Below are 144,179 nucleotides of genomic sequence, written 5' to 3'. Positions count from 1 at the left end.
ACTGCTAGAAGCTTTATTTTGAAATTGCCTGAAGAGGATGAAAGGGTTTGACACTGTGACGATGTCAACATCTGCAAAGTTTTAACGCTGCAATCCAACTTTAAAGGCGGATCAGCCCGTCTCGACAGAATCACAGCCAGAATGTAGGAACAAATCTCTGAACACTGAGTTTATAACCTGTGTTAGAGATATCTGTAGCAGAATGAATGAATGAACGCTGCTTCATATAAAGCGCGCTAAATGTGTGGGCGGGACTTGAGGTATTGGACAGAAAAGAGCGACGTCACTTCCTGAGTCTGTGCCTGTCTGAAATAAAGCAGAAATCTATTTTAGTTAACAATTTCAACATCTTTTTACTTACGGTTTCTCACCAGGTATCTATACAGTTTAGCCAATTTAGCTAATAGCCTAATTTCAAAAGCTTATTAGTTTTTCGCCAGCTAACTAAACCATTTAACCATTTTAGCAAACAATTTCAACAGCTTATCTATTACTTTTAACTGTTCTAAAAGTATTAATTATAATCAGTGCCATCTAAAAGATGTATTGATTATAGTTTTAACAGTTTATCAATCACTACTAGTTTTTTGCTGTGTTTTTTTTTTTTATATAAACTAACTATTTTAAAAGTTTGGGTTTTATTTTACCCAATAATTTCAGTTATTTGTCTATTACTTTTAGTTTTTTAGTCACTCATTTAGAGTTTAGCCATTTTAACTAGCAGTTTCAGCACCTTATCTATTACTTGCAGGTTTCCACTATGTTTATCTATCTATTGAATATTGTAGCCGTTTATGTCCTTGTAATTTCAACCACTGATCAGTCATTGTTTTCTCACATTTGCACTTACTTTATTTTGAGTTTATGGTTACATTTTGTTGGAATCTTTCATCAGCATGTTGTTGAGATGTGTTAAAACTTAGAAGTGGCATGTAAACGCATAAATATTTAAATTCAGTTAAAGAAAGACTATGCGTGTCACCATGTAGAAGGGAAGTCATGCAGGCAGAACCACAGTCGGATGTTAAAAGGAAGTGTGTTAGCGTGACGATGAAGAGACAAGTGTCATTAGTGCTCTATTAAAGGCAACAGATGGCCAATAGCCGTGATCCACTCTGTCTTTCAGCTCACAGGAGACCTAGTGTGGGTGGAAGACATGCTGCCGGGGGGGATTTAACTTCAGAAGGTGTTTTGGATATGTTTTTATGTGTGTTTGGGTGAAAGAGTATGCCCTTTAACATCTGATCACATATGTCTTCCATTTGCTTTTTGACTTCTTTGGCAGCTGTGGACCTCTGGGAACACATTACCCAGTCTTTACCTGGGCTCTTTCCTCTGGTTCCCTTCAGTACACATTGCACACATTCATACATCACCTCTGCACAGCGCACTGTCCTGCTGTGAAGCAGCCTGAGAACAGCAGGGCCTTAATTCCATGTAGCTGAGCCAACTTACAAGACCACTGGGAGCCTAGAAACGATCATTTGTTCCAGAAAAATCCCAGATCAAGTCGAGTATTTTTAGTTTGGATGGATGGGAGCACTGGAACTCTTTGCCAGTTTTAAGGAAAACCAATTATTGTAGTTTTCTGATGGCCTTGTGCTATTATACTGTGTGTTGTCATTGTCTGGATAATGTATTTTGCAGACTTTACTTAATACGTAACTGGAAACATTTAGAGAGAAGACTGACAAGATTGTACTCATGAAAAAGGAGTAGAAGTAATAAGCATCAGGTGATTTTCTCTGCCTGCACGCACGGGTCTACATTACACAGATGTCTCAAAGTCCTTGACTCATTGCTATTTTCTCCTTTTGTCTCTAATCAGAGCTAAAAGTGGGAGAGGGAGCAAGGCAGATAGAAAGGGAGAGTTAGCAGTTAATAGACTTCCATTCCTCCCACTCATGCAAGTGCCCTGACTCCCCCGAGGGACCTGACCATTCAGTCAGATCAGCACAAACTGACCAGTGCCACTTCATTATCTGCAGGAGCTCCATGCTGCTGCCTTGAAGTTTTCAAAGGGAGATGAAATTGCACTGATGGCTGTGGGGGCGTAGGAAGCACTGAGCGGAGTTTGTTTTTGTGGCGTCACCATCCCCACATAATTAAAGCCTAAACATCCTATGCATTGAAGGGGTGTGTATGTGGGTTCACGTACATGTTACTGATTGGGATCCCTTTGTGCTGTTTATGTGTGTGGGGGGGTTAAATACGGCGCTCACTGCCGCTGTAGAAGTCCTTATAGTGCAGATGAAACAGTGAGTTGTGTGTGTTTCCCGCCATTTTGCATTGGCGTTTCTGCATGCAGCCTGCAGTTATGTGAAGCTTTCTAAATGTGCTTTTGGAGAACAAGAACACAGAATAAACAAAATTTGTCTCGAGGGATTCGTAATATTGAGAACCAGTTCAATCTGGAGTACTGAAGCTGCTATTTTAAAATAAAAAAAACCCAAGAAGAGCCAAGACAAGAGAAACCAAAGCAACTGCAAGTAGTGTGAAGTGAAACTTTGTTAACAACAACTTTCGTTGTCATATCAGGGTCCCGAAAACATTTCCAAACTATCTCTGATTCTGATTAATACGTCATGTTTGAGGGTCACTGTCATTAGCGTTGCTCTTTTTGGCCTCAAGGGGCTTCCTTAATCACTCTGATGACTCTCAAAAAAGGCTTGAGAATGGAAAGAAAATTGCTCTGTCTGAGGGAAAATTGCTTCATTTGTAATGTACAGGACAAAAGATACTTTTTAAAAAATCCTCAAAAGCGATCTCAGCCGGTAATTGCGGGGTTTTCACTGTGCTTTTGTCCTGTACTGGACTGAAGCCAGCTGCTCCACTTTTACACACTGCATTAGAAAAGTACAAAACATGTCCCTGAATGCTGTCTCATGTTACTGTGTTGAGAGGGTTAGACTGGTCGTCTTACAGACAAGTTGAGAGAGTTCATTTGACTGTGTTCAGAGTGGATTTTCACCCAAAAATGAATTACATTTTCATATCAAATATGATTTCAGACAAAGGCTTCAGGCAAATGCCCAGTTTTTCCATCAGAACAACATGGACCTTTCTCACAGTTGTAACTAACACTTCAGTTTGACAATACTAATGGATGTGTTGATAAAAATATATATACGTATAGCTTCCTGCTGCTAAAAACTTTAGTGTTCCACAGAAAAAAAAACGCTGCTAGCGTTAACATCAGTCAAGTCAGTATCATACAGTGTCTCTGAGGACTTTTCACAGGGCAAAATTGGGAATTCTTCACACAAAGACAAAAAGAAAACGAGTTGAAACCTTAACACATAATGTACTGACAGGGACAAACCAATATAACATGTCTTTGTAAGGTGTTAGGGCCCCTGTGTTCCTCAGTGGACCTTGTCATTGATTCTCCAAGTCTCTGGAACTCTGCTAGACAGATGAACACCATCCTTCTAAAAGATATCCTCTCATTTGGTGTTTTGAGGATGTTGATGGACAGTGGTGTCTAACACATCGGTCCAAAATCTCTCATAGGAATTCAGTTGGATTGAGATGTGGTGACTGTAAAGGTCATAACATATGATTCACATCAATTTTATCAAACCACTCAGTGACCTCTCATGCCCTGTGGATGGGCACAGTGTCGTCTTAGAAGAGAGCACTCCCATTAGGATAGAAACGTTACATCATAGGAAAAAAGTGATCATTCAAAACTACTTTGATTTCCCTCCAAATGGATAAATGGACCCAAACCATGCCATCAAAATGTGTCCAACAGCTTAACAGGGCCACCTGATCTCCTCATGCTAGGTGGTAGGGGTCAAGAGTTTAGGTTTTTCCTTTAATTTGTCAGTCGTCTGTAAATAAAAACGTCAAATTCCAATGAAAGAGTCCAATATCTGATTTTCACACCATTCCAACCCTAACATGTTGGTACCAGCATGCCTAGTTTTGATTAAAGAGATATACAGACAACAGAAAGCTCAACTTATTCAGTGCATCAAGTTAAAATGAAGGCAGTCAAATATAACATCAATTAACCCTTTGATGCGCAACATGAGTCCAAAGATACCCATATTCTATTGAATATGGGTATCTATGGGTATCTATTTAATAGAATATGGGTATCTTTGGACTCATGTTGCGCATCAGAGGGTTAACTCCACCTTCATGAAGGTTCTTTTAGATTAAATTGTGCAGTCATTTTTCAGGTTGCAGTTACAGATGCTGCTGAAATAACTTGTGATTTTCTGACACATACTTTTAATATCTCGCCCACCCTTTTTTTAAATCAATGAATGCAGGCTAATCATTTAAAACAGTTCAACATCACCACAGGTTACAGTTGACTTAAAGCCTCCCTAAAACTTTTTCAACAAAATAAAAAGCATTTTAATCTTCATAAAAGTAGATTTTATTGCCAGTCTGCTATGCTACACTGTATTATCTAAGTGGGCCTAATACTCCGGCAACTGAGTGCATTTTCATAATGAATTTTAACACTTGTGCACCATCAACTGGTTCTTCTGTGATACTACAAAAGCCAATCCATGTCCCAATTAAGAGAAACTGGCTGTATTTGCTCTTAATATTCATGGAACACTAAGGAATCTTTGGCAGTTTGTTCCTCAGTGACTCAGCGAGTTTCTAGAGTCACCTTTGAAAATGTGAAATGTGTTGTTATTCACATTACAGTGCTGAAGGATCAAACACAAACCCGAGCATTAGAATGCAAAGTAGAGTTTTGTGTATCTTCCTGTTTGGCTGCTGAGCAAAAGGCATCTCTATTTCCTCATTCATCTAGTGTCACATAATCTTATGATCTACTAGTGGTTTTCATCAGTGTGTGACATCTGAGACCTGGCAGCTTGATGAAACCACAGATAGGGACGCTCCAACACTAACAACTCGAGGCATGCTCATTTTCTTTCTGGCAGGTTTAAATATGCAGTCAGGTTTGTGTAACATTTAAAATAGTAACAGTGGGAAAAAACCACTTATATAACATCTAAAAAAATAATGTTTTTGCCACTGGGGAAAATAACCTGAGAATCTCCTGTCTTCTTTAATGGGTGTAAGACATTTGCTGTAATTTGAAACAGATATTTTGGGAAAACAACAGCAAGAGGTCAGTTTGTATCACAGCATGGAACCGCAGCTGAACAGGATCTGGAGCACTGTATTATATTTGGCCTTTTTAGTGAAACTGTGAAGGGACAGGCAGTCTAAGAAAATACCAAGAGTCCAATTGTAGGCAGCATGAACGTAAAACTACTGCATAAAACTATTAATCACACAAGCAGAGGAAATAAAGAGAAAAACAACAACATATAGCATCTGTAAATCAATTTGTTTATGTAATTTACAATCAAGAATGAAATACATGAAGGCAGTGGTTTTACTGTATATGCATGAATAAATGCAGTGGTGAAAAGTAACTAAGTACATTTACTCAGGTACTGAGCTGAAGTACAATTCTGAGATACTTTACGTGAATGTTTCCATTTTTTGCTGCTTTATGCTTCTACTCCACTACAGTTCAGAGACAAATATTGTACTTCCTGCTCTACTTCATTTATATAGTAACTGTAGCTAGTGGTTACTTAGCAGATTTAGTTAAAAATGCAAACCGTAATAAACAAATAATGCAATATTATTGATTATTACTTTATTGATTCAAGAGGAGAAATTCACGAGCTGCCCTGTCAATAAGCTACATAAAAATGACCTTTATCATTGTACCTTCATTGTTTAAGTGATGAACACTTCACGCAATCCTATAATGTAGGAAATGTTCTTGAATATGCCATTCTGCCTAATGAGTACTTTTACTCAAAATATTTTTGTTGTATTTTGATGCTAAAGATATATCTGCTTTTTGTTAGATATACGGTTTAATTACATGACTTTTTACTGAGCGCATTCAACACAGTGACTCACCAGAGGAGGGCAGTAGATGACCAGTTATGAGGGACTGCAGAGGAGTTTCATGTTATAATCTACCACAAAATTACATTTAAAAAACTTTAAACCGTGACCTTTGAACAAGTTTCACTGAGAAATGCACATTCTGTCTGTAGACATCAAAACACAGCGTGTGCATGCTCAGTTTATTCTGTTTTCATGGGGAAATGAAAGTTACATTTACAAATAAAGACACAAGGGGCCGCTGTGCACCGTGATGTCAACATAGCAAATGAGCTGCAGATAAACACAAATGTTTAAACTGGATTAAAAAACTATATTTTCACCATACTCTAAAAGATAGATTTTTCAACAACTCAAATATTTTTTTCAGAATAATAGAAAATGTATCTTTTAACTCCTTCCGGCCCACAGTACACTTCTTTACCGTTATCAAAAAGTGTGAATTGGATTTGCATTAGCACACACACAAACTCACACACACACATGACGGACAGTGTGGAGGAATTTTCCCGCAGGCAGCATCAGTTGTCAGTCTTTCACATATCTCCTCCATCTCTTTTACGTAAAGTTCACTGTCCGACGGCACCTTTGAATGACAATAGGAGTCGGTGGGAGACTGGCTGGCAGCCTTTCAATGGGCTGAATAAAGTGTGATCTCGAGGCACTGTTAAGAAAACACTGCATAAAAACATTAAGGAGACGGTCTGGCTGCAGGATTAGTGTTGGCTGCTATTGTGTTGCAATATGATGGTGCCACCGAGCAGCCCGTAGAGGATAGATACAGTTGTTGAGGGAAAAACTAGACTTGGGTTGTGTTTTTATTTTTTGGATACACGAGCCCCGAAGGCCCACAGAGCTGCACGTTCACCAAGCGAACAGGTAAATGCAAATCTGAAGGAAAAAAAAACACTCAAAGCGGTGGGATATTCAGCCAAGAACATATAGGCGTTCTTGGCTGAAGGCTGGGTTTCACCGCAACTTCGCCCGGAGCGCAAAGGGGGGAGAAACAGTGGAGCCAATGAGAAGGCAGCATCCAGCCCAGCTCTCTATAACTCTGTGTCACAGGGGCTGAGCAATGCCACAACCAAGTTTCTGCAGCTGGAAGACTTTCAGTGGACTATAGACTCACCAAAGCCGTGCGTTCAAAGAGCGCACACACAACCACTTCTCTGCGCGCTCTACGGGAAAAGACCAGAAAAGAATCCAACGGCGGACTTTCTTTATCCTGGAGCGCTGCTTTCACCATGAGCGCCGGACAGACGTATGAGAAGAAGATTGCGAGTATTTTGACCGATCTTCCCGGATCTATGAGTTGCCACCCGAACTCCAAGGACTCTCCTACTCTGCCCGAGTCCTCGGTGACGGACATGGGCTACTACAGCGGACAGACGGCCCACGGTCACCACGAATACTACCAGAGCCAGCCGTACGGACAGCCCATGAACTCTTACCACCATCAGTTTAATCTGAACGGAATGGGAGCTGCTGGAGCGTACGCGACCAAATCTGAATACCCCTACACGAACGGCTACAGACAGTACGGACATTACAACAGAGATCACCTGCAGGCCTCACCTCCGGGCTCAGGTAAATGTTGAGATAATCACAGCTCGTGTTGTTTGTCTCCACTGTGCGTACTGCTATCTGTGCAAAGAGCAGATTTATCTGCTCCGTCAGGTCAACTCGCTTGTTGGGGTTGATGCAGTGTTGTCTCAAAAAGGTTCTAATTCTGCATGAAAATGTGCTTACAGTGTCTTTCTTTTTAATATTACATTTTATATATGATTTTAAGATGGAGCCAAATTTTTAGAGATCTAATAAATGAATGATGTGAATATGACACCAGCGTAGCTTTCACTTGCCGTTTGATTCATTGTGTATTTACAGGTAAAGGCCACTATTGGTTCAGCATTATCAAACCGTCTTGTGTTAATATCGTTTCAACAGCAGGCCTGGGAATGAGCCAGCCACTAACAGCTGTCCATAAAACAATGATGGCTTAATTAAAGATAATAATATTCACTCCATAAATTCCGTTATTTCCACTGGTTTGCTAAATTTGAAATTTGAGTAAAAGCCATTTTTTATACAGCGTGAATGATTTAATCTTGAATTTTCGTTTGTGACCTTGGTTTTCTACTAAACTGCCATCCTTTTTGAGTTTGAAGCTATGTTCCCATTTAAATGTGAGAACACATTCTTAAATGTACCATTTTTTTGTGTTTTGTGCAGACAGAATTCGCATTTAAGCGTATAAGCAATCACACTGGCTTCGTTAGATGAATATGTTTTTTGCCTTTTAAAGCTCAAAGACGTATTTATTTACATATTTATTTTGGTTGTAATTTGTAGTGAAAGAAGAGCCAGAGCCCGAGGTCCGCATGGTGAATGGAAAGCCGAAAAAAATTCGGAAGCCGAGGACGATCTACTCCAGCTACCAGCTCGCTGCTCTGCAGAGGCGCTTCCAGAAGGCGCAGTACCTCGCACTGCCCGAGAGAGCGGAGCTGGCGGCGCAGCTCGGCCTCACTCAGACACAGGTAAGCGCCCTGACCTGGAGTAACACCTGATCTCTTCAAAACCTATCGCTGCTTTAGAGTCACGTGAATCAGGGCTTCCCAATATGGCCAATAATTTGCTGTTTAATTATACGCTAATGCGTAATTACGCACAGCAGACAGGATTTCCGTGTGCCTCTGGCCGAGAGACTTTAGTAAAAGTTGAAGAATTAAAAAAAATATAAGTAGCTAGATTATAAATTTAAATAACCACACATTTATAAATTGTTATATCTTCTTTTTTTTAAATTGAGGTTGCATTACAATTAATGTTCCCACTCGTCTCCACAGGTCAAGATCTGGTTCCAGAACCGGAGATCCAAGTTCAAGAAGCTGTACAAAAACGGCGAGGTTCCTCTGGAGCACAGTCCTAACGCCAGTGACTCCATGGCCTGCAACTCCCCTCCTTCCCCCGCAGTCTGGGAGAACAGCACCCCTCAGAGCACCCCGATCAGCAGACCTCAGGTGCCGCAGCCGACGCACAGCTCCTCGCCGCCGTACATGGAGGATTATAACAACCACTGGTACCAGCAGGGATCACACCTACAGCACCCGGGCACCGTGCACCACCCAGTCCCGCAGCAAAGTGTGGGAGCTGTTTATTAACACTGACTCAAGAGCAGATTTTTCTCTCCTCATTTTTTTTCTCCAAACGAGGTCTGTCCACCACAATGACTCTGCAGAGAAAATGTTGACTGGATTTGGAGCAGGCCTGAAATGAAACATTACTCTTTCTTTGGTTTTGGATGATCGAGAATGTTTCAGAACTGGGTTTCCATTCACAAAGCACATAAGGGATTTCTGATCACTTGTGGCAGCATATTTAAAGGACATCTGGCGTGTTTTTTTTAAATTATTTATCGCTTCTGTTGTATTTCCTTAACTTCTTTTGTAAATGAATATGCAACGTTTTTGTTTTGTTTTGTTTTTTTTAAACAAGTAGCCTAACCACAAACAGAATAATGACAAAACTGTGCGGTTGATCCATGCTACAATCAAATCGTGGGTTTGTAGAGAGTGCTCCAAAAGAAACTCAGGTCATATTTATAAGGATTTGTACAAAATATCGAAGGCTGTAAATACGTGTTTATATGCAGAACCACTATGATCATATTTGTTTGAACGACTGCACTGTGGTGCTTTCAAAACCATTTTTATATCCATGTAATTAGTCCACTTGTTGCCTTCCTGTCAATTGAATAAAGGTGTTAATTGCATGTTGTGTGTCTAGCCCATTTATAAAACAGTCTGTTGTGTGAGATTTAGGAGGAAATTACGCGTGAGGTTGGTCTCATCTTAAACAGTGTTTAAAAGAAAGCAATTTAAACTTAATGAATCGTATTTAGGCTGATTGTAAATGCATTGGAACCTGCGTTATTTCCAACTTTTTAAAGAGTAACAATCTTGTGCCATGTGATTTAAAGAAACGGCATCCAGTGAAGATACATGGCAGTTGACTAATTTACTAATGTAACTGCATGCATGTGAAATGTAACACTCAGTTTGCGTATTTTATTTTAGATTTGCATAAATTTCCAACGAGAGAAACGGCAGTTATACGAGTACACCAGAGCATAGCAGTTTATTTTGTGTTTGTGGCCAATTTTTCTGTCAATCTAGCTATCTAAAAGTTATCTCGCTGACCAAACGAGGCGCTTTGTGCTCCCAGGTAGTCTATGAGGCTGTAATTTCACAATATGGTGTGAACTGACTTCCTCGGTTTTGGCGGCGCGCACGCATGCAGACTTGTTGGAGTCGCTCGGTTTTATTACCACTCTGCTGCCAGATAACAAGAGAGAATTCAGCGCGCTGCAGAGAGAGGAACACCATGGGGGGGAGAGGGGGAAGCGAATCTGTTGCCAAAGAAAGGAGGGGGGGATCTCCCTCAGCAGGATGGACGTAAACGCTGCCAAATATTGGAAGTATAAGAAAACACAAAGCTTTTTGTGTGTTTTTTTGAAGCAGCCCACTTTCTCATTCTGTTGCAAACTCTTGATAAAAGATCCAAGCCTCCACACACGCAGGTCTTTGCATTCAACGACACACCTCTACGCAAAATTTAAACGCGATTTCCACAATTTACGGCAAAACATTCCATTTAAATGTACAAACAGCTCTTCCAACGTGATTAAATGGCCCCATGGGAGTGACCGTGGCGCGTATGAAACCTGGGGAAAACGTGGATATTAATTAGCTGAGAGATGCGAGATAAACATGACAACAACTCTGATAATGACTGTTGTGACAGCGACAATAAGACTGTCACAGAATAAAACAGCCGCCCTCTCTTTCCGTCAACTAATAAATAATGGCAGCGGACAATAAGCTGTTTGGCCACATAAACCATGCGTTATTAAATATGCTGCACACACACACACACACACACACACACACACACACACACACACACACACACACACACACACACACACACACACACACACACACACACACACACACACACACACACACACACACACACACACACAAAAAAATTATATGATGGAGAAACCGCTAATGGAGAGCTTATCCACATGGACCACCAAGGCGCCATTACGCACGGAGAGAAAATGTACCCACGGCGTTGGTGGTTTTATAACCTTTTCTCCTGCTTTTAGTAATTGGAAAGGTATGTGCCCTGGACTGGAGGTGTTACTGTACGAAACTCTATTGCAACATTGTCTAAATGTCAACACAAGAGTTTCAGTGGGACTCACAGTGGGTCCTAAGTTTTGGGATAATTCCATTTATTTCTGAATTTTATAGGATCAAGACAAATCATCTTGGAATAAGGCCTACTTTGGTTACTCCTATTACTGGTAACCCTGCTAATTATTATTCATTGTTATTTTTCGTTTGTTAAATGTCATATGTTTGTTCACATTAGTCAAGTCAAAGTGTATAAGGCAATATCACACAAAATTTGCAGCAATAAGCAGTAAAAACAGCCCTATAAATTAAAAACTAAATATGAAACAAGAATTACAATAAGCAGAGACTGCACCTGGAGAAAGGAAACATAAGAAATATTGCATTCTTTTACCTATTTTTTAAAGAATCATATGAGAAAGTATATAATTAATGATTTTATTTGTGCAAATGTTTCTGCCTTAAATCACCAAATGAAGCTGATTTGTCTGTTATAAGCACATTGAAAATGATAAATAATGTTGATTTAGCCTATACACCTTTCAGTAATTTTACAGAAATTCTAATGTCATATTTTCAGATTAATTGATATTAACTTATAATAAATGTATCAAATTTCTCCATTTTAAGAAAAAATATTTTTGTTTGCATTCTATCCATAAAAATATTTCCTTCACTTTTTAAAAATGTGTTTTTATATTTTAGTATCAGCATCATTATTCAAATTCAGAAATTAATTGCTTTTTTTTTTGGTCATATTTTCCATAAAAGTTTTTCTTCTTTGATTTCATTCACAACCCTGACATTTAATCTCTTCCACCAAACTTCACACACATTCTCTCATGATGTTGCTACAAACAATGAAATGTGTCACTGCCTCTATAATCCCATTTCCCTCATGTCCTCCTTGGCTTATATCCCTGAACTCAACACCAGTTGTCTACGGCATCAGTCATCGTGCCAGTGCACTGTGCTGATTTGACAAAAGCGGCATGATTACTATTGCCTTTTAATATCAATGAAATCTCATCAAGGCTACATGTGACCTCCCTGTGGTGGCTCCCTCAGCATGTGTGGCCCTCGGCTGTGGCTGTCAGGGGAAACATTTGTGCCGAAGACAAACGTGTGCTCGCTACAAACTGCACTTGTGTGTGTGGGCTGTCGGACGTGTCCATATATGTCATCCCCAAAACATTAACAAGTCTAAGTAGCCGTGGAGGTGGAGGTGAACTGTTGAACTTGAATGTGATCCTGCATGGCACAACATCACAGCGCCCTAAATAGAGTCGGTGCCCGGGCCCCCGGGAACCCTCCCCTGCAACAGTCAGCAGCGTGGTGTCAGCACTTGTCTCTGGGGTGCAGCGATATGGGTTGAGATGGAGGTCGGGAACTGAAATGCATCCGTGGAAAGACTTCCAGCAGCTGTCCAACACTTAGTCCGGCCTGGGCCGGGCCTCGGCTGCATTAGGATCACTCACGCTCTCCATTTTGCAGTAAACTGGGATGAAATGAAGGGAGAAAGGCATCCTTGACAGCTGTGGACCCGTGAACCGTGGCTGACCTCAGACCAGGGCCTGGCCAGGCTGGGCTGCTGATGCTATACAGCCAGTCATCACATCCTGATAAAGCCTTATGATGAGACTTATTTGCTACTTATCTTGACATAAAACTACAACTTTAGCATAAAAACTTGTATTCAACAACAAAACCCTGCAAAATAACAGAAAACTGATGAAAAGAAGTCATGAATCCTTCTTTTTCCCACCACATTCTAAAACATTTCTTGTGTGCCTGGTTTGTTTGAATCCAGTATTTTGAGTCTAGTTTCAGCTTGTGTGTGTGTTTCTGTGGCTGCCTTAGTGTCTGCCAAACTGTATTCCATCTTTTAATCCCTCCAGAGTGTGTGTGCATCATGCCCCTGAGTAAGTAAAGCCTTCCTTCTGATGAAACCAAATCATGCATTCACTCTCCCCAACAGGGAAGCTGCTCACAATTACCCGGGATGTCAGATCACTCAAGTTAATAACAATAATCACCCCAGAGACCTACATTGCCATTCGCCCATTCAAAGCAAGTGGGATTTAATAACAAGCTATTTTCCCTCTTATTGCTATCCTGCAATTAAAACCCATCAGACACCTCATATCTGATAACCCTAACCATCCACATCATTGATACAGTCAGACTTGCCTTTATCATTACCCTTCAACCCATCTCCCAGCCTTCCATCCCCTCCTCTTAGCTTGTCTATTACACGAGGAGCCTTTTCACTTTCCCTTCAATCCGCCTGCCTGATAATTGGTCCCCCCCTCGTTTGAAAGGTCCTACTCTTCTCTGTCCAACTCCACCAGCCATTATTCTAATCTGGAGATGTGAAATTGCCTATAATTTTCCCTGATGCCCCGTCACTTGGTTCAGCAATGCTCGCCTCTTCTTCCCTGGGCCCGCATGTTTAACAAGGCACATAATGATCAGGAATGAGGGAAAGGGCACGAGGGTGTGTGTATATATATAAAGAAGGAGATGTTAATGTAACACAATGCTTGTCGTTATGTGAGAAAATCAGCTCGGAGGAGTGAAAACACAGGGCTCTGATGTGGCTTTGTTCTTCACAGAGACACCACTGAAGGCTTTGGATCTGCTGAACAAGGCTGCACTTCTCTGACTAGGTAAGAACTGAGTGTTCACTGTGTGACTGAGAGGACCGGAGGCTGGAGGAGGACAACGGCTTGAATGCAGTTAGAAATGGGTATGTTATTCTTCAATGCGTTTGCATCCAAAGTGACTATTCTGTACGTTTCATTTTGCAAACAGCAGCTTTACCAAGAGCTCAGAGAGAAAACTACATCTTTAAAGTTGAGGCAATTTACTAGTATTTAGCTGAAATGCTTAAATGTAGCTTTTTGCATGCTAAGAAAATCACTTCTTCAGCTTATGGTAGGAAAAAACCTTTAAAGTTACACGTTATGTCCCTTTAAAATGACACAAGACATAAAAGGCCACATCTGAGATAGATAGGATTTTAATCCATGTATTATTTAGCAATATTTGGATAAATATCTCCACTAAATCTCCATGTGATTTGTTATTTTTCTAACCTCTGAGTGTGTCATCAGACAAACTGCATCTAATGTTTGCCAGACAGCCAAAATAGCGGTGTGATGAATGAAAAAGATAAAAAGAAGTCACTGGGTGTTTCTTTAACGCACTGTGCTCATTCATTAATCAGACATTAGCTCTCCATTTAATCAAGAGCATCAGCCTCGAACTGCTGCAAACTGTTTGTAAGGATATAAATAACTAATTCACTGTGTTTAAACAGAATAAGCAGCAGAATTAGCAAATCAGTGCAAACGACTATAAATCAGGCGCAGTTTATCGGAGTGGATAGCACAGCCATTTATCATTTTATTATGTTTGCTGTTGGAGCACACAGGAGAAGAAGGAAAATATTGTTAAAATGCTGGCTTGCACGTCCACACTGCTCTCCTCACGGCATGTGTTCCCTCCTTGGTGGAAAAAAAGATGGATGTTGCCTCAGAGATTCCCTTAAAAGCAGACGAAATAGTCTTTTTTTTCGATTTAAAAAATGAAAGAAGAGATTGCTCAAGAGAAAGCAGAAAAATACAGCCCATGTATTTTTTTAAAAGCATATCAGACTGTATTTTGATTGCAATGCTGCATTTCAAATTCGAGGAAATTACCCGAAAGGCACGTGTCTTTACAGGCCTTTGTCCTGTGCGTAAAAGTTACCCTGAATTCACCAACAGTGCGTAAAAGTGGCACCATGAATCTTTTTGTTTTACCTGCTGGATTTTTATTTTTTTATTTTTTTGCTATTAAGGGACTTATTTTGTTAAATTTAAGGTAGTGATAATGCAAAATCGTGGGAGCAAAAAAATAACACGAGCAAGCGATATTTTTCCTCACCAAATGAATCACTCCTCAGGTGTTTTGTCAAAGCATGACTGTCGAAATTCAAGCAGGTTTTCGTCAATCGCTGCGCAGGAGTGTTGATGGACAAAAGACAGCTGATATTCCTGCTTGGCGCTATCACAAAGGCTGAGCTAAAAAAAACTTTCTGCACAGCAAGTCAGCGTAGAAACTGTATTTAATCTAGAGATCAGAAACGCGTTTTACAAGCTTTTGCTTATCAGAGTCTCTCAGCTGAGTCCGGCTGTCATTAATCCAAACTTCTTTAAGCAGTCTACGGTTTGTCACGGTCGGGTGAAGAAACTCAAACGCTATTTCCCTTTGAGATTATTAGACGGTGAAAATATTCCGCTGATAAAGCAGCAACCAAATGTCACCAAATGAATCACACCAACGTCAAACAGCTTGTTTGTTTGCGCATAGCGTTAGGCTGCTGGAGCAAAGTAAAGCCTTCACACAATATGTATTTTTAAAAGTTCCTTTATCCAGAGTGTCTCGTTAAACTGCACACACAAGTCCACATGCCAGTGATGTGAAGCCCTGCAACAGAACTTGCAGTGACTTTGACATAAATCTAAAAACAAACAAGAGGGGGAAAAAAACTATTGGATGCCTGGTTTTGAGTCTTGCAGGGAAAATTGAATTCACGCGAAATACAGTGAACAAAGTCTAATAAACACGCATTTAAAGGCTTTTCAGTTCTGCGAGGAGGCCTCGAGAGAAGTTCACTGTAGCCTGCTGGGCACCAAAAAACAATCCACTCACATCATCTGAGGCCTGGACATCGCGTCCTGGTGAGGGTGATGGTTCGGGTACCAATGACCGAAACTGTTCATGTAATTGTTTGGGTGCATTGGAGCTCCTTTGTTCGCCATGGAGACCTCCCAGAGCTGTGGCAGCGCGGGCGAGCAGGGGGAGATGGAGTTGGTGCTGTGGATGTGTTCCCCCTCTGATCCGCTGCCATGCTTCATGATCTTTTTATACTTAGAGCGCTTATTTTGAAACCATATTTTCACCTAAAAGTGGGAGAAGGAAAGAGGGAAAAGCACATAATTGTCACTGAGGTTAACAATCAGCAGTAATATAAAGGAATTATCACACTCGAGGGTTTTTTTTTTTATTAGCATATTTTTCCCAATAAAACTTAACACACTTTTCATCAGAATTGCCCTGGAGTGAATATTGCTACCAATAAAAAAAAAAAAGGAAAACTGCTAATAACTCATCTGTTTTGTGTTGCTTTTGTAAATCCTGCAGGTTTGAGTGACACTTCTAACCCATTAAAACTGAGCTCTCGTGTTGTTTTATAAGGCCAGTGGTGCATGAGTGTGACAGCAAGCAATAAGAGAGTATTGTGAAATAAAAAACAGCCCCAAAAAAGGCGCTGTGGTGGGTCAGAGGGAAAAAATCTGCAAATCAAGATGGCTATTTTTGTTTAGTTTTTTTTACTCGAGAACAATGGTGTGAATAATCATAAAAAGCAGGCAAGCAGCACGAAATGCAGCACAACGGGGAGATAATTGTTGGGAGGGATTAAAGAATAATGTGCAGGAGGCCGCTGACATGACAGAGAGGATTCATTTCATTGTTTAGCTCCAATTTTGCAACTCAGACTTTTTTTTTTTTTTTCCAAAAGCAAGGCGACATCTGAAGGCCTTATTTTGCCCCATCTGAGCAGGATGAGTTGACAGGACACGTGCACCTGTTTGTCCCCCAAATGCACGTGCACGTGGAATTATTATAAGGCGTGTGCATGTGTTGTGCCCGCGTGTAACCATATAGTTGGTGTGAGAGAACGCATGAGAGATTTACACAACCAGGTGTCTGCGTAAAAGCACAGCAACATAAGAGATGTGACAAAAAAACAAGTTAAAAAAATTAAACCAAGCTATAATGACAAACAAATGACGTTTAAGAAAAGTTATAATTAACTGGTTTGATTTCATGATTTGATCTACTGCAAAACATTAAAGCTCAGCTGCTGACATCCCTCTAATTTTGCAGACCTGTAATAGCCTATTTTTGCCCCCTTTTGATAAATTTGTAACTGTGCTGCGGTCATGCTGTATTCACAAAGACCACTTAAAGGACCACAGCTGACAAAGGAAATGCAGCCACGAAATTAAGTACAGTAAACAAGGCGCGCATTAAAGGATTGAGTAACAAATTCGCTTTTCATTTAATGCGCAGAAGCGCTGTGATCCTTGATAATGCTGCAAATAAGAGGTTCAACCCGTGAGGAACATGACTCAGTTATATTATTTGCTTCAGCCTGCTGTCAGTTAATTTAGGACATTTGAAAATAAAATAAGAACAAAGACCATGGGATTTACAATAAGCAACTCAATATTGCACGTTTGGTGTTTGTGGCTGGATAATTTTAGCCTCAGCTAGAAACTACAAAATGATCCCAATAAGATCTGTGCAATTAGCTTCTACCCTAAACCTAGACATCCCCTGATCCACTGAGAACTCCTGGATGCGTTCAAGGCCCACCTGAGTCTGGGTGAGTCCCAGCTTAGCCGCCAGGTCGGCGCGCTCCGGTAAGGCCAGGTACTGGGTCTGCTGGAAGCGCTGGTGCAGAGCCTGCAGCTGCAGACTGGAGTAGATGGTCCGGGGCTTGCGGATTTTCTTCCCCTTCCCATTCAGGCGAATATCCCTGTTTTCAATCACCGTGGACTTATCGCGATCTTGTACATGAAACAGAAAACAGACAGAGTTTAAGTGGAGAAGAGTTTTGATTTATGGCCTTTTTTCTTCAGGTGAAAAATAAAAGTCAGAGATATCAATTTTGATCGACAGACGTTCAGGTTGATCTCCTTAGATAACAAAAGTGTAGACTTTTAGACAGCATGTGATAAATTGTTCAGTTTTACAGATTCAAAACAAACCAAAATATGGTGCCCCGATTGTACAGCTGGCAGGCCCTGCACCTCATGCTATAAACACACAGGGCCTGAAACCAACATAAAGATGCTTTGTATTCACATCTTCAGAATTCTAACTTAATTTTGACTCAGTGTCTTGGTAAAAGACTCACATGACACTAAAACAATTGTGACTCACATTATCTTCCTACTATAACAACAAATAATGTTTTTAAAATACGATTTGAGAAATTTTCCCACATATGGGCTGGAAGGATCTGTATTTTCTGTAAACATTGCGTTAATGTGCACTAACAGTGAGGGTAAAAACGAGTTCCTGAGGTACGCCCAAACTACACGGGCCATAATTTGAATTACCCACAGAAAATTATGGTCAATAAAATTAATGGCACCATCTCCCTTCATTATATAACGTAAGTGGCAAAGAGGGAGCATCCCTCCAAGATGCGTTGGTTTAATCCTTGACCTTGTTTGTACATTTGGTGATCGAGTGAGAATTTCCCTGCTGATGCCTAAACCTTCACTTAGCTTTCATTGTAAAACATTGTTCTATGAAGAAAAACGCCTCATTTATTTTTCTTAACTCAATAAACCCTGACATGCACGATTTTTCTCACCGGGAAAAATGCGCGCCATGTGCGTAATTACGCTTATAGACACGATGGCAGATCAGTTTTATAGCTATTAATAATACAATAGTTTAGTGTTGCTCGGTTTGACTTTCTCACATACCTGTCTGCTCTAATCTGCTGTGGGCCAGGCTGCTGCTGTTGCTGTGATTGCTGTGCTGGTAGGACATGTAAGCAGACGGGGGATGAGTGTTCACAGCGCCTGGGTAGGCGTAGCCCAAAGAGCGGCCATACGACGTGTTGCCAGGAAAAGGACTTTCGTGCTGGGAATTCCCAGCAGCGTGCAAGCCATGAACGGGGTAAATGTGGGAGAGTCCGGGAGAGTGCTGCTGGTGCGCCGGGTGTCCGTGGCCAAACTCCAGGAAGGCCGATTTGGAGGGATCTGAGCCATTCAGACTGTCAGGCATGAAACCCACAGACATCATTAGCTAATACACGAATCCATAAACCGTCGCTCTGAAGAGGGTTTCATGAGTTCTGTCGGACAGCGAGGAAAACCCGGAGCAAATCCACACTTATGTCCAATAAAAAGTTGATGAAAAAAACTTCCTCGCGGTAATAAGTCACAGTGAGCATGTTCACAGTTGATTGGGACGCAAAATCAAATAAAAGCGAAAGGGATCCTTCTTTACATCACTGGAGGAGCTGACATGGTTCTTCAAACACCTCCTGAGCGCAGAGCCTCAAACACACTGCATTCCATCTGCGCGCTCTCTGATTGGTGTTCAGCGGCCGGCTGTCACTGGAGCTCCACCATGAACTTCATTAACATATGATAAAGGATGCAGCTCTGCGGCCAAGAGCCACCTCCTTCCATAGACTCCCAAATAAATATCATTTGGCCAGGCATTAAGTTTATTCTACTCTCTTATGCAAAATAAACATTTCCCAGAAAACATGCTGCGTCTTGGGCTGTAAACAACAAATAAAAAACCTGCCCGAATTAATTTCCTTTTTTTTCTATGTATCTATCTATCTATATATGTGCAGTTAAAACAGGCAAAATTCGATAATTAGGTCAAAATTATATACCTGATGCTCTTTTACAGAAACACTATTACGACTAATTTAGCGGCAAATGCATTCAAAACAACACTTAAATCAATTATATGGAGCTTATATGGTGTTAATAATCAAAATAAATGAGATCTCGCGTTGTTTCGTTTATAAAGTTCATACGCTCCTTTCTTACCCAAATACTTTAAATCGACGTTATAAAATAATAGTGCAGTTTGCCACGTCTGTTGAGGATTTGTTCCTTTAGTGAATCGAATAGATAAAAATAGGTTAATTCCTACTTTAAAGAGTGTGTTAATAGATTTGTCGGCTGTGGCACTGAATAATGTAAAGCTAATGCACAATAAAGAGTGCATTATCTCATACATGCTCTGATATTTGTAATTTTGCTCCTTTAATTTGGCAGCTAGCAGAACTTATAGAAATGTATTTAAGTAAAAACTACCATATAAATCTATATATTCTAACATCTACAAGAAGGAGGTTGGTTATTCTTTATGGCTGCTCAGAAGTCATACTGAAGAGTTTCTATTTTTCTAATTGTTAGAATAAATAAAAATTTTACTGGTCATTGAAAACTCCCCATTTCTACTTTCAATACATGAATTAGCTCAACTATAGGATAGTTTTTGTACAGAAACCTTGATTAAAATTATGCACCAGAATGTGTGTGTGTATATATATATATATATATATATATATATATATATATATGATCTGCTAACCAGAAGGGAAAAAAAACATGCAGAACAAAGAATGACAAACTTTGAAAGGCTGTTTGACTTCAGTATTATGTGACATAAAAATACTCAGCCCACAAGTCACCCACATTATTTCTAACTAAATGTCAGGGTTCGTAAAGTAAGAAAAACAAACTGCCAAAAGAGGGCAGAATTGTGGTTTAAACTGCAGAGTCAGCAAAACTCACAAGGTGCATGTGGACACGGTGTGGGAGAGAAAAGTGTGGCTCACAGAGAGACCCTGTCTCCATTTCCCAGCCGGCCCTGAGTCGACCCACAGGTGGAGAAAAGTGCCCTCGCCCTTTAAAATCTGATAGAGCCATCATGCACTGCAGCACAGTTCGATTTCACCCCCTCATCTTGGATAAATCACATACTGTATAAGCTGCAGTGAAATTATAAACAGAGTGTTTGGTGGGTTGAACGTGGTGCTGAGCTGCTGTCCAACCCCGTCATTTTGGTCATGTCCTACCCTGTCTGCAACTACTGGGAATCCAGCAGCATTAAAGGCCTGCTGGGGGCTGGACTGCTTCCCGATTGCCCACAGGCCTCAGCCGAGCAGCCAGCCAGAACAAAGCCACAAATTATTATCATAGTAAAATTTCAGTCACAATGAAAGAAATTTAAAAAAATAAAAAATAGAGGCTGCTGAGAAGCCAGCTTCATATTGTGGGCAATGAGTTTGTGAGGCCTCGCAGCTGTAAATTGTCACTGGGCAATTATATCACTGGAGAATGCAATGCTGTGGCAGTTGATTAGCAATTTACTAGCAATTTACTGCAACATTTTTGGTGTTACTGGTGTAAAATGGAATTTGGAATTGGCTAAAAGTGACTGGTGTTTTGGGAGCAGGTGTTGTGTTGGAGTCTATATGTTTTCACCAGGAAAACAACAGTTGTGTCACTTTTTGACGGATCAGTAAGATTAAAAAACAGGAGCTTTGAGGACATAGAGGCCTGTAGGCATAAATGTACAGCTCTCCTGTGAGTGCGGATTGAGTCCTGGGCGTTAGAGCCAAAGTGTGGGCAGAAGAGGTGCATGAGCCAGAGAGGGAGAGAGAGAGAGAGAAAGCAAGGTGAGGAGGCTCTTTAAGGCTTGTAATTATGTCTGTATTGCGGGAGAAGAACAAAGGCAAGCCCTGCAGTCATGAGGCAGGGATGGGTCCTCGCTGTGGCTCTATTAATACACGCACAGGGATGATGTTGAAAACAGTCACACTCCCGAATGCAGCCCAGACTTACTGGCGTCTAGTTCTGCTGCACAGCACGCATGAGCGTTCATCTGCAGAGGTGTGTTTCACATAGGTGTACTCTCACACACACATACACACACACACACACACACACACACACACACACACACACACACACACACACACACACACCAGTTCAGTTTGTCCATCAGGCAAGCTCTGATGCAGAGTGACAGCATTCTTTGTGGACAAACCAAAGGCACATTCTCAGGCAACTGCTGCCGCTGTGATCTTCCCCACTGGCACGTCATGTCATACAAGTAACCCTCTGTTTCTGGGGCCTTCTGAGGCCTACGCTCAGACTGACAGTCCACGACCCCGGCAGGATGCAAGGATTTATTATCACAGGCTCAGCTCACCACATAATAGACATGAATGAAGGCCCGCATGCCCAATTTCAGCAGCAAAACTGTGATGGATCTGCAGCTGAGGTGTGGTTTGACACAATTACCTAACCAGAAATGCATCACTGAATCAAAGTGTGGACAAGGCGTGAGAAACATGAAGATATCTTTAAAAAAAAAAAAAAAAAAAAGATAACCCACTTGCACATGGATGGGGAATATGATGTTACATTTTGGGCTTTTCTATTGCGGCCCTTTCTTTGCTGTTATTTAAAAATAAATAAAGGTATCACTGCAACACCTCCCACTGAACAAGGTGGCTGTGTTTCATTCCTTCTGTATCAACAAAGCCAATGCAAACAATAGGATTTACATTTTTCTATGACTGTTTTCTGCCTCAGGAAAAAATGGAAGGGAGCAAGAGGAGGAGCCGGAGCAGTTCTGAGGATGATCAGCCCTAATCTCTCCTCCAGGCGCCATCACACGGGAACACTCATATCTGCACGGCCCGAGTCTCATTCCTCAAGTGCAGCCACGTTTGCTGGGGATCTGCTGTTCCTGTGCTGGCAGCATCTAAAGGCCCGAAGAGTTCAGCAGTGTCACATGATCTGGCACAAGCAGATCTGATGTTTACACTGGCCCATCTCACTGCAGAAGAGACACACCTGCCAACTGGATTACTTATGATCATGAGATTTTGTTGTTGAGGTAATATAATTCAGTTCTACTGTATGGAGAAAGTAATTTCAATATGATGAAATGATTCATTTATTGGTTATACAGTTCTAGAGTTTAAGAATTCCCTTCAGAGATAAATACCAGCTATAATTTCAATCCCTGATTCTATTTAATGCACTTTTTGAAATAAAATATGACTAATTTTCCAATTTTAAAATGAGGTAATCCATTTTTTCTGTTTCAGATTTATGCATTTTAAGTGTTTATGTACTTTCACTTTTTGTGAGTAAATGTGTAATGTTCTCACTCAAATGCTGATTGCTTGAAAAATATATAAAGATGTAAAGTCTTTGATATTTGCTGTCACATGAATCCTTTTTAAACCACAATGGACTCTTCATTCTATTTCACTTGTGACCTTTTAAAATAAAAGCTTAATTAATTATTATTAATTATGAGTAATGGGGCCAAAGTAAAGGTCATTTTTTGCCGCACAATTTCAATTATAGTAAGAAAATATGCATTCGTGTTTGCCATTCTGTCTTCAAATAATACAAATGCATACCAGGAGACTGATTGGAAAAAAGTTAGTTCCTTTTCTTTTGTTTTCTTGTTGTTTATTAATTCTGTTTGGATTAATGATCAAATGGTCAAATAAAATAATGGGTAAAATGACCCTTTATACTTAACAGGTCGAGGGTTTATTTGAAATGTTTCATGATCATTCTTTCCTGTCTATTATTTTTTTGGAATGTAGAAATGTACAGCAAATTGGAGATTAAAAATCGAGCAAATTCATGGAGCTTTTTAATCACGTGTTTGTCCCCATGCTGGCATAAATATTTTTAAAAAAGAGACGCACAAATTAAATAGACACACACATATAAACAGATAAATTCAATTAATAAGTAAAAGTTTTTTTGTTTTTTTTAAAAGACGCAATTAACTCTCCAAACTGCGGTGACTGAGGGTGAATGATATTGCGTGGGAAACGGCGAAGTGTGTGTCTGGTTTTCTGGCTCGGGCTTTTGAATTCATCATTGGCATAATTGTTACCAGACAGCGGATGACAGCAGCAGCATCGCCCACCGCCGCTGACGGTTAGACTTAAACTTTTAATTGATTGGTTGAATATAGAGACTTTGGCAACTCCGTGAAGAAAAAATAAAATAAGGACGTCTGGAATCCGTTATGCGTAAATACGCACGAGCCATTTTGGCGCAACCTGAGCTCGGTGTCACTCGGGGCATCTGATTTAAACGGCTTCATTTGGAGAGAAAAGCGGTCATATGTCTAAATTACGCACTGGTGATTTTTCTTTCTAAACGTCCACATTCATCTGGTTTTGGCTGGAAAAAAGGCGCATTTGGTGCCCGTTCTGACTGTGGGCGCGCACAAACACTCAGAAAGCTCCAGAATCAGTGCAGAAACCTGAAGATACGGATGAAGAGCTGATGGACAGTCAGTGAAGCAGCAGGGACAATGTGTTGGGTTAAATCTCGGGGCTTCACAGCTCCAGCAGTGCGCGCCTGCTCCACATCTGGAACAAAGAAAGCCAGTCTGGGTCTATCCTTGGTGTTTACAGCTCTGTTGTTTTTTCACACTCCTCGCAAAATCTTGCCCCGACACACATTCCAGACTCACCAGCTCAACATGGGGGGAAAAATATACTATATTTTTCCACTGTAAATCTTGCCCCTAGTACCAGGGGAGGCGAACAAAGAGAGAAAAAAACAAAAGCTTTAAGCTGGCATGGATCAGTGGGGCGACAAGAGGGTGGCAGCAGCTGGAGGAGTGGCCAAGACACTGAGAGATGTCTCTGTGTGAAAATCCTGCCTGGCAGGGTGGCTGAGATGGCACATGAGTTCAACTGAGGTCAAAAAAAAAAAAAGGCTGAAGGAGTGGCATCAAGAGCTGGGAAGGCTGGTAACTGTCTGTTTACAGGTTTCTGAGGAGAAATCTGATTTCAGCAGCATTTAAAAAAAAACATACACACAAAAACATCCTTTTGTGAGGAACCTGAAATAGAACTCAGCACCAACAATATCTTTAGGCCATAATTCTCCTCTAGAAACAATAAAAAAAGATTCACAGTGCCCATAAAGTCACTAGAAAGGACTCCAGGTTTAACAAGCTGCAGATGTTTAGACAAGAAAATCATCTAAAAGAGGGAATTTCTAGGTTTTTTCTGTCTTGAAGGAGCAGATGAGCTGACAGACGGAGTTGGAAATAATGAACATGCCGGACAATGATTTGCCCAGGGGAGTCACACATGCACACCCAATCAACACACAATGACACATGGCTCGGGGTTGCCAGCTTTAGACACTAGGGCCTGTTAAAGACCGGTTTACCAGGTCCAAGGATTATCCAGCTGAAGTTACCTGCCCCTCTGGTAACGTGAACCCCTTTTGTGGTCTGCGGGGCAACAGTGTGCGAGACAGGCGTCAAGTTGAAAATGCCAGCCGTGATGTGGATGATGAACTCTGGAGGATGGGACATCTGTCTGGGCAGCAGGAAGGGTCAGCAGGGAAGGGTTTCCAGGTTAAGTGACATGGCCAAACAATCATACAGCACTATCTCCTTTCAAGAAACGGGTCTTGTGAGAATTTATGAAACACAGCATGTGTCAAAACAGGTTTCCAGAAACACCTACAGCAGATCTCCTATTATACAATGATATCCTTAAATAGAGAATTAATATTTGGCCCCATATGGAGCTTTCACAGCCGTGAGGTCAAAGCCCTTACTTTATAGTGCTTCAATGGGAACAACTTGACAGGATCAAGTTCAGCTCCTGACAACAAGCCCCGGCTCTGTCGAGTGTTAAGTTCCATTGTGACCTACAATAGGACACAATGGTCCCCACAGCACCAGGCCTCCACCACGCTGAGGATCAAGTGACAGCAACTCTCAGAGAAAAACTGAGCAAATTGATATTAGAGTGTGTGTATTGTATGTATCATGTGTTTGTTTTTAACATCAGGCAGAACAGGAATATGGTGCATGTGAAAATGCAGTAGCCAGTGCACTGTAAATGCAAATGTGTGTGTAAATGAAAAATAGGAAATTGTCAAAACTGAATTCAAAGACTCTTGAAGTAATTACAGTGCCTTAAATTTTCCCAGGATTTATTTTTAACTTTTGCATTTAAACATCTGTAATGAGAACTACATATTCCTGTAAATGAAGTAAAATATAGTTTTTGTTCATGTACCATCAGTATTCTTATTTAGTCAACAGCAATATGTCAAGAGGTATCCTTATGAAGGATAATATTACACTGTACACAACCTGAGGGGAGGGACGTAATATTTCAGCAGCATTTCAGCACCAAAAAAATAGCGTAATGAAAATTTGCTCTCATAAAAATGCAATTATTTTCTATAATTAAAAATTCATTTTCCAGCTTTAGTTGCATATGAGATCATGTGTGATTTTTTGGGGAGGTGCTTATTAAAGTTCAATGACAATATTCACATGTATAAAAATGCTGAAATGACATATAATATATCTTATCACTAGATAGACAAAGGATTTATATAATATTTGCAACTGTGTTCTTCATAGATTAAAATTCTTATTGACATTATGCGCTGATTAAAATACATTCTTTCAGCATAATTGTTGAGAACCTTTTATTCTGTTTATTGTCATGAATTGTATCTAATCGTAAAATTATTAATGAATTAAACGGCTTTGTCTATTAAAATGAAATGTAAACATTAGTGAAATTATGATACATCTGCAAATGTAGTCAAACTTTTAATGAATGCCAACTTTCTTTTGAAATGAAAATTTTATGATTAATCACAGTTCCAGGTTTTTAATGTTATTTGACATAAATTCATGATCTAGTTCATGGCTATCTTTATTAGTATCAAAAATACAGACAAAATGAAAGTAAAATAAAACTGAAAAATATGTAAAATTATCTTTTTTAACAGTGTAAGCAATATGTGAGGCAATAGTTGACAGCTTCGCATCGTGGCCCAATAGAAACTGTGCTGAGTAGATTTAGAGAAATATCTTTAATTATATGGTGCAAAAACAATACAAGTTCAGTACAAATGTGAGGTCATCTTGACGGTACTAGCATTTAAGAAAACATTTTTGTAAAATTTGTTCTTCAGAATTACATTCATATGTAAGAAATTTTTGAAGGAAAAATAAATAATATTAATAAATAAGAGATATTTAAGACAACATTTAGCAGTGATAGGGGATCTTGTGGCCCCTTGGAGACACCTGTGAACACAACCGTGACTTATTAACATATTAATTAATTTAGTGTAGTGAACTTGTTAGCAAACAGTTAGCTACTCACACAACCTGCATACATAGAGTTATACTAGAATTAACCAGAGTCATGTGTGCCTACACCTGATGAATACACCTTCAATATTCTCTCCTTTTAGCTTTGTTTTTGGTCTCTACCAGCTCCGGGGGAAAATCTGTTTTGTTTTTTTTAGCTGCCAATTTCTCCAACAGCTAGTGCCATTTTTTCTGTGTAATGTTTGGTGCTAGCCGGGTAGCATACAACCAGGTTATTCAATTTTTAGTAAAAATGAGTGTTGGGGTAAACCAAAACAATAAAGCTGTGGGCCAGAAAACCAAAACAGTGAGTTCCAGGAGGCTATAAAACACTACAACATTGAAGGGAACCACAGTTGGTATTAGTTCTCTGTAGGTTTGTCAGCATAACACTTTCCAATACAGGTAGGCTTGTTGTCAACACACAGATTTTGATTAGAGCAGCTTTAATTACCGTATTAATTACCACCAGGAAGAATACATTCATTAAAAGGACACCTGTTGTGTTAAACACCCATAAATAAATGAAAAGTATGATAAACTAGTGAGCAGCATGGTGATTTAAGTTGCTCCGCTGACCCTGGCTGCATTGCGACATTTTGTGGCCGTGCTTCAGGTGTTTAACCTTGTCATATTAAAGCGTTTGTCACGGGAGGGCTAGACGACTGGGGCCAGGACGGACCACGGATCCAAAGACGGGCCTGTGCTCCCAGATCATCAGATTGTCAGTGGCTGCCTGAAGCCTGCCAAGAAACATCAAAGCCTCAGAGACTTGCTCGTTTCATCTTTGATCCTCACCAAAACACGCCTTCCCTGCTCTTCCCCCCGCCGCCTGCATCCTCACCCTCCCTCCATCCCTTAGTTTCATTTGATAATTAAAAGTGCCAAAACGTATAAACAGGAGAATACAATCAGGCCGAGTGGAAAATTTAACCAGAAACTGCTTTGAGGGGTTTGTTGTGGATTTGCAGCTTTGTGCGGATGTCTGACATGTCATGCCACCGCTCTGCCGAGGCGAGGGCACGGTCTGAGCAAGCCCGTTCTCAGAGGGAGCAGCCTCCCATCAGCTACCGGCCAAGATTGATGGCTGTGAAAGAGCTACCTGAGGCAGAGATCAAAGTCAGACAGGATACGTACACCTCAGCGTTTAACTCTTTCATCTCTCGCTTCTTCTACGTGAGTCATGACCCATCACCTGTCTGTCTGTTTGACCTCTGGCTGATGAACGGTGTTGGCGCTGAGCAACGCCGCCATCTTTCTTTACTGGACAAAAACAAAATAGAAAGCGGGAAATTTTTAAAAAACTCTTGTGTGATACAGCTATGACAATAGAAAGCGGTGTGGACATGATTCAGGACTTTGGTTTCTCAGAGTGGGGCTCTTCTCACAGTGGAGGCCGGTGGTGGAGGGCTATTTGCATTCCAGCAGTGAGAGTGGGGACAATTAAGCCATTTCCCCTCCAATCTATCTCCCTCCAGCCAGCCATCCAGGCAGCCCAGATCAATGGGAAGTGCAGCTGCACAGCCCATGTGTGCCAGGCTGTGAGACGACAGAGGAGAAGATTGGGGTTAAAACCCTCCTGGCCCTCAGATTGGCTCCATACCTGAGTCAAAGCACAGACAATCCAACAGCTGTTGCCAGGCAGAGCAGGGGAAACAGAGGTTCTCACCCCATCTGTAAAAGCATTACACGGTTTCTGGCTTCGGTCCACTGTTTATTTTCTTAATGATTTCAGTTCAAGGGCTGTATTTTGTATTTTGCACCTGAACGGAGAGAGCTCATGTAGAAACAGGTTCATTTCACCCCCTGTATTGATGGGCATAAAGAAGTAACGTTCCATCCACAGTTTTTTCTTCCCGAGGCACTCTAGACCGGACACTCCAAAATCAATTAGCCAAATCACATTTCACAAAAGTAGCTGAGTTCTGTTTTCAGTGCCAGCCCCTCAGGTGTCACAGGATCAGCTTAAAGGCGCAGGCAGTGAATCTTGCTTCAAGTTGTATGGGATTAGACCAAACAAAGAGCCACAGATATCCAGCCGCACCTGTGCAACTTGCTCCTCAAGGACTGCTAATAGGGAGAGGCTTTGAACCAAACGGCGGTTGCTCAGAACTTAATCTCCAGGCTCTCGGGCCATCGCAGGTATCCGTTTCCAGCGTTCCCAGCAGCAGAAACTGTACTGAACTTTGACATAACCGTACAGCCATACTGTAGCAGGGGCTTCCATCCCTGCAGCCGCTGCCAAGTTCAGGTGATCAATCATTTACATGTGTAATTAGGACCGGGTGTCAAAACAGAAACTGTACACTCACTCGGGGACCCTGTGTGAGGCGGGCTGACATCAGACTTGGCAACTAGTGGGTAAACAGGGTCAGAGAGAAAGAGACAGAAGGAGAGGAGAAGAAAACTGAGATGCTGAGATGTGAAGGTTTTTTCTGACACTGTCAACTTCTTACCACCCAAGGCGTGATCTCCTCCTCTGCATATCAAGTTATGTAAAAGCGTTTACATGGTAACTGATAAACAGCGTGTTAATCGTCAGTGCTACTGTAAATTAATCCCTATGTATTGCGCGAAACTAAAACCGCTTAGCCAGGTTTATTTGTGAAGGCTTTGTCGTCTCAAAGGGCTTCGTAATAACACCAATTTCATAAATCTCTATCACAATACTGAGACTAAAACCCCATGCAAAATGAGTTTTGCTACGGATAAGCAACAAACACAAACACTTTATAGGCCGTGACCTTTTCCTGAACAAGTCAAACTGCTTGTGTTTTACTCAAGTGGCTCAATGGGCTTCTGAGAGGCCAACCAGCCGTGCATTTGAGGTCATAACAAGGGATTACACAGCAATAACAAACACAACTCAGTGTAAGTTGATACTTTGAATACACAAATGGCAAGAGTTGCAACAAAACTGCATGCGTTAGCATCAGTTTTGCTCATATGTTATGATCTTAAGTCATTCTACTGGCGTATTTATCCTGTAAACTCCAATCAAACTGGCACAAAGTCTCAGTTTGACTTCATCACCTTGAAGGAACACAAAAATCCTCAATCTGATAGACTTTTGCAACAAATGTCTGGACATCCCAAGTGGTGTTTTTCCCACGCTCAATGGGCGTGCTTTATAAATGGGCAAGAGAATGCAGAAAAACCAATGCCCAGTAATCCACCTGTCACCTGAGGGGGATAGGTGTGGTGCTGCAGGGCTGAGAGAGAGAGAGGAGGGGGGGATATGTGCAGGCTACCGTGACTTATATGGACTCATCCAGCCGCCACCTCAGTGCCCAGGGGGTGAGTGGGTGTTTAAAAGAGCCTGTCTGGGGCCTAAGTTTAAGGTTTCCCGGTACGAGTGGCTGAGCTTTGAAGAAGGCAGGTCCAGTAATGAATTAGAGTATTGTCTACTTGGAGGGGACAAGCCTCTGGGTGGGACATCAGATCAAAGGAGGTCTTACTTTATTACTTACAGCGTTGGTTCAGGTATGCAACTGGACAGAGCAGAGGGCAGAAACACTGACCCTTAAAAAAAGGAGTGCAAGAAAGCTGACATAATGTTTAGGATGAAAGTTTGTTATTGCAATACACATTAATGCATGGGGCTAATAGATTTTGTCAACAAAGCTTTAGAAATTCTTGAATAATTTTTGACGGTTTTAAAAATGAGTATTGTTTTAGGATCTCTCTAATGGACTGGATAGCTGTTTCAATACACAAGACAAAAAAAAAATGTTCCTAACTTTGCTGACTCATTTTAGATGCAATGAACAGAATATTCAAGTTAAAAACATGACTGTATTAGCACAATAAAAAGTGACCACATACAGTAGCAGTGCACCATGCTAAGGATGCTACAACATTGAGATTTGTGCCCCCAATGAGAAGCTTCAAATCATCTTCACACCTGTACACTGAATATAAAGCAGCAGAAAGCTGCTGTTAGCATGAAAACTGAAAACAGGTGCAAACAGCGAACCTGGCTACGTCCAAAGATAACAAAGTCCATATTTTAGCATCTCTTAATCTCACTAATGAACACTGAATCTTGTTTGTTACAAGAAACAAACTGTACAAATAAGGATTGCTGTTGTATATGGGGTAATGTGCCAGGCTAATGTGTGGTGAGGACTTCTACTTTCCAGGCAACAAGCCTCTGGCAAGAGCTGTTGTGTCATGGCTTCATATAACTGTGCGCAAGAAAGTGTGCAAGTATATTTCCCAAACCGTCAGACTTTTCCTTTCAAGAATAAGAGTTATTTTGGTCTCGTGAGGTGCTGGCTGCTGCACACCCAAGCACAGTCTGTAGTTCTCTCCCAGACATGTGATGACTTCTCGTCCAAGCGTCAGGCCACTCAGCCTTTCCAGTGGAATGCTCTGACCACTCCTCTGGGGTGGCTCCACATTGTCCTGGGGCTGGACCAGACTCTCGCAGGGTCATTCTCCCATGACACTCTCCTCAGTGTGGAGAGGCAACAACACACCTCTGCTTTGATGTCAAAGTGGTCGGGTTTAGAGGACGGGGCAGTGAAATGAGAGACACAAACACCTGGATGTGGTGGAGCTAAACAGGAATGCAGCTTGGATGTTGGAGAAGCTGATGTCATACCTTCAGTCAAAGTCTAAATGTTTTTGTAGGGTTTCCTATACAATAGATTACAAAGCCACAATGCTTAGTCAGCAAGAGTGGACTGTAATATAAGTGTTTGGAGAAATACCATTGACACAAACTATCAAAAAATACAATATTTCTTTGAGGACTGTGAGTTACAATGTAATGGTACACAGTGTATGCAGTTTTACTATAATTTGTACAACAAACAGTATGTTGTCTACGCAAAGAGAGATCAACAAGTACGTAATTTCCAGTAAGGGTAAAAATAAATAAATAAATGTGGAAACATGGTATTTCTTACTGTGTGATATAGCAAAGACACCTCAATATTTCTCTATCAGCTGATTTAATTGTGTCACACAGCTCAGTAGTGTGACACAATTAAAAGCTCTACAAAAAAGCTTTTTAACAGATCCTGGTTTAAAGCAATTATATGTAGGCATTGAAATTGATTAAAATATAATTGTTCTGTTACTGTATGTACTGTGTTTGGAAGCTTCTGTGTTGCTCATAGGACACAAAAATCAACTTTAGCTAATGCGAGCCCACCTGACCAGACATTAGCTGTCCCTTTGTGTTAGCTTAATTGGGTGGGTATAAAGTTCATTGTCTATTTTACTCAAAATATGACCATAATTAACAAAATTAACATTACACTGTACATAAATAGTCTTGAAAGAAGTGAATGAGACCATAAATCAAATGAGAACTAACTTCATCTCCTCATATATATCTATACAATCTGACTTATTTTTGCTTCCAGTGGAGTCGCCCCCTGCTGGCTGTTAGAGACAACAGGAGAATCTGCCACCCTTCACCAAGTAAAAGTTCAGTTTGACAATATATGTCATGAAAAATGGATGTTGTTGGAGAAACACAAGATCCAGTCGCTAAGCTGATCCAAGCAATGGTTCTCTGGATATAATCTACAATGGTACAGTTCTAACAATAATGACCCCTGACACATGTGTCAATGCATCTAAAGTGTCACAGAAGAAAGAAAAAAAGGTTAGTTTCACTGTGAGCATTAGCCCCTAATTGGTAGAAGACCTTAACATGTTCTCTGCCTGCTTTGACAGGTAGAACAACATTAGGTAAATGGCTCAACTAGCAGCATTGGACTGACACTGGACAGCAATGAAGTAAGAGGAACACTGTGCAGCATCAGTTCAAGAAAAGCAGCAGGACCTTATTGTGTAACAGAGCATGTGACATGAGCATGAGCTGACCAGTTAGCAGAGGTCTTCAGCAACATTTTCAATCTCTCCCTGACTCAATGTGCCTAAACTCAACAACCCATAACTGCCCCGTCCTCAAGCAAGACAAAAGCAAAGAAGTAATTTTTTGAATGACTGTCAACCACTTGCACTTAGAAAGTCCAATTTTGGCCCACATCAAACGTATTTCGCCTGCCACTTTGGACCAGCAGCCAAAGTCTGTCTACCAGCCAAACAGATCAACAGAGGATGTGATCACCGCTGCTCTTCATATCGTCATGAATCACTTGGAAGAACCTGACACTTACTGTATCTCAGGAGCTCCTCTATCCTCTAGGACTTAAGTTCTGCCTTCAACACTGTCATCCCCAACAGACTAGTGTCTAAACGCCAAGCAATCTGCAAATGAACCCTGGACCTTCTCACCAACCACTGCCACGCAGTAAGCATAGAGAAACACACATTCTCCACAGGGATGTGTGCTGAGCCCTCTCCTGTATGACACCCATGACTGTCTATGTGTCCATACAAGAATCATTATCAAGTTTGAATACGACATGACAATCATGGTCATACTCTTACAGCGTCGAGTCAGGATATAGAGACAAGACAGACTGATGTTCTGCCCAACAGCGCCCTTCTAAACAACAGGAGGACTGCAGAGATTGTGGCGGACTTTAGGAAAACAAACAAAACAGATCGTGGATCGGTTTCCATAGGTAGAGGTGGGTATGCCGAGTTTTAAATTCCCTGGGTTTCCCATCACTTCTTCTGGGCTTTACACATCTCCATTGTCATTAGGAAGACACAACAACATCTCTACTTCAAACGACCACAGAACCTTCTTGTGAACTTCAAGAGGGTGTCCTGATGGACTGCATCATAATATACAGTAGTATGTCAATTGTACCAAGAGGGACCAGAAAGCTCTGCAGAGGCTCCTCAGGATGTCCTAAAATATCACTGGGACACAGCTGCTGGGATTTGATGACATCTAACAGGCCTGATGTCAGAAGAGGACCTCCAAAATAATCTTTTACCTTCCCTCCCCTCTTTAAATTACTCCCCTCAGGTAGATGACAATAGGCAATACATGCACGCGCTACAAGACTGAAAAACTGCCTGTTTTCCTGCAGCTGTCAATCTTGTTGAACATAGCCTGACAACCTGTACAACATGCTCACATGCACATTGCACTGATCGAACTCTCTGCTGCCTAATATGCTCATACGTCACACTGACTGCACCTCATTGTTTGCGACTTTTTCATAGTTTACTGCACTTTTTTATTGTTTAATAATTGAAATGTGTTAACTCAGGGAATGCCATTTTAAAAATTTTTGTGTTGTCTTGCACAGCAGTACATGACAATAAAGCTTCTTATGTCTTTTATCTTCGTAGTAATTTGATCAAATAAGCTATAATGTTATGTGCTGACTATGCGTCTCTGCTAATGGATGTGAATGTTCTCTAAAATGAATCTTGAGAATCTAGAATGGGTAATATCATGACGCAAAGAGAAAGATGCTATCAGATCAAAAATACAGTTGGAACAAATCGTTACACCTCGTCTCCCAGTGGAGCGGTCCAGCATCACAAATACTCTCCGGTGAAGTCAGAGCTCAGTTTCTCCATGTGGTGGATTGCTTTCCTGTGGGAACAGTTGCTCTCTGGTCGCCCAGTTCCTCCCTTCTGTTTCTCGCCAGCTGGGACTTGCTGCTCAGCCACCCAGCCATAATGTCATAATTGTCCTGTTCCTCTGCTCCTCTTCAGTAAATCGGGACACAATGGATGGCAGCTTAGGCAGAGTGTGAGTGGGGGCTCTGGCAAACTGGGTGGGTCCCAGATTATTCCTACACCTGCTGCTCTCACCTTGGCACTGTGGAGGTCTCTTTTGTGCCACAAAGAAAGCAGGTAAATGTGCTGGAGTTGTGTTTTAATCATATGCAAACTACTCAACTAAGGTCCTCTTTTAGGGATCTTGCTTAAACTCGTTTTGGTGATAGATGCGCTTTTTTAAGATCGATTTCCTGCACAATCACAACCTTGGAAATTCCAAAATTAACGACATTTTCACTGCAAACATAACATTCAACAGAGACCACAACATCAAACCACCTGAAAGCATGTTTCAGTGCAGGTCCCCAGGTCTCAATTAGGCCTGATGATTTACCAACTGGGAGCTTGTGTTTAAATCAACCAAAGAAATGATTGCTGTAGAGGCATAATAACTGATTCTGGGCCCCAGAACCACAAAACAATTACTGATTATTTATTTCTGTTTGTCAGCTATGTCAACAGGGGTTTCAATAAACCAGCAGGAGGGGAAAACAAAACTGCACGCAGGGGACCGAACCTCAAACTAGAAAAAAAATGGTTATCAGTTTGTTTATATATCACTGAGAAGGAAATACATGGAAAATATTGAATTCAAACCTACATTTTTTTGACAGATTTGTTTTGTTTATCACTGATCATAAATATGAAACAGCTGTTAAATATGTTTACCATTACTTATTTATCATCTCTTGTGAATAATGTACCATCTTGTTGAAACACAAACAAACCAACAAACCTGGAGACACAAAGGACCAGTGAGCAGGTGTCCTGATTGTAGCTTCATCACTACCATCTGTCTATACCACAAAAAATTACCTCTGACAGTTGCGGTTATACTAAAACAAATAATATTTACAGTGCACACACAAGCACAGTAAAATGCACATTTTCTGGACATGTTGTGCTCCTGTCACCTTTTTCCATACTTGGGGCTCATATTTCATGAAAATATAAAGTCCTGCAACACTATAAAAACGGCACAACAAATGTCTTCTGTACAGTATTCTATAATTGTAATGTCATAAACAATGTTTCATTTTATGGATTTTTTTTATTTCATAAAAATTGAAAATGCAAAAAAAATTGTGGCTCAATAATTTACTATTTACATTTTTATTTGTCTCTCATATTGTCTCCTATCTGCTCTGTGGAAACACAGCCTGCAGTTCAACCCACTTCAGCTGAAAAATCACCTACTTTTTTTTTTTTTTTTTACTGTCCTGGTTTTACAAAGAGTGCATTAAGAAAAAGCAGAATCTGGTTAGACCAAATGATTTACTTCTGCTGAATTTTTAGTTTGGGATGTAGAATAAATTGAGGTTTATGAAATGTCACATCAGCTTAGATTTGTTACATTTTTGTGACAGAAGAAAATGTCACAAATGATTAGTTCAACAACTATTTGAAAGTTAAAAATCTGATGATTCTGTTTTTACAGTTTCTGGCTTTGACAAATGGTGCACCTCTAGCGATTTTTAAAAATGATAACATGCCTTTCGAACCCGCTGGCAGGTTTTGAGGTTTCGAGGGGTAAATAATTGCTGTTCACTCGTGTATTCCAAGATTTCCTTATAAGTCATTGTAGCTCATTTGTGGCAGACGTGACCGGCGTCAGCAGTGATGTATTTCCTACGGGTTTGTCCCTGAGTTTAGCCCTCGCAGAGATCCCATGATAAAGGCTCAAACTGGGGCCTGTTTCTCGCCAGCTGCCTCTTCTGGTCACGTTAACTTGGACCTCATTAGTCATAATCTGCTCCCCAGGGCCCACCTTGAAAAACCTCTCTGCCCGGCAACTGCATAGAAATGCTCCAAGCAAAACGTTCCTCTTATGTGCCTGACCCAAAGACGAAAAAAAAACCTTTATCTGATGGAAGGAGCTTTGGCAGTTTTCCTGTTTGAATGAGGCAGAAAGGAAACTCTTTCTTTTAACGTGGAACCTAAGATCTCTGATATAACTGCTTCCAAATAAAAAACGAGTTAAAGCCACACATTAATCTTATGCTAACAGTAAATTTGAAAACATAGCGCGAAAACCTAAGAAACAAGCACCCGAGCAAAATAATCTTGCGCTGAGGAATTCAGCAGACATGACAAACTGGTAGTGATAACACCGGCAGAATGACTGATCCTGCTCATACCCAAACATGTAACCTCTTCGTTGGCTGTGTAGGGGAAAGCACTTCAAACGCATCCATATTTCAGTGACAGAAGGCTCTAGGGTAAAACAACCCATTTACCTGTAATCTGTTTTAAAAGCAGCCTGGGAGGAGCGAGCCGGGCCCTGTGACGCTGTCTGAGGAGATCTGCCTTGGGAGACTTCGTTAAGGGCCTGAAAAACAGAAAGAAGAGGAGATAGCTGATGCTTCAATTGACCAGAGTCTGACCCCATTGGCTGACTCACTTCAGGCAAACTAATGTATTTTTGTTGTCACATGTGACAAGAGAATTTTTATGGGATCTTGGATGTACTAAGCCTTGAAGATGAGCAGAAAAACACTTTGAAATGAGCGAAGTGTGGCGCTTAACTGTCCATCACAACAAGCAGTACCTGTAGGAGGAATTACAGGTAAACACAGTCAAATAATTACCTGGTAGCTAAAGGTGAAGGCAGTATTTAGTAAACCTTTCCTCGGGTGACTTTTCTCTGGTTGCTCACGTTTTCTCTGCCTATTTATTTTCATTGTCATGCAGTTTTTCTGCTCGAAGCCCTAAAGGCCACAAAGGCCACAAAGGCCCAACATGGCTCAAGGGGAGTCACCTTCTATTGTTTCCTATAAGGTTTAAAAATCCATTTGTTTTGTCATCTTTCCCCCTTACTGCTACCTTTCTCCACTACACAGTCAGCCAGGAGGAATTGCCGTATTAAGTCCAACCAACAATGACAACAACAAAAAAAATCACAAAAGCCAAAGGGCCAAACCCAACTTAGTCACCTCCCTTGCATATACAATGCTTACCTCAATGCTTCCCCCTGTCTCTCCATTTTAACCCAACCCTTGCCCCCCTGCTGGGACAGGAATGCTGGGGGACAGTGACCCTTTCACCCGGGATTCCCACCTTGGTTTCTCAGGAAGATTAGTTGGAGGTAGAGGAACTGGGAGTGTCCCCGTGAAGCTAAGAGTCGATCGCAGTTGGAGAACTGTTTTTTTGGAGAAGGACCAGGCCTGGAACACTCAGGTCTTGAATTTCATGCCGTACTGCAACAACCTTGTAGGCTTTTTTATGCTTCACTGGTTTGGCTATTATTCAAAAATGTGAAACCGATGCAACAGCAACACAGCAGTTTTCTATTACCGAGCCTTCCATTATGGATAGCTGAACGCGGCCTCATTAAAGGGGCTTCTCCTCAGCGGCAGCAGACCGTTAGCAAACATAAAAGTGTGATTGGTGATTTTATGAGCTTTGCTTTCAAACTTGGTTTCCCTTGACTTCTGTGTTGGCGTTGGAGCGTTGCTCAAAAGCGACGTTCTGGCCGTCTGTGAGGCTCCCGAGAGAGAAGAACCAGAGGGAGCGCCATCAGGTGTGTTCACCGTGCTGAGGCCCTCATCAGGTGGCCTGGGGCTCCCAACAGCTGTCTGGGTTTCAACAGAAGGCCACCAATAGCTGACATCACAGGGCCCAGGGAGCATGACGGCATAGCCAGAACTTCTACACTTGCGTATTGCATGAAAATGTGTGTCTGAGATCCACTATATTCCCTCCTTGTGCCTGAGAATGAAAAGGCTCTTGACTGCACGTTTATGGTCAAATAAACCAACATATTGCTAAAATTAACAAATTTACGTCCAGAGGAATGACGCATGCCAAAACAAAACGTCTGAAAGCAGAAAGAAAAAGCGGTTTGTAATGAAATCTACTGTACATCTGCATGGCACATTTACGGATTACCTCAACCATATAAAGTCACACCATGTTACACACTGGTGAAAAGACAAACAACAGCATTAGTGGCAAGAAAAAGCTCCAGCCGCACTCCACGTTTTAAAGATCTCTGCAACAGCTGGGTGTCACCTCAGCAAAAACCAAAACCAAAAAGAAAGAAAAACTTCAATTTTCCACAATTAAAGCATTCACAAAGCACAAAGACTGAAATTCCTACGCTGAGATAAAAGAGTAATCCACATCGCTCGGTCCTGATAACCAGGGTTAGCAGCCATTATTACAAAGTGTTGCCAGATGCTGCCACAACACCATCATCTGTCTCCAGGTTATCGTATCTTTGCACTCCAGTTTTTTCATTTCACAGTTTCCTCTTGTTATATTATATCCAACTGGTTGCAGTTTGTTCTCAATGTACAGATACAAATGTTTATCTAGTTAGTGCAATGAATACATACAAATCTTTACATGCACAAAGATAGTTCGTTTAAATGAAGTTTAGCAAAACTAAAGAGAGCGCCTAATGAGAATAAATGTTAATGAAGGAGGAGTTCAGTGTCTGTTAGGCTGACCAGGAGTTGTGTGGTGCCATTTGGGATTATTTGTGGTTTTAAAAGGGTAATAAGCCTCAAGCCTCCTATCAAGCCCCAAAAACAAGTGCATTACACCGTGGAAAGGAATAATCATGAACACCCAAACAAAGCCAGCAAAGGAAATACTTGTTTATGTGAAGGAAAATATTCAGAAACATTTGCACTAGTCTGAATTTAGTGCCTTTTATTCACTGTGCAGAAGAATAAGCTAGAGTTACCCACATTACTGTATACATCCAATCATGCTTTTATTAACTAATCTATGTTGTGTCTCACTGCGCTACAATATCATTCAACGTAGGTTTTAAGTATTGTACAAATAATTGTTCTATATTCACAAGCCAAACTAATTTGCAGTTCCACATGCAAATGAGCCGCCAGTCATAATCAATATTTTCTAAACATTCCAGAGCCAAGCTGTGGTTATGTTATGTTTTTTTCTTTGGGATACTGTGCATGAAAAACTCTGCTTTGGTTCACTTTGATATTTTCAAAGTCATTTATTTGCTCAGGAAACACAACATCACATAATAGCTCATATAACGCATTGCTCTTGAGTGAATATCTATTTGCTCCTACCCAGTGATTCATTTCTGGAAGGAAGTTGCAGGTTTGCGTGCATCTAGGTGCAGCGGAAACCCAATCCATCAGGCCAGGCCGTGGCGGGTGGGCCTCTGCTGTCTGACGCTGTCCAGACACCATCCAGACAGCTCTGGATTCACAGCTGACACACACTCAAGCAGCAGGAGCAGCAAGAAATGGTCAGCAAGGGCGAGTCCAACTTCCATTTACCCTTCAGTTACTATACTAAAGAAACGTAGCAGCTATAAGCCATGTTAATGCCAATTTATTTATTTAACTTCATTTTTATTTCTTGCATTTTGTCTTTTGTTAGACAGTTGCATTTGAAAAGACAGAAATATGAGGAAAAGAGAGCAGGGGAATGACTCAAAGCACAGATTCACTGTTTAAAGACCTTTGCCCCCAATAAGTCCCCAGTCTTTATGCCACTTTTTTAAAAAAATGAATTTGTCCTAGTTTCGTCTCCATATAGTATGTAAGGTAAATTAGTAGACATGATCCATTTTAAAATCAGTTTAGACAAATATGAATGATCTGTCCCGGGTTATCATTCGTATGTTAAAGTTTTATCAAATATATTATCTTACTGATTTCAGTTTGGAGCAACAGTTTCCTTTATTTTTTAGTGTTAACTCACTAACAGATCTCTAATTGTCATTTAAAACATTTGCTGGCCCTCCAAGACTAACCAGAAGCGTGTGCTCTCTTTGTCCAGGCCCATCCGCTAATCCATACAACCAGCTTCCTACTGCAATCAAACCTTTGTAAACTTCACAACTTCAGTAACAAGGCCTCCTCTGCTGCTTTATTTCAACCTCCCTCCGACCACAAATAGGTCTAAATCGACCCAATTACTTACTACTTCCTTAAATGCTCAAACCAGATTAACTGATACTTGCCAGCGCTATCTGCTTCATCTGTTGTCTTCTTGTGTATCCTGTGACAAAACAGTTTGGGAGTGTGACACTGCTGGGGAACTTCAGAACACTGTGACACATTACAAGAACTGAAGGGTTGCTGTTCTGATTTACTTCCATTACAGGTTACTGATTCAATCTTGCACAGCTGCTTTCATGGTTATGTTACAGTTAATTATCCTGTTGCCACAAAACTGAACATTTACATTTTTGACGCATCACTGAAGATATTTCAGTCACACGAACTTGCAACAAAGTTCCATCCTGCAGTGCTACGTCAACAGAAAAACCACTGAGAGACAGTGAAGGTGACAGATGAGACTCTCCTCCCTGAGTGGGTTAGCATATGGTAGCAATCAGAGAAAGTGAGGGTCTGCTGGCCCAACAGTAATTAGCAGACGGCCTCATGTTCACGTTTCTTTTAATAGCTCAACACGGCCCACTGTGGACTAAAAATAAACAGGGCAATTAGAGGCGGCGAGGAAGGCCGTCATTTGAGGGTCTGACCTTTGAACTCAGGTCAGAACCCATATAGAGGTGTCCATGTGGACCACCTGCATCCCTCTGGGTCACTGGGGATCAGAGCCATGTTGTGTTTATGTTAGGGGTCAGGCACAGAGGTAGGCCATTGTAGGGCAGACTAGATGTGTGAGTAAATACTGTCTATTTATATCATAAGAGGAATCTAAAGGCTTGTTGTGCTTTGGCTCCAAGATGCAGCAGTTGCTCCAGCTGCTGTTTGCAAGTTTAAACTTGTCTGGGATTTAATAACATCAGTGTTTATGAAGAGAATTCATGAATTTCAATGGGTTGTGTTACACAAACTAGTTCTCACATTTGGAGTAGTTTTTTCATCCAGATGTAAATGTCGTGTAGGTAACAACGAAGCTAATGCTAGCTTGCTAGTGACCTAAAAGCAATAAGATGTGGTTACAAATCTGACTTAACAGGTGATTATAATACTCCATAATTATGATGTAAACTGTGAAGATTTCTATAATACAGTGAACAAAAATATCACCCTGTAGCTCAAATTACCTAACATTATGCCAATGACATTAGCACTTCAGCAAATGGATAGATATGCCTGGTGGGTTAGCATAATTGGATATTTCCTCACTCATTTTAATTAATTTCCTTTCTAAAATTGGAAATTTGTATGTTATTTTATCGTTTATACAACAGGGCTTTCCAGTTTGTCCAGTTCAACAAAGGTGCCAAAGAATGCAATGAACACTCAGTTTGAATTTAAATAATCACTTCGTCATTATCAAATTCTGCTATTCACGCAGTAAAACTGCAATTAAAACTGTGTAGTCTTGAAACTGTTGTGATAGCGTCCACTGCCACACTCTGGTGCTGGACAAATTCAGTCCACAGTTTTTGCTTATTGTCCAGATGTCATTAGGCTACATGGATATTCAAAAATGGTTCGACAGGCTGAAGTCAAACACCAGCAACCACCAAAGCTACAGGACAGATCACAGAGACAGCCATCATGTCACCATGAACTAAGGTGTTTTAAAGACTCCAGTCAAAGTTAGCTCAGCCATCTGTTGTTTAACCTCTACTGCCAGAGTGCCAGATGACCTCGGTTGTTCTAATACCTAATCATCTACAGTGTGGTAAAATGTTGAATGGCTAGAAAACATCTGCAAAAATGATGCTATATTTTGCTTTGTTTGGTGAAATCTGTCAACTGGCAATGCAGATGCTGTATTCAGCGCCTCTGGTTTGGAGGTGGTGTTTAGGGGTGTTTCCCTGGACATTTTTAAGTGGAAGGAGACACTTGTGTAGACTCAGAACTCACCGCGGAGATTACATGTCTCATCTGGCGTGAGAATACCATGGAAAACCTCAGGAGGACGTGGAAAGCGTTGCTGGGGAGAGAGACATCGGGAATGACCAGCTTAGCCTGCTGCCACAAGGACCCAACCCTGGATAAGCAGAAGAAAAGGGATGCATGAAGGAATGGACCTACCAAACACATACAAACAATAGAAACTAATAATAGTTTCATAATATGCAATAAATGGTTATGTACTAAACAACAAATGCTTACTTGGGGTTGATTATTACAAGAAACTCTAAGGTTTCTGTCACTACAGACATGAAATTATATGAGTTTGCGCTTTTTCGCAGTTTGAACCAGATCAATCCAGTTGACTTATGGAGGACAACAATCAGTTTTAGGTATCACTCCCAGTATTTAGCAACACACCTCAACTCACTTTGATTTGGAACCAGGACTGATTTCCTGCTTACACAGTTAACTGCCTTTTCTTGTATAGAACCATAGATGTTAAGCAGCAACCAGTTCAAGCATTAATAGTCCTTGGAAAACCTTTTTAAATGCAAATGGTACAATTCTAAGTAGTGATAAATCACTAATTTAAAACTAGCTGTTTCTGACTTTAAAGGGACTTAACATACAAACTTAATAATAGATTTATTAACTCAGTGAATGAGACACTGACTAGCAAATTTAATCCATATTTAAATTATTTAATCTCCATGAAGACTGCATCATGTCAGAACTGTGTCAGACTGTATTTTTCTGAAGAAATACAAAACTCTTGATACACAAAGATCCACAAATTCCCTCTCCCCTTCCCCACCCTTAAGTGTGTGTGTTCTCAAAATTCCTGTGTGTTGAGGGGAATTCAAAGTCTTGAGCTTCCTTCAGTATGACTCTGTTTCTCTGCACTGGCTAGTAGTCCGACACAGATGTTCACATCTGCTCAAAAAAACAACAAGAAAACCTTTTCACACCTGGCAACTCTCAAAGAGAACTTGGCAGCAAAGAGCCAACAAGGTTGTCCCAGATTGACCTTTCACCTCTTGTGATGTCAATGATTCTCTCCACCAATTAGACGATAGAAGCTGCCCTTGGACTTGCCAGGCCCCAGACACAAAGACAAATGATTCTATCAGATTAAATGTTTTTTAATGGCAGACAGAGAGGCCAAATGTGCTTCTTTCATTACAAACCATATGTGCATTTCTTTGGTTATCATTCAAAGTGAGACTCATTTGTAACTAATATGTGAATGAAAAGCTGAACTCTTGCCGAAATGTGGAGGAAAATTTCTTGTTTGTTAACTCAGGGGCAGCACATAAAAACAGCAGTGAAACAATTTATTTCCTTTTGTCAATATTGCTCCATCATCGACATGTTCTCAGATTTGATTGACTATGAGAGAAACTGGCAGGCTACAACGACATGGAATCATATTATGTAGCTTTGCATATGAAGCGGATTATGGGTAATATGTTCTGACCTCAGTCTGCCAAGGGAAACAGTAAGAGCAAGCCACACATCCAGAGGCTTCTCTATTTTTAAACCCACATTTGGACTCGGCGTTCGGTGCCTACCACAGCAAAGGCTGCTGGAGAATTCACCGAACCCAACACAAAAAGCGACGTCCCTGAAGCTGCAGCTTCAAAGGAACAACAAGGTCAAACACTGTAGTTTTAATTGCTGGTTCTGGGCCACACTGCAGGGCCAACTGGACCTCATGCAGTGATGATTTTCCAGAAGCGCAGACCTCTGATCACTCAGCCATCGTCCTGTTATTCAGGTCCACCGGTTGTGGGGTCCTTCACCTGGCGATGGGGGTGACCTGGTCATTCCCATGGTCCCCTGTCAGTGGATTAGTCCCCCACCCCCCAAGAGAAGAAAGACCCCTGCTCCACTTATGAAGTGTTTGTTCTTCCTGTCAGCCTTCAATTGAGGATAATTGTCTCTTGAAGATCTTGAGGGTCTGTGATCTGCCATCCATTGAACCCAAAAAGAGGTTATATTTCACCTCAGGTTAAGGGGGGGGGACAGCACCAGATTTAACAAGGAATGCCTTGATAGTGATGTGAAAGCAGATTTACCATCAAAAGGATCAAACTGGATTCATAAAAGGTACTGTGACAGTACAGGGTGCATGTGTGTGGTATGTAATGCTTTACAAATTGCGTATGAGGTTTGTTTTGTTTTTGCGCAGCCATGACCATACGCATGCACACACACAAACTACATCCCCTCTGGTCCTTCCTCGCCACACTCATGCAGCAAGAATGATCTGCATAGCATAACTGCTGTGGTTCGAATTTGCATTCCATATCCAGGGCTGCTGACATCAGAGAGGGTTTCCTGCTCTTCCTGCTTTTTCTCTTACACCTGCAGCTGGTCGGGTCAGATAATCAACTCCCAATGGCAGTCCTTTAGTGGAACAGCTGTGCACCACTGAGAGCATGTGGGAAATTAGCATAAGTTAAGCCTCACAACTGGTCTGTGCGTCTGCACAACATGATCCTTTTCAAACTCTAACTGCAGCCCCGATGTTACCTCAGTTCTCAAGAGTCAAACACGCACCCACACAACACATAAACACAACGCCCCTCCTTTCTCCTCCTCTATCTCCCTCCATCTCTCTCTCACACACACACACACACACACACACACACACACACACACACACACACACACACACACACACACACACACACACACACACACACACACACACACACACACTCTGTCTGAATCGTGGGTCAGTACCTCATGTGGTGACAATGTGTGCGCTGTGCTGTGGTAGTGGAGGCAGCAGTCAGTCTGTAAAAAGAGGAAGTGGTGCTGTATACCCCGGAGGAGTAGGATCCTGGGGAAGAATGTTTATCCTGTTCACCGCCTTTGATCTTTTACTGTTAATCACTTCCTGCACACTGTATATGAACTAAGCAGCTCTGCGCTGCAGCGCCGGGCCACCAGTGACACTCGCAGGAAGAGGAGGAGCAGCCTTTTTGGATCTTCTGAACAGAGAACGAGCGACTGAATGAAATCATGCTCTATCTGCTGCTTTTCAATTATCCTGCAGTAAATGCTCCAACCACTGAGGACAAAATATATTAAAGTTCAATTGCCTAATTGCGCTGTTGGACACTTTGTGTGGGACTTCCAGGAAGAGCAAGCACAGAGAGTTACAGTAAAGCTGCCATGCTCCAGACTTACGACACCCTAATGGGCCACCACACTGTGTGGTTTGAGTGGCGGTGACAGTCTGTGGTCATTATAATTCAAAATCTCTGCCAGGGTTACAAAAGTCTCCAACCCTCAGTGCCACTGGTCACACAAGGAGGCACTTCTCTCACTGCTTGTCTGGTTTTTGCTCTCCATCTCTGTCTTGCTGTCTCACAAGAGCAGCACACCTAACCTCCAGCCCATTTTAACCCCCACGCATCTGAGAGCAGTTTCACAACTTTGGAATTCAGAGGGTCTAAACCCCACACCTGGCGACTGAAATTAAGTTCTCCAACCAAGGACGTTTGGACTTAAACGAGACCTTCTTGACCTCCATCTCTGGCAAGATCTGCGCACGCAGAAAACATACACTTGCAAATCACATTTAAATAACACAGTATGCTATAGCTCAAGTTACAAAACATTAGGCTAAAATTAGCACTAGAGCAAATTGCTAAATATGTCCGAGAGGTTGGCATAATTGGATATTTCCCCACTCAACTTAATCTGTATCAACACAACTAGCTCTCTTAAAACAGATATTTTCTTAGTGGTTTCATTTACAAATCAGTGACAGTTCAGCTTGATGTATTGTTTATCCTTTAAAACTGTTACCTTTGTATGTTATGGGTTAGCTCATGCTAAAGAGACTTCCAGCAGTTCTGGTGCTACAGAGATTAAAAAAACAAACAAACAAACAAAAAAAAAACACACACACACACTGAACCCTTATTTTTGACATTTGAATGATCAATGTTTTGTCATCGAACTGTGAGTGGAGTACACACCAAAAACATAGCTGTTTGTGTCTGTCTCTTTGAGTTGAAACTTTTTTTTAATGAAATTATGTTCAACCAACATACTACACCGAGTTACAGTAATTTGTCCTCTACAATCACAGATATTTGTATTTACCAGTCTCCAGTCTGGGAAATTGTTCAGGCAGGTTTGACTAAGTTTTATTAAGTAACCCCAACTTAAATTTATGCTTTAAACAACTAATGCAGAAATTTGTGATGTTAGCACAATTGGATATTACTCTAAACTGGCATCAATACGGCTGACAACTAAATTGAAATGATTGCGGTGTGGTCATAAAATTATGAGTTCCACAAAAGAAAGTAATGAAACAGCTTGAATCAATCTTTTCGAATTGAGACAACTTCTCATGAGGCAAGCTCCACGAAAAAAAAACTTCATTGAGTTGTGGGAATTAGCTTTTCCTTTACAGTCATGGTTATTTTTAAGTACCAGTCCTAACTGGGGAGAACTGTCCAGGCATGTTAACACAGGGGAGGAGACTTGAAATCCTCAAAGAGATGAAGAAAAATTCAGTTATCGAGCAGATTTTATTAAGTTACCTCAACTTAAATTTAGTTTTAAATCACTTAACAGAAATTTTAGTTTAAATTGCTTAGGTTGACGCGATTACATAGATTATTATGTCAACACAACCCATCAAAAATAATAAAAATAAAAGATTTATCTAAATTGTTTAATTACTTGTAGGAACTCTACCATCATGCATTTCAACCAAGGGTATTTTGACTTTAAAAAAAGACTTTCCTAATCTCCACCCAAATTCCTGCTCTGGCAAGATCTGTGCCTGCAGAAAACACACACACACACACACACACACACACACACACACACACACACACACACACACACACACACACACACACACACACACACACACACACACACACACACACACACACACACACACACACACACACACACACACACAGACACACAGACACACAGACACACAGACAAAAGTCTGTGACAAGTTGAAAAGCACCCGTTGCCTGTTCTGGCAGTTGCCACTTGGTGAGCTGGTATGTGCCAGTGGGTGGATGCACTGCTGAAAGACGAGGCATGAAAGCTTTTGTCTCGCTGTGATCGTTGTGAATTGTAGTTGCTACAGTAGACTGCGTGTGTCATGAACTGCTATGAAAAAAATCATTGTCATCACAAGATAAGGAGGCAGCAAGAAAGTAGGAAAGGATTTATGGAGATTTTGCTTCTATTCATTTTGGATTGTATGTGCAGGGCTGTGTGTGTTTTTATGTGTGTGTGTCTGTGTGGATGGGTGGGTGTGTCTATGTAACATGCATGTGTGTGAGTTTGGAGCTTTGTTTTAAAGGTCTCTCCTATCAGTCATTCAGCAATGCCCTGCAGCCTGTTCTAAAGCATGCATCCTGCGTGAATAGGCCCTCCTCTCTTGCACTTTCTGTCTCCCACACATTTACAGAAACTATGCAGCATGCTCACACACTCTCCACATAATAACCCAAGCGGAATTACAGCAGTAGAAGGTCATTGTTACTTTGCTGTTGTTTGGCTTTTGTGTATTTCCAGTAGCCGTGTCAACTGCTAATGCAAATACAAGCTCCCCTATTGATGCCGCAAAGTTCTCACTGCGTCTTTGAGCTTAAAACAACAGAGACACTTAAAAAAACAAACAAAAAAAATCTGCGCCGCAAAAAATACAAGAATTCCACAGAACCACACAAACCACAGACAGAGTGTTACACAACATGTGAATTCACAATCATCAGTTGCTCCTCTGACTCATTTTGTTTAAGTGTGAGGGTTTTGTCTGTGTGCTTTCCTGTGACTGTGTGAGTGTGTGTGTCTGCAACTATCTCTGACAGGGCTTGCGTGACTAGTGTGGAGTGTGAGCAGAGAGTGGAAAGGTTCCTCTTCTGCCTAAGGGAAATAGCAGTGTGTTGTGTGCATCTAACCTCATTTAATCCCACAGGAACTTTTAAAAGGCCATGTAAAACAGTAAGCCCCTCAGGTAGCTGCACACACACGCATTATCATAACGCTAACATGAGTGAACACTACAGTTCCCACAAAGCCGTTGAGCCACCATGTCAAACAAGTGCAAAGACAATGTCCTTCCAACATTTATGGGCTTAAAAACTCTGCATGAATTCCCCACATTGTACCTAGAAGCCAAGTTTAACATGCTTAAATCGAGAACTTTGCGTGCAGCTCTGTACTCCTCACAACAGGTTTCAGCAGCTGTCTGCTACTTGGCATAGTTGAGGTGAGCTGTGTAGAGTGACTCACGGCTTGTCATCGCTCCACCAAAACATTATGAATCGTTTTAACCAGTATTTGTTTCGTGGAACTTAACTGAGCATGCTCACTCTTCCATACTTGCTGCGTTTTGACATGGTAACACATATTCACACCTGAAGCTGCTCTGTAAACCACAATTATCTACAGTTGGCTGCAGAGAAGTTGCACAAGCAGCTGGAGGTTAAGTGTCCTGCTGGATTGCAGGTTACTGATGCCCTTCTGTTGAACAAAGTTGATGGGTTAAATTAAACCAGCCTGACAATGATGGCAGTGACAGTGGAATTAATGTAAAGCAGGCATCAGGTCTAGTTTTTCAATTAAAGCCCTCGGAATCCAGCCAAAAGTGCTTCATCTCTGAGTCAGTCAGGGACAAGGGATTTTTGCAAATGCAACAATATGATATGTTACAATGCAAAACATTATGACATAATGCAATTTGACAAAATCTGATACAATAGGATATGAAACAATACATGTATACCATGTATTTGATTGTTCCCTTACAGAAAATGTTTGGGGGCTACTGCATTTATTATTTGCATACAGATTGCATAGACATGTAACAGTCAAGCATTTACTAGTGTACATACTGTATGCGCACACACACATTCAGCTAAAACCTGTAATACAACTTATTGTAGGTAAACAACAAAGTTGCTCAACTGAATATTGGACAACTTAATGCAGATACAGCTGATGATAGAGCAGCTCTCAGAGGCTGTACTTTGGCACTGAATGTTTAAGCCTAATGCTAATGTAACCAAGTTAGGACTGGTGAGGGTCTTCTGGTTTCTTTTACACGGAACCGACAACGCCACCTAGGGACTTTCACCCAGAAAAATGTGGAGGTGCGCGGAGCGGAAATTTTCCGCACGGAAAGGTCGCTCGAGGGGGCGTGGATGCGAAAATGACGTAATTTTTCCGCACGGACCTCGCGGACACGGCAAGCTTGAGCCAGAGAACCAGCCACAACCTGAGGATAAACACACACTAATGTTAATATAAATGCAGTTATTAGAAATGGAGGTCACACAGGCCCTACACAGCTATGGAGGGGAGAAACCTGATTACTGGGCCACAGAACACAACCACAACAACCTAAAGATAAACACACACATGGGGAGAAACGAAACTAAACTCGAACCAAGCAAACTGATACAAAACTAGGCAAAACAACTACAAACTAAAGGAAAGAAACAACAAAACAAACAAGCAAAAAAACAAGGCAACAGAGGCAAAACTGTAATGAAACAAAGAAATGTTTAAAAACAATCAAGCAACAGAACGATAACAATAAACATAAACATTTTGGTTACCTCGGCTGTCCGACCCTACACGGGCATGACGCCGCCGATAAGCAGAGACACCGTCAGCAGACTCTGCCCTGCAGCCACAGAACACTGGTCTTAAAAGAAGAAACAATATTAATACAAAATCTAAAGCTTACCAGTGTTTCACGTGCTGCACAGCGCGTACCTGTCCAGTAGTGTTCAGGAGTATACTGGAGCTACGTCCGTCAATCAAATTGAACCCCCTGCTGCAACGGCCGAACCAATCATTAGTTCCCCCACAGCTGTATATGGCATGATGGCTAATCAGCTGGTCACACTAACATTAGCATGCTATTCATTTTGTGTTTACCATGTTTACTATATTAGCTTAGCACATTAGCATGCTAAGATTTGCCATTTAGAACAAACACAAAGTATAGCCTGCTCTAAAGTCATGTCTCTATCATGTCTACACAGCATGGTTAACAGCAGAGCTTTGCTTTGATCACATGTCGTCAGAGGTACACATACATCTGTTCCTATTGACGATTATGACCAAAAAAGATCTGCAATAATTAATTAGTTCCACATTTTCGTCCTCTCTTTGGTGTTAAGCAGTTGTGGTGTTTCTGTTGCTTCAGTTCCCCAGAGATCACTTGTTAATCAAAGAGTGTGGGCAGAACTGTGGTGTCTTTTTTGGATTTTCTGTTAATGTTGTTTGTGTTTCTTTTATTTGTCTGTTCGAAAGTGGCAGATGTTGCTGCTCACGCTAACTACCACTGCTGCTGCTGCTGCTGTTGCTGGAAAAGCAGAGCTCAATCCTTGCTGAGCACAGAGAGCAAATGAAAAGACTCTCACATACTCAGTGTTCATTTGAATTGCACTTATATTCACTACTGTATACTGGCTACTGATTGATAAAAGTGGCAAAATGTACATTCATGAACATTAATGAATTAAATGCTCACACAAGAACAAGTGAGAACCCATGCAGAGAGGTTAAAGGGTGCCACATATATAGAGGCACAGGTCAGGTAGCCCCAAGCTAAAAGGATGTGAGAGAAAAGGTGGGTGTAACAGAGATGGAGTGGGTTAGAGAGGGTGGGATGGATGGAGGGAGGGAGGGAGGCACCCTGCTGTCTCCCTGTGACAGAGTGACAGGTGGAGGGGGTTGAACTGTATGTGTGTGTGTTTGTCTGACTGTGAGACCGAGCACATGAGAGCCGGGCCTTGGGGACGGGGGGTTTACCTGCTCCACTCATGTCCTGACAGGTAAGATCCCCCTTCTGCCAACGGGCCCTGTCCCCACGCAGCACCCAACAGCTTCTTTTATTCCATCACGGGGTCCAATCTGGTCAGTGCAGCCCCCTTTATGCTGCGCTCCGTGGGCGGATGTGTGGCAGCTTAAAGATTCCCATCTGCTGTCCTTGACTCGGTGCCAGAGGAGCTGGAAATGGACGTCTCCGCTGCAGGAAGTGCGGGGAATTGTTGAGGCTTTGCTTCCTGGTTGATTTCCATGCTCAGGGTTAGAGAGCGTTTCATGATATTTGTGTTGGAAGTGAAGGGAAGCTTTGATACTTACCATCGCTGCCGAAAAAACTAATTCTTTGTCTGGTTTTTACAGACACAGACGTTAATGAGATTGCGAGGGATAGTTCCTCAATTGTGTTAGCGTGTTGCACACACCTGTAAAATCTAATGGAATCCAACACAACATTTCTGCCATAAACTCCACTTTGCCGAATATTTGACATTTTCAGTTTTGTTGATTTTGTCAAAGAGGTGAGGATTCTACATTATGTTTGTCAATAAGGTCATAGTAGGTTGTGGTGGTGTCCTGCTGTGGATTACGTTTAAAGCGTTCTCAATATTTTGCCCATCTCATGTGATGTTATGGGGTGGACAAAATACTAGGAACACTTCCAGTATCCCAGTAGAATCATCACATTTTTCTCACTGCCAACAAAAAATGAAATCGCAGAAGCTTTGCCAAAGCAGAATATTTTAGATTGCATGTAGATAATATCACATTTGTATGTGTAGATGTATGTAACACAACAAGCACACCTGAGGAAACACCAGTATCTCATTAACATCTGTGTCTGTCTGTGCCCAATAAAGTGTCTGATAAGTGTAAATTTAACATAAAGCCTTTTATCCTTCGAATAAATAATAAAATAAATTCTGAAAATGCTCGCCCACATCTTCAGTTCTGATTTAGAACTCTGAGGCTGAGCTCCGATTACATGTGATACGCTTTGGTTTGGGTGATTAAGGTTCCGGAGAGGTTTTGGACACAGTTTTACTTTCTTTGCTCTGAAATGCCACCCTGGTTGAGTTCCTTTTTATAGAGATCACATGAAAAACAGGACATTTATTTTCATACAAAAACCAACAAATTTCCAGGCTCAGCCTTCAGTTTGCTAATATGGTTATCTTGAGCCTTGTTTTTTTTGCCTGCATTTGGGTTTCTTCATCACTTTAACTGTTTTTTATCCATGCACATTTTGCAATATCATGGTGTATTGAGACACAGTGACTGTTATTTTTGAACACTGACGTATAGATGTGGAGATAAATAAGCACTTCTTTCACTGGAGGTTGCCTTAGCCGCTCTGTCTGTCTATCTGTCTATTTCTGCGTGTCCTCCCCGGCAGGAGACAGGGAAGTGGTCACTTGGTGCCAGTAAACACAGAGCTTTTGTTTGTGGGAATCGGCCTCAGGTGCAGTTGACCTCTGACCTTTAAGCCTACAGGTTGAACAAAGGGCCATTAAGGAGAGCTGAGCATGTCTCCACCGCAGAATGACTGAGACAGAGAGGTTTACAGAAGGTGTACGAATGTTTGAGAAGACACAGACATATGGAATTCACTTCTTGAGATTTTTAAAAACGCATTCTCAGTCACAATATACCAGTTCGTTGGTAATGCTACTAAAAAAGACAGACACTTTAAATAGTTTGCTCTGTCTCTAATTTCGAACATTTATCAATTCACTGAATTTTTGTGGGACAGCCACCCATGAAAGAAGCGCTGACAGCCGCCATCAACGCTTGTGAATCCAGACCAGGTCACTTCATCGTCATCCGATGACTAAAACAAGGTTCTCTTGGAAGCATCCCCTTGTCCCCTTGTCACTGCTTTAACAAAGTAGAGACAGCAGCCTTTGGGCTATAGATGGTGACAGGTAAGTCCCTAAGATTCTGCACAATGCCCTCAGTCACTTGCTGACAATGGGGTCACTCAGTCAGAAAAGGGGTTTGGAGTGTGGGGTGGCCTTTACACCTGAAACTGACAGGTGGTTGAGGGAATAATCGAAACATTAGAAATGTGAACTGAATGCTTTCTATGGTTTTGTTTGCATCTGCTGCTCAGTGGTTGCTCTGTTTATGTTTAACATTTCAATCCTGCCTGTGGAGGACAGACTGTACTGTATGTGCATGAAGCCACAATCCCATCATCTCTTCCCTCCTCCATCCTTCTCTCCTCTCCTTTCTGGCTCAACACTGCCACCCAGTGATCCCAGCCGGTGACTTAACATCTCTCAGTCAGCCGTCAGGCTCCGGTCCTGAGGCCTGTGGTTAGGTAGACAACATGACCTCACTGCCAGGGAAACACACAGACTGGGATTTTCCATTGCACCCTGGAGGGACTATAGCCCAGACCCCTTTTCAATCCTCACATGATGAGCTAACAAAAACAAGTGTTTGACGCAGCAGCCAGGGGAGTCTGCAGCGGACACCACCGAAAGTCAGAAAATGTGATTTATAGTGCGGAGATCCTTTCTGCATAGAAGCTGCTCTGACTTGTTGTTCTTCATTGAGTTTTTTTTTTTCCTACCTGCATCATAAATCCCAAAAGCAATGCAGACAGTGGGTATAAAAAGCTGCTCACTTCTCCCCAGACAGCTTTCGAATTCAATCTTACATACAGAAGGAGGGTTGTGTCTCTGTGCCAAGTGTGATTTGTAACAAAGTAGATCATTTCTGGCGCCAGCAGCACAAAGTGGCACGGCGAGACACATATATTTCTGTCTTTGATGTGTAGACAAAAAGACAGAAAGAAATCTTTACAGCCAAGTGTGTCAAATCTCACAGATGACTGAAAGTGACTGTTTCCTTCGGTGTCATCTGTCAATAATATCCCAGTGGCATTGATTGAAGGTGAGCATTAATACAAGTTTGCGCAGAAGGATAATCACAGGGTTTGTATCGGTGGCAACCCTTTTTGGACAGGTAAGAAAACTAGTTTAGACACGAGTCATTTGTGAGGCACGGACAAAGTGTTTCTGTCCCCAAAGTCTTTTAGTTGATCGTCTTTCTGCTATTATCCTAATAGTGAACACTTCATTAGTGGTTCTCCTGAGAAGACAGGCAGGCCATCAAAATGCAGATGTAATTAGTAACGTGGAGGAAACAGGAGCTGTGTGTGTGTGTGTGTGTGTGTGTGTGTGTGTGTGTGTGTGTGTGTGTGTGTGTGTGTGTGTGTGTGTGTAGGGGGGGTGTTATGGCTCCTGGAGATCTGAGATACTGTAGGTAAAGGTGGCTGAATAATTCAAGGTGAACGGCAGTAAAGCTGCTGCTTTCCCCCCCTTCAGCCGGGGTCTGAAATACACGTGTCAGAGTCGTGTGTCTGTGAATTCACCGGTGTACAAACACAAAGGTTTGAATCATTTAAGAACTTGACAGAATAGTACATTACATATCACATTAACAGAGGCAAAATGCACAATCTTCAAACTAGTCAGACTATCATTTGTGACCAAAGTCCTTTTTTAAAAGTAGATATAATCAGTATGTTTGTGATAATGCACTCTAAGAAAAAGTCCATAAAATTTTGTACTGTATGTTTAAAAAAAATGAATCTTCAGTAAATTACCAGCATGTATAATAATGTATATGACAATGTGAACACCAGCTCACTACATTCACTAAAACTGGCAATATTCAACCTAAATTCCTGGATGTATGTTACACATGACCATAATATAACATATCAAACCACTGTGAAACAGCCGCTTTGTAATTTTTCCGTAAAATTACTTACCACTAAAATGCAGTCGGTTACAAATTTCTGTTGCGCTGGTTTTGGATAAATGGCTGCCAAAAGTTGTACAAGAAGAGATTCAAGTCTCATAATGCAATTTAAAAATGTAGAAACATGAAAACAGTCACAAACAATTGACAATTGCTGTTATAGAAAATGCTGTTATACAACTGTTCATATACAAATATTTCTCGGACTGTGACGAGTGTAGCTCATAGTTGGTTTGGCTCTCTAGTTTGCAAACTCTGTTTTTGGCTGTAGCAGGTTTCAGGAAAAGCTTTCAAAAACCTTCCTCTCCGTCAGCTTTCTTTCACAAACTTACTCTCTAAAAAACTTTTCAAATTAAATCAGACTGAATAAACATTACTGACAAAGAAATGCAAGTGAAATAGAATTAATACATATAAGAAATATTGACTTCCTTTTTTTGTGTTTATTTAAAATACTTTTTTTTTTTTTTTAAGTTGATAACCCTGTGCATGTGTTGGAACACACTTTTCACAAACACACTGGGTTCTGAGCCGTCTGATCCTCTGCTGCTCTACACCTTGTAGGGATTACAGGTGTTGGTTTTCTTTCCACTGTGCAAGAGGAACCAGAGTCCTGCTTCAATGTGCCAGAGCATTTGTACACAAGAGCACTGGAAACCTGATCATATTTAATAATTGATGACAACTCTGAAACCCCTTCACCTCCGTCCATTAGTTCCTCTAAGACCTCTGGCCTAACACTACTTTGTAACTTCTTGAAAACAAGAGAGCGTGTCTTCCCTTTGCCTCCGCTAAAGTGTGCCGCTGCTCTCTCACAGTGACAGCGACTAATATCAGCTTTTACATGAACTCGAGGTCTGAGTCTGGCTGACCGCTTGTCACCTATGTCCTCATGCACTGGACATTTACTGTGTAATTCTAATTGGATAGGCGTAGGAGGGTAGGACAGCGACATGAAGTACGTGTCCGTGTGGTCTGGCTATAGTTTGTCTCCATTTCCTTGATTAATGTGTGCTTCGTTGTCCTGCCATGTACACCAGAGGCATAAATCCTGGCTGGCAGTGTGTGGTAGAGGGGGCTGGAAGTGACAAGGGAGCCTGCTGATAAATAATGCACATGGCACACCTCAGAGTGTGACTAATCCAAACCTCTTGACACGAGATGGCCGAGGCTTAGCCGTGACATTGACACTTCCGCCGCTCTGCACATCATGGCCTTGGAGATGCATGTGGTCCAGACGTGGACAAAGTATTCAGATCCCTTACTTAAGTAAAAGCACTAATCCGGTAATATAAACATGCTTCATTAAAATAAACTCTGCAAAAATAATCTTATTTAAGCAAAACTACACATTAGTAAGCATTAGCATCATGAAGGAAGGTAAAGTATTAAAGTACTACCTTGGTCCCTCTGATTCATGGATTGTTATATTTGCCATCATTAGATAATTAATAGTGAAGCATCAGTGCATCAGCAGCATGATACTGTTGTAGGTGCTGCCGACTGAACTACTTTATATATAGTTTTATATACGGGGCAAAGTTCTGACAAATCATGTTCACAGTTTTTCAACTTTTTCCTTTAATCTTTAATTTTTTTTTGGTAAGATATTGCATCATTTGAACATTTGAACAACTCATAGACGTCTGAAATGGGACCCAACTACACACTGATGTTTATAAGAAGCCTAAAAATTTGGAGAGCTCTGGTTTAATCTCTAAGATGTGTTGAATATTAAAATCTTGGTGTATTATCCATTGTGTTAAATCCTCATTTTAAAAGTAACCAAAGTTGTCAGATAAATAAAGTAAAATACAAAGTTCAATGTGTCCCTCTAAAATATAGAGTAATTAGATTAATTTGATTATTGTTTAAATATAAGTAATTAATGAGATTACAAACAGTACCTGAGTAAATGCACGGTGTGTGCACTCCACAGCGAGTACGTTCTGTGATCACTGCACAAATGGCATCTTCAATTTGCTCCCAGTCAATCTAGAATAACAAGTTGGCAGCACATTAGAAAAAAAAAACTGTAATCGAAAGCATGGCTTGAACAGCCTGAACTCATGAATAAGGTTCATTTGAGGTGAAGAGATGATTACATTGTGTCAATCCAGAGTGCCACCCTATTCTCTGTCAGTGGTGACGACGATGCTGTTGGAAGGAGAACACACGCTTCACCACACCCAGAACAAGTACTTTCTGCGGCAGTTAATGCCTCTCGGCGAGAAGGTTGTGATCTAGCTTAAATATTTCAATTGTTTTCATTTAAAATCAATCGATAAAAATCCTTTCAACCCCAGCAAACTGGGAGCAATTGAGCTCCAGTCATTTGTTGTGCTTATTAGTGTAATCTAATAAGCAGCTAATGGCTCAGTTAATGTCATACCACTCGATAGATCCCTGCTCACTCCACCACCTGCTGGAATGCAGGTTTCCCTTGATAATTGGGGCAATTAGAGATTCCTCTGCTTCACTATCCCTGGTCATGGAGGAACCCTGCTATTATTACTATTACACAAGCCAACCAGGCAGACTCACCTCAGGGTCTACAACTAGCTTACCTTAATTATTATATCAGCTTGCCAGAGTTAGGCTTTTCACTGAGCCAAATGCAGCACTAACATAAATTATTGACTAGAGAAAGTCAGTCAATTGCAGCATAATGAACACTATTATGAGGAAAAGGGGAATGCATGCACATATGTTAAGCTGTTAACTCATTCTGACTGACCAGGTATAACCGGCACGTGTACGTTTGATTTGCATACACGCAGTGATTGACAAAGAATAACAGTGTTGTCACTGCAGCTCACAAAGGCATCTGAGATCAAACAGAGAGCAGAGGCTTTAGGTGTGGTAGTATAGAAATGCAACAGTAGGAGCTCCTCTGTTCATCTCTCTTGAGCAAGTGTTTCATCTTGTGCCTCATGACAGCTGATGGCAATCGCTTGCTTTTGTTTGTCAGGCGATGCTGCGAGTTCTCACACACACAAGGCTTTTCTTTTTTTCTGAGAAGGCCCTTCTTTTGTCTCCAAACTGACATAGAGAGATTAATACTCCTCACACACCTTTGTCTCACATTCGGGGCCACCTTGCTTGGGGTTGGGAACGACTTCAGAGAAAACAGCCTGGAAGATGACATGGGAGAGAAAAAATACAAGAGGAATATTGTGAGTTATACAGTATCGTTTCAACATGACCAAAACCATAAACAAACATGAGATATGTAACGAAAAGCTCAGGCCTGGATAGCAGGCCAGGGGTACCCCCTCAGATCCAGTGTCTCCACCAAAGCTCTTGTTTTCCAGTACACAGTGACGGAGACAGCAGACACAGTAGGTAAGTGTTTGTGTCGGGTCAGGCTAAGCCCCTTAGACTCTGTTAGTCCCCTGACGTCTACTCAGGTTCCTCAGGTTCTCAGGGTTGGACCTGCGTTCTCTTCCCTGAGCGCTATCATGACACTGGCCCTCAATGGCCACAAACACAAACAGTAATTGTGTTAGCCTCACACAAACAGGCATATAAGCGCACATGTAGGTTACACACACTCAGCGCAACACCCCTCCCTTCGCATAAAGAGCATCCCAGTGGAATGTGGTGGTGTGTGTGTCTGACGCCACGCTAAGCCACCTCAGTCCTGCTGAGGAGTCTACTTTTGCAAGCCCTGTCGTCTGCGTCTGGCCATCACAATCATGAGAAAATCACTAGGTGCCTGTGGGGCACATCTCCCAGGTTACAGGTATTCCTGTTGACACATGCCAAATCCCACTCTTTCTCCCAGGTTGGTGGTGAACACGCTGGAACGCCCTGTCTAAACCGCAGACATCACATAGGCCGCTAAGCAGGGCAAGACATGTTGGGTCACGTGGTGGAACCGCTGCCTGCGTCGATGACTTGTAAACATGCATGAGTGCAAACCTGTGTGTGTCGACCTGTACCTGCACACCAAACACACACACCGCATGAGCATTCTAGCCAATTAACCAGGTAAGGTGCTGCAGCCCCCGAGGGCTCTCTGGGGCCCAATACTGCGAGCCACAGCTCTGCCTGATCTAGTCAAGCTGCTGATGGATGGGAGTGTTGGCACATTCCTCTGACAGGTGACGGGAGCAGCTCCTATTTGATCTGCCTCTGAGTGCAGAGAGAAGAGGAAGAACCTGAGAAAATAAAATTGCCCCACATATGTCTCCGGTGACAAACCTGTGAGGTGGTAACATGTCAGTAGCTGGCGATGAAGAAGTTAATATGAGTTGTGAAATATCTCAAACCTTAGTGAGCAGATGTGAGAAAGAACCAAATACATGAACTTGATTCAATTCAGTTTTATTTATGTGACTCAAATGCACAATACATGTCAGAGAGAAACCCAATATATCCAAAGACTTTCTTTGAGAAGCATTTTAGGGACAGCGGAAAGAAAATAACATTGGGCAGAACCAGGTTAAGGGAGAGCAATCATCTGCTTCGACTGGTTAGGGTTAACTTCAATACTGTGCTGTCCAAACACCGCTGAAATATTTGCTAAATATTTTCATTTGTGCTACTTTTGATACTCCTGCTCGACAAGGAAAAATACATTTTCTGCTATACATTTTTACAAGTATAATTAAACGTTACAGTCTAGATAATATTTTTCCATAAAAAATACATGATGAGATTGCATTACTGCAATAGTGAGATGCAGCTAGCATGTATATTCATCGGTAATAATACATAACTCGAAGGATACTCAGAGACAGCTTACCTTTGCCAAGGCCAAAAGTTCACTCCTTTATGTTATGCAAAGTTTGCAAATTTTGGCATTAGTAGTAATGACTAATTGGGCATAAAGTCTTGCAAGGGTGAAAACCGATCCAACCATCATATTTCTTTGAAAACACTTAGCCAGACGTGGGTTCAGTTACAGTCAGCTCACATTACAGAAAGTCATTTACTGCCTCGCCAGCGGCATCTTAATATTTCAACCGTGCCTGTGACATCACAAAACTCTCCTGTTTTGCTTGAAACCACACTGTGTACATCACAATACACGCTAAGTCTACCGACCACAAATGCAAGCAAATGCCACGATGCTTACTATACACCTTAATGCTCCATTGTCTCCACTCAGGTACCGTGACATCCTTTAATGTGGGCAGAGAAGGCAGGTTTTGTGATTGAAATGCAACCTTTAATACAAGTATTTGTTTTGCCGCCATAGTGACTAAATCCAGGCGTAGGAGGGAACAAGAAGAAGCATGGAAACAGGAACAAGGAGATTTAGATAATCAGTTGCGTCTTATTTAAAAAAAAAACTGGATCAAACTGTTAACACCACATCGCCAAACGCTGACACATTCACTACCACTATGCCAAAAGAACAAATGTTAGTAGATAACACATACTGTATGCGTATCTATCAGCAGCAGCTCTACTTGTTTGTTTTCCCCTGCAGATATCTGTCATTCTAGCATAGAGACGCAACAAGCTCGCTCACACCCCTGGAGATGTATTACATTTCAAAGCCAGCCTCGACGTATAGACAGGCAAGAGCAAGTCTGGAGCAATATGAAGTTCAGTGGTGAGAGGGGGGAAAATGGAAATAAAAGTCTGCATCCTCATCAAAAGAACTACCTATTTCGTTGGCTGCAGACTGTAAAAGAGGTGTTTAATTATTTCTGCTCTCTTGTGGCACCAGCTTCTCTCCTGCTGCATCACGTGCCGTCCTTGTAAACAAGGCAGTCTTGTATTTGCTGCCGCCTGCCCAGCACGCCGTCTTTCTAGGATGCCAAGAAGCTTGAAAGAAGAGAAGAGGAGGTGAAGTTCGTGACTTTGTGTGCTGCCGTGAAACCGTGTGTTCGCCCGTGCGTGTGTTTGGGGAGTGGGGTGGACTGCGGAGGGAAGGTGGTTCAGCCACCGCCCTGACTGACTTCCAGGCTCCCCGGCAGAACCACAAAGCCCCGCTTCCCCCCTTCAGCTCACCCCTGCAGAGGCCGATGCCAGATTCAACAGAGCATCCACGAAACAAACACAAACTCCCACTGTTCCCCTCTACGTGGCTTGCAGCGGTTGTGCAAGACGTTCGGTAGAAAATCCTTGTTTATATCGCAACCATAATACAGTAGATCTACAAAGAGAAACTCCGGCCCACGCCAGAACCACTCAAAACATTACTGACCACCTTCTAAACACTGAAATTGAGCCTCATTGCAATGTAAAGGCTTGGGGCTACAGAGGTTTGGCTCGGCCTGGAAAAATTCTGTTCATACCTTTAAATGTATACAATATTAAGAGGATTATTTTAAAGTTTGACATTTGTTGACGTCTGCTTGGTAGCAAGTCTAACTCTTGCAGTCTCTTGTGTGTAAAAAAAAAAAAATTGTTATAAATCATATTTCTGCACAAAATCATGGCATTTGAGTGTATATGTCAGGTTGTAAGAGGCTCAGGAGGGCTGGTCCCCTCATGTCCCCCTCCATAAACCTCCAGCACGCCTCCCAGTCTAAGCACTGCCACTCTGTAATTGTGGGGAAACCACAGCACACAGCCCCATATATAAATACTCTATTCTCCCAGCCTTGTCAAAATAAAGGTTGTGTGGGGAGAAAGAAATAGGGCTTTTTTGGTGGCCCTCTCCCCCACTTTGGTGCTATTTTTGCGCAAACTAACTCTTTACCTTTGGGTGAAGCTGCATAGAACGAATATGATACATGAAGACAAATTTCGAGGAGGTTCCTCTCCTTGTCAGAGTAATTTTAAAGCATAGCTCAGCATCAAGGGAGCTAAAAATATGGCCGCTGTGTTCTCTTACAGTTGTGAAATTTCCACAGCTAAGTGAGAAACGCTACAAATATGTTGACACAGACACCATAGCATATTTGACACGGCACCTTTGTTACAACATACAGGTGAGCTGGCGTGTCTGTGTGAAAAAGGCGTGAATCCTTTTTAAAACAGTGGCAATAGAAAGACACACAGAGGATCTGGAGAGAGTCGCCTGAGTTGTGCACACAAACACACACACACACACACACGCACACACACACGGCAGCCTGTTGACGTGCAGCCTGCTTTGATCTGTGTTTTCAGTGCGCTGAGATTTCCTCATTGTCTTTGCAGCCCACTCACCTGTCTGTGTCTGCAGCAGGTCTCGTCTTTGTTAAACACTCTCTTCAAAGCATTAAAGTGCTTTGGTCGCCTGTTGAGTGCAGCCTGTGTGCAGGTTTCCTCAAACCTCATCACTTCCACTGAGAATAAAGGAAGACTGCAGCTCTGCAACTGGGAGTCAGTTCGTAACAAGAACGGTGTATTGTGTAATAAATATATTACAATAATACAGTTTGTCCACAGGGAATAAACTCATTTCAAGTATTTTAATCTCTGTATGACAGATCTGTAAAAAATGTTTATAGGTAAACATACTTTTTTAACATATATGGAGAACTAAGTTTTCACCATGCAGTTTTTTAAGTGTTTTATTCCTGTTGCATTTTTACTCACCGTAGGTTCAATTTTCACACCAATATTAATTACTGCATGTATATTGGAACAGTACAACGAAGGCTGGAAAGAGAGAGAACTCAAAAATGTCTTCTAAATAGTCTAAAAAATATATAATTAAAAAAAATTCATTAAAAGTTGGATTTATGTGACAGTTTATTTTAATAAAACTGAAAAACAATTGGGGCTGCACAGTGCCTCAGTGCTTTCACCTTGCAGCTGGAAGATCCCTGGTTCACCTTCTGGCTTTCTTGGAATCTTTCTGCATGGAGTTTGCATGTTCTCCTTGTACATAAGTGGGTTTTCTCCGGGTTCTCCAGCTTCCTCCCTCAGTCCAAAAACATGCTGAGGTTAATTGGTGATTCTAATTGTCCGTAGGTGTGAGTGTGATTGTTTGTCTCTATGTGTATCCCTGTGATAGACTAGTGACCTGTCCAGGGTGTCTCCTGCCTTCACCCTAAGTCAGCTGGGATAGACTCCAGCCCCTCTGCAACCCTGATGAGGATTAAATGGTGTAAAGATAATGGATGGATGGAAAACAATAGAATCAATGTACAAAATTTATCCAAGTGTCCATAGGAGATATCAAAATCAGAAAAAATGCCTACTTTACATGCTATTGATATTTTACTTTGTTTTTAAAGTATTTAATACTTATTTATAGATTTTTGTTTTTATTTTTATTTATTCGGTACTTGTCTCCTCTCTGCCTGCAGTTCATCCAAATGGCAGCTGAAGTTTTGCCACAAGAAGGTTTGTTGTAGCTGAGTCCCTAATAGCTGCTTAGTAGTGCCATGAAACAGATGTTTTATTTATGTAATTTAATCAAATCTATATAGTCCATGCTGTTGTTGGAGCCATTTTTTAAACAAAAAATATTTTTTAATAAAAATTGCCTCCAAAAAAAAACAAAAAACAAGACAACAATTGGGAGACAACAATTTTAAGCTTAAATTTGGGTGTTTTTCCTGATGGAACTGCATGTCACAAATGATTAGTTCAATGACCCTGGAAAGTTAAAAGCCTAACAATTCTCACTGTTTTTACAGTTTCTAGCACTAATAATTGGTTTGATTTTTGGCACTTTTAAAATAAAGATAACATTCCTTTCAAACCTACTGGCAATGTTTGGGTTCAGAGGCTTAAATAAACTTTGAGTTCTTAATGAATATCCACTTGACCTGACTTTCCTACTTTTGCTATGAGCAGGACCAACTTATATACTATCAATTAAATTGACTGCTAGGAGAAAATATCCATAGATAAGAAAAAACAGAACTCCTACACTCTGTCCTTTTATTTTATATTTGAAAAACTTGATTGAAAATATTAAATTTTTTGGTCCTCAGACCTTCATGAGGGTTTACTTAATGCAAATAAAAGGACAGCTTGTTTTCTTTTATCTTAACAATGAAATTGTGAAATGTTAATAAATAAAGTAATAATAATAAAGTTAATAAACTGTCAAATTAAGGGTTATGGCAGTTCCAATTCAAACAAAACAACCAACATTTTATAATCACAACATGGTTGCAAAAAGCATATTGTAAGTTAATTCAGTCTGAAAAATTATTGCAAAGGTTGACTTTAAAACAAAATGAATGGCAAATTTAAAAGATTTGAAAAATGCAAGAGGAATTTAACTAAATTTTATCTGCAATTTACTGAAGACTTTATTTATATAGCACTAAATCAGAATATATGTCATCTCAGGGGCACTTCACATAGTCAGGTCAAAAACTCACAATATTATAGAGAGAAACACAAAAGTTTCCTTCATGTGAAACAAACTCTTGCATAAATGGGGTTTTCTGTTGTCTCTCCCAACCAGCCTCTTCTGTTCTGTTGCCAGTCTGACATTTCATATGAAACTAAACCTCCCACAGAAAAGAAACTTGAGGACACATGATGGTGAAATTATGTGAGAAATACTTTCAAAGTACAACGGCGTGTCTGACATGAAAGCTTGCTTATTAAGCAAAGCACAGGTTTTAGAGAAAGACTGTTGTCCCTCAGTTTAATTCTTTATTATGCATTAAACTGTGTATTTTATACATCATCAGTGATGAAACATCTGAGTGCATGACAAGCTACATTTGCAAAATTGAAATGGTAAAGAAAAAAATCATTTTCACACAACTTGTCTGGTTTCTGCCTTCAGGACAGAAGTGGGAAAATATATTAAACTGAGCTCTGCTCTGCTCGAAGCAAGTATAAGATATATTCCACTGGTTGTGCGTGTCAGAATCACTCAAGAATTACTCATCCAAATGTGCCACAGAAATCTGTCTATTCACCGACAGCAGTTTCATCAAGGACTTAGCTGTTCTTCTCACTCTCAGCTCAGATATCATGACCCCTTGTTGTCACTGATGTCGCCCCGGATGCAGCACCCATACAGTCGAGATGTAAAACATGCACACATCCTGCGGACACGCACGCACATTGCATCTTTCGCACATTTCCATCCCTCGCTGTGTGTTTCATCCACACATACACATACAGGCAGGCAGCCATGGGAGGAGGGAATGTGAGGAATGCTCCAAACCCCGGGCTGGTGTTCTGACTCGTCCCAGACTTCATGCCGTCACCGCCGGGGTCTGTGGCCAGACCTCCCTGTGCCAGACCCACTGGCTCCAACACCCGCCCAGGCCAGCCGAGCAGCAGCTCGCGACCCATAATTAACCAGCAAGCCGCACTGCAGAGCACATGCCCTCCCCCTCCCCACGCTCGTACTGCAGGGGCCCCTTGGAAACGCAGAGGAAGAAGAATACAGTTTAATGGCCTGCAACTGCAGCTCGTACATGAGGATGCTCTGGAATACTGCAGAAGAGGAGGCAACCGTGCTGCATGTGTGTGTATAAACAGCATTACATGTCAACACGTTTCAATCTTTTGCCTTCAAGTGTCACAAACTCCCTGGTTGCAATTTAGCATGTGATGTTTAAGTCGTAATTATAGCCAGTGATCGTGGAAAACATCAAAGTCGCAAAGTCGAATGGTTTTTCTGAAGACTTTACAAACTTGAACCATGAGAAAAGAAGAGTATAGCGCCTTTTGATAAAGAAGTGTGTGTTTCTTAGCGTGTATTAGAAGTAATGCCAGGGTACGTGTAAATCTCCCAGACTGGCATAATTATGGCTGAGACGTCTGGAGGTACGCTTGAAGAGTAAGCAGTGATCATCTTCATTCTTCTAAAGGCTGCTCTCCTGTTCAGGCAGGAAAGACCTTTATTCAGGGTGAGGTTTCTTCAGATCAGCCAGAGGGTCTTTTGCAGGAATCTTTTACCAGCCAAGTTTGGTATGCATGAGTGTCAGCGCTAAACCATGACAGAAGTGCCCAAGGTGTGTGATTTATCGCTTTTATTTTCTTTTGAACGCCGAGCCAAACTCAAACGGCTTCTGATTGCCCTGCTCTGAACCTGATTAGTACAGGGTAAAGATTTTAGCAAAGCAGCGAGCTAGCTCCATCAAGCGCTTGACATGAAGTCATAAAACCTCCATCCTTGCCTCCTCTTCCCTGTCAGAGAAGTCTCCTTCCCGCTGATGTGGGGTCATGGCTTGTAAATTTAACAGGGCTTCCTCGAGGAATACCTCATCCTTTGAAAGAGAAACAGGAAAATTACACGCTAGCCAGCCCACTTGGTTTTTCACCCCCTTTCTTGCACTGTAATTTGCTTCTGGAGCGGGTCGGCCTAAAATAACCTTAACCTAATATTCACAACATAGGAAGACTTTGAGTGATGCTGGAGGTCTCCCCTTGGGTGGCGGTGGACTGTCCTCTGCCTGTGGGCATTAAGAGATTGTTTACTTGCTTACCCCTCTTAGATACATCAAGAGTACGTGGGCACGGTCCTCATTTTTCAGCTCCTGTACAAGAAACCGAATGATTTTCCCACTTCTTAATACAACAAGTCATGTTCGTTTGCAGTAAGCGTGATGTGATTTACTGTAAATATGTATCAGATATTCTGCATCTTGGTGAATGGATCCACTGCCCTGTTTCTGCATTATTTCCCGAAGTCTTCAGAGCTTAACCAAAAAACCACAAAACCCAAGTGATGGGCATCAAAAGAGAATGCCCATGATCTCACTTGAACCAAAGTTTCCTACAGGCAGGTTTCTCATTAATCCGAGGCTCCGCTCTTCTCCATATCCTCATCGTATTTCCATGATCAGCAACCATGACGCCCCAGATGTTTATACAGGCAAGGTCAGAAAAGGGATTGGCCCAATCTCAGCTCCGGTATACGCTCTTTAGATGCAGTATTCATAAATCTGACAGTGATTTATGATCTGCGATGCATGGAATCTGCATTTGAGGCTCTTATTGTGTTCTGTGACATCTAACAAGTCAGTGGAGTGAGTTGTTTAATTTGGTCGCTAATTATTCATTTGCTGCAGGTCATAACCAAAGTGTAACGTGGGTAGTTTCTGATAATAGAATGTAATGGCTTTTAATGGAGCTTTAAATACACATGCATTTGTATGCCAGGACACGCCACACATGCCTGCAGACATAAATGTAGAGCCAGCATTTCCTCATAAAAGCACTTTCATTCACATACATAGGCAAGCACAAACTTACCCCTCGCCACCCCCATTCTCCTTCTCCCTGCACCCCCTCAGCCCCCAACACTCACACACACCGCAGGCACCACACACACACTGGTTCTCATATGGAATATCGTGGGTGGTGCTGGACCGGTAGAGGGCTCTGTAAATAGCTCGGGAGCAACCCCTCCATTTGAGCGACCCAAATTTCCTTTTCTGAGGTCGGCTGCCTGGGCTGGAAGTGCTGTGCAGCAAGCCTCCAGTCGCCACGGGAGACCACAAAGGCCACGCTGACAGCACTTCACAGGGACCACGGCATGGCAGGGGTGACCAGATGGCCCTCCACACACATCACGTGACATGGGCCGACTGAGTCCTCACACACACACACACACACACACACACACACACACACACACACACACACACACACACACATACACACCTCATGCGTGCATATAATACCGTATGCACCGGTGCATTTAGCCATGCATTCATGCACCTCCAGGTCTATATATGTGCACGTGAATGTGTAATGTGTTGTTATGCTTACAAGGAAATACATAAGACACACCACACAGGCCATCCGTACACACAAACCCTGCAACTATGTTCTGTCTCAGACGTCGTAGGGAAAGAGAGACAGCGGGTGGGAAGATGGGAGGATGTGTGTGGTGCATGTTTGTGTGTGTAGGAGGTGATTAGTTTGCCTTACTGTTTGACTGTAAGCTTTTCTGACATTGGTTTGTATCATACATGTGTGTTTGTGCGCCTGTTGGGAGGGCAAAGCTCCACAGACGAGAGTTGGAAAAACATCGAAATGGAAGAGGTCCTTTCCACCACCACCACATATCAGTTCAATTTTATGGCTGGACTTCTTATGCTGCAGGTGTACATTGGTTAAGTTGTAACTGAGTCGGCGTGTTGGCACCTAAAGACGGAAGTGACGTGCAATAACTTTGAAAATTTGGCATCTTAAGAGCTAGAGAGACAGACTCATACCAGTGTTCTGTTTGTATAGTAAATGAGAAGCAAAATTATTCTAATTTTGTTCTGGTGTTGATGTTTTCTATATGATATAGAACACAAATCATCTGCAAAATAAGCAGTCAACACCTTGAGACTGCAGCCAACCAATGGCTCAAAAACAGATTTCATTCAGACTTCACACACAACAAACCTAAGGCACCAATCATATCAGTTTGTGGGGTAGTGTCTTCCATATTACATATTCTTCTTCAGGATCCATTTCTGCGATGGGCATGTATTGGTGAATTACCTAAATGTTACACCTTGCCATTGTGTAGCACAGAGTAGTTTTGCAGTGTTTGAGCATAACTACAAGTGAGCTGGTGTGCTCGAGCTGTAGCGAGTAGCAGAGGGGTGGGTGTTGATTAGGGGTCTGGACATAATAGATCCACACATTCTAGAGGATGTGATAGGCAGAGTCGCATCTAAATCATCCTATGGCAGGAAGGGACTATTTTACTGTAAAAAAAACAAAAAACAAACTAAACAAAGATGAGTTTTTAGAAGTTTAATCAATGATCAAAGAGGGAATTTAAAATCAGTACTCATAGACTGAATAGGGCATTGACCCTTTTATGGTGTATTCCTCTGATCAGCTGTTAAAACTGACATGAATGAAGATATTACACACCAGGGATTTATAGAAAATGCACCTGTGTACACAGGACGACCTAACTTTGTGGCACTTAACAACCACAAAAAATCAAACAATGGTTCTCATTTAGTCCAAAAATGCTAATAGAGCAACCATGAAAACATGGAGTTTGCAGTTATTTGCTTTATTATACACCATTTGCTGAGAAGATTGACACCACTGTTGTGCATATATGTGGTAAACAGGTCTGGGAGCCACTTAGCTTAGCATAATAACTGAAAAAAATCTGCCTTCCAGCATGTTTAAAGCCAACTGATTAACTTGTCACGTCTGGTTTGTTTAGTCTGTACAAACACTGAAGTATTAAAATGGTAAGTTGTGGTTTCATGGATTTTTATTCTACTGATTAAACACAAAACATTAATCAAACCTTATTTATATTGCATGGTTCAATGAAATCAAATGCAAATTAAAGTGGTTCAGAAGAGACTGGCAGCAATGTGGCAACCAGAGATCCTGTAATGTCAATACATTTCTGTGACATACAGCAATAACAGGTAAAATACCTGTTGGGGACGCAAAGTAGCCGAGCATTGAGTTGAACTAATTTCAGCTTTAAGGCGATGACTGAGGCGACTACCAATGGTAGCGATGGATAGCACTGATTGATATGTGACGCTTACTGAGATCCCCAAACATTTACCATAAGGAAACAATATATACCCCGTTGAATCCTACCACTCCAATCACATCAGCATGGAAGAGCAGCTCATCATTGTGTTCTCCAACAAAAACCCATTTTGTACATCTGCACTAACAATCCACATATGGACAAAAATCTTTCATGATGCCCAGGTCTGCCTTTCTGACATCAATGGCACATGGAAAGTTTGTTGTGTTGGTTACAAAACTAAGCAGACTGGGCAAGATCTAACATCCAATTATAATACTAAGAGCTTCAGTAAAGGCCAAGTGGAGCCTTTTTTGGTTCTTAAAGACGTTTCACATCTCATCCAAGTGGCCTTTTCTGGTCTAACTGAGTTCTAACTTAGTGTTTTACAGTTAAATTACTTGTTACACAGTGGTTCTTCTCAGATTGAGCCCTGAGCTTCAAAACAACTGTCGGAATACTCTTTGACAATTCCACTGATTTGTTTACTACTGCATATGTGTGAGCTTAAAGACATGAAACATGGCTGAATTGTCAGTGTTGAAGCATAGGCTTGCCAGTTTCACTCTGAAACATTTGGGCTGAAGTGTGTTTGTTCTGTAGGTGGCTGGGCTCAGCCTTAGAATTTGGGTGAGGATGTCAGACTTCTGAAGCAAGCTCGAAATGGAACCACAGCTTTCTCATTTGTGTTGAAAGAGCCAGCTGTAGTGATTGGGGCATCAGATTAGGATGTCAACTGGGTGCCTTTCTTTAGAGGTTTTCCACCAAACTGGGAGGAGACCCCGACGTAGACCCAGAACTTGAAAGGGATTATATATCTCATCTGGTCTGGGAATGACTCTGGAGCCTTGAGGAGCTAGAAAACGTTGCTGGGATTAACAGGATAGTCTCTTGCTATCATGAGCCAACCACAGATAAACCACAGAAAATGGAAGGATGGTTATTGAAGCAACCAGAGCTTGGACTGTCACTAGCAAACAACTGGCATCTACAAAGTGATAGGCAACACACAAATTGCTTTATATATAGACAGACTTTAGACTTTAGCAACTGAGCAGCTCCACTGGAGGAGTTACACAAAAGCACATCAGCAGTAAGTGGACCTCTTGAATTCCAGTCCCACTTGGCTGATATTAAATTAAATTTTGGCAGCTGAAATAAAGGGTAGCTGGAGTCTTTGGTTAAGAAAATCATACAAACCTATGATCTCGCAGTTTATCATTTACATGGATTTCCAAGATATTAAAACCTGATCTGAATGTGCAAAATCTCAGGAATACGCTCTATATGCAGTGCACTGACAATATTTATATTAGATGGTCTCTCCAGGTAATTTGAAGCCATAACTATGCCATGGCAGTGCCAATAAACAGTTAGAAGTGCCGTTCTCCAAGGTTATTACACCATATCATGCGCAGAATCTCTGCCAGGAAACTCAATCGCACTTACTAGAAACACAAATGAACTATGAGGAACAGTAAAACACAAGGGATTGGGCAGTGAGGGCAGCAAAAACAACAGTGACTAACCCATGTCTGTCCTTCAAAGGCTTTTTGTTTGTAGTGGAGGGACTGAATGTTGCCATTCACGTCGGCCATTTTAACCCAGGACAATATTTCATAAGCCCTTCAGAGAGAACCTTTTGCTTCCTTTTCCTGTGGTTTGGCCCGGGCCGAGCTGTCGGGAGAGGGGAACAGCCAAACCCAAATGTAGATGCTCAGCTTGGCAGGCTCTCCACGGAGTGTCCTGACCAGACAAAAGCAGGGAGAGAAATACAGCCATTTATTTATATTCACTGTGGTTTTGCGTGTTGCGTCCTAGACTTCCAGACCCCGGGTGGATATTCCGTCTGAGGACGAAGACAGATGGATGGCTTTCCATTGACATACTTAAAGGAACCTTCAGGATTAATGTCAGATCCATATGTGTTAATCGAGTGTGAGTATTTGATGTGTGGTCCACTGCTTCTTCTTTTCCTTTTTTCTAACAAAATGCTGTAGGTCTGTCTGTGAGAAGAGGTTGTAGTTGAAGACAGACTATCCTCTAGTGAAGACTTGACATTTTATATGATAGTCTATAATGACAGCATCAGAAAAAGTATGAAATCTGAGCGTTGTCAGGATCACCAGCTCTTTTCTACAAGGGATGACCTCACCACTGTCAGCCAAGGTATGGAACCAATTTAGAGGAGCTCCCCTGAAATCGTGTGTTCACATTTGTCAAACTCCTGTACATCTGGGCCCACTTCCACATCAGTTCCCATATACTTTACCATTGCGGAGACTGTGTGTATGGATTGGGGGTTTTAACAAAAACTGAAAATTCTTCCAACAGAAACTGCTCTCGAGCCTGACTGACTCACACCTATGTATCGTGTCTGTGGGAGAGCCCATAAATGAGTCAGCCAAAGCTATTTCTATATAGGCTTAGATGTTGGAAGGGGGGGAGGGATATATATGTTCGCACACAAACACACACACACATATATACACACACACACACAGTGGCTGTGGTGAGCTAGACCTCTCTGGTCAGGAGTCGGTGCCAAGAGCAAGCCGAACAGTGGAACACTGGGAGTCTTGTGCCTGATTTTGGAGCCTCTGGCTCTCTCCCGACCTTGCTTCAAAATACACTGCGGCTTCGAGGAACAGCACTCTCAGCAGTAGGGAGGCCAGGCATGGAAAAATTAGACGCAACAAGAAAGAAGGAGCGAAAAAAGAAGCCAGGCAAAATTTATGTGCTCATTCACATTTGCGGCCGAGAGCATTTTCTTAATGTTTTTAACACACTTACTGTAAAGGGAAGAGCTCGCAGAGAAAATTTCAAATCTGAAAGTGAAAGAAAAAACAGCCCTGTAACAGCAGTGTGCGACTCTATCCAAACAATTGTGCGATTATACACACTGTATGCGGCAATGTGATGACAAGTTATACACTCAGACGTCTGAAAATGTCATGTTGTATCAATTTCAGTGCATTTTATTAAAAACACATAGAATATTTTACTCTAAATTCAAGACTGTAACCAAACTCCAAAAAACAAAAATCACATGACTTTCCATTGAGAAAAGATTTCTACAGTGGCCTCTTTGTTAATGTGTTTGTATTACTCACTTGTTACTACGTAAGCCTGCTGATCCAGCAATTGTAAGCATGACACAGACTAGCTGCTCTGACATCTCACCTGACACCGGAGGCATAATAACACCTTGTCTTGCTAATAGTGTGTGTTATTGCTGCTGTACCCTGTAATCTCTTCCCTTTCTGACGCTGGTAATGACTTGAAATATCAAACTGGCCTGCAGTGATACAAGCCATGCAAACACAAATACTGTGTCATACTGTGACATAAACACACATGCACACACACACACACACACACACACATTTGAGCATCCAGTGAGCTCATCTGAGCCAGAAAACGCCACTTACTTTGGTCAACAAGTGACAGCTCTTTTGTTTTTATCCTCGGGCTATGGGGGTATTATTGTACCAACATTACATGTAGATGTCAGTCTGTATGTGTGTATACAAATACGTAACATTAAATATGATTTACAAATGTAAAGCAAGCTTTTTTTCCAGTGTAAATTGTAAGTAGTTAGCTTCAAATGCTAGAATATTGAATAATTCCGTATTTCCAGCTCAAACAAATGGGCTTTTAAGACATGACTATTGCCAAAATCTGACATCTGCAAATGTACAAAGTGTGCTTAGATTCATTTTTTTTGAGTGAATATATTTGCAGATTCTTTTAAGACATGCACATCTTTGCTGATTTGGACATTCATTTACAAATCTCCTGTACAGATTCACAAATCGGATCAGACTGAATTCAAATCCACACTAATACGCTTTCATTTTAAAATGTATAACTTCTGCTACTTATGCCAGTTAAGATTCCTTAAACTGAGACTTTTGGAAACACTGACCCTGAGAACTGTGGAACTGAATTGTTGTCTAGACTGGCAGAAACTAAGACTTTTAGAAATGATGATCCTGACACCCATATTCACTTTCTAACTGGATCTTACTGCCACTACATTCATTCCCGGATTTGTCTCATTCCTCTCATGTGAAGACGTGATTTAGCGGCTTAGTAAATTAAGATAATTTTCTGCTTTTTGTTTTGCAGTGAAGAAAATCTGTGCTCTTACTTTTCGCCATTGCTGTTATTTCTCTGTTGTATTTAACTAAGCAACCAACCGCCACCATGCATGCGTGTTTGTCATTAATGTTGCTGCAATAATACCCCTTATCAAGCTGTTCTGCAACTGAATCTGTGTCATCTTTCACCAAACCACACACTGTTTTAGGACAAAATGAAAAGTGGCTTTTTGCCTCTTTGAGCACTGACAGGTATATATCTTTAATCTCTGCTTTGACAAATACCCTTCTTAAAAGTCCCTTTCTCTGTTTTAAAGGATGCTTTACAATGTGTACCTTATGTGTCACCGCTTTGAAAGGGCGCAGGTGAGAAGGCAGCCACATAAGAACAGGCCGACGTGGTTGAAGTACCATCAGAAGTCGTATATCAAAGCCAGTGGATTTTTTTTTTTTATATATATATATATATATCTATACCACAGAGAAGGCGTCTGTTTTCCTTTCATCATTTTATTACCTCGACTGCGAGAACCACTGAAAGCGTCTTGTGTTTTCCCTGTGAAACAAACAAAGGCAAGATGACTCCATTCATTCAGCAGAGCATATCTGACAGGATGTTTGATCGTTTCTGTGTGGCCCCATCCTGTCTACCTCACTGCTAATCCCAGCGCTCAGATTATTACACCATCACAGCATTCCTCCAGTGATAATATAAACAGTTAAATACCTGAAAGACTAGACCACATTTTCAGGGTTTTTTTTTTTTTTTTTTTTATTAGGCATTTGTTTTATGGGTCTGTGTGCCCTACAGTTATACTGTAATATGTGACTGTAAAAATGCAGCCATTTTCTCAGAATGTACTATTTTTCCACAATACGGCCAAAACATATACATTGTGATGCTTTTATTTTGGAGTCAAAAACAAGAATGGCCATTAACAGCAGGCTGCTGTAAAAGCTGATTATGTAAATTGAGGAAAAACTTTTTACCCAACGGTTTATGAAGAACTGTTTAAGTGCTGTGACTTGATTTAGGCAGTGTTACATTGATGCCCTGGGATAAGTAGCTTTTTCCACTTTCTTCATTTTTAGAGTTTTAACAGCGTCAGAAAAAAAGTATAAAATAAGAAAATTTAACAATTTTATAAAAATATAACAATTTTCCATAAGGAAAATGCATTTTGTAGCTTTAGTTTTACAAGAAATTACAAGCATTTTTTTTGTGCTTTTTATTGTTTAAAGAGCAGTTGAAGTCCTTGGATTATAAAATTTAATGACAAGACTATATTTTTTCTAAATTACTGCCTTTGAATGAATGTTCCCCATTTATAAAAATGCAACTTTCTTTATCCTTTATTATTGAAGGTGTTTTAGTAATATATACATTTTAAGATGTCAAACAGAGTTGGTAGATCTCAATTCTAGATCATAGAGATTAGAGATACTGAGTTATTTATGATTAAAATCTGTAATTCACAGTAGCATTTACACATTTCAAAAGCAGAAAATATAATTTATAGGCAACAATTACTTTTGATTACAGTGGCTCTTCATAAATACATCATATTATTGGAGAGTCTAGTCAAAGTAAATCATATATTCTACTGCAGAGTGTTGTAATCACTTTTAGAGTAAATACTTGTTTAAATAAATTACAATTGTCACTATTTTATTGTAACTTGTTAAATGTATATTATAGTGTGGAATAAATTTTCATGTCAACTTAAAATTACTTTTCAGTTTTACTATTGTAATGTATTTTATGTGCTGTAAAATTTATTGCTGGATTCTGCTGTGGAAGTTTTCAGTACAACGCTGGCAGTGTTCACAGTGATATAACTTTGTTAAATAGTTAATTACTGTAAAACTGATTCAAGTATTTCACAGTAAAATGTGAGGTTTACAATTTAATACTGTGACTAGACTTTCCAATAATATACTGTGTTTATGTTGCTGGAATCAACACTAACAGTAGTTTCCTGTAAATTACAACATTTCCCTCTTTTTAAGTGTATAAACTGTGCAGACATATAACATAAATACAATGTGTCTTTAATCCTTATGATGCAGAATTGAGATTTACCAACTGCGTTCAAGATTTTTTTTTTTTTAAAGTGTATATTCCACTAACACAACCGAAACAAGAAATTAGGTACATTTTATGGAAAAGGAAAAATTTGCAATGTATATGTAATGTAATGAGAAGATTTTGCAAAGGATTTAATTTAATGCAAAAAAATGTCAAGTTATTAGCGTAAAGTTAATAATATTCTTAGAACTTAAATTGCTGCTATAAACACTTTTGTTCAATTCGCACTGTAATTTTTTTTACAGTAACCTGCTGTTATTACTCATTTAACTGTATTTTAGGAAAAAAACTGCACACTGCTATTACAATTTATGTGTATTTTTACAGTAATGTATTACAGTCTGGGCTTGAATACAGTACTGTGTAGAAAATATTCGAACTGTAAGTACGTACTGAAACTATACTTCAGGGAAAAAAACTGCTCCTGCTTTCTTCTCTCTCCTGAAATGATGAGCAGTGCCTGAGGATTGAAAATCAAACGTGTTTTGTCTGTTACTCACTCACAGTTTACACCTCAGCACACCTCAACACACCTCAGCACACTTCAACACCAAGTGAGTTATGATGCACTGGCACGCCTGTGGGTGAGGGAGGCAGACAGACCCAGAGAAGGAGGGGAGACTGAAGACACCAAATAAAATAATGCAGTTTGGGAAATTCACACAAACAGAAACCGGGCCCAGAGAGAGAAAGAGATGGGGTGGAAGGTGGGATAGGGAAGAGTGGGGGAAAAGAGGAGGGGGAAGACATGAGGAGTGAGTGAGTGAAGAGCTGAAGGAGGGTAGGGGAGGATGAAGGGAGGAAAGAGGGAGGAGGGAGGGTTGCTTCCTGTCGCCATTCTTGCCTGCCCACATAGACAGACCGAGAAAGAGCAAGAGAGAGAGAATATCTGGGCGGACTGCAGGCCACATGACATTCTCTCTGGGTCCCTTTGCTTTTCCTCTGCGCCGAGTGATGTGCTCCCTCCCCTCCCTTCCCGTTCCCTCCCCCTCTCCCCTCCCTTCCCCTGCCCTTCAAAGCTTCGACATGTCATCTCCTACCACAAAAACAGAGGTGGGAAGACTTGCTGGCGCTACTGCTGCCTCAGGGTGTCTGGCACTAAAGCTGACTGCAAATACAGCAGGGAGAGGAGGAGGAGGAGGAGGAGGAGGAGGAGTGAAGAGACAGAGAGAAAGACAGAGGGAGGGAGGGAGGGAAGGAGGAAGAAGGAGATGGAGACAGAAAAACTCAAAAGGGAGACAGAGATAGAAGCGGGACAGTGTGCATTAAACAGCACTCGTAAAGCCCTGGGCATCAAAGTGTGTGTGCAGAGGAGCTGTTATTAAGGTGGAGAGTTGGACATGACTTCTGTCTGTTTTCTGAAGTGACACTGCTACAAGCACTCTGTTCACCTCCTCACACACAAACAGCAGCTGACTGACATTTATGAAGAGGGACTGAGGGGTAAAATCTCAAGCTGTATGGGGGGAAACCTCTCAGACGCAGAGCCTTCTCTAGCTGTGTGGCCCGTCCCACAATCTGAGCCACAAAAACACAATGCTGCCCATAAAGGTCGAGCAAACGGGATGAATTGCGCTAATGTAAAATGTATGCGTAAACCGCAGGCTCATAATTGAATATATCTTCCCCAAATTCGCGTGTAATTTTCTCCGGGACACTGTAATACTTCCTGCGACTCTAAATACACACTACGGGCGACCGTTCCTCGTGAATAAGCGATTCCAGGCCAACTGTTTGCAGCTCGGATACCACGAAATTTGCAGATTGATTTAAGGAGCAATTATGCACTTGGCTTTTGAACCTCTGAGGCTTTGGGAATGAAATGGCGAATGGCTCCTCGACAAAGTAAGCACATCTGACCTAGAGAGGCCTCGCCGTAGGCTGAGAGTGTCGAAGAAGCCACAAGAGCCCAGCAAACAAGAACATCAGTAACAGGGCTAATTATGGGCCTCCGGGGACCCGTGGGTTCTGACCTAAGAACCAACAGATGAGCAGTGTAGAGAGGCTGGGAAAAGACAACAAACAATCATGTTGAGACAGGGACGTCCAATGTATTAATGACCCACTAACAGAGTAAATTTAAAGGGAATGTTTGACAAGATTTCTACCACTCTGACGCTTGATACTAAATATCAGGTCATCATGTCATACTATAATGACCAGTTTCCCACTTGAAAATAGCATTCATGTCAACATCCAAATCATAACTATGACTGGGAAATTCATTTTTTTTTCTCTGAATATATCCAACTTGGTGCGAGAAAGTAGGGAAGTGCCAGCGGGGCTAAACATGGTGTCCCACAGTGGCGAAAACTGTGCTGTCAAAGGTAATTAAATGCTGAAAGTTTGCAGTTAAACAAACGTCACTCAACTTTTTTCAAATTACATTTACGGTATTTATAGCAGTTTTCGTGGTGGGTAAAAATGATGTTCTTTGGGGAAATGCAGCCAGCTGAAGCCTCCAGTAGTGAGTGAGAAGCAGCAGCAGTACAGGAAGACTGGCAGCTTCACCTTCAGTTGTCCAATGATGTGACGCTCATAAGGCACTAATGTGGGAGTCCTTCCGATCATTACCTTCCTCATAACGGGAAAGAGACACGATGAGTGGAAGGATTCCCATACATGATTAATGGCTACCACTGGAAAAGAAAGTCTGTAATTTCACAGGTCTTTACCATTTTACTTAACAGGTTTTTAATGTATATTTTAAATAGAGAAAATCAATAAAATTACAAAAACAGAATTCACGTATCTAATGCGAAATAACATTTAAAACCTGTTGCTATGACTAACAATAAAACTTACATTTTTAAAATCTCAGTTTTCTTTTTAATACATGGAACTCTTAAATTCAAGTTTACTGCTGTAAATATATAAAGTTAGACAATTGGTGACAATCTAAAAAAGTTTTTCAAATGAGACAGATCTTGTAGAAGTTTTCACTCAGAAAATATTTGAATGAATGTATTTTTGTCAGCGTGTAATATCTGTACACGCTGTAATCTGTCTTAACAGAGTTTTTATCATTATGTCTGCCATTTATCTATCTGTATAATAATACGATATGATCATAGGCAATTTCATCATTTTAAAACATTTAAATATCCTTCATTAAACATTAAAAAGCACTAAAATACATAAGATTTCATTAAAAAATCAAAAACTACAAAATATATTTACATTTTTTTAGTGTTTTTATAAAATGGGAATTTACATTGTTTTACTTTTTTCCTAATACCCTAAATACTGAAGTATTACACTTTTTTGCAGCTTTTCAAAAAAGAAGTACTGCAGCAGTGTAATTTTAACTTTATTTTTTAGTGTAGTCTTGTTTACTGTGGATTTCGATGTTTGAAAATTTAAAATACTATGACTGTTCACTATAGCACCATTTTTTATTATATATTAGCACTTTTAACAGATGATATCACACATCAGTGCTTGCTTTTTCCAGCACTTCTGTACTTTTCATCTAAGATTAATCAAATTTTTCTTGCTGTCATTACAACTTGGACGTTGGTTTACAAGAAACTGGTATCACCAATGCTAACAGTATGTCAACAAGGAAAAGCTACTAGCCTGCTCATTTAGCTTAACAAAAAGATGCAGGGAAAGTTTAGCTTTGTGCAAAACTTTATGCTAAAGTTGACCAGGAATGGAAAGGGACATTTGTACAAGATACAGAGATATGCCAGTTTTAGAGATTTTGATTTTGATTGATTTTGTTGCCTCTAGACAGAACCAAAGTCCTTAAAAGTGAGTCTTGCCACCATCTTGGCCATCTTGGAAAGGTCCACATTCAAGTTTAAAAATCACCAGGACATAAAAATAGCGTTTAGAAACAAGAACAGCACTCAGAGAGTGCAGTACTCTGCCAAGGATACTCAGTCATTGTATAATTTTCGACAGATAAGTCCCGATAAGTTCACAGCGTTGATTTGTAGTAGGGTCGCAATCATGTGATCGTCAGCAGGCAGCTGACGTAGCGTTCGCTTGTTGTCATAGTTACAGTGACACTGTGCAGCTATCTCACAATGATACAGAAATCCTTAACAAATCCGTGGATCCAGACTATAAGCTGCATCACTGCCAAAATCTAATGAGGTGATCCTTGTGTCAATTCTGACCTTCCCTGAAAATTTCATCCAAATCAGTTATTTCGTTTTTGAGTAATGTTGCGAACAGACAGACAAACATACAGCGATCGTCATATAACTCCACTGTGTTCCCTGACGGAGAAACGAACCAGTTACATTTGACAAAAAGAAACATAACTAGTTTGGTGACTAACCTTTGCCCAAAATACATTTTAAAAGCATCTTTGTTCACCGACTATATTTCTACTATGCATGCATCACCGTTTACAGACAGCTGACTTTTGGGCAGGACACAACTGCCATTTTTTGCACAAATGAATTCTCCCATAGATTTATATTCAGGATTCTGTAAGTAGTGGGTCTCTTTATAGCATCTCTGGCAGGGTCAAGCTAGTTGTTTCCCTCCTTTCCAGGCTTTGTGCTAAGCTAATTTAACCAACTGTGGGCTGTAGCTTCAAAATTACATCATTGCGATATTAATCATCTTATTTAACATCCTACCAGAGGGTGAATAGGTTTATTTCCTTAAATCTCAACCAGTTCTTTTAAGGATAACATTGTGCAATCAATGCCTGTAAACAGAGTAATGTAAACACCTTTGAATGGCAGCTAAAGGTACTTGACCTACATATCTGAAGTAGTTTTCTTCCCAGTGGTAGAGTACCATAGGCAACTATAGGAGCACCCAGCGGTTAGAGCACAATAGCTCAAGTATCTAGCATAGCCTGTAGTGTAACTCTGTGGTGGTACTAATGAAACAGTTAAAGGTCAGGGCATAGTTACTTCCTAGCTTTCCAGGAGGAATTCTTTTTTGAGAATGATGCAAGATTTGTAATAACACTGAGGAAATGTTGCTATCTGTGAGAACATCTTGGAATTGTGGTGAAACACAAACCCCCCCATTGTGATTCCGCATCACTTCAAAGACAAGAATCAGCTGTTTCTAACTCCGGCCTCTCAGGGAGAATCTGCTGCTGTTTGAGGAAGCTCCAGTGAATCTCCAGCACCTGACATCACCACAAAAACACTGATAGGACACACAACCTGCCGATGTGTGAGGCGGCGGGATGCCTTTATCAGCTATCAATGACAGAACCACGCTTCATTGTTGTGTAAAAATGCTGCCAAGAAGCACAGCCAAGCACCTGCATTTTCTCAAGAGAATCGGCATGGCATTGGTCTGGTGTTTCCTGGTGTGGTGGACTCAAACACAGCTAAATACACATCTCCTTTTGGTCCAGCCAATCCCATGACACCAGCCTGTCTCGAACTCCTGGATGCATGGAGACAGAACCACCACAGTACCAGCCTGAAGCCCCCAGTCTGAGCATGCAAAGGCAGACAGTGGTATTTCATTCTCAGAGAGCCTTGAAGAGCCAAATTTATGCCTCTCTAGAGAAACCACACTAAAGTGCCACAGGGCACCAAACGGGAAAAACAACTTGGGGAACAAGAGGCTAACTGCAATAGTTAAAACTTCTAACATAATTTATAGTTACATGTGCACAAGGTTGCACCGCCTACCATTGTATGGATGGAATCTATCATACAATGTCTGATCTGTTCTTGTGTGTGATACTTTACCATGAAAATGATTAGTGTCGGATCGTAAAGATTTTTTTTTTAGATTGTTTGTTGCGTGTCTTAGTCTGCTCAGAAACTGGACTGTAGAATACTGGAGACTAGTGTAATGTTCTAGTGACAGTTTTGTGGTGCTATTTCATCACTTTCTGACATTAAAAGTGTTTGAATCTGTTTTATATTTACCTACATTGTGGTTGGAGCAGATGTTATTGCATAAAGTCCCAAGCTTTTCTTGATTTATGCAAAACTAGCATTCTGAGGAAGCTTTTTTTTCATTTAACAGGGTTCATTTAATCCCATTTCACTTTGTACAACAACAAATTGAAAATATATCTTTGTGGTGGTAAAATACATTTTAAAAAATAAACGAATGCAAATGAATCACAAAAATTAAAGGCAAATCATAATACATGTCACATCACTCCCAACCAAAACAGGACTTGCACATTCTTTTATTTTTGTTGAGTATGTCCGTGAAAACAGACGAAACAAGCTCAACATGTGCAACATAAATTCAGTGAGATATTAAAGTCCTGCTGAAATATCTCCAGTTGAGGTGGTGGAAACATTTCAGGAGAGGGTCTGCAGCTCTGTAGTGTTTGGTTTTGATTTTATGTGTTAGACAACACTGCCACCTCCTGGATCAGATGTTCACTGTGTTCCAGAAACCTAACCTCAAGGCTCAGCTGGCTAATATTAATACACTTAATACAACCGTCATGGTGTTTCTAATTCTACTTGCTTGAAACAAATGCATGATCATTTTGGAGGATGTAGTTTGTAAATAAACTGATTAATAGATTTCTTCATGACATCTGATGACAAAATTTACCATTTAATGCTCATTCATTTAGTTTAATTAAATTTGAGTAAATCAATGACAATCAACATCTCCAGTTTTTTTATTTATTTACTTTTTTGTTTTTATTTTTTTATTTTTGTGTTCATTAAGAGATAACCAGTTAAACAGTTAAAAGAGATGGAAAATACAGCAGGGGATTGTTCTACCCACCAGTATTTGAACCAGGGATGTGATGATCAGGGTATTGGCACCCATACGGTATACGACCTCATCACTTGGGTAGCCCAAATTCTTTTATTTAAACTAGATAAACTATTAGAATAATTGTCATAAAGCCAGTGGTGGAAGGTAACTAAGTAATAACTTTAATTTTACATTCTAGCTTAACTGCAATTTGAAGCTACTTTGAGTGTAACCATTTTATACTATTTTATACAGCCTACTCCATTACCTTTGACTCCAGCCCCCCGAGACCCTAATGAGGGTTAAGCGATGTACAGATAATGGATGGATGGATGGATTATTCATGCTGGACTTTTACTTGTTTTAGGATACTTCTTATTGCTGTATTGGTACATTTGCTTAGAGGAAAAAATACAAATTTGAACTCATCTCCTTATTCCCATCCCCCGGGGTACCTTTTGCTATAGATTCTTCTTGCTCTGTCACATTTCAGTCTCAGCCACCAGACCGACCAGCTACAGTAAAATCCCACTTAGCCCCATGAATGGACTAATTTGTCAGCGTTAAGATGGATCAAGATTTTGTAGAGATAAGAGGACTAGCAGCCTTAAAGCTGCTCTGTCAGGCTCAGGGGTGATGATATCAGTCCCCTCCTCTGGACTAAACTCACCACAGTGGAACATCTGCTGGGCTCGTCTCATCTGATAAAAGACTATCTGTCAGCAGGAGATTACGGCCCTCAGCTCCAACATTGTCTCCTCGACTGGTTTTGTCAGGAGTGTGCCATCTTGTGTTGTTTATCTGCATGTACCTGCAGTTTTCTTCAGTGAGATTTTATAACTAATGTCAGCTGTCGGAGAAAAGCAGCGCCCCTAGTCACTGGAGAATATGTTAGCATTTCTAAACACCACATGAATTTAGTTATGTAACTGACTCAACAAAAGAAGAGATGATGGTTTCTATTAGTTCAGACCACTACAAAATTATGCACAGACACTGTATGTTGTAACTGTCATGTACAATTTCCTGGCCTGATGGTGATCAGTGTAACGCAGTACGCCGTATTTCAGTAATTATATAAGATATAGCTACAGCTGAGTTATGTTCAGATGGAATAAAACTTCAAGAGGAAGCAGATCAAAAGGATTTCCTTCGAAATACACCACTTGAAGCTTTCTGCAGTGTAACTGTTTTTACACTGTAGAAAGTTCCTTGGGAGGAGAAAGACATGAAAGAACTGTCCATGCAGGCTGAGTAGTACTCTTCTTGACAATTCTATAAACTCATCATCCACTACATTAAAACCACCAACTTGATAGGACTCCACAATACCTCTGAAGGTTTCCTATAGCATCATATATGAGCAGCAGATCCTTTAAGTCCTGGAAGTTGGGAGGTAGAGCCGCCATGGATCTGACTTCTAGCACATCCTACAGATGGTCAATTGGATTCAGATCCGAGGAATTTGGAGGCACATGATGGAAAAGAAAACATGATTCTTTAGGCCACCTTCCTTCATTGGTTCATGGTCCGGTTGTGATGTGATGCCCATTGTAGAGGTTCAGCATCGTGACTCTGACTGGTCTGTGGCTGCATTCTGGCACCTTTCAATCAGAACCAGCATTAAAATTATCAGTAACTTGTGCTACAGTAGGGCTGCACAGTGGCTCGTCGCCTTGGAGCCAGAAGATCCCCGCTTCACATCCCGACCTGGGCCTGGGATCTTTCTGCATGGAGTTTGGTTTTTTCCAGGTACTCCGGCTTCCTCCCACAGTCCACAGATGTGCTGAACTTAACTGATTGTTCCAAATTGTCCATAGGTGTGAATGTGAGTGTGATTGTTTATCTCTATGTGTAGCCCTGTGATAGACTGCTGATGTGTCCAGGGTGTGCCCTGCCTTTATCCTAAGTCAGCTGGAAAAGACTCCAGCCCGCTGCGGCCCTAATGAGGACTAAGTGGTGTATAGATAATGGATGGATGTGCTCCAGTAGCTCTATCACTGAGCCCTGATTCACCAGTTGTCACTCCTTCCACTTCTGGTCGATACTAGCCCCTGCATATCTGGAACCCCCAACAAAACTTGTCATATTTAGAGATACTCTGACCAAGCCGTCTTGGCCTCACAATTTAGTCCTTGTCAAAGTCACTCCGATCCGTACGCTGCCCACTTTTCCTGTTCAAAACACACTAACATCAAGAACTACCTGTTCAATTGCCATCATATATATCCCACCCTTGGAAATGTATAATTTCAATGAAAAAAAAAATCAGCGCCACCCACTTCACCTGTCACTGGCTTTGTTGTTCTGGCTGATCAGCATGTATGCAAAATGAATGGATTACTCATTAAAGACCCCTTGATAAAGTGGGTCTAAAGAGGACAATGTGACCCATGCCTAAAATTAACTTGAAATGTCACATGAGATTTATACGTCACCCAAAAACACTTTAAGAGTCACACATTTGAGGGTGAAATTGAAGTTCAGACTCAGACCCTGTAGTGAATCACCATCAGCGAGCAGTGCAGATCCTGAAACGTCCTACACTCTGCGTCACATGGAAATACAGCGTCCTGTCATTACGGGAGCTCTTTGTGACTCAACCATTTTATATGCTAATGCTGAGCCTCTGATTTCTTTTGATTCAGCCCTCCTCGTTGGCTGTGGGTCAGACTACGTGCACACGAGGGCTGTTCAGGTGTAATTGCCTTTCAGGCCTAATTGTCCCCGGCTTTTCTTGCTTTTAGAAGCACCTGCGTCTGGATCAAAGCATTTGATGTGTGTGTCAGCTTTGTTTCAAGTGGGCGTCCTTACAGCACACAGATTGTCAAGTAATTGCCTCTCCAGATATTTCTGTGGCCGGAGTGTTGGAAAAAGAGCCCACCTTTCACTAGAAGAGAGCATTTAAATGGCTAAGTAAGTAAAGATCATGAAAAGGTTTAATAACAGTGTAATTGTCTCAGGAGATGGAGCATAAATAACTCAAATGAGATATTTCCTCTTCAGAAAGGTTGGATATTTCAGAATATTTAGTCACGTGCAAAGCAATTCATTCATATTTCATTGCACTTGAAACGTCACCCATCTGTTACAACACTGCTTCCATCACCCTCAGTTCATTGGTGTTTTGTTAAAGCTTAATAAATCAATACACATCCATATCAGCCCATTTGACCTCTGTGGTCACATCTGTGCTATCCTGCTCAGTTTGCATAAATCCAAAACTAGTGATTCACCAAGTCAATTGGCTAACCAATAAAACCTTCAAAGCAGATGGTTATATTTGCAAAAGCTCAAAGACCCGGCGTATCCTGCTCTCTTCCTCGCTGATATCAAAGAAGCATGTGCACATCACAAGGTCACAAATGAGCAACCGGAGAATATATTTAGCAATCCAGATGTCTAATAAAAAAGGAAATGAAAGGTGAGCAACGCCAATGTAAATATTTGATCTTCAATATTATGCAGCACATGTTTTATTTCATCGGCTTTGTTTGGATGATGTTCAAGTAAAGCTGAAGAATACCAGCAAAACCTGTTAAAAACAATGCAATCTTTGATTTACGGTGCAAAATCTTGTTTTTGATGTGAAACAAAGTATTTCTGGGGGAAAGCTACAGTTTGTACAAATTCTGTAATATGACAAGCTGGTAAATGTTTTAATCCAATGGAAGCGAGTGCGTTGCCATGTTTAGAGGGGAGGGGTCTGGTAGCAGCAGAGGTATAAATGCACCCTGGACAGAGCTGGGACACATGACTAATACTGAATTGCGTCTTGCAGATATTTTTTAAAACACACATTTGTAGCCTTTTTCAGCCTCACAAAATTCAAGAGAAACAGACCCAAAGGATTTCTCCTTGTTGAAAAATGGATACCTGGAAAATCCAGCTTGTTCTTGTGGCTTTCTGTGCTTTGGTGCGAACCTATCAGGGACTGTCAGGTAGTGAAGAAGAGGAGAGACGGTTATCCAAAGACTGGCAGGTGAGAATCACTGACTTATTGTTATAAGACATGGATGATAAATGTATTGAAATGTGTGCTTGACTGATGGCTTAAACTCAAAAAAAAAAAAAAAAAAATATATATATATATATATATATATATATATATATATATATATATATATATATATATATATATATATATATATATATATATATATATATATATATATAGACTACTTGTGAATTTTAAAAAGTATTAATTTTTTTTTTTTTTGTGGCAGATTGAGTTAATGGAGACTGGCCTGACCAACCCGGTGGACAGTCTGATTAAAAGATCTAAAGCCCTTCGCTTCTATGGACTTATGGGGAAACGATCAGGTTGTCTCCAACAGCATCCCTGTATATAAACATGATAGGAACATTCTTTTTGTGTGGACATGTGTACAATTTTAACTTTTCCACATGTCCGTGGGAATAACTGTGCATAACTTGCTTTTTCCTTTACAGGTACAAAGAAACCCTTTCAAGTACATAGACGTAAGTAAAACCACTGAAAAAAAGGCCATTTTCTCTATAATGCAACCATCTTTTTTAAACAAGTGATGCACATTTAGTTTCTGTCACATCAGCATCTTAAACTGTTTTCATCTTCTTATATTTGTAGGAAATAAAGGAGAGATGTTAGTGGGTCTAATGGAAAGAAGCATCTCCAGTGGTGGTGAGTAAAAAAACTAAGAGATAACATGTAAAATATCAAGGCAGCTTTATTGATATTAAAAATATCAAATGGCTAATACACATTAAACAGCTAAGAAGTACAAGGCAAAGACAGTTGTTGTTTTCTGTTTATTACAGAATCTTTAACCAGAACAATTCCGTCTGCAACAACCACTGCAGCCCATCGTTCAGAGAAACCACACAAGCAAGGTATGATTGTATCAGTATAAAAAACCTGAGGTTGTTTTATTTCTATGTGCATTCTTACAGTGGTGTTGTGTTCATTTTTTTTAAATATTCTCAACTAAAAATATCTGAGTTTTTTCCCGTTATTTGGCAGGTTCCCCAGAGAAATGGATCCAAATCTTCTACTGATGGAGAGAAACAAAAATACACATCATTATGATCTATACAATTTTACACCAACCAAAGACGTTACCAAAAATCATACTCCTAAAAATACACCCTGCTTATAGTTTCAATTCATGCCAACAAATATTGGAATAATCCCAAACAAGAACAGGTACCATCTTCAAAATGCACATTGCCTGTAAGAAATAAAAAATAACCTGTAAATGCTGCCAAATATCAGTATGTATTTTTTGCACGAGCAAAGCAAAACATTCATTGTATCCACCACACTGGACTGTTTATCATTTAACATTCAGAGCTAAGTAGACGTAGGCAGTTTTCAACAAGTAGGACAAACTCTCTACTATTAACTGTTGGGAGTTAAATCAATCGACTTGGAACGTATGACGCTTCACGTATAAATGAAAGCAAAATATAAAAGTTTAAAAAAAAAAAAAAAAGTTTTGTGACATAACAGGGTAAAAATGTGAAAGAAAAACAACACTGATCTTTACTGACAGTTCATAGGTCTAGGCTACTTGTGGCTGGTGAGGCTGGAGGTGAATTTATACAGTAGCCTGAGAATCTTAGTGCTTATGTCCCTTTGGGAGGGGTCCATTTTAGCGAGCTTGGGTCGATGGTTTTGTTGCTATTGCCTCGTTTGATCTCCTTTGCTTTCCACTCATCAATCAGGTCCTAGGGAAAAGAGGAACAAGCCCAACTGTCAGATGCAGGAATGAGCTCATGTGAAATAAAAAGGCTGCAAATTATGGCAAAAATTCTGATCAAGACAAATTACAATTTAGCTTTTTTATGCTGCTGCAGCAGTTTAGACAGCAAAACCATTACTATTATATTTCAACAGGAAAACAATGCAATAAAAATAGCAGGTGGGGTAACAAAAAAAACTATGTGATGACAGAATTATCCTAAAATCAAAATTCTAACATTAATTGAAAAATGTATAACGACTAGAGCTGGACAAATCACTCACTTAATCTCAATAATATGCTTATTTTCTGCAGTATTTAAAAAGTAACTTCATTTCAATAGAGGAATTCATTTTGTTACAATAAAATTTTCGAGATAAATAGCCCTATATATTCACTGTATTCTCTTAGGTTGTACAGAAGGAAACTTACCTGTCGCTTCAATACTAAATGCTTTCCCTTCCAATACTTCAGCATCTGAAGAGACTGCAGGGTGCTCACAATGTCCACCGGATTGACCGCAGTTTCCTGACTGATCTCTGTGCATCAATCAAACATTAAAATGATAAATATTTATTCTATGTGTGTCTCCTTTCTTACGTGGAAATTAATCTTCTGATGTAGTAACATGTTTCTTCCAAGCCACATTTTTAAGCTTTCACATGTTCTTGTAGAAGAGTTTTTGCACTGGGAAAACGGAATTATGATGTCTGTGTTGTCACTTACCTTTGATTGAGATCTCCTTGCCTTGAAAGTTGTACATGTATCTGAGTAACACTTCTTTCCAGTAGCTGCGGTAGCTGATGAGGCCCAGATCGGACAGAGGTCTCTCTGGTGAGCCCACTTTCTCCTCCACTTTGGACAGCAGGTAACCTAAACAAGGCACAGGATGGTCAGCAAGAAGAATCAATAATCTAGATTTCATTAACATCTACAAACAGCCAAAAAACACTACTGAAATAATACTGGTGTAGTGAGATCACTGCTTTTGATGGCGATTAAGGAGTGAGTGTTAGACAGTCAACACCTGCTTCAGTCATTTTGATACAGTAAACAATTGAGAAAATAAGTGAAAAATCATTGAGAACACACATACTGAAGTCAATGAGCATTTTTCCGAAGCCTTGTCTCATGTACTGTGGCATCGTCAGTATACAGGATACATTGTAGTTCAGGAAGGAATTCTTCTCCTTCAAGTAATAAAAAGAAAAAAACAATTTAGATACTTCTGTATATTTACATCATTTCAAAGAAACTATAACCATTACTAGGGCAAATTTCTAGTTCCTATACATAACATTAATCTACCCTTGTTTTTTCTTACCTTGGAAAAATACCCGACTAAATGGCAGCCAGTGTTGTCAGCCTCAGTCATCACATAGAAGAGAAAAGGCTCCACATCATAGTAAAGTGTCTTGTGGTCCAGGAAAAGCTTGGCAAGTAAACACAAATTCTGGCAGTAGATCTGGGGATGAAATTACACTTAATCTCTTCAAAGTAGTGGCATTTTTGATTGTCTTGAAAGTAAGATATTATAATTTGTGATGCTTGCTTTGGGGAAGTATTTATCACAATAAATGACAAAATTGACACTAAGAAGTCTCCCTACCTTATTCTTTTTGCCATCAACTTCAAACACAGATATGGACCCCTTTCTGTACACCTCATCTCCTGGAGGATGTTTCCACACGCATTTGGCCTGAAAGGACACATGACAACATTATTTTGAAAAATTTCAGTATGAACAGATATGGTAAATACTTTTATTTTAACACCACAGTGAAGTGTTTATTAGGCAATACAAGTTTAAAAAAAAAAAAAAAAAATAGACATCCCAAAACCAGGGTATGGGTAGTTCATGAACTAGTAGTTAATTGAAAATAAAGATAGCTTAGCGAGCTATAGGATACAGCTGTGGCGCAACCTGTTTCAAAAGAACACCAAATCTATTAGTTTCTAAATGTGAATCCTCACATTAACTTGAAAGGCCCAAATGGTGGAAAAATTGATTTACATGGACTCTTTGTTTCAGTCAGAAACATAGCAATTGTATTCAAGTTCAAGCAGAACCTTCAAAGCAATAAAGAATATAACATACACATATCTCTTAAACATCAACACTGGATCCTCCATCGGTCTCAATAGCGAATGTGGTATAATACAGCTATAGGTATCAAAAGACTGCGACGATCAACATGAAAACAAAATAACCAAATAAGTGCAATGACTTTTTTAAAGTAGCATAGTCACATGCATTATTTAAACTGACATTTAACAGTCAGTATATACATATTGGCTTTCTTAAGACTGTATACGGACATTAACAGCCACATTCATGCGATTCAACTGTTTTAAAAAATACCCAAGAATATTCACCCAAGACAATTAATTAACCATTGTCAAATCTAAAATGGCTCTGACCCTGAGCAGAAGAACTTTAAGCCATGTCTCACCATGTGTCTTCTGAGAATAGTCTGGCTCTTCATGTACTTGAGGCAGAATTCGCAGACGTAGAGACGACCCAGACGAGCATACTCCTCAGGATAGGGCGAATGGTACCAGGTGTCCAGCTCATAGCGGCCAAACAGGATGGTCTTGATCATATTACTGCCCTCAGTGATCTGACCCTGGATACGCAGCTTCTCCTTAAGGAAAGACGGCAGAACTGAAAACATTGTGTGTTGCTGGTGGTTTTTACAACAAATATGTGTGATTTGGTTATCAAGCTAAAACTGTGAGGCTAAAAAATTGACAAATTTGTAAACTGAGCAACAAGTGGCTATCCAAATAACAAAACTTAACTGTGGGAAACAGAAGGATTCTAATTATGGTCAGAAGTAGTGGTCCCGGTTATATTTTCGTCTAATTCTGAAAAGCAAAACAGGTATTTCTTGCAAGTGTGACACTGATGGAGATATAAAACCCCTCATTACCAGGTCTTCGGATGCACGCGCCTGGGCTTTCCTGAACAGCTCCAGGTCATATTCACTGGTGATGTTCTCCAGCAGCGGCTCTCTGGTGTTGCCATGTGTCTGCCGATGCTCCTGTGGACCAGACAGAAAGACAAATAACAGATGAGACAACCTACAGGCTAATCTACACTGCGAGGTGAACGACTGCGTGTTGGACTGCAGCCGATGTACCATGTGCTTTTCTTTCTGCTCCTTCTGAAGGCCAGAGTTTCGCCCCTTCCTAATCTCAGCCACCTGCTCTTTGTATTTGCTCTGTTTGGATGTTGGTGTCTGGAAATAAAACACAAAAATACACAATTCAGCTTACTGGTAATATGAGAATTTGCAAGTAACTATTAAAACAATACTCAGATGATTAGATATAGACAAGCAATTTAGACAAGATAGTATTGTTTTAACGTTAATATACTTGTTGTTAGAAAGTGAACTAAATTTCTGTGGGGTCAGTCATGACAGAAGTAGACTACCTGATGACGAGTTGCATGGCGTGAGTTGCTCTCTTCCTGTGCCTTCACCTCCTCTTCCTGTTTCTCACGACTGATGGCTTTTACCTGTCAATGAAGTGTCCAGTTTGTATCAGAACCCAATGCTCTCCTGACACAGGAATTAGATGCAGATCACAATGCCAAACATATTTTCATGTTTGCTAGGCCTTAACTTATGATATGATAGCGCTCATAGCTTAATGTCGGGTTTGTTTCCAAGTTGTTATAAAACTTGAGCTTCAAGTTTGAGCTTCTCACTTGCTAAAATACTCAGATTAGTTAAGCTATGTACAATAAGTCCTTTTTTAAAACCTTTCATTCACATTCTCATCTCAATTCAGTCTCCTTTACCTCTCTGTGACACTGTAGGCATCAGCAGAAGAAAAAATGATACACAGAAAACATGATAACTCTGTGACGTTGTTAACAACATGTTAGGTTGGCCTAAATGTTGCAAAACAAATTCAAATTCTAATATAGTGTGTTTATTTAAATATTTGTCCACCATGCAACATGTTAAAGTAACAACTCACAGCATTTATAATAACTTGAGAATAAATTGCTGGTGTTATACCATAATTGATAGGCTATATTCTGTAGAATACAGGTAACGATATGTGCACTGAACAAAAATGAATGTCATTTTCACAGAGTTGTTTTTATTTTATCTTCTGTAGCTGCAGAACATGTCCCAATGAGAAGCAAGCACTTTTTCCAATCGTAGCAAAATGAAAAATGAGTCAGTACATAGTTAATGAATGTCACAGAGATAAATATGGAGTGAAAACCCTACAACTGCTCAGCACATTAGAATGTCCATGGTATAAGTCTGATAGCTAAATATCATAGTTTATATTAGTTTCAGGGACATGTTTGTCTATTAATTAGTCCCTTAATCACAACTGGGTTGTAGCACAAGCAAAGGTTGGATTCTTCTTTTGTTACATAAAACATTTGCAAATGGCTTTGTTAATTGTGGCTGTGTGAAACAGAAACATTATATTAACAGTTAAAATAAACAATGATGTTAAATATATATGCACATGATTCATAATTATGATAATTGTGGTATCATGAAGGGGTCAAAGTATCACAGACGATTAAGGACAAATGTGATACACAGCAAAGTGATGACTATCCTAGCGAAACACTGGAGAAATACAAGTGAAATATATAATCACAACTTTTACTAAAAGATGCAAAGATCAAGGATGATCTTAGAAACACTCACCTTGCACTCATCGGCAGAAAGATTGTGGTATAGAGGGCAACCTGATACAGCAAAATGACGTTCATGTTTCCCTGTTAGGTGGCCTGGGAAATTGGAGAGAAGACAGTTGTATATATTTAAACAACCATTACCAAATACATCACATCACACATGATCAAACAAACAACTAATGTTGAAAAGTCCATTACATTTTTTTAAAAAGCTGAAAATATTACCAAGAGAATTACAGCCCGGAGTTGGGCATTTCATGTTGAAGTTGTAGGTTTCGTGGCAGCGGCGGCGCTTGGGTCGATGAGAGAGGTCCTTGTCAGAGTCTCTGTTGGCTTGGTCTTTGGCCTGGCTCTCATCATGAGAGGCATTGGGGCTGGAGATGTCCAGCTCAGATTCAGAGGAGGGTGCATTTCCTGTGGGGGTCAACGGTGGAGATTCATCATGGTCCGCAGCTCGCTTCAAGTCCGGAGTGTCTGATGGAAAAGAAGTCACACCACCATAATGATAAACTGCTGAGATGAGGAACACTGGTAAAAGCTTTATATTTGCATCTATAAGTTATGTAGGCCAACCCTGAGAGCTTTGGCTAAGGCGAGTGGAGGCTCTGGTGAGGCGCTGTCTCTTGGGCATGTTTCCATCACTTTCTGAACTATTGGTCTGTTCTCTTTCAGCGGAGGAGTCTGAGTCTTCAGTTCCATCTGAACCACTCCCAGCCATGTGTCTCTATCAGGGGGGGGAAAAAAAAGAATAAATGGCATCTCATCCAAAATAACATAATCATGGAAAAATAAAATGTTGAAGCTCTTTAGCCATGGCAACAGTCGGTGATCTAAATTACACCTGACAACAGTTGAGCTCTGCCTTGTAGAGGATAATTAATGAGGTATTTGGATCATAAACATTCATTCATGACACTGAATCTGAAGCAATAGGATTATTGTGTAACAAGAACACATTTTATCCAGCTAAGTCTATAACAGGTTTTCAGAAAGGCCACAATCAGCTGTAAGCTCTCTGTTAGCTTGTGTTGTAAAGGCTGAACAGCTGTAATTATGATTTGAGTCTAACTATCAAATCTGATATATGTTCCTGCAGTTAGCATTTGGTACAACTAGTCAAAAAATATTACCGTTACTAGCCAAAGTATAGGCTTACAAGACAAATTAGCCTGCGTGGTTAGCGCCTCAACGTATTATTATTGTTAGCTTAGCGTGTCACCTTAGCTAAGCTGCTCCCGTTTTCTCATACGGCTAATAGCCCTTGGCACCAAACTGCATTAACAAATGTAGCATTTAAGATGTACAGCTTAACGATTAGCTTTGGTACCTGTATCTATTTACATAGCAATGTACACACCGTAGTTATTAAAGTTTTACTGTAAATTCGGCACACATAGGATTCACAAATCACCATTACATTTTAATAAAACCTAAGATAAAGTCTTAGATTTGGTTTAGCTCCTTGTTACCGGCCAACACGGTTTAACTGACTTTAGCGTTCGTCAAAAATGCTAATAAATGGTCAGTAATGACGATGCAATTGAAACTCATTGAACTGTGAAACTGTTTTACCTCAGTGGGCTAAGCCACCAATGTTAATGTAAAGTGTTAGCCCGTTAAATTGTTGGTTTATTGAATTGAATATGGTGGATCCGTCCAGCTAGCTAATCAGAGAATGGAGCTCAACGGTGCTAACTCAGCTAACGCTTGTGCGACCTACATTTGTTCTTACCTGTCGTCTGCGAGGCATGTTCTCCCCGGTGGCTGCTATTTCAAAGAAACAGTAAAACCCAGTAAACGTCGGATAAAACGACGGAAAATAGTATTTATTGCCTCCTTTTTAGTATTACTTGATATGTACACAGCGTTGCCTGGGTCTGTCGCGCCACATTCCTCACGCAGACACAGACAGACCGAGGACCTCCGGACCAGCAGGGGGCGACTCTGGGCCTCACTGCAAACCCCTATGGACTACTATATAACTATACTAGAGGTATTCTAATCAACTAACTATTACAGCAGCTTCTCAGTAGATCATATGCATTCACATTTACAATATGTATATCTACTACCAGTAAACATTTCCACTAAACATTGACTGAGATATCAAGATTCACATCTTTCTAGGGGTTTCTAACTCTACATGCATTAACTGTATAGTCTATGTGTACATACCATTTAACGCTTTAAAGGTGCAATATCAAGATTTTGAACATAAATATAATATCAGCAAATCAGCAATTAAGTATAATCTATATAAAGATACAGTGGAGTATTTTTTTCATAGCAGAGACTGAAGTCACTCTTCTTTTGTGTGTCTGTCTCTTGACAGTCTTGTAGGACCTGAAGCCATGATCTAAAACTTGGCCACTTATGGTGCAGGAGGAACACTGGACATCAGTTTGGTTTGACCACTGCTGCTGAAGCACATACTGCACATACAGATCACAATGCAATCATTTTTTTTTGCTGAAGAAACCCTTGGGCGCCCAGATCTTGGTTTGTCTTCCAAGCTGTTGGTTCATCTATTTCTGCAGAGTGTATCCAACTGCTGAAAGACTGCATCTGCACTTCCTTTCTATCTGGCGGCACTTGTACCCTTCCAGGCTGAGAATCTGTATCTTTAGGCGTGTTTCCTGTGTTAGATTCCTTGTTTTAGCCATTTTTGTCTCTGAAGAACTTTCAAATGTGCTGGCTTTATCTAGACACCAAGCACAGCAACAAAAATGGTGTCTTTTCATAAAAAGCACGACCTTCATTAGTGGATCGCTGATACTAAAATGACTTAATACTCAAAATTTCTTATGTATTTTTATGGAACCAATACATTTTAGGTTTTTAATGGTTCTTTTAGGATTTGTTTAGTATTTTGGCTGTGAATGTACTAAAATAAATTGCACTTAAAGACCTAAGAGTGATTCCTTATACAACATTTCACAAATGCATGGGGTGTCCGAAAACTTTTCCAACACTGTATGTTTTGACACTGCCCATGTTAATGCATGTCTGTGCGTACAGATGCATGTGCATGCATGAGTCCATCCCTTTGAAACTGTTTGGTCTCCACATGCTTATCAATAGCCTGAGAGTGACTACTTATGCAACATTGTAAAAGTGTAGGTGCAATCCAAGGCTAAGACAGTAAATTTTACATATGTAAATCACCTAAATTCTGTGCGCTTATTTTTATTTTATCTCAGTGTGAGAGTCTGTCCAGCTGTTTTGAGGATCTCCTCTGCTTCTCCTTCTCCATGGGTGTCTGTTCAGCCCAGATTTTTGTGTCTGCTTCTGCACATGAGTCTGCTCCTGTCCATCAGAAACAGACACAAGCAAAGGGAATGAGAGACATAAAGTGAAGTTAACAATAATCACTAATCAAGTTGACAGCAGATTGTGATGGCCATTCATGGTATTTACAACATTATCGTTGGCTAATGGTTGTGACTGCATCGTTTTTTGTTGGCTGCTGCGTACACGATCTTTTAGTTTTGAAGGTGGAGGTGGAGGGGAATGGTTAGTTGACATACCAGTTTGTTTTGGTGTGAGATGTTGATGTTTTTGTGACATCCAGAATCGGAAGGTTATATGCATACAGAAGCTGTAATTCCACATAAGGAAAATGTTGGTTACATTTTTCTCAGTACTGGTATTGTTTCCCAGTGCTGTACTATCCTGTGTTGAGTGCCTATCCAAAACTTACAATGTAGATTTTTTTTATCCCTTTTAAATACACAGTTATCAACTCTTGTTCTCCAGTGTTCTGCTTTGTTCCATCTTATGTACATGTAAGGTCAAAACTTGATTGAGTCATACAATATAATTGACCTTACAAGGGACAAACTGGTCTGTTTAAATAATGAAAAAAACCCACATGTCCACTTTTCGTCCAGTTTGCTAAAATTTTTTATTCACTTCCACTGATGAAATATGAATAAATTAAAAATTAGCGGAGAAACCAAATGTAATCTCTGAAGTAGGGGTGTCACAATATAGTGGTACTGAAGAGCCGTGATAGTAAAAAATAAAAAAAAAAATCAGACAATTAGATCATGATAATAATACAGAAATGAGAATAGAAAATAATCAAATTCTGAATGTTATTTATTTGAAGACAAAATAAAAAAGTAAAGGAATGATGTCCAAATGCTGTTTCTGCATTTTGTAACTGTCCCATTAGTTGATAAGTTTTTCCTGTCTTGAATGTTCCTCCCACCACCTCCACCCTCTGAAGCACTCAGTCGGGAGCTGGTGAAGTATTGGAGAAAATGCATCTGTTTTCCCGAGTGTTCCACTGGCAGACTATAATGGGAAGGGAAGGGGCTGTGGCAGGCAAGTCTCCCAGCAGCTGATACCAGCTGCTCTATATATAGCCTCCCCAGCCTGGCCTTTGCATTAGGACACACAGCCGAACGAAAGAGCCACATGCTTTTTACTTTCCTGTCATTAAAAGGAATACAAAAGTAGCTTCTCTATAGGTTGTATGCAAGAATCAGAAGAATCAGAATGAACAAACCCAAAATCGTCAGACCAGAGGAGAGGTAGGGCCTGCCTGTGTCTCTTCACACTAGATGATTTTCTGATCCGCATGATTGTGAAGAGGTTTCACCCGTGAAATCATACATTCTCTGTGTCCTAACAGCCAGCCAGCACATGCACTGTGGTTTGACAGAAAGAAATACGTCACCGTCAACTTCATGATTCAGAGACCTAAAGATGTCCAGGTTGACATCCAACCAGAAAAAATAATTTTGTGGTAAGTTTAATGGCATCCCATGACTTAAATCTTTCTTGTTCTGTTTGTCTCTGTCTTGTCAGTGCAACAAAGGTTGTAGGAAATGTTTAACAACCCTGTTCTGTCTGCAAAATAGCTGCAAGAACGACACAGATGATGTGTACTACAATGAGCTGCACTTGTACGACAAAATCCAGATCCATGTAAGCAACCAATGCTGGCATAGTATTAATTTTATACCCTATGTGCTCAAATGTAGAGTCATTATAATGTTAAATATTTGCATTGTTATCACTTTAAAGGACTCCAGAGAAAGAGTCTACGACCGCACCATCAATTTCTTGCTAAGGAAGGTGAAACCTGATTACGCATGGCCTCGTCTCCAGAAAGATCCAGCAAAGGTAAGTGTGTGTTTAAACTGATCAGTCACAAGCTCTCCTACACCATCAAACATTGATTCATTTTACGTATGTCTTTTTTAGGAGCTTGGAGGGAAGTCTATATTGATATTGTGATATATTTCAGAGTATTATATTATATTTCTCTTTACGGCATTTGCAAATCAGGTAATGTCATTCAACTTTCAGAACCAAAGTTGAAAAATTCTCAACAGAACACTGTAACTGTTTCACAAAAAGATGAATTTTCTAAAGCTACTATTAACCCAAGCAGTTCCCTGGTGTTTTTTTCTCCTCATTTTTCATTGCTATATAAAGTCCTGCGCTTCAATGGAAACAGTACAACCGTGACAAAAAGTAGCATGACACAGTTATCATGCCATAAATATTTTTAAAGAAAAAAATAAAAGCTGAATTTCTTTGATTAGTCATTTTACAAAAACTTAAAACAAGAATCAACATGTACAACACTGTAAACACACTCTTTACTCTTTACTTTACTACTTCTCTACAGAGTATAGATGTTTAACTATTTACATTTTGAATGTTTCTATACTGTCCCCTCTCTGTTCTCTATAAACACAGCCCACAGTTCAGACCAGTTTAGGTGAAAAGTCCATGAATTTTTATTATGGGCTTGTTGGTCACAGCTGAGAAGTACTGAGAAGCACAGAATTGTTTGTATTCTTCTTTTTTTGTAGCACCTGGTTAGAGCGTGATGTCTCAGATGAGCAATTCAAGGATGGTCTCAAAGTTGAAAATGTTATGATTCTCTCAGATGATATAATTTTCTAGCTCTGATAAGAGGGTTAAACTATAAGCAATGCAACAGACTGAATGCTATTGCATCCCTCCCTCGCTTCGTCTTTGTAGATAAAATGTAAAAATGTGTGTCATTCATTCTTCTTTTTGCAGCCCAGCTGGATTTCTGTGGACTTTGATAACTGGAGGGACTGGGAGCATGAAGAAGACGAGGGGAAGGAAGAGTACGACAGATACGTGGATGTGAGTGAAGTCAATGGGCTCAGTAATGAAAGCAGTTAAGCTCTAGTATTGTTTCAGATCTTGGTTCATACTTTTCAATAACGTGTTTTTTGAGAGTTATAGTTTACATGCATGTGTAAATACTCAGTTTGTTTTCACAGATGATCCAGGAAATGGCTGCCGGTAACAAAGGAGAAACACCGGACATGGGTGATCTCAGTGATGTAAGTGCAGTGTTCTGGTAGTTGAAGCGCTTTTAAAATGTAATATGGAGTGTTGCCTCTAGACTAACGGTTAAAGCTGTATTCTTTGCAACCAAATTGACTCACAGTTGTAGATTTTGGATCAATAAACTCAGTCAAACTCTATGATTTATACTGTAAGAATTCACTCCGGTTTACAGCTCTTCTGATCATATTTGAATGCTGTGATGTTGACAGAGAAATCATCCATTTATTGATCATTTAAACATGGACACTGACCATTTGTCCATTTTCTTCCCCTACAGTCTGACTGAAGCCTACAACACTTCATCACCTCTGTTAGCTATAAATGTGTAGCTCTGGATATTGAAGACAATGTTATGTTTGCTGAGGCTTGAAATTTTTTCTGAAGATTTGATGTGTTATTGTCAAAAATACTGTTTTTACATATAATTTTCTATGGCATTATTTATTGATATTGTCCACCGTACACTAGATTGTCATTTTAATAAAAATATGTTTGTCATCCATCACACAGTGATATATTGCTTGGAGTAATATAATTTACTTTGGATTAGTGGATTAATGGAATGAGCAGTGGTAGATGAAGTATTCGGATTATTTGCTTAAGTAAAAGTACAAATGCTTCACTACAAGTTAATATTCTTCATGTAAAAATCCTACATTATATATCATGGCATCATTAGATTTTTAATAGTAAAACATCGGTGTGTCAGCAGCATGTTACTGTTGTAGCTGCTGCTGTTTGAATTAATTTACATCAAGTGTAACATACAGATACAGCAGGTAAATTTGAGGGGTCATCACATGATTAATGTGAGAGGAAAGGAAAAAACAATATAAAGAAAATCTGTTTTTGGTTTTTAATTTTTTATGATCTTTGATTTTTGTTGAGATATTGCATTATTTAAACATTGAGAAGTTCAGAGGGAAAAATCACTGTTTGCTGGAGCTGTTACAACTCTTAAATCCGTGATCTGACTACATATTGCTTTTTTTGACAAAATGGAAAAAAGGTCACTGGTTTAATCTTCACCAGTATATTAAAAGATTGTTGTTTCATACATTATTTAAAATCTTTGTCATAAAAGTACCTATAGCTGCCACAAAAATGTAGTAAAGTGGAAGCATAAAGCAGCATCAAATGGAAGTACTCAAGTGATATTCAGGTTTCTCAGAACTAAAAGCACAGTACTTGTCATCTCAGAACATGAATCTGTGTTTCAGTAACTCCAGAAGATTGTAGTAATGCAGCAATAAGTATGAGCTTCATTCATTCATTCATTCATTCACTGTATATTCAATTTGGTGTGGATGTTCGAATGCACTTTCAACACAGATAGTCACACAGAAAACAAATAAATTATATAGGAAAAGCAGTAGTTTATTATAATAAAATATCAGTAAGTTCATATTTTTTCTATTTTATTTGTTTAATTGAAATGTGCTACATTTACTCAAGTACTAAAGTACACTTCTGCTGTACTTTTACAATAATTAAGCAGTTTTTTATGCTTAATTAACAGCTCCACCAAGTAGCGATATATATATATATATATATATATATATATATATATATATATATATATATATATATATATATATATATATACACATACATACATACATACATACATACATACATACATACATACATACATACACACACACACTGTATTTCATGTGAACTCAGAAAACAGACTCCAGCACACATTTTACATATTCGTATCAACTGCTGTCTATATTTTTACAATATTTGGTGGATTCTATCTTATCTAGTCTTTTTTTTCTATGTTAACTTATCAAAAGACAAACAAATATACTATTTGTAATGTAGTTGTGGGTTTTTATTTCATGTTTAAATATCGTTCAAGCAAGTCTATTTACAGAATGACCAAGTCGAAGGCGTTAAGTTTGGACTATGTTGCTTTCCGTACTAAGCAGACAGCTGTAATGTTCGCTGTATGAGTGAGTCCGAGTGACAGGATTTTACAGTTTATCGTCAGATACAGGCAGAATATTTCCTCTTAACAGAACAGAATGGCTTTTCAGTGTCAACGAGACTGTTATATGAAGGAGGTATGAAGCTGTTTACCTGCGTGTGAAAATAATTCAACTGCTGTTCTCCGCAGAAATGATTAGCATGCTGGCTAAGTACCACACCAGCTGGCTGCTACTGCACCTAACCTTTTACTGTACGAAACACTGCATTAATTCTCATTTTTGTAGAGGTTTTAATCATGTATTCTCATACATACCGTATTACATCTACTCATACTGATGTTGCCATTTTAAACCCACCTGAAATGTAAGAAAGCCCTCACAAAAATCAGTGGAACGTATCATTTTTTACTTTTATACGTTATGTTTGTAAAAGCAATATTTTTTGTTTTGTTGCTAGTTATCAGTTTCTTTTTCTTTTGCAAACCTTCATAAAGTTTTATATAAGACCGAAATCCTCCACCTGCTGTCAGTTTGAAAGTTGTAGCTTCACATGACAAGTTTTCATCTCACTTACTTTTTTCTAGTTTGTTACCTGTGTTGTCTCCTGCTGCCCTGCCGAACTAAAACAAGAGGTCAACGGAAAGAAAGAAACTTTAAAAGGCTTCAACGTCAAGCTCCAAGATACCATCTTGTTTCCCGAGGGAGGTGGCCAAGTAAGCTGGTCATTTTAAATCTTACTCCTCTGTTTAAATGTCTAAATCAGGCATGTGCCATCAGTGATCATTGCAAGGATGCATATAGATGTGTTTGGGAATATCGCCTGTATCTAAAGTAATACTAATCACCATAAGTCATACATGTCTGATATTTTTACCAAATATGCCTATTGAACTTGTGTTGCCCTCCCTCAGCCAGATGACCATGGACTGATTGGAGACATCCCAGTGTTGAGGGTGACGAGGCAGGGACCGGAGGCTCTACATTTCGTTGTTACCCCTCTGGAGGAGGGCCAGGAGGTGCATGTGAAGGTGGACTGGGAGAGGAGGTTTGATCATATGCAGCAACACTCAGGTGAGGGCCACTAACACATGTATGATCTACATGAAGCGATTCCTCCTCTACATTAAACTATAAAGCACAGTTATTAACACCATGCACATGTGTTCTAAGCTTGTTTTTTTATTGGCTCTTAGGTCAGCATTTGATCACAGCACTGGCAGACACAATGTTTGGATACAAGACCACATCCTGGTACTTCACCACTGCACAGATTCATTTCCCTATAAACAAGAAGTCTCAAAGGTTTACTTCTGATCTGTTTTTTGTTCTCTCCAGGGACCTGGGGCGTCAGAGAAGCACCATTGAACTGGACACTCCCTGTGTGAAACCTACTCAGCTTCAGGAACTGGAAGAAATCATAAATGAGAAGATCAGAGGTCACATTCCTGTCACTGTTCAACTTCTGTCTATAGATGACCCTGCTGTGGAAAAGGTGTGTACACAGACGACGTTACTGTTGCTAAAACTTGCCGCCCGTTTGATTAAAACAATAAGGCTTTCCATAGTAATCAGTAGATATTCCTGACTGAATGTACAGCATCTGTTAACTTGATCAGAAATAAAGAGATTCTACCTATGCACTGTTTAACTCAGGATGTGTTTGTGTGTAAACCAGGTGAGGAGTCGAGGGCTGCCAGAGGACCATGCAGGGCCCATCCGGATCATTGATATCGAGGGCATTGATGCCAATATGTGCTGTGGAACTCATGTGTCTAACCTCAGTCAGTTGCAGGTACAGTTACACACTTAAAGACCAGAGCTTTACAGAATTTGCTACTTAATAATGCTACTCTTTGAATCTAGTAGCAAGTTGAAATTCCTCAAGTTTGAACATTTTACATTTGTCTGCAGCTTAAAATAATGTGAGCATAATGATAAACCCTAGCTGTGCTACTTTTGCCCTCATATGAATGTGTATGTGGGCTTAGCTGAGAGGCTACGTCCTGCCGAGTAAAAAAAGCAGATAGTGGTCTTCAGGGTTTGCCAGCTATTAGCTAAATCAGTAATGACAAAAGACATTAAGAACGCTGATGCACAAGCAGAGAACATCATCATTAGACAGGGTGCTTTGGAAAACACAGATGGGAGAAACTTGACGACCATACAATAATCATTAAGCGACATTTTTTTGTATACACCACACAGATGTTTATAGGCTTAATGAATGACAGGATGAATTATTTGTCTTTAGCAGGGCCATTTCTAAGACACATTGCAAACGCAAATTCAAATAGAAAGCACTATTAAAGCAAGAGGTTGATGTCACATGAGGAAAATGTTTGCTATGCCTCAGCCTCACACTGTAAATTCATACTTTAAAAGTCCTACAACACTTTTGTGTGTTTTGCCACTGACCATTTATGCAAACTAATGTCAGATCCCACAAATCATGGTTAAATAAATAAATATGATGTACAGGAAGCTCCTGCAGTAATAGCTCATCTAGTGTATTTTATGTAGAACAAAGTGAACATTCATTCTTAAAGGATATCAGGTTAACATTGAAGAAAACAACAAGAAAAGATCATAGCAAAAAGGAACCTAGAGACTTTGAATGTGTCAAAAAATAGATTATTTTTTAAAAAAGACGTAAAAAGTAGTAATGATTCTTAATTACAGAAGTTTTGACCAGTCCAGAAGAGGTGAGATTTTAAATAATAAAAGCTATTTACACTCTGCATGTGCTAAAACAGGCAAGAAGCCAATTTTCCTTTACAATAATTCAAGACGTTTACAGTAGTGGAGGCAGATGCATTAAATATGCAATATTTAGGTTGATTGTATGAGATATACTGGTAGTATTAGAATGTACCAGAGGTGATCAAGGTGGACTTCCCATGCTAGCCACCTTTTGCCACTATGAGGCTACTTGTTGTCTTTCCTGAAAGCACTGCAGACCCACAATGAGTTTTAAGATTTTTGAAGTCATTAACTAATTAAAAATACATTACAAATAATCACATACACTATTCGTATCATGAGGTGTATCTCAGATTATGTGAATAAATTACTCATTGTGTGCCTTTTTTTTTTTTTGAATCTTGAATTTTAGGTAATAAAACTGCTGGGAACTGAGAAAGGAAAGAAAAATAAAACCAACCTGATCTTCCTGGCAGGAAACAGAGTACTGAAGTACGCAGAGAAAAGCTACAGCACAGAGCGTTCGATGGTGTCTCTTCTGAAGTAAGTTTGAAGTCAGAACTGTCAAAATATCACCAGCGCGAGTTCAGCTTATTCACAAAGCTGGAAGTGAAGAAAATTCTTGTTGTTGTTCAACAGAACAGGAGCAGACGAGCACGTCGAGGCTGTTGACAAGTTGCAGAAGTCTGTTAAACTGCTACAGAAAGTAAGAGAGTTTCTACAATATTTCTAGCTTGCTGTTGGTGGAGCTTATGTTTTAGAAATGTCCTGTTGTAATTGTTGATTGCTGCCAGAAGAGGTCATAATCAGACTACAGAGTTCCCAATTTAAATGTGGATGTTGTATCACATCAGTTGCACTTCAGCTTCCCAACAACTTTAAAACTTTCTTTGTCAGACGAACCTGAGCCTGCTTCGAGATATGGCCGTCCTCATCGCGCAGAACTTTAAGAATGACCCCCAAAGAGGCAACTTTTTCAGCTTGCACAAGTAAGAACTTAGACTTTAGTCAGTATTTTCTAGATATAACTAATTATACATTCTCCTGACGTTAACAAAGATCAGGTCATTTTTATTTGAACTACAAGCATTAATTTGAGTTTTTCCAGAAAGAAATTATGTTTTTTTCTTCTAACAGAAAAGAGGGCGACAATGAGTTCATGAATATTATTGCTAATGAAATAAACACTGAGGTAAGATCATAACTGGACTGCTTAGTTAAAGGATTTAGCAGTTAAATATGTTTACACCCTGTTTTGTTGTCTTAGGAAACTTTGGTTTTTCTGACTGTCGGAGAGGAGAAGGGACCTGGTTTGTTTCTCCTGGCTGGACCCAGTGGAGCAGTGACTCAGATGGGACCACAGTAAGAGATCCCACCACATCACATAATAATCTTATTCTAGTTTAAATCTTAATACAGGTTGGTGCCATATCGGTCTCTATTTTCTAGGGTGTTGGAGCTGCTCCAAGGGAAGGGAGCTGGAAAGAACGGACGATTCCAAGGCAAAGCTAACAGCATGGCACGGAGAGCAGAGGTGGAGGCTTTACTGAAGGAGCACTGCAAACATCACACCTCACAGGAGGAATAAACAGAGCCATCATTCAGTAGATACAGATTTTTATACTAGCTGAAGGGAAGCAATAAGTAAGTAAAGCCAGTGAATAAGGGATAATGCCTGATAAGGTGTCCGTTTTCAGGATTTAATAGATGACATGAATGTCCTAAATATACATATTTTGTAGTAACCACTAAATGATCACTGGACAGTTAACAAGAATCTGATCATTCTTGTCAAAGTGTATATAACTGGGACTTCCGTACAACAAATGCTGTACATATCTGATTATTAACATTAAAAAACTGCATTTATTCATTCAGAAACCTGCTCTGTGTTAGTATGTATTCTTCACAGTAACATTCTGTGTTACATGTAAATGAGGTACATGGTTAAATGCACAGCTCAGGGGCATTTCAATCTGCAAAACAGACACAATAAAACCATCTTAATGAAAAAAACACCCTTTCAGACTCTTCTTGCTCTAATATTTCATATATTAATTTAAAAAGATCTGTGAAAGTGCAAAATACAAAAGACAGACACACTTGACATGACAGAAATGCTTCTTTGCTTGCATTTGGTATGATTACATTGAAAGATAAGAAAAAATGGAAACTTCTAATTTGCGACTAATGGAACAGGCATGTAATAAGGCTACAGAACACCGTGATAACAGTGGAAACATTCAATCCAGGACAATGTAACCACTAAATACCATCTTACAACCCACAAAGTGCTGGATCAACACTTGTTCGACAATGTTTGTAACAAAACTGTAGCGCTTTCTTACTGGACTTTGGATTGGATCGCATTACAAGGTACAGAGCTTTCCGTATTCCAGATAGAGACCACAGATGTCCAGGTCTTAATGTAATGCTCCCAAGTCTGTCCCAGTTTAATAGTGTCGACAAAATGTTTGTGCATTGATATAGTGCAAATGTGCGAGCACCCCTTCCCATTAATAAGACATACAGGCAGTAAAAAAAAACTAATGTAGAGTTGATATTGTGTTGATATGTTGAAATGTATTTTACACTTTTCTCTAGCTACTCCTCCATTGGAAAGTTACTTAAATGGCTTCACGATCTTCATTGAGATGTAGTTCTGGAAAAGGCAAAAGAGAAAAATTAAACCACAGAACTAAGAATAGAATAGAAATACTTCATTAATCCTGAGGGGAAACTTGGTTGTTGCAGGAGAATAAGTACAGTTACCACCAATGTAAATACAGATAAATAAGCACAAGTTTGCAGTAAGCAAAAATAAATAAGAAAAATGCAAAATGCACAATAAGTGTAATGTACACTCTGAGTAAAATGTGCAAATCATGTGCAAGAGTAAAGTAAGTACATTACTCAAACAGCATCACAACTGTCTTCTACAACCAAAGTAAAAATCCTTCATATTCACTACCAGTCAAAAGTTTGGACACACCTTCTCATTGTGTTTTTTATTTAATTACTTTGAACATTGTAGATTAATACTGAAGGCATCATAACTATAAAACAATACATATGGAATTATGTTGTAAACAAAAAAGTGTTAATCTTCAGTATTAATCTACAAAGTAGAAAATAATACAAATAAAAAGCATTGAATGAGAAGGTGTATCCAGACTTTTGACTGGTAGTGTATGATGTGACTTAATCAGTAGTGACCAAAATATTTCAGTATATGCGATAAATATTATTGTCTGTCCTTACCGGTAAAGAGTACAACAGGATGGCAATGAAAAGCAGCACTAGGATGAGGAGGATGAGTCCGATGAAGACCCACTTGAACCTTCTCCACACAATGAACTTCATGGTCTTACACGGGTTGGTGAACCAAAAGAAGGACGTTTCTGGACGTCTGGTGGTGTTTAACAGTGAAAAAAGTAAGATACTGCAATAGAACTAATCTTGTACAATAAGTTTTGTTTTACAGTCGTTCCACTGCAGGTTCTTACTTGGGAGGGTCCAGTTTTGGGTTCATGTTGGGTTCATCCCTTCCTTTTCCTGCAGGTCTCTCATCAATATCTGCTTCACTTACAATCTCTAATGTCATCTCCACTTTTCCCTACAAACACAAGACAAAGCAATGCAGGGCACTTTGCATAGTAACTTTAAGACCTTTCAGTATAACAGAGAGAGCTTATAAACCATCTATCGAGGAGTAATCAATAGAAAGCAAAATTAAATAAAGCATTTGGTGCTACAATTCAAGCAGGGTAACATTTTTTATTTCAGAGATTTTCCTTTCATGGCACTTTAAACCTTTATCCCATCCAATTTCAGAGAGAATTATTGTATGCCTCTACTGTACTTACAAATTCAGTTTTTTACAAATGAAATAGTGGATAAAATGCAATGTTTTGTTATAGTTTTAACTACCTAAGAGCAAATAAGTAGAGCTGAAATGAGTCAATTGGTGGAAAACTGACAATTATTAATAAATAATTTTTCATTTAAACATACCAAAAATCACGTTTCCAACTTTAGAAATATGTGGATTTACCAATTTTCTGAGTAACTGTTTTATGTAATTTGAATAACAAAAAGCACGTTTAATGACAGTCTCACTTTGAACACACTGTTATGAGTGCTCCATTTTTTCTACAAACCTAGCAATCGATTTCATCAAGAAATAAACAATAATCAGCATTTTAATCCTTTATGAAAATATTCATTAAATACATCAAGTTTGAGCCAAACACAGCAGACAGTTTAAGTCTTCAGTATCTATTGAAAAAAGCCAAGACACTGAATTTTCTTCTTATCCGGTCCTGTTACTGCTCATTAAAATGCTAAATACTGCAGGTTTGAACAGGAATGCATTTGTCCACTGTATGTACTGCATGTACTTTCTAATCATACTTACACCCAGGACCTTCTTCCCGTCCTGTTCGATGTAACAAGGCCACCAGCCTCGGACCGACTGCTGAGCAAACAGAGATTTGGTGTTTTCCTGCTTGTTTGGTGCTGCTATGTCCAGACCATCCATCATCTGCAGAGAGCACTTCTCTGGGGTCTTCGCAGGAGCAACAAGGTTACGCAAATCCAGCTCCAGAGCGCCTGAGACCACAGCACATTAGACTCAGTCAGGTTTTAAACAGGTTGTCTTGCAGATGAATGTTGGTTTGACTTCATATAAAACTTCTTACCGAGATAATCATCCAGTGAGAATTTGTCATTATCCCAAATCTGAACAATCAGCTTGGGGGGAATCCTGAACTCTGTTTTGTCAAGACTCCAGAAGTGTTCCTGTTGAATACAATATATACAAACAGGTTTTTAGATGGATTTCAACAAGTCTCTCTTTTTAAAATAGTGTTAAAATGATTCTAAACCAACATGCAACAAGCCTCACCTTCTTGGACACGAGACAGAGTTGTTCAGCTGGCAGGTAGTCAAAGCCAAAGACGAACCGCCAGTTAAAGTTGCCGTCTCCATCCAAAGACCTGTAGTGGACATCAGTCTTCTGCTTGTCCTCCTCCATGCCTGGCATCCAGCTGGCACAGAGAACAACACGATCACTCATTGTCCTCTCTACCACGGTTTATCTCAAGAGTTAAAGCAAGTCAGTGCTAAAACGCCTAAATGTGTCTATAAAAAAGTTTAGATTTTAAAAAAAATAAATGCACAAATGCAGAATTAGCAGACTTACCCTTTGACATAGATGTCACTCATGTGTTCTCCAGTGATGCTGGTCTCATCCAGAATCACATCTGTGGTGTTCCAGATGACGGCACGCAGGAAATACCTGAACATTCGAACGCAGTCAGCGTCCGCCCAGCAGCATCAAATGTGACAAACAGTAAAGAGCAGCACAGCACTTACTTCTTAGGCTTGCGAGGTGTGATGTCAAACGGGGGCCCAGGGACTCCAATGCTTTTGGGGAAAACATCCACCCACATCTGGAGCTTCCCCTAAATGAACACAGTATTTAGGCTTTACAGAATAACTGGGCCAGTGTGCATATAAACAGACGGTTGGTGACATCTAACCTGAGACAGATTGGGCTGGAAGCTGCTGTAAAGGGTCCGAGTCTCCACGTGTTCGGGGACGAGCCCTTGTGTTCTGAGCATGTGCAGACAGAGACGTTCACGGGGTGGACCCAGGTGCTGATGGATTTCCTTGTTGTGCTCTTGATGTCAAACACAAAGCACCTCAATTAGACTGAGTTTATATAGTAATACCAGTGTAGTCAAATGTGACACGAGTAAAATATTCCAGTCATAATACTGAATAATTATGACATCTTAAACTATATTTACAATTATTATTATTATTATATAACAAGCACAGATTAGAAATACAATCTTAAAGTGGACTGTGAAATCTAGACACTTCTGAAATCCCCAAATTCTTAGACATGCATTTCAATTAGCGTAGCTTATACATTAGCTTGTAGATCGTTGGCTATAGCTAGGCGAGTGGGGCAATTGTTACTGATAGAGTTCAAATGTAGGCAACTTGAATGCAGCTTTCACAAGTCTGTATAGATCGCACTGCTGTATGCTTAATGATGCTTAATGAGTAGCATTAGCAGCACAGCAGCAGTTTGCAGTTCAGGCAGTGGTGGCTCATTGGTTGAGTCTCTGGTTACTGATCAGTACTTTGGGGTTTTAAGTTGCCACTGCTGGCCCTTAGACCTACCCGCACCAGGGTGTCTTATCATGACTGACCCTGTGCTCTGACACTAACTTCTGAACAAGCTTTAATAAGCCAAATCATAAAAATATGTTATTAGATGTGTGTTCAGCCCTCACACCCCGGCATGCTTGTCTTGCTGGTTTGTTTTGCAGATATTTGGACTTTATGTGCTGCTAATTTCTCTCCATCTGGGCTGGGTTTCCTGTAAGGCATAAAGGACTGCCCCTCTGGGAGTCTCTCTCAGTCAGGCCTCCTGCATCCACCTCAGCAGTTTTCCTTTGCCAGCATGGTTCACACCATATTTCCACTCATCCACACTCTCCTACTTGCCCACTGCACTACTTAATATCTGCATTCCAGTAAGTGAGCTGTTTAATATATTTTGGCCTGGTAAACTATATCTTCCTGAACTGCCTGGTCTGTTTGTGATTTCCCAAACACTGAAAATTCAGTCAATGTGTGATGATAATCTAACTACTACTTTATGTCATGGAGGTCAGGATTCAAACTTATTTAACTTCAGCTTTTAAAGAGTACACAACGTAACTTGTTGTTGGATCCTGAATGATCCTGACTCCTTTGGGGGATAATTTATAGGTAATTTATGGAATTATTATGGGCAAGTCTCTCGCTTATATGGATCCTGCTGCTGTCTGAGGCTGCAGGGATTCTAGAAACTCAGCGGAAAGAGTCCTACAAACAACTGGAAGCAAAAAACTTTAACGCCCATCATCATCCTGATTATAGTAATTACTGGAGTCTTAGTCTGACTTGTTCTGTCTTCATCATAGTAAAATTTCACTTTTATGAACATTTCAGTTTATAATAGATGCAAAATGTTGACACACAAAATGTGTCTTCTGCTCTCTGTGGTGTTTTTGGACTAATATTGGTGCTGAAATGTGGAAAAAGCCTTCCCTTGATTGCTTTTTATGACTTAAAGTCCGCTGTTTGTACTTCGAGTTGTAACTGACTGTGACTGCTTTCCATTCAGACTTGCACCATGTTGAAAGTGAAATGGAAATGGTAGTAGGTCCGACCTAATAAGATTGCTGTCATGACTATTATGGGAAAGTTACCAGGGTGCTCATTAACACCTAGAGGTGACACATTCAGATGCTGTCAGATCAATGGAAATTAGTGAAACCAGTATTAGTTTGTAGTTTGGTTATTCTGTTGGTATTTAGTGCCCTTAATGGGTGAATTGGTGAAATGGTTTCAATTAGTCACTAGACCACAATGCTATAATTTGTGCCAAAGATAAAAAGCACTATAAAGTCTTGCCAAATAATACATCTTTCAGAGGTATTTTTAAAAGATACAGTTCTAACAGGCGTGGGTGTAAGGTGGTTTTACCTGTAGCTCACTCTTACTAACCAACCATCAAATGAAAAGTATACTACATTTCACTTTACTCATTTACACTATGACACATTAAATCATTACCGAACTGATCCAGTGTGTAGTCTTTGCCATTGAAGGTGAGTGAGGTGCCGTTATCTTCAGTCCTGGGTTTGGACAGTCCTTTAAGGCGAGCCAGGTTCTCAAGGATCTGAGACGGTTTCATCTGATCTCTCCATTGGTTGATACCAGAACTAAGACAAAAAGACAGATAGGGTTAATCTGTCGTCGATCTGACAACGTGGTACTTTAAGAGCATTACAGAATTTTCACTATTTTCCCTTCAGACTTTGAAAAAGCTGAAAGCATTAAGTCCTTACATGCAGTAGGTCTGTGGAAGGCCACAGTAGGAGTTATATCGAGACAGGAAGCGGTTCTCCAGGTCAATCACTGTCTCGCCGACCTTCTCGTCTCGACTCAGGAGGTCATAGTCGTAGACTGAGATTTTCAGGTCCTTGTCCTGGGGCAGGAAACATGTCATCTCAAACATCCTAAACAAACACAAAGGAGTGTGTGAGAAATGTCGTGGATTCATATCTTACAAGGATTCATTGTTGAACTGTTAGATGTATAAGTGGGTCAAAAATGAACCGGTGAGGTCATTTTCTTGCAATATCTTTGAAATAAAAAGTTTTTATCATTTCGTATTCCAGTAATTCCTCATAAAACATGTTTTTGATATCACTCCATTTAAATTTTTAAGTTACCTTTTATACTTTTAAAGAAATTGTAATATTTGTATTACTACTTCAAGCTCTTTATTACTGATAATATCATACAAGAGGTGATGCACAAATTTGGAGGAACAGCAACAGCTGGAGGAAAGAGTGGAAAAATGTCTACAAAATGGATGTTGACATTCTTCTATTGCTGTTCTGTGTAATATTCTTCTTTCAAAATCATCAGAATGTTCAAAATCTGTTATAAAGTGAAAAATAAACATGTTGCAAACGTGAAGTCATTCTTGTGTCTACAAAAATATAATACAAACAATAATACAAATGACTATTCTTAACCAAAATGACAAAAGTGGTATAAAAATCATTGATTCTTATGCGGGTCATTTTTGAGCCACTTATGGAAGAGTCTAGGATCCAATCACTGGTGCATCTAAGGGTTAATTCCTTTGTTCATGGGTTTACCTTCCAAACACGGGGCTGATGGTGTTGGGTAAGTAATGATCTCTGTCTTCGATTGTATTTTTTCCCAGAGATATCTTTATGTATGGATCACACTGAACAGAAGAGAGAAGACAAGTTCAAGCAGAAGATACTGAGGAGGCCATATCTGCTGTGAAATTCTGCTTTTATTGCTGGTAATAAAGATTAATTCTCACTCTGCCATTATTGTCTTTAGGCTGCAGGTCTATGCCTTGAACCACATAAATCCTGACCAGACACTCCTGAGGTCCACTGTCTGGCAGCTCTCTGAACTGACGGGGTGGGGGAGCAACACCTGGGTCATCTGAGAGGGGGTACACCTTAAATGAACCCTGCAGGCAGGTACAAGAACACACACCACACTGAGGAGATCCATCTGACTCAACTGTAGTCACTTTGGTGATAAATCTAACTAAATTTGATAGCATCTAATGAAGTATTAGTGGTCTGAATGGTGTCAGTACCTTGAACTCTCCGACCACAGTTGGGTCCTCGTCCCCATTTTCATTCTTGCCTCGCTGCAGTTTGAAAGTGTTGCAGAAATCAGTCAACCCTTTGAATTCTTGGACATCTTCCAACTCGCAGTCATAGACCTGAAAATTCACATTTAAGTCAGCAAAAGCTACAAAAGAGAAGCTTTTGTACAATTTGACATAGAACAACCCATGAGTAAATTAATGATGTTTTGTGTGTATTGTTGGAGGATATCGGGTTCAGCTTACTTTGAGAGTATCATATCCTTTCTTGAGGTAAGGACCACATCTCTCCCGGTCTCCAGTTGAAGCATAGAATTTACTCCACCAATCAATTGTCTCTTTTTCCTAGAGATGGAATTGCGCTACGTTTTATACTGTTTCTAGTATTTGGTAAAAGAATCTTTTATTAAATCTTTTATCATGTTGTCTTGTTAAGTCTCACCTTCTCTACATGCTTTGGAGGAAGAAGATGCGATGTGACAGAAAACAGAAAAGGAGACACAAATATATACAGCAGGTACATAAAAGCAGAAACACTAGGCTACAAATATTGATAAGTGCAACAGTGAATTGTGATGAAGGAAAGGTTGATGAAGTGATTCCAGCTGAAATTTCACGATTGATGGCAATTCTGTGAAGCAAGGGCGTAACAGTGGGCAATGCAGGCAAACCTTTTTTCACATCTGATATTTTGATGTGTCATAGCAAGAAAGGCACGTGCCTATTAATAATGGCTGCATTCCTTTTAATTGGAGGCCCTGCTAGTGTGCACACTTTCTGAGCCATCATTACTGTTATCTATTTCAAAAGTGTATTTCCTGCAATGACATGTCAAAATGTCTGCTGTGAAAAAGAGCAAATGTGCAACTGCATTGAGGTAACTGGCCTCCAGGGGGCCTACTAACACTAACACTAACTGGCTACAGAAATTGTAAATCTGAGGAGTAACATTTCTCCTTTCACTCAACATAAAATTTTGTTTTTCTCAGTGACATTTCTTGTTTTACACTTGGAAAACATTAGCTTAATTTAAATCTTAGTTATGGCATTTGGGGAAATTAATTTATTTGCTTTAATCCTTAAAGTTATGCACAAAAATCCTTAAGGGTCATGCTTGTATGTTACACATTAAACTGCCCAAACCCATGTAACTCAGCATGAAGACTAAACTGGGAAACATTTAGCCTGGTTCTGTGCAGAAGGTAACAAAATTCACCTCTCAGCATATTTAAAGCTTGAGTGGGGAACTTTTACATATAAATAAATGTCTGTTAACTTCCTTGTCATACGCGTTCACGCAGTGCTGGTTAGGCCTGTTTGTACAAGATAATTGTTTCTGTATTTTGCCTGAGTTTAAAATCTGGTGTCTCCACACTAGTACCAACATGTCATGTCTCAACCAGCAATGAATAGTTTGGCACAGCTGATGAAGGGAGTAACCATAGCAACAAAACATCAGCAACGAGGAATATGGTGGAAAAACCTAAGAATGGCTCAAGAAAAGTTTCAGATGCTCCAGATTAAAAAGAAAAACAACTTATTAAAGGAAGTAATCAACGGTGAAGCATTCGTCATATAGATGCGTCTGCACTGCCAGAAGGGGGAGACAGACACAGCAAAATTCTGCAGCCTCATCATCAGCATGAGGACATGAGTACTCTTTGCTATGACATAATCTGGTACATAATCACTAGTGACTGATTAGCCTGTGGGTTTTACCCCAGAAATACTTGTTTAAAAACAACTATGGTCACTGATGACAGGATGCTCAGAGCAGGTTCAAAAGTAACATTCTTTTTCACCAACTGTTTAAATACACTGACTAAATGGTCACATTAGGAACATCTTTCTTCAGGATTTGCAATAGTGAAAATGTTCATCCTCTAATGTGCAAATATACAACTGTTGCAGCCTCGTATTGCTTATAATGAAGGGGCAGAGGGCACTTTTATGTTCAGAGTAGTTGAAGCTGCAACTCATAAATACTTGTGCATGTGCATTACAGCAGTAAGCGCAATGTCTTATTTATATTAAAGTACACAACTGCTCCCATTATCTGAAAGCTTGTTGTTGGCACGTCACAGTGTATATAGACAGATAGTCATGATATTTTACATGGAACATTAAACAAAACTGAAATTTGGTCTTTATTTAGACCACATTTTGCCTCCCGGTGCAAAATACCTTTGGAGAAATATCTTTACACTTCACAATATTGCTATTAGGATTGATTACAGGAGGACATTCAACACACAACTGGACAAATTATTAGATTTTAGCTGAGTGTGAAATACGGCTGAAAAGGGGTCTTACATGTACAGACTAAATGTTGAAATCCTGGTTGCTGCTCTCAGGGTCAGCTTGAGTTTATACACAGACTTAACAAATGATAGGTGCTTTAAACAGTTTGATAAGTAAGTAATGGGAGCTGGATTTTGTTACATCTAGACGGTACTATCCTGACTGTTTCCCAGTTATTTTGAGTTTTTGTGCTAAGCTGGCTGACTGCTAGCAGTAGCTTCACATTTAGCATCGAGAGAAATAAAATTAGCTGCATTTGTCAGAAAGTTAAAATTTGCTTTAAGCAGAATATTCAAAATTGTACTCAACAGTGGTTCAATAGCAAAATTTTACTCCATGTGAGTTAGATATCTGAGTGTCTGAACTGCTGATTTGCATGTTACGCCCTTGCTGTGATGAAAAATGATTGAAAGTGCTCATTAAAATAAGCCAGTTAAATTAAATTCAATCTCAGTCATTGTGACAACTCCCATATAGATTAATGACATTGTGACCTTTTTGCAGCACTGTGGATTAAGTGATTCTCAGCCTTCCAGTGTCATTGGTGCCCAGCGTTGTGATTTAGGTAGCTATAGTAAGTAACCATACATACAAAGTGGGACGCAGGAGAAGCCATTTTGTCGAGAGCAGCTGACATGCTGTGCATAAACTGTAATCCAAAGTATTCAAGTTTGTCAAATTTGACTTAAAAGTCAAATTATGCACTTAAGTTAGCAGAGACAACCTAATGTCTGCTAGTAGAGTTTACCTGAGTTTCCAGCAGCGGTCTTGTCTCCTCCATGATGATAGAAACATCTTTGGGCTTTGAGGCCACCATCAGAGACACTGTCAATGAGGAGTACAACATTAGAAAAATGATTCTCGGCTCTCTGTGTTTATTGTAGAAGGATTTGTAATTCAAATTTTTTTATGTATCATCCTTACTCTTAGTGGCCATGGCTCCCTCTGCAGTGATGACATATGGGTCACATCTGAAGTCCTCCAGAGAAGTGATGGTGCATTGACCCACCACAGGCTTCCTGCCAAACGGACGGTGGTCGATCACCTTCAGCACAATGGGAGGAGTGTACATCTCATCCTTTGGAAGGAGCTGGATTAAGAATATAGGGAAGATGAATGAAAAATAATATTACCGGAATTTAAAATGTTAAACAGAAGTAAATGACACTGTCAGTAGTTTCATTTTAAAAGGCCCCGGCACACAGAATTCCTATTTTTTCAATTCTTTCAATTATGACTATTACAATTGCCCCTGTTCAGTAACTGTGAATAAGGTCAACTTTCCTTCCTCACAGACACTTGTTGGCTTTATTTCCACACACACACTGAAGCTTGTGTAACACTGTCATTACCACTTTGATGAAGAGGACCGAGCTGGGGAAGTTGGGGCTCTTTTTCATGTTCTTGATGACAGCTGACTCCACCCTCTGGCCGCCACACTCCACCACAAGGCTGGGCGAAGACACCGAGGCCAACTGGTATGTTTTCATGTTTCTCAGGCCCCATGCGAGAATCTAAAAACATTAACAGACACATAAAGGAGACCTTAAAGATTATATGTATATAACTTCAGGTAGAGAGTAATAGTAGTGTTTATGGTCGTGTATTACCTCCACAGCAGTGAGCTGCACCACAGGCCGGATGCCCTGAGGAACCATGTAGAGGTTCTCGGCTCGCTTTGGAGGAACCAGGGGCAGATCTGACTCACTTGACTGCAGAGACAAACACACTCATTACACTTGTGTTTTTGTTTTCCCCTGTCCCTTAATCACATCAGAGAAATAACTGAGGCAGGATCTGATGTGAAGATGTCCTTACAACTTACAATTTCTCAAACATAAGTCACCAAGTAATGGTTTGTTACAATCTATGAAAGTAATTCATGTAATAATGGACGTGTACACTACCGTTCAAAAGTTTGGGGTCACTTAGAAATGTCCTTATTTTTGAAAGAAAAGCTTTTTTTTGCAACGAAGATAACATTAAATGAATCAGAACCACAGTCTAGACATTGTTAATGTGGTAAATGACTATTCTAGCTGGAAACAGCTGATTTTTAATGGAATATCTCCATAGGGGTACAGAGGAACATTTCCAGCAACCATCACTCCTGTGTTCTAATGCTATTGTGTTAGCTAATGGTGTTGAAAGGCTCATTGATGATTACAAAACCCTTGTGCAATGATGTTAGCACACAAATAAAAGTGTGAGTTTTCGTGGAAAACATGAAATTGTCCAGGTGACCCAAAACTTATGAATGGTACTGTAAGTAATACATTTTTTTTAGAGGTTTGACTCTAAAAGTCACAGATCTTCAGGCCTAGAGAACATATTCCTGTTTTAAATGCTGTAAAACAGCCTGTTTTTCATTAGTTTAATGACAAACCTTGTCTTTAAGAATGAGTTCAGCAGCCACAAGTGCCTCCCCTGCCTTCTGCCCCTTCTGGATGATGGGATGCCACAGCAGCTTGGGTGTCTCGTCCATGCTGGGATTCAGTTTCACCAGTGGGGTGCAAATACTGCGGCCCAGCATCTCATCCTTCCCCTGTACAGAGGGGTCATGTGGCACAGTTATATCTGAACTTAGCTGAAAATTTCAAGATCACATCTACTACTAATAAGTACAAACTAAATACAGAGAATTTAAACCAATGATCTAAATGAACAGTTATGCCTTTTTTTTAACCAATAGAGGTGAGTAATTGTTATGACATTTTAACTGAAATTTCTTTTCATGGAAATTACTTAGTTGTGTGTCAAAGTTAAATACATAAATCACTTTGGTTTTCCCTAAAGATAATATCAACACAAAATCAACAATCAAGTATAGACAAACTACTTTATAAAGCAGTGTGCAGATTCAGCCTGTATTTCCCACAGCCTACCACTTGGTCATGGTCAAAGAACTCCAGTACAACATCAGGGGGATGGGAGGCAACATTTCTGGGGTCTCCGTGAATTTCTATGTCATTGAAAATCAGAGTTTGGTCCCAGGTTGGGTTCAGTGTTGCTCTGAGCTTCTCTGTTGTCTTACTGACATGCAGGAAGGAAACGTGTGCGTACGGATCTGTGATGGACAAAATAGGGGGTTTAATGGGCATGTTTAAAAAGTACTTTTTAGATAATACTAAATTAAAATCTAAACTAGCAGCTTCAATATTGATATTAGAAACAGAAAATTCAATTAGACCAACAGGAATAATCTTACCAGAAAAACTATCTTTGTCCATAGATGTCAAGTTCTGAGCCTGATAGACGTAGACACGGAGATGGTACATGTACGATCCTATAGAGGAAAAAAACTTTTAAATGGACTAATATCACACATGTATGCTGCGTACCGTTATCGCATTTTTGTGTTTATCATTGTTATATACTATTTATGTGTGTAGGCGCATATGCATTCACATGTTCACTTGTATTTGCACCACTCACTGTCAAAGGAGCAGGACACAGTGGGCGTGTTGGCACCAAACATCTTGGTGGTATCAGCCTTGGAGCCTTTCTCTTTCTCCTCTGTATCAACTCCCTGCAGAGAAAACCAAGCAGACAAGCCCAAGCTCTCACATGTTCATGCGTCACACCAAATGAAAACACGCTGTGGCAGAGCAGACGTGTTTTATTCATAAGTAAATATTTGAAAATATTAGCGACTCTGTTAGCTCAAATTCAGTTCCTGTTCCTGTGGTCTTCTTTCCTCGCCAATGTAAGCAAAGACTCATATTTATACTGTTTTCATGTCCAAATTCTGACTTAAGATAAGTCATAACCAGTTTTTGTGTCTGAATAAAACACTCCTTTACGCACCAGCGCTCCCTCCAGCTGGAAGATGGCGGACGCTCCGAGGCGATCTTCCGGTCCCATCTTTCGCCTCCAGCGCCTTCGTCGAAACGTATCCGATGACCGCTCCTTTCTATGGAATTTCCAGCCAATCAGAGATGAGAATTCCCAGCCTTCAGGGTCACCTTGTTCTCTCCTCTGAGGGTTGAAAGAAACACATGGTTCAAACAGGTCTTACTTTGAGCTAGTGAGTAATTTATCGAGCGGACAAATCACAATCATACAGTCTGTATTAATGCACTAGTCTCCCATCAAATCAAAGTAATCACAACAGCATTTTACAAAACAAGCACCCATTTAGAACCAAATGATGCTACAGTACACAGTGCTGCCCTCCTGTCTTATACTGACCTCCATAGTTGCTCCGGCTCCTGCAGTTCTCTTTCGAGGTCGAACCAGCCTCCTCCTGCGATGGACGTGGTAAACCTTCTCTGCAGAGACCCAGGATCGAGGTTTGTCATCTGGAGGAATGGTCACTCCATACTCCCAGCCTTGAGAGTACACACAGGGATACAGAAAACATTTGCACAAACAGCTCCCCTTTGTGTTATTGTAGTTTGGAGAAAAGAACATATGGTTTCAGTTTAGTGTTTTGGGTTTATTTTAGTCTTCTCATTCAACCAGAGGGGGGAAAACAAGAATCGTATATATAAACCATTCAGTCCAAGTAACACTTTAGAGTTAATACTTTAAACTGTGAGGTGAATGTCTTCACCTTGATCATCCACAGCTCTGTTGTCGTCCACAGTCCATTCGTCCTCCCACATCCAACCTGGAGGGCAATCAAACTCTCCAGGGTTGCGACTCTTCTCCCCATTCTGTACAAGACAAAACTCTGTTAGCTGCACACAAACATACTTTAAATTATCTACATTGTGGTTGATTAAAGGAGGATTTTCCATTACAGGTAGGAAAAGAAAAAGTGCATGCCGTAAGGGGCTGGTTACTATTCATACATCTTGTATTTCTGTTTGGCAAAGAGATATGAAAATAAAGATTGTGTGTGAGCCATTTGCAGCAACACTGCACATTATTTGCATGTCCGTAAGTTGTTCTAACCACGTCAGTGAAGGGCTCAGAGGCTGCTTTCCACTCTCTACCAGGAAACCGGGTCTCATTTTGGAAAACTTCATCCATGAACTCAGTGTGTCCCGCATCTGCTTCTGTTAGCAAACTGAAACCCAAACATACAGGTAGGCTTTTAAAAACAAAGGCCACTTAAAGCCACTGTGATCAGACTATCCAGTGGCAGCATCAAAAACCACATCCTGGCAACAAACACGTACACCGCCTCTTCTGCAAGATGATGTTAGTCTTGCGTGAGAGAAAAGGAAGGGCTGGCATGTTTCGTCAAGGGCTGTGTCTACATGTTGGGAGTTACCCAAATTATAGCCTGACTCCAACTACAACTGTAATCAAATCAAGGTGTGTATTCTTCTTTATGCTCCATCTACTTTTAATATATTGTCATGGTTTAGTTGTACATAATAAATGACAAATTGGGTGTCAAACTAAGGAAAGAACATCGTAAAAATACCTGACTGAAAGAAATTGTTTATTATTCTTCTCCAATTTGTTCAATTTCCAGTATTTTGTCACTTGCCTGTACAAGACAGACATACAGGTGAGCATTTACTGCTTAAGGTGTTGACATGGAAAACCAAATAATTAAACGTGTAGATTTAGAGTGCTCAGAATGGTTGCTCTGGAGTTGACAGAACAGATTAAATATGAAAATGTATATTAGCTTCCAGCTCACTGGTACAGTCTGGTGCTTTGTCATTAAATTATGGTCTATGGCATGAGAGGAATGTAAACAGTACAGAGCAGATCTTGTCCACTTCCTTTACACTCCACAGATGTGTGTTCAGTGGAAAAAACATCTCAGCTGATACAATCAGCAGCGCAATTCCCATGTAGTTTAAACAAACTTTCTCATTAAAATTAAGTGAATCTACAAAGTGTCTCAGAGTGTCTCGGTTGTACTCACGCTTTCTCTGGATCAATGAACCAGTCCTCCTCCCACTCCCATCCTCTGGGTGGCATAAAGTACTCTTGTTTCAGCTTCAGTTTGCCTGTTACATCTGAGAATTTATGGCGTCCCACCAGTCCTGTGGTTCCATACTTCCCAAATACCTTGGCCTGGTTTTCGTACTGTAAAGGAGGACATGTTTCCTTTCAGATGCTGATTTGACAGCTGATATTAATAGCTCAACAGTACATTTATAACATCATCAATTGGAAGAAAAACAACTACTTTAAAATTTATAAAATATACTTCTGAAATTGACAAAACTTAAAATTTCCTGCTGTACTTTATGAATAAAGAAAAACAAGGTAAAACTTGGCTTTACCAGCTCAGCAAACACGCTGAAGGTTCCCTCAGAGTACGAGTTGAACTTTTTCTCATGCGCAGACAGACCCAGCCACATGTTGACTCTAATCTGAACAGGCACCTTTGAGCCTTTGGTCTTGTCCATGGGGTACTGCAGGGATCAGAAAACTAAAAGTCTCATGATCACTGTGATTCAGCAACAAACTGTTTGGATAATGAAACCGATTCCTACATTACTGATTGTTATGAAGGAATATGTTGCATTAGGACTTTCCATTTTGGACGGTTGTTGTGTACCTGTAAAAACACAGTCTGTGTCTTGCCACAGTGCTGTCCACAGGCCTGCTCGCTGTATGTGGAATAGAGGACTTGGTGAGCTGGGATTCGGCTGTAGGCGACTCTCTTCTCACCCCGCAGCATCCAGATGATCACGTCAGGCATACTGTTCTGGGGCTGCACGCATTAAGAATGAAATCATGTGAAGTTACGCAGCATTAAACGGCGCATTAGGCAATAATGAACACATTGTAGATTAATCACGATCAAGGTCCTGCACTGTTTTTGAATATTTTTAACTCTTTCTTGCCAACTTTTGTACAACTGGTTTTGCCAGAGCTAGTGTGCATTTCAAAATGTGATTCTTAATGCATGAAATTAACCCATTGAAGCTGGAGTTTACAGTAATTTTTTCGTGTCATTTGAGAAAAAAATCCATACTAGTCTTGCAGGGTATTGTAATACAAGTGGCCTGAGAGGAAACTAGACTTCTGCACCTCTTCTTGGCTCTCCTTAGACTTTGGCAAATCTAACCCATGACAGAAGATTATCACTGATTGCAGGTCTTTTCTGAGAGAGAGCCTTGCTTCTACTGGCTGTTCTACAAATTTAGAGTGGTATGCTTGTCCTGATGGTGGAAAGCCTGAGTCAATGGCAAAAAATCCTGCAGTAAAACTTGCTATTCCATTATTGGAAACAACTGCCGACACTGCAAAGCAACCCAAGAAAAGGGAAGACAGACGGAAAAGAGGGTCTGAAAAATTAAAACATTAACCATTAAAATGTGTTCATATCAGTGAAACATAGTACGGAACATACAGCGGAACCAGAGTTACATCCAGTAACTATTGTTGAATTTGTTGTGTTACTGGTTATGCAGGTAGATCTACCATTTAAACTGTGACATTTGGCTGTATGCAAAGAGTTAAGCCTTGTGCTAACAGTTTCCAAAGACGTTCTGCTCCAGCTGTGGCTAATTTAATTTCATGTTTACAATCAAACTTGTCTTGCATGTGTGTACAAAGCACATGGATATGCAAGGACTGGTGTGGTGGAAAGGGCTTAAGACAAAACTGTAGGAGGTGAGAGCTGCAGTAGGGCAAATCAAATTCTGTCGTCTTTTTTTAAAAGTTTTTGCTAGATTTCTGCCTATCACAACTTTAATTCAAACTCTGCTGCTGATGATTCAAACATGTTAACCATTTTAAATACTAACAATGCAACATGCATTGACCCCTGAGTTGATTACACATCAAAACAGTGGTTTCTTAGATTGTCTGATATCTATAGGGGTATATGTTTATTGGTTTCGTATTTGTTGTGCTAAAATGTTACCATAGGAGTCCAATAAACAGAACGGTTTTAGTATGAAAGGGGTGAATGTTAAGGAATTAAGACTAATTTCTCGATTAACATTAAAAAAAAATCTAAACACATTTAAATTGGGAAGATTTGCTTGCACTGTTTGTACCTCCTCGGCCAGCATTTTCAGTTTGTCAGCCCATTCCTCTAAGTCTGACAGAGTGTCACGGATCTCTGCGGCTTCCTCTCTCATGCGTCTGGCTCCTTCTCTGATGGTTGTCAAAGCGCTGTCTCTGAGCTTCTTCATCTGGATGTCCAGAGACGTCAGGTTAGCGTGCCCCTCCAGCTCAGGTGTTGAGAAACTTGAAGAAAGTTCCATTCAGTTTAGTCAAAACAAGACATATATTGAGAATATATCAAATAATTACCCAGTAAGCTTTGAACTATTTATGATTTTTATACTTAATCTTGGTTCATTTGTTGTTGTTTTTTTTGTTTTTTTGGTGAAACACATTTTGTCAGTTCCCTTGTATTCATCTCAGTTTTCATCTGTTACATTTCCCACCAGTGCCACATCCTCTATTTACCTCTCCAGGTCTTCAATTAGCTGATTGAGCAACTTCAGCCACACCTCTACTAGTTTATTGTCGGAGACTTTAGCCGCCATGGCAGTTTTAAATGCCTCCAGGTTGGATTGCTGCAACAACAACAAAATAAGGGTGAGGATTATGCTTCCATCTTAAATCTCTATGACTGACTCTCACAGTGACACAAGTACACACATGTACCACGCATTAGTATAATACAGTGCTAATGCAAACATACAGGCAATACATCATAAACTGTAATTTGAATGAGAGCAATAACTGCAGTTTTTTGAGGATTACAGGTGGTGGTGCAGTATTACCAGGCGGTTAGTAATGTAGAGGATAATGTTGACAGTGTCCAAACGGTGGCTGATGTCCTCCCAGTATGAGGTAACTACAACCACTGGCTTAGTATCTGCCCAGGGCAGGTAGTAATAGTGGTTACCTGGAAAAATTAGACACCAAATTAATCTTTTCAAGAAAATCATCTGTAAAGTGAAAATACCATGTCTTACAATAATATTCTCATTTTCCAAAGCTGATTTCATCACTCACCATCAAACACTGCACAGCTGTACTGAGTGGTGGAGGCCAGTGGTTTGCAGGTGGTGTCCAGTTTGTTGCCATAGTTACCGATGCTGACCTCGAACTGGATTGGTTCTCCAGGTTCCTGAATCATGGAGGCGCTGTGGAAGACGGCACACAGGCAGTACTTTCTCCTCCGCTGGTATTTCTGATGTAGGACGGCACACAGAAACCAACATTAGTTTCACTCCATATACACAGTTTTTAAAAGCTCATCAAATGTCACAAATTTTGACATGTGAAACCACACGTGTGTCAGGGATCACTAGGTGGAAAAACAGTCACATTACCTGTGCCACCAGGATGTCATCACTGTGGATGCTGTCTACTGTTTTCTCTGCTTTCCCCTCTAGCTTGGTGGACAGCTCGACCAGAATCCTGCCCCTGTAGGCCACTCCTTCTCCCTTTACAAAGATAAAATATTAATATGACACCATTAAAAGGCCAATTACGGAAGACAGAGGAGAACATTCGCAATGAAAGGCGATGTATAAAATACTAAAAAACAGGGATGACCTGATCCAATCTCAAAAAGATCAGGACTGGGGACAAGGCAATTTTTTAACTAGTTAGTATCAGCCAAAACTTCAGCCCAAACAATCTGTGACAGGACATTAGGGATGCAAATTCTGTATTTTCTCAATCATTAATCTGCAGCACGGCCAGTTAAGAATTCCTCCCTTGGTAGCACAATTTGAGTCCTAGACTGATGTTGCTGTTTCAGTCAAAAGACAAATGATATGAGCCACAAAGGCAACTCTGTTGTGTTTGCCACTGGGACACAGCAACATAATCCTATTTAATACCAGTTTATCCTGTGCCTTTGAGCTCTAGATAGAGGTCATTAAGCATCACAGAAGACTTGGTCATGATGTCCATTGCTTCCTAAACCCTCACAGTGCTTTCTGCTGGTAGTCTGAGGTACCACCTCCTCTGGTTCCTACACTGCTAAACAATAAGAGTCTCCATCTGGTGATGCAACCAGTGACTACGGTACACCCAACTCGCTCCATACTACATTTCAGACAGACTACCTGTGCTTTAAAACAAGGTTTGTGACCACCTACATAACATTGAGGAACAGCTCAGGTGCAGAAATCCAATTTTTTCCTTATTGCACTGCAGATCTGTTCAGTTTTCATGCATATGCATTGCACTGATTTAAATACCTTAATGTATGTCAGGTGCTGTCTAAGAAAACTGGGCTGGGACTCAGCATTGGCAGATACTGAATATTAAATGAGTCAGGTCGTATTGGTGACCAATAAACTTGATCGGCACATCCCTTTGAAAAAGTAATACACAGGCTTCATCATCTCTGCTCTGCTACCTTGCCATAGTTGAGATCTTCATAGGGATCTGGTAGGCCGGTGAATTCTCTGGGACTGCCATACAGGTTGACATAGCAGGGCCCAAATACAGGCAGGAAACCCACCTCGGACTCCCCTGAAGTAGCTGTGGAGAGATGTCAACAGATTCAACTTCTTCATGAACATACTGAAGGTAAGCAAAGCAATGCTTTGAGGTTAGTAGGTCAGTTTGGCTGTATTTGAGGTGGTACGTGGAAACAGTGAAGGCTGTGAAAGCAGGTGACAGAGACAAAAACATGGCGTGAACTAAACATTTAAATCTCAATGTTAAAACACAGCCAAGCACAGTTGTATTAGCAATGTGCACAAACAAACATATTCAGCATCTCAGCATGTCTAATGCGTTACATCCCATGCAACACAGAGCAAAAAAGAGCACAGGTGAACCTTCATATGATGGTATTTCCCCATTTCCCGCATGTTCCTCTATTTCAGGAGAAAAAAGAACAAGTCGAAGACCATTAGGAAGTCAGTCAAACAGGCCCAAACAAGAATAACGCATTTTTCACACAGTAAAACAATAATAAACATCTTATATCTAGTTGCAACCACTCTAAACTTCTGCTTTGGAGTTTTCACAAAAAATTGTTATGCATTTTATTTCATGTCATTTTTTCTTCTTCTTGTGCTTTCTTTAATAATAAAATTAAAAAATACCTTCTATCTCTCCACCAGAGGAGGCTATCTTGGAAAGGTTCAGGTATGTGGTGCCAATGGCATCGTTTCCTGTCAAACGATCCCTGCAATTACACACAACCTTAGACTCCCACTGCGCGCACACAACTGTTACATGACATGCAAAAATCATTGCTGCATTGTTATGCTCTGCTCACTATCTTAATGAAGGGACGAATAGAAAAATAGTGTCTCAGTCTTGCTGGTTTTAGTGTAAATGTTTTCATTTCCAACAGAGAATTTACTGGCTCTCGGATTTGGGCGTGCTTTCACCACCTTCTGAGGTACACGCCGTTTTTCTAACCTTTTCCTCTTGCACTTATTTCCCTCCAGCCTTCCTGAACCTCAGTTATCTGACTTCGCTCGCTCAGAAACACACAATGATGAAAATTAGCTGAGAGACGGTGCCAACAGAGGCTGTTATTGTGGGAAAGGGAGGGGCCTGCTCAGTCTGACTCACACTGTGCTACATTATTCTCATGTGGCTGATGTCGGGGCATGCAAAAACACACACACACACACACACAACACACACAACACACACACACACACACACACACACACACACACACACACACACACATATAGACAAACAGAATGCAGCTGACCACACTGCTGAAACATTGTGGTACACTTTCTCAACTGGACTCAGAACAAAACAGCACTGCCCCCTTAACATTCCTTCTTAAACATACTGTAAAATGAGACTAACTGGACTCTCACATTTAAACTGGGATCTTGTTGAACTTACCAATCAAACACAGTCAGTTTGACACGCTCACACATGGAAGGGAACTATGGAAAATACAAGAAACAGGTTATCTGAAGGAAAACATAAACAACAGCTCATTTCTGTTACTTTGTGCTACACATATTTCCATCCTTAGGACTCCTCACCTTAACTTGAAGGTTCAGTACTTGGTTCCACTCAGGGTTTGCATTCTTCTCAATGACCTGAGTATTCAGCTGAAGACACAGACAAAAAGAAAAACTCGCATTAGATTTTCCTCTATAAGACAACAATATAATATCCAGTTTGCTCACTGTAACAAAAACAGATTAGGAACCTTTCTGCCAGCAAAGCGAGCCTCCAGAAAGGGATCCACCAGGTTCTTCTTGTTTTGATCTCCTCCAAAAAATTCTTTCAAGCTTTGGACAAAAGCATCATCCACTGAAATGAGAAAACAGTAGAAGAAATATGTAATCACTTTGTGCTTAACGTAACATTTTCTTTTTGCTTTCCATCAGTTCTGACAGTTGGGAATTAAGAGAAAATAAACTAAACTTAATGTTGTTTGTGCACAAACTAAGACTTTTTGAATAATTTCTGAGCTTGTCTTACTTTGGGGAACGTCCTCAGCTCTGAACACCTTCAGCGACAGGGTAGCCCATCGCAGAGTCACACCTGCCGGCAGCAGCAGATTACTCTCTATGTCATCCTGGTCGTCATTAGACTCCCTCTTCTCCGCCTTCAGTGTGTCAGATATACAGAACACAAAAGAGTCCATGAGGGAAAGTAAGACGCAAAACCGGCACATTTACCTGAGGAATCAACCAGCGGAAGTGCAAGTCATCTGAGAGCGGTTGGTCGTACCGGAGGCTCATCTCCAGTCCCCACTACGAAGAGGCTGACTTTCAGGTATCCTTTAGCCCCGGAGCTGGAGTCATCTGGATCGTTCAACAGGAGCCACTTCCTCATAACACAGTGGGCTGCAACAGGACCACAAACATATAAATACCCACAAAAAGAGCCAGACTTCATTAATACAGATAGCACTAACACGTAGAATGTAAACAGACATTACAAGCACTTTGCGACAAAGAAAAAAGACGGTTAAAAAAAAAACAAATTTTTGCAATGTGGCTAAGCTAACGAATTGTTTCAGTAGTGTATACCATAAAGAAGTGAATTTTTAATTTGATGATTATGGCCGCTTATGGGCATCTGCAACCGGTTGTAAATATAGCTTTGATATATTGTCACAAGCTTTGCAAGTACATGCCGAAAGTTGCTTATTTGTGCAGTTGTGTTTTCTGTTTTTCAGAGATGTATACTGCAAAGCAAGTTTGACAAAGCCAGGCTTCTTTGCTAGATTGACAAAACCTTAGACTGTAGTCAGAGATAAAACTTTCTTTGTCAACCCAGGTTTTCTTTATTGGGCTCTGAGCGTGCTCCCATAAAAGAGGAAATCTAACTCTTCCTCTGCAAAAGGACCCAATCATCTGCTGCCTACTACAGCAAAGAGGAAAAGATTGTTATAATAGAGAGCTATGAAGGAAATGTATTCATTTTTTACAGTCAAAAGTGCTCTTACTGCGAATGACACAAGGCAGAAAAGCTAGAAAACTGTTAATCATCTGAGTTCTAACACAACACCTGCACATTGAAGCTCTTTTAACTTTAACTCGAGACTTCATTCATTTAAACATGATGCTCGATATTTAGGTCTGATAATGACCCATAATAAAGGATATATGGAAATCAATTTAGTGTTTAGTCAAATCAAAGTAAAACTACTTTTACTAATTGGATATTTTCTGTGATCAAATGTTCGAATCTGTTTTCTAGTTCAACAGTATAAAACAAACCTGCAGCAAATCAGGACTATAATAAAAATGTATTTATACATTATCTGCATGACACAGAAAACTATCTTCAGATTTAACATACATCGCTAACCCATTCATCTTGCTTTATCGTACACCCCACTGGGTAAAGTCTAATATTCACTCTTTTTTTAACTTTGTTTTGGTCTCCACCAGCTCCTGAGGAAAATTTGTGATTAAATATTTCACTGTTTTCACAGCTGGAAGCTATCATTATCTGTGTGCTCTGTGGTGGTGGGATTTTAAAGCTTATTTACTGATAACAGCTGCGGATGAAAAGCAAACAGAAGAGCAGAAAAAATGGGCCCAAATTTGTGGGTCAAAAATATAAAACAACAAACCTAACATCACTAAAAAGCTCCAAATAGCTGATGGCAACTGTAGAGTTTTGATAATTACAATTGTAATATGAGCGACACCATATATGTACAAGCAGCATGCGGCCCGCTGTTAATAAAACATACTGACTATTGCCTCTTTAACAATAAATGGAAAAAAATGCAAATAACCAGATTTTTACAAAGTTTCATGTTAACAACATGAAACAAAATCAATTAGAAGTCTGCAAAAGGTCAAACGAAAATAGAATTATAACTCGCCGTCACATTCAGATCTCAACAAGCCCAGTAACAACATTATCTAGGCAAATGTAAACGACACTCAAAGCTGTGGTTTGTGAAGAGCGTACCTGGTTCATCATAAATATAACCAACGTCCAGCTGTAAGATACAAGAAGAAGAGATAAGTCAGGCTCATATGAACACATTAACCACACTTTTTTTATTACATATTAACAGTTTTGTGTGGAGGAGATTAGATGAGGTACCTCAAATTCTCCCATGAGACTGTCAGCCCTCAGAGAATAGGAATTATACACCTGCAGAGAAGAGAAACAACAATATGCAGTCTGTATAGGGAATACACATGCAGACAGAGAACCTCAGATTTACATACTTGTACTTACCCGGAAACTAATGTTCTTATCAAACAGATCTGATGGTAGCATGTGGACATTGTAGAACAGCATCTGGAAAAATACCAAAATAGTACAAGGTGTAAATGAAGACAAAGGAAACATTTTTACATCTCAGCAGAATCTGACCTTAATCTGGCTGAATTATTTAAAATGTGACATCAATAGAATAGAATAGAAAGTCTTCTTTTTTTTTTTAAGTCTGCGTTGTATGTAGTCTCCCTGTGATGGTAAAGTGACAGTACCTCATCAAAGAAAGGGTTGTTTCCTCTCTTGATCCTCGTCCTGTGGGTCTGTCCACACACATTAACCTTCACTACTGGTTTGATGTTGTTGCCAGACAACTGACGGGCCTCGATGATCCGGACACGAATCTGAAAAACACCAAACATTATAGTGTAAGTGTGGATAAATATATATAGTTCATTTTGGCCAAGAGCACCTCCATTTGTTTAGCCTGAGGAAACCTAATCCTGAAACTAAACTGCTATTAATTATAAATTCTGTGGGTAGAAAATAGTTCTGCGTGATGCTGTTTGTAACGTATGCTCCCTTATTTTCCCACTAATTTCACATCTGTTTCATAACTACTATCAAATAAATGTATGAAATGAACAAAAACATCTGAAAGGCAAACAACATCTAGACCTGGCATACCAAATGATTAAAAGGAGTGAAAGTAGCCTTCCAAAAGCAACATGCACGACATAAATCTCATGTATTGAAATGAATAGAGCTCACACTTACTCATGATCTTCTTATCCTTAGCTATAATCTTTCTGCTCCTTCATCCCATGAACATGGTCTGAAGCAACACAGACTGCACTACTTTTCACCAGCACTACTGTATCAGCATTATTTTAAATATTCTACAATCACAAATCAAATCATATACATGCTGATTAAGTGCTACGTTTTCAACTAAACCAGGACAGGTCCTGTTCTTGATCTGCACATTAAAAAATAGCAGTGGCTAGTGATAATCACTTATGGAGCACTAATGCAAAAACACTTTCAAACTAACCTGGAAGTCCTGAGGCTTGTTTATGAGTCGGTGGCGATTCTGTGCCCGGGCCACCCTCCTTCGAAGGCTAACAGACTGACCAGGGGAGGACACGCCTGCAGAGCCACCTTGACCTCCATCTGGTAGAGTCTCAACACCTTCATCACCACCACCATCACCACCATCTTCTAAACACCACAAAGATGAGATGATCAGAGACTGAATACCTGAAATGCCTCTAGTCAACTTTAATGCCACAATCAGAGATTCTGCAATATGAAGGATTACAATTACTTACCAGCATCCACTGCAGCATCTCCAGCTTGAGGGTCATTTGGGTTTGGTGCAGCATTGGCTGGAGGATCGTAGCCAATCACGAGGTTGATTGTAGCCTGGAAGGAAATTATTAGATGGTCCGTTATTCAGTAAATTTTTCAAATATGATGCTGTTATTTTTGGCTAAGGTTTTTTTTAAATACAAACTGACAGAATGAAACTTACTCCAATGTTCTGTCCACTTTCATTGACCAAAGGAACATTTTTGGATGGCAGTGACCTCACTTGACCTGCAGCAAGATCTCTCAAAGAGATTTTGGTTGACCCAAGGAATCTGTTAATGGAGACACACAAAGATATAGGTTTGTATCTATTGGTTATATTATCTGTTGATTTTGGCACATATATATCTGTATCAGAGTATTTTCTGCCATCATGAATACTTTCTTTTACAGAGTATAAAACTGAAGAAAATACTTGGGATAATTTAAAGACAATATCATGCCATAGTGTCCATCAGAGCAGCTCCAGTTCCATTTGCATCACTGCATGCAGCACATGTAGCAGAGGGCACGTCACACCTGAGCAGATTGTGATGCTTTGTGTTCATGGTTAGTCACTAACTAGTTTGTGAACTACTTACTGGAAAGTTAATAAATGACCTAATCATTTTCCTTTTAATATAACTCTAATGGCCAGTTCATGCTTTCCAACAGGGCTGTTCTGGTCTGTTACACAGACGGTTGCATTTCCTTTCATATCAAACACAGAAAAGCACACAGGGAAACAGTAACTACTTAGTGACTGGGCACTGTGTCAGTCTCATTTTCTGAGATGTCTTCAGCACAGTAGACAGACAATTCACAGGATTTCTGGAGAAAATAGGACTTCCTACTATGTTTGGGATCCATCAATGAAATTTATATACATATCAAAGCATCTCCAAAGTCTGGCAGTGAAGATATGGTAACAAAATGTTTTGCATGTTCTAAGACAGGGGTCACCAACCTTTTTGAACCTGAGAGCAACTTCAAGGGTACTGAGTAGTACGTAGGGCACCTTGTTTGATACAAACTTCCTCAATAGCAAACTTGTGCCATCGTCTTTAAACAATAATAATAATAATAATGAAAATAATATGTAAAAAGACTGTCTGATCACATTTATGTTAATTATTCCTTACAATAATTATTAACAATGATTTCCACAACAACGACGGTAGGAAACACACACACATATATGGAAATCTGTTCCAATATTTAAAAGTCAGAGGTATCCCATCTCTGAAACTTTTGTAAATATCTTTCTTGGCAGTTTTGTATGAATCAGCATATTTGCAGCATTTTGTTCAAAATCACACCAGTTACATTTCTGTGCAAACTGTCACTTCTAAAATTTTTATCAAATTATTAACTGTCATCAAATCATGCTTCATTTGTGCAAACCACTACCTTTGTTACATTTTTGAACAATTCATGAACTCTATCCCATGTTTGAACAAATTATCACTTATGTAAGAAAAAAATGAACTCTTTCACATTTTGAAATGAATCCTATCACATTAGTACTAATCACCAGCATTTTTCACCAGCATTGCAACATTTGTAACAGATCATAAAAACAAATCATTACATGTTTTCAACTAATTATTTTTCACATTTTTGTGTAATGGCACGGTGTTTTGAATGACAACATATGTTACCTCTTTCTTTGTCTGTAAATGTGTGTTAGTGGGAAGCCTGGCATTGCAGAGCTTATCATGTCTTACCTTTACCTTGCAGCTCACAGTTTAGATGGTTCAGTTTCCCAATGATGTCCGTTAAAAATGCAAAGGCAAGAATCCACTCTGTGTCCTCAAGCAGCGAGATGTCCTCCCCTTTGGATTGCATCAACTCTCTGATTTCGGCCAACAGTGACAAAAAACGCTGCAAAACTGTTCCCCTGCTGATCCATGGGGTTTCTGTGTGTAGTAACAGGTCTCCATGTTCAGCTGACAGCTCCTCCAGCAGCACCTTCAATGTCCTGGTTGTTTGGCTTTGGAGCCATTTATGATCTTCACGACACGAGTCATCACATGATCAAATCCGGCCACTTTTGTACATACATATGTCCTGCTGGTGAATGATGCAGTGGTAATGTAGGAATGTTGGGAAGTGTGGATCACCTCTGCATCGTACAATGAAGCCTGCATGCCGACCCGTCATGGAGGAGCCCCGTCAGTCTTCAATGAAACAAGCTTTTCTAATGGTACATTTTTCTCCACGGAGAAACTTTTCGCCGCGTTGCAGATGTCAAAGCTGCCTTTAAGTCCGGGGCTTTTTCTGTCCGTAGTGCGCATCCAGTATGTGTGCGCTAGCAGGTGGCGAGTTAGCATGGAAGCTTTGTAGCGGCTAAAGTAGCGTCTCTCCACATTGTGCCGCTTTGCCGTCGCAATAGTCGCCCCGCAAATAGGACACATACATTTATCTTTCACTATCGTGAAAACGAACTCTTCCTCCCAGTCATCGTGAAAATAGTGTTTTCTCTTTCACTTCTCTGTCATGTTTTGGGGGTAAAAACCACATCTAGCTTCCCAAAGTGTCTGCGTCCGGACGCGTCAGCAGTGACGTGGTGGTTTGACATGCGCAGTGAACTTTGACTCGGACACGGTCAAAGTTCATTTACACCGAAGACATTTTTGTTTTTAAAAAAAAATTATAATAAATTTTGTAATTTAAAATCTGTACTAATGTAAGTATTTTTGATTTAAAAAGAAAAGCAACTATAATTTTTTATAAAGAATTTCATTGTGACTAGTGTTATTTTTAGAACAGGGCCCGCAGAGACTCACATGGTCTCTGCGGGCAACCAGGTGCCCGCGGGCACCGTGTTGACTACCCCTGTTCTAAGAACTGCAACTATTGACCTTAGACACCTATGGTCTTACTTCCCTTACTCCCACCCCTTACTTGTACCTATAAATTCAGCACACACTTAGTATGTTTTGTTCTTCCTCTGCAGATTCTGACAATAAACTTTCTCTGCATAAAGAATTAAATACTCAAAAGACTGTTTATTTTCTCAAGTCTCTTTATATCAGTATCACAGAACTCCCTGGGTTTTTCCACCACACCATTCCACTTACAACTCTTTGAATAATAAATTATAGACGTGTATATACATATACACTACCGTTCATAAGTTTTGGGTCACCCAGACAATTTCATGTTTTCCATGAAAATTCACACTTCTATCCATGTGCTAACATAACTATATATATATATATATATATATATATATATATATATATATATATATATATATATATATATATATATATATATATATATATATATATATATAAATAAATTTGTATTTATGCACCCACTCAACTGGGTTACCAGGTGATGATACTGATTTACTGATGTAATTAAGCAAAGCGCATGCTACCGCTCTAGTCATTCTGGTTAGTAATCAGATTACTGACCACACAGAAGGGAAATGCTGTATATGTGCTCAGTGTAGTCACATTCACAAAAGGGGCATAGAGAAGGTCACCACCCAGAGCTAACAAACCCTGCCTGTTCAGACAAACAAACTCACCCCATGAGCTGGCTGACACTCAACACCACACAGAAACCACCAGTCTCTGATTTTACAGTCTGTTTTGATCCTGCATGGAGAAGGTTGTACACTACAAAAAAATAGGGTAGACCTGAAAAGTTCACGATAAACACAGTCACCTAAAAACAATCTGCAGCACTGTCACCTGGAACATCCTGATAATAGAATTCACTGTATCACACAGAGAGTAAATGATAGCAGGGTTTCCATGAGGGCTTGCCTCTGTGAATGACTCAACCATCTTCTGTGAGGAATGTTAATTACAGCACTTCCTGACAAATGGTGAAGCAATCATTAGCACTTCAATGATTAAGAACCAGATGGTAGTCACCAGAATCCCAATCTCATTTCTCAGTTAACTCCTTTTTTTGTATATGACAGAAAACAATTACATGAAGGAATGTGTGGGGCATTATTTGACTGTGTGGGATGAGCCCAAATGACAATACTCTGCTTTACTTTGTTCCAGTCCTTATTATCTTTATTAGTCTTTGCCTACAGTGTCAGTTAAAGACTGCCTTGTAGATATTTATTAGTGCTTGTACTGGATTGCAGGGGGCACTGAGTGCAGCCAAAAACTGCACAGCTTGATGTGCAGCTTGTAAACAATGTAAAAGCAACAACACACTGCTAGCTGTGAGAAGAACAAAAATCACTGACAAATCTTCAAAAGATGCAACTAAATACTTAAAAGGCCAAACATTTGAACCGTCTATGTTTGGTTGGGTGAAATAAAGTCCATGAAATTTTGCAAAAGAATACTTGCACGGAAATCATATTTTTTGGGTGGATTGAGTAATTATTTTTTGACAGCTTTCTTGATAAAGAGGCATTTTTGTAAGATAGAATCACATTCTCCCTATAGACTTTTTTTTTATATATATTTATTGTTGATTTTCGTTATGTTGCCATTTCCTTTTCTTTTCTCTTTTTTTTCTTCTTCCCTTTTTTTTAAACATATCTTATTAACCATGTATATTTCTGTACACCTACAGACATATATTCTCAAGTGCCGTACATTTACATATCTATATAAGCAATATACAGTTACAGTTCTTACATGTATTGACATATTTATATATTCACATGCATCTCAACCCCTGCGCCCTTCTACGCATACACACATATACATATATATACTCACACAAACACATACATAGGCGTACCAACATATACATACCCATCTTCACCCTTTTCTAATTATATATATTTGCAGACATGTATAGACATGCATGGCAACTTTATTTTATATATATTTCTCTGTTCTTTTTACCTCTTTTTTTTTCTTTCCATAGACTTTTAATCTCACACTGAACACTCACACACAACTGGACAGAAATATAAGTTATAGGCTGCATCCCCGTTTTTAAAATTGAATTTTTTTTCCCACTTTTCTAACAATGTTAATTTTACCTGGAATGATAATGTAAGCAGCAAAGGCAATCATTATTTTATGAATGTATTAATCAAAAACTTCAAGCTAATAAAAGCATACATTGAAGAATTATTAGAAATTAAAACAATTGTATTATTATGATTTGGCACTAAGTAGATAAACATGTAACATCCAAGTATAATACATTTTTTTGTATGATAAATATACTGTAGTTACATTTTACTCCGAAATAGTAGAGCACTGCTCCTACTGCATTCATTGCACTACAGAAACATGACTTTTACAGATTTTTAAACAGTTGTGTATGAGGTCACTAATACTTTAGGATGCTACATAAATAGTTGAAGTGAATGTTATTGTTAGGAGGTGATAGATATAGGTTTGGCAGCACACTGCTGCCAGGAAAGAGGCAGTCGCAGGGATTCCCCACACATTCAGTGACTCGATAATACTGGTATGTGGCCTCAAATAAGACTATATGCCCAACAATAGCAATGGAATCTGAGTAATAAACTGAACAGGATTTGGACTTTATCAAAAAACTGTGGCTTCAGGTAGGAAGCATCTGCGGGTGGAGTTTTTACTTGCACAGCATTGCCAAAATCTTCTGTCTACAAAACCAAAAAGGGACATTCGGGAGAAAGAATATATTCAAGCGCAGAATTGTTCCTGGATTCTGAGATATTTTAATTTTGTACCTCGGCTGTTTTCAGCTTGAGTGCACTCTGGCATGAAGGGAACAAGTCATGCAGTAGTTTTAAATGGTATCAAACCGTGACAAAAAACTGCAAGTTGTGGGGAAATGATTACTGTCCTGCAGGGTGTATGTTATGAACAGATTAGGGAAGGCTTAACAACAGTAACAACTTCCCATATGAACACAGAGTGGCCAAAACACACTTTGTGACCATTGTCAAGGCCTGGTGATTCATACAGAGAGAAATATCACTCATGTTCAAAATATTGCCTCCAATATGCAGGGTGAAATCCCTCCCACGGAGCTAATATTGGATGCAAAGTGTTCTCCATTTGTCGAGATGTTAAATCTTTCTATGACTAGTGGAACAACTTACACTAGTGCTTCTTATCACCAGACCTTTAGTCATACATGTACATACACATTTCTGAGATTTGATATTTTCCACATTTTATCATTTAATTTATTACATGTTCTGGTATGATGAAGTTCTCACTTATCTCAGCAGTAATAATCAGCTAACTGTGAATGTGAATAAGTGATTTAGAACACGGACAGCTGTGTCCTTGGCTGGGTTTCAGTTCAAAAAGTAACACCCTCCCTCTGTCTGCACTCATTTCATACCTCACAACTGTTAGGACGGATGAGCGTGATCATTCCAGCGTTGACATGATACAGCTCATCTCAGATTTGATACAAGGATGTGAAAACCAGCCATCGTACAGTTACAAGACTGGAAAGTCCAGACATATTTTTTCCATATAAGGGCTCGTGAATGGTCGCATTTGCAACCTTTTTTGGAGAATGTGGGAGTTAAATTTCAACTGGTGTGAGTGCATGATGATCATTAATCTGTATTGTGTGGGGAAAGCAGTACTTTTATACCCTTGGTGGCTCTGTCAGTCTGTCTCTGAATGGTGTATCAAACAAGCTGTTTAGCTGATGTGTGTTAAAAATATAGTGAGCTGTAGCTGATTATTTAAAAAGAAAATCAGGAAAAGAGGAAGCAGACAGAGAAAGGTCCGACTCAGACACACCTGATGAACAGAGGGCAGGTACAGGCAGAGAGACACTGACTGAACAGGTGAAGGGAAAAAGCCATTGTAAGTGAATGCACTTAAAATGGCTACATGTGCTGCTTTTTCTGCTCATAGCAAAGAGCTCATGTAGAAAAAAATCGCTGCAGCTACCAAGCAGCAGCTACAACAGCCAGCAATGTGGGGCGTTTAGGGAACATCTGTAAATTGTAGTGTCTATTGTTAAGAAAACATTCAGCAAGTGATGCGTTTTGACTGTGACAAGGTGGGAGGTGTGGCCAAATAAGAAAGTTCGTCGCACCAGAGAAAAAGTTAGTCTGGAGCCCTGCACATACAAGTCAAAAAATAAGAGAAAATATGCGCAGAACCACTGATGTCTGTTTATAATAAGACAGGAAATTAAACAATGCTCTGAGGAGTTAATGTGAAAAAAATGTTTCTGCCATGTCCTATTATGAATTTTGTAACCTTTCGGCTTTCAAACAGTAAAATTTTATAAAGTGGCCATTTTATTGTTATCTTAGTGTCGTCATCCATTCACTGATATGTAAAAGTCTGTAGCTCTGTTCACAGTTTAATAGTTAATAGTTAAATTTGCTTCAAATTAAATGGGAAAGTAGAGCTTTTTAACAGAAGAATGCAAAGCAGATGCAAGGATGACAGTTCAGTTGACCGCAGGGTTTCAAATGAGTTTCACAAAGGTTAACTTTTAACCTCAAAATATTTTTACTAATTTGTCTGTTCTGATACGTTTGACTGTATCATTTTTAGCCATGATAACAATGTGGCTTCTTCGGTCAAGACAGAAATGTCAACATCCTGGATGGACTGCCATTAAATCATTTAGGGTTCCCAGAGGATGCTGACTTTTGTGATCCTCTGACTTTTTATGTATGAGGTTTGCATATGTAGCTGAGTGTGACAACAAGGTCTTTGTAAATAAATCTCACCTCTCAGCAGCCATCTTGCTCAATAACACTGCAAGGTAGTGATTTTGTGCTAATTAAACCAGAACTCTGTCTAAATTAATGTGAAGAGGTCATCAGGCAGAAAAACTGCATGCACAGAATCTGTCAAATCTTATAAAAGATGCTTAAATTTGGTTAGTTTGCACCAAAATAAGGTTCAAAAGAATTTCCCCCACAGATTGTATTTGTACTATACATGTACATAATTTCACAGCATTGCACTGGAGTCACAGCAACAACACAATCATCTGGACTTTACCAGCTTGACTGCACTAAAGCAGATGATCGGCTTTTTAGGAGTCAGTGCAGGACATGTGTCATACAGCCATCATCTTTGGTGTTACACAATTCTCCTATAGATTCCTGTCCAGGAAGTGGGAAGTCTCTCTAAAGCATTAGAAGGTTTGCTGTCAGATATTCAAGGTCTCCATAAACTTTATAGAATAAGCTTTCATGTCTTTCTTCATCCTCTGACTTTTCCTCTATTGCACCACTAACAGGTCAAAGTTTTAACCCATTCAGTGAAATCTTCCAACATCTATTAAATGGATCGTCACAAAATGTTTCCCCCTTGAGGTTGGCTTTTTTGGTTGTCAGTGAAGTGTTTCATATTTGCTGGATTGTCATCATATTTGGTACAGATGTTCATGGCTCCCAGATGCTAAATCCTAATGACCATAATGATCTCCTGACTTTTCATCTAGTGCCACCATCAAGAAAAAAGAGCTTCAACTTCAGCTATTTTTCACAGTTAGCGCAAATGAATGCATGTTAGTGTGAATGCTGTGCCTAAGCACAGAGCTGCTTGCTAGGCTTCAGACCTGATCAGTCTAAACTACTGTAATAAAAGCAGATGGAAATCACAAAATAATCATGCGTTATGTCCCATTCAAAGAACAGGTCTGGGAAAATTAGTCATTTTGCCTATGTTTACACTTAAAGGCAGAAATTTGAGTGTCAAATGTACTGGAGACGGTGCTGCTATTTACTGTACTTAGTCCTACAACCTTCTAATTCCTTTCTCAAATCTGACAGTTTTAAAAAAGGACACTGATTTGCTTCTTCCTTCCTGTTGCCACGACGACACGGATTACCCACAGCAACATCTGCAAAACTATTTGAGACCGAGAAGTCCTCCTCTGCTCCCACTGTGTAGATCTTTAGGGAGTGTGTCAGACTGGCCAGCCCAGTGGAAAACTTTACTAGCAATGCTATCAAGTGCTGGAGAGGCACATCTGTAAAGCTCCTCCCTCAGTTATGACTGTCCCCTGCACAAAGGAAACTTTTACTCTGTAGAGCACATGCACAGAAAATGCATATATACCGTAGTTGGACTTATTTAATATGAAACAAGCACTTTCATGTGATTTGTTTACTTATAACAGACACGACTTTGATCGCAGTAATTACTGATGTCTAGGAAACATTCTTTGCGGTTGGTCCAGATTGGTCCCATATGTGACTCTGGTTTTATTTGGAAGTTATAAACTTGGGATGTCTTGAAGCAGCTCACTACATCTCACATTTCAGCACGTCTTCTAACACATCATCCCAGATTAAAGTGGGTCATACATTTACTACGATTACTCAACATTTCTTTTTAAACTTTTCCCTGTTTTTTGTCACACAGTGGTATGCAAATTCCAGCAGGAAAGACTGGAGACAAACAGCAATTCATCCATCCATTGTTGCCCAATCAGAATCAGCCATCCCACACAGTCCTGCAAGTCTCGGCATGGCAAGCAGGGTGTGAGGGGGTAGAAACAGCCAGCTACACAACCAAAACACTGGCTCACTATGAAAATATCTAACTCATTTCCTGGTATAGCAGCGTGTCAGAGTAGATTTGTCATCCAAAGCACCAGGTAGCAGCTGGTGGCGGGTCCAAATGATTATTTAGTAGCTCAGTTACTTCAAAAGGACTTCAGATTCAGTCTGACTTGACAGCTTTCATTGCACAAACCTGCGCTCTAGCTGAATTATTAGTTCAAGAAATTGGCATTCATGCAGCTGAAAAGGACAAAGAGACATGTAACACACCCGCTACTGTTGGCTAACACTCTGCCCGACTGAACAAACATATTTCCCAGTATCCTTTCGTTCAGACATGACCACGTTTACACTGTGATTCAGTAAAGGTGAGGGATTTGACTTCTCTTTCATCCGTCCGTTGCACAAGACACAAACCAAAGCTAACAGGGAGTTCAGTCTTGCACTTACTTGTCTTTCCCAATAGTTTCATAGTCTTTAACAATCACGTCTATGTAGGAGCTGGAGTCCAGTGGAATTCCCTTTAGGTCAAACTCAAGCACCTGCAGGAGAAGATGAGGAACACAACGCCCATCACAAATGATGCTTTAGGAAACAAAATTTTATTTAAGAACAGTAAATACAACTAACAATGACAAGCAGTAAGACTCAGCCACATTACAAGTTATTGACATGTTAAATATAAACTCATGAAAGTCGTGATGATTGCAGCTATATTTACCATGTGAGGTCTAGTAATGCAGTTATGGTGGCGATATCTTGTAATAAATCAATTACTGTTACTTTCTTTAGCAACTGATGCAAACTGATCTAAAAGCAAAGTAAATGAGTGAGGCAAAGATATTTGCACGCTAGTAATGAGCATTGGAGTGTGTTTTTTCGTGCATACCTCATTCCATACAGGATTCAACTCGCTGTCAATCGATTTCGTTTTCTTCTTCTCATCTGAAATGGGAATAATAGTTTTTGGATTCTTGCCATGTGACAGAACAACTGCACATTCTTTCCAACAAAAATACTACATAGTGCATGATTTCTAAAGATTCAAACACACATGCCAACCAGCTGACAAAGGTGGCAAAGTTGAGTTTAAACATTTTGTAGTTTTGTGTGCTTTAAAGCAATTATGCTGCTGGTGTCAATGTGTGACAGATTCTTTTTGATTTTTTTTAAAGGAAGACAGTAAAAGCAGCCAAACCTGTAGGTGATGATGACACCAGGACAAAAAAAAAAAAAACAAACACCTGAGATCAACTCGGGCTCATTGCCAGGATTAACTAACCGTCTCCATGAGGAAATACTGTTTTGTCAAATACATAACTATGTCTGATTTTAATGCAGTAGCTGAAGGCTGATTTCCCTACAAACTCCAACTTGTCTTTGCCCTTTATCATAGAATTCTTTTTCTTTTTTTGTGCCTGAGCTCATTTATAAACAATTTATCCTACAGCTCTAAGAACCCAGCCGTTTTTGCATCTGGAAATGCTGGCAAAGCCTTGAACTATTCTGAAACTTATCTTTTCAGATCTAAATTGGCTATCTGGCATCTAGTTCAAGCACATCTAGTTATAACAAGAGCACTAGTTTACTTTTTTTTTTTTTATTGCATGGTCTATTATTATCGCAGCAAAAATGACCATAAATGTCCGTCACACCAGATGAAACAAAGTACTTAACACTCAATTACACACCTTTAACATCAAATATTAGGCTACAGGTTACTTTTACTCTAGACCACGTGAAATCTAAACTTTTCTGGAGACTTACCTTTAAAAATCACAGAGGTAATTGGATCAGGAGTTCCAACTTTCTTCTTAGGCAGCCCCTTAGCCGACTCCACTACAACCCGCAGCATGGCAGCAGCAAACAGGTTAAATAAAAAAAAGAGGTTAAATCAGTGAAGTCATGTAAAGAAAAGTCTGCAGGAGATTGTCGTGCCTTGGCATCCTCACCGCCCCATCAATGGAGCAGACAGGGCAGGACTGAGCGAGGAAGTCCAGGACCCGTTAGAGAGGACGGGGGGAAGCTGGGGCGTGTCACGGGTGGGTAATTATTGTGGGCTGAAGCTGGTGAGCTGCTGCTGCCATCTGTGAGTGAGAGAGGAGATGGAAAAGCAGAGCTGGAGGAGAGTCCACGTGTTCCATAGAGACCGCTGTGACTGAGGTCCACTACAGGGCCTTCAGTGTGATAGCAACAGTTGCACTTTTCACATTGTTCATCATAAAGCCGACACGTTGTTTTAGTTAGCTAAATATATAGAAGGGGAAAAAATCCAGCATTCCGTCTCTGCATGTTGGACCACTGGTCAAATATGTTGCAGTGGCTCCATCTAGTGGCCGAATCAGGTAACACGCCCTCGAAACTATTTGAACTGATTTAGAGGTCCTGTTTTGTTCCCCCTTTGAGCCACAATTTAAAATATATCTCCCAGCCATGAATAAATATTCTCTTTGAGTCACAATTTTGAGCTCTACTGTATGTAGCCATTTAACCTGCCATACCAGGAAAATTAAGCGTGTAATCAATAACAAAATGTATAAAGTAATACATATTAAAATATTGTCTTCATCTTATATCAGATAATCATGTAGATATGTGACCTGGTCGCTGTCATGTGTTACTGTAGGTGTAATATTAGATGCAGGGAGTCTCCCAGCAGGCCAGACTCCTCTGGGACTTGGGTACCTTCATTAAACAGGAGGACACTCTGGATCACTCATGCTCATTGAAGTGGTAAGTAGAACCACTGTGGGTTGCTTGGTAATAATTAAACATTTGTCAGTATGATACTCTTTGTGACTTTGGAATACAGTTGCTCTGGAAACCTTACTGTCAAGGATTTCTGATTTATGTTAGAGTAGCTGAACTATATTGGACCTTCATAAAGTAACCGATTTAACTCCTCCAGGTCTGGACTAACTTAGATTCTTTAAATGATTAACCCGCTGAGGGCTTGTCTGCAGTCCTTCTACCCCCAGCAGACTTGAAGCTAATGTGGAAAGTGTTCGCTCTCCACAGTCTCCTCTTCAACGATGTGTTGACTTTCCTTTTTCAGCTTACTGATCTGTGGATGTGGACATTCCTTCCCTGTGTGAAGACAAGAAGCTTTGTTTGAGGTTTGCATGACAATACGGGAAGGGACGCAGACAAAAGGCTCTGCATATTGGGGCTCAGAGCACAGCGAAGATCTCAGACTGGCCTCAACTCTGTGGGAGCTACATCTGTCTTTGTCACTGGGATATTAACTCGAAGAACATAAAACACAGACGGAAGGATCTGGAAGGATTTAATGAGGATTTCAAAGCTTAAGGATATTAGATTGAGGTTATCGGGATGGATACTGTAAAGCCGCGATTCCACAAGCATCTACTCGGCGCGGTACGGCTCGCCACTATTGTATCTGACTCGGCTCGTCTCGGTTTAGTTGTTTTTCCATATAGCCTCATCGTGGGTGGAGTCGTCATAGCGCAGCGAGACGAAAGTCCCTTAACGTCATTTGCGTGCGACACAAACGCAACATAACGGAGACGATGGTACACCTGCTGCTCGGTCTGTGGCTTTCTGTCAGATTCAAAGTAATAGAAGAGTCGGAGAAAGCTGAGAGCGGCGAGTCGGAACACTCAGGAGACACACAGGAGAGTTTGGGAGGCAATGCAGCAGTATCAAGCTGAAGGCAAGAGAATATGAACTAGACGACATATGAGGGTAAGCTAATGCTAGTTCGCTAGCTATCGTGTATCAGTCCTGTGAACGACCCTGTAATGGCTGCAGTTTGTCGCTATTAGGTATTAAAATATGTATGCTGTGTATGTGTT

At 40.1% G+C, this 144,179-nt stretch overlaps 7 protein-coding genes and 2 long non-coding RNA genes across 11 annotated transcripts; 5 read left to right on the top strand and 4 right to left on the bottom strand.

Annotated features, from left to right (window-relative positions):
* Window positions 1-6,972: 6,972 nt before the first annotated feature.
* On the top strand, window positions 6,973-9,679 carry dlx3b (distal-less homeobox 3b). Its single transcript, XM_023273226.3, has 3 exons — window positions 6,973-7,494; window positions 8,260-8,444; window positions 8,754-9,679. The coding sequence occupies exons 1-3, from the start codon at window positions 7,152-7,154 to the stop codon at window positions 9,066-9,068; spliced, it is 843 nt and encodes a 280-aa protein (XP_023128994.1). The 5' UTR covers window positions 6,973-7,151; the 3' UTR covers window positions 9,069-9,679.
* A 3,903-nt stretch (window positions 9,680-13,582) lies between these two features.
* Window positions 13,583-23,281, top strand: LOC129347440 (uncharacterized). Its single transcript, XR_008599556.1, has 2 exons — window positions 13,583-13,780; window positions 22,316-23,281. It is a non-coding gene; the product is annotated as an uncharacterized LOC129347440 (long non-coding RNA).
* Window positions 15,509-19,267, bottom strand: dlx4b (distal-less homeobox 4b). Its single transcript, XM_023273224.3, has 3 exons — window positions 18,665-19,267; window positions 17,541-17,734; window positions 15,509-16,060 (listed from the first exon to the last, which is right to left on the bottom strand). Exons 1-3 carry the CDS (start codon window positions 18,984-18,986, stop codon window positions 15,806-15,808), a joined length of 771 nt encoding a protein of 256 aa, XP_023128992.2. The 5' UTR covers window positions 18,987-19,267; the 3' UTR covers window positions 15,509-15,805.
* Window positions 23,282-47,177: 23,896 nt separating the features above from the next.
* On the bottom strand, window positions 47,178-50,261 carry LOC111570454 (uncharacterized). The gene is made up of 3 exons (XR_002746278.3): window positions 50,129-50,261; window positions 49,969-50,057; window positions 47,178-49,625 (listed from the first exon to the last, which is right to left on the bottom strand). It is a non-coding gene; the product is annotated as an uncharacterized LOC111570454 (long non-coding RNA).
* Window positions 50,262-85,879: 35,618 nt separating this feature from the next.
* Window positions 85,880-87,244, top strand: si:ch211-131k2.2 (uncharacterized). Its single transcript, XM_055004884.1, has 5 exons — window positions 85,880-86,133; window positions 86,378-86,474; window positions 86,604-86,633; window positions 86,761-86,814; window positions 86,952-87,244. The coding sequence occupies exons 1-5, from the start codon at window positions 86,020-86,022 to the stop codon at window positions 87,041-87,043; spliced, it is 387 nt and encodes a 128-aa protein (XP_054860859.1). The 5' UTR covers window positions 85,880-86,019; the 3' UTR covers window positions 87,044-87,244.
* On the bottom strand, window positions 86,843-94,472 carry kat7b (K(lysine) acetyltransferase 7b). Its single transcript, XM_023273213.3, has 14 exons — window positions 94,285-94,472; window positions 93,126-93,276; window positions 92,778-93,026; window positions 92,563-92,645; window positions 91,314-91,397; window positions 91,018-91,116; window positions 90,808-90,918; window positions 90,328-90,519; window positions 89,484-89,573; window positions 89,199-89,339; window positions 88,971-89,064; window positions 88,601-88,747; window positions 88,307-88,413; window positions 86,843-87,860 (listed from the first exon to the last, which is right to left on the bottom strand). Exons 1-14 carry the CDS (start codon window positions 94,300-94,302, stop codon window positions 87,759-87,761), a joined length of 1,668 nt encoding a protein of 555 aa, XP_023128981.1. The 5' UTR covers window positions 94,303-94,472; the 3' UTR covers window positions 86,843-87,758.
* A 2,458-nt stretch (window positions 94,473-96,930) lies between these two features.
* Window positions 96,931-99,402, top strand: ptges3l (prostaglandin E synthase 3 like). Its single transcript, XM_023273234.3, has 7 exons — window positions 96,931-97,090; window positions 97,192-97,305; window positions 97,421-97,487; window positions 97,587-97,685; window positions 98,598-98,687; window positions 98,828-98,890; window positions 99,175-99,402. Exons 1-7 carry the CDS (start codon window positions 97,056-97,058, stop codon window positions 99,181-99,183), a joined length of 477 nt encoding a protein of 158 aa, XP_023129002.1. The 5' UTR covers window positions 96,931-97,055; the 3' UTR covers window positions 99,184-99,402.
* A 1,406-nt stretch (window positions 99,403-100,808) lies between these two features.
* aarsd1 (alanyl-tRNA synthetase domain containing 1) lies at window positions 100,809-105,854 on the top strand. Its single transcript, XM_023273233.3, has 12 exons — window positions 100,809-100,969; window positions 101,419-101,547; window positions 101,746-101,905; window positions 102,028-102,085; window positions 102,170-102,326; window positions 102,510-102,626; window positions 103,947-104,077; window positions 104,174-104,240; window positions 104,432-104,523; window positions 104,672-104,726; window positions 104,802-104,896; window positions 104,984-105,854. The coding sequence occupies exons 1-12, from the start codon at window positions 100,931-100,933 to the stop codon at window positions 105,120-105,122; spliced, it is 1,239 nt and encodes a 412-aa protein (XP_023129001.2). The 5' UTR covers window positions 100,809-100,930; the 3' UTR covers window positions 105,123-105,854.
* Window positions 105,638-142,357, bottom strand: LOC111570458 (myoferlin). Of its 3 annotated transcripts, none has more exons than XM_023273231.3 (53): window positions 142,132-142,357; window positions 141,254-141,309; window positions 140,815-140,906; window positions 131,119-131,227; window positions 130,916-131,009; window positions 130,639-130,805; window positions 129,860-129,988; window positions 129,606-129,668; window positions 129,468-129,518; window positions 129,330-129,360; window positions 127,629-127,744; window positions 127,377-127,503; window positions 127,102-127,205; window positions 126,932-127,000; window positions 126,786-126,829; window positions 126,017-126,099; window positions 125,747-125,785; window positions 125,320-125,444; window positions 124,280-124,393; window positions 123,960-124,137; window positions 123,725-123,849; window positions 123,405-123,514; window positions 122,987-123,179; window positions 121,537-121,692; window positions 121,259-121,390; window positions 120,895-121,058; window positions 119,964-120,078; window positions 119,620-119,722; window positions 119,256-119,395; window positions 118,872-119,042; window positions 118,500-118,593; window positions 118,273-118,350; window positions 117,950-118,131; window positions 117,451-117,609; window positions 116,675-116,776; window positions 116,417-116,578; window positions 115,989-116,154; window positions 115,813-115,889; window positions 113,010-113,108; window positions 112,752-112,880; window positions 112,464-112,619; window positions 112,270-112,361; window positions 111,448-111,618; window positions 111,173-111,321; window positions 109,078-109,217; window positions 108,911-108,999; window positions 108,738-108,833; window positions 108,441-108,582; window positions 108,235-108,334; window positions 107,952-108,145; window positions 107,041-107,150; window positions 106,796-106,943; window positions 105,638-106,196 (listed from the first exon to the last, which is right to left on the bottom strand). In XM_023273231.3, exons 1-53 carry the CDS (start codon window positions 142,217-142,219, stop codon window positions 106,158-106,160), a joined length of 6,162 nt encoding a protein of 2,053 aa, XP_023128999.2. In that variant the 5' UTR covers window positions 142,220-142,357; the 3' UTR covers window positions 105,638-106,157. The 3 variants fall into 3 exon arrangements, with proteins under 3 accessions (XP_023128999.2, XP_054860547.1, XP_023129000.2); XM_055004572.1 differs by having other exon boundaries at window positions 130,639-130,802; XM_023273232.3 differs by lacking the exon at window positions 125,747-125,785.
* Between the last annotated feature and the right edge of the window lie 1,822 nt (window positions 142,358-144,179).

The sequence above is a fragment of the Amphiprion ocellaris genome, chromosome 18 (genome assembly GCF_022539595.1).
Source record: "Amphiprion ocellaris isolate individual 3 ecotype Okinawa chromosome 18, ASM2253959v1, whole genome shotgun sequence".
In the NCBI taxonomy this organism is placed as follows: Eukaryota; Metazoa; Chordata; class Actinopteri; family Pomacentridae; genus Amphiprion; species Amphiprion ocellaris.
The sequence above is the reverse complement of the archived record's forward strand: the minus strand, read 5'-3'. Positions and strand labels throughout refer to the sequence as shown.

Bases quoted from the DNA above. Each gene is read 5' to 3' on its own strand.
- aarsd1 (XM_023273233.3), top strand. From the start codon at position 100,931: ATGGCTTTTCAGTGTCAACGAGACTGTTATATGAAGGAG. The intron at 104,241-104,431 runs GTAAGAGAGTTT...TTTCTTTGTCAG, and splicing joins CTGTTAAACTGCTACAGAAA to ACGAACCTGAGCCTGCTTCG. The intron at 104,727-104,801 runs GTAAGATCATAA...TTGTTGTCTTAG, and splicing joins CTAATGAAATAAACACTGAG to GAAACTTTGGTTTTTCTGAC.
- si:ch211-131k2.2 (XM_055004884.1), top strand. From the start codon at position 86,020: ATGGATACCTGGAAAATCCAGCTTGTTCTTGTGGCTTTCTGTGCTTTG. The intron at 86,134-86,377 runs GTGAGAATCACT...TTTTTGTGGCAG, and splicing joins GGTTATCCAAAGACTGGCAG to ATTGAGTTAATGGAGACTGG. The intron at 86,634-86,760 runs GTAAGTAAAACC...TTATATTTGTAG, and splicing joins ACCCTTTCAAGTACATAGAC to GAAATAAAGGAGAGATGTTA.
- dlx3b (XM_023273226.3), top strand. From the start codon at position 7,152: ATGAGCGCCGGACAGACGTATGAGAAGAAGATTGCGAGTATTTTGACC. The intron at 7,495-8,259 runs GTAAATGTTGAG...TGTAATTTGTAG, and splicing joins GGCCTCACCTCCGGGCTCAG to TGAAAGAAGAGCCAGAGCCC. The intron at 8,445-8,753 runs GTAAGCGCCCTG...TCGTCTCCACAG, and splicing joins TCGGCCTCACTCAGACACAG to GTCAAGATCTGGTTCCAGAA.
- LOC111570458 (XM_023273231.3), bottom strand. From the start codon at position 142,219: ATGCTGCGGGTTGTAGTGGAGTCGGCTAAGGGGCTGCCTAAGAAGAAA. The intron at 120,079-120,894 runs GTGAGTACAACC...TTTGGGTTTCAG, and splicing joins TTCATTGATCCAGAGAAAGC to TTTGCTAACAGAAGCAGATG. The intron at 112,620-112,751 runs GTACTGACACCA...ACCTGCCTGCAG, and splicing joins CTGTGGTCGGAGAGTTCAAG to GGTTCATTTAAGGTGTACCC.
- ptges3l (XM_023273234.3), top strand. From the start codon at position 97,056: ATGAACAAACCCAAAATCGTCAGACCAGAGGAGAG. The intron at 97,488-97,586 runs GTAAGCAACCAA...ATCACTTTAAAG, and splicing joins ACGACAAAATCCAGATCCAT to GACTCCAGAGAAAGAGTCTA. The intron at 98,688-98,827 runs GTGAGTGAAGTC...TTGTTTTCACAG, and splicing joins AGTACGACAGATACGTGGAT to ATGATCCAGGAAATGGCTGC.
- dlx4b (XM_023273224.3), bottom strand. From the start codon at position 18,986: ATGATGTCTGTGGGTTTCATGCCTGACAGTCTGAATGGCTCAGATCCC. The intron at 17,735-18,664 runs GTATGTGAGAAA...TTCATGTACAAG, and splicing joins CAGCAGATTAGAGCAGACAG to ATCGCGATAAGTCCACGGTG. The intron at 16,061-17,540 runs GTGGGCCTTGAA...TCCCACTTTTAG, and splicing joins TGGGACTCACCCAGACTCAG to GTGAAAATATGGTTTCAAAA.
- kat7b (XM_023273213.3), bottom strand. The intron at 93,027-93,125 runs GTTGGCCTACAT...CTTTTCCATCAG, and splicing joins CCTTAGCCAAAGCTCTCAGG to ACACTCCGGACTTGAAGCGA. The intron at 89,065-89,198 runs GTAAGAAAAAAC...TATTACTTGAAG, and splicing joins TAGTCGGGTATTTTTCCAAG to GAGAAGAATTCCTTCCTGAA.